General features: G+C 38.6%; 7 protein-coding genes across 7 annotated transcripts; 3 read left to right on the top strand and 4 right to left on the bottom strand.

Annotated features, from left to right (window-relative positions):
* Positions 1-60,052: 60,052 nt before the first annotated feature.
* LOC137123466 (uncharacterized) lies at positions 60,053-65,387 on the top strand. Its single transcript, XM_067497199.1, has 5 exons — positions 60,053-63,432; positions 63,585-63,977; positions 64,631-64,753; positions 64,984-65,045; positions 65,251-65,387. Exons 1-5 carry the CDS (start codon positions 63,384-63,386, stop codon positions 65,305-65,307), a joined length of 684 nt encoding a protein of 227 aa, XP_067353300.1. The 5' UTR covers positions 60,053-63,383; the 3' UTR covers positions 65,308-65,387.
* Positions 65,388-75,187: 9,800 nt separating this feature from the next.
* Positions 75,188-85,249, bottom strand: stim2a (tromal interaction molecule 2a). The gene is made up of 12 exons (XM_067497195.1): positions 83,836-85,249; positions 81,584-81,714; positions 80,196-80,307; positions 79,998-80,109; positions 79,763-79,878; positions 79,337-79,514; positions 79,072-79,249; positions 78,820-78,981; positions 78,478-78,578; positions 78,116-78,369; positions 77,794-77,986; positions 75,188-77,675 (listed from the first exon to the last, which is right to left on the bottom strand). The coding sequence occupies exons 1-12, from the start codon at positions 83,957-83,959 to the stop codon at positions 76,217-76,219; spliced, it is 3,120 nt and encodes a 1,039-aa protein (XP_067353296.1). The 5' UTR covers positions 83,960-85,249; the 3' UTR covers positions 75,188-76,216.
* Positions 85,250-85,376: 127 nt separating this feature from the next.
* On the bottom strand, positions 85,377-93,735 carry rbpja (recombination signal binding protein for immunoglobulin kappa J region a). Its single transcript, XM_067497197.1, has 11 exons — positions 93,560-93,735; positions 92,443-92,481; positions 92,229-92,324; positions 91,897-92,062; positions 91,347-91,521; positions 91,011-91,148; positions 89,888-90,000; positions 89,216-89,356; positions 88,184-88,339; positions 87,946-88,049; positions 85,377-87,863 (listed from the first exon to the last, which is right to left on the bottom strand). Exons 1-11 carry the CDS (start codon positions 93,577-93,579, stop codon positions 87,533-87,535), a joined length of 1,479 nt encoding a protein of 492 aa, XP_067353298.1. The 5' UTR covers positions 93,580-93,735; the 3' UTR covers positions 85,377-87,532.
* Positions 93,736-94,151: 416 nt separating this feature from the next.
* On the bottom strand, positions 94,152-102,181 carry hgsnat (heparan-alpha-glucosaminide N-acetyltransferase). Its single transcript, XM_067497196.1, has 18 exons — positions 101,770-102,181; positions 100,762-100,877; positions 100,531-100,667; positions 100,303-100,421; positions 100,100-100,169; positions 99,781-99,850; positions 99,302-99,405; positions 98,881-98,957; positions 98,723-98,753; positions 98,426-98,586; positions 98,133-98,248; positions 97,805-97,926; positions 97,218-97,344; positions 96,923-97,009; positions 96,725-96,802; positions 96,542-96,612; positions 95,743-95,855; positions 94,152-95,598 (listed from the first exon to the last, which is right to left on the bottom strand). The coding sequence occupies exons 1-18, from the start codon at positions 101,930-101,932 to the stop codon at positions 95,417-95,419; spliced, it is 1,944 nt and encodes a 647-aa protein (XP_067353297.1). The 5' UTR covers positions 101,933-102,181; the 3' UTR covers positions 94,152-95,416.
* A 113-nt stretch (positions 102,182-102,294) lies between these two features.
* On the top strand, positions 102,295-105,061 carry LOC137123467 (dynactin subunit 6-like). Its single transcript, XM_067497200.1, has 7 exons — positions 102,295-102,430; positions 102,648-102,712; positions 102,859-102,964; positions 103,115-103,200; positions 103,293-103,340; positions 103,434-103,576; positions 103,956-105,061. Exons 1-7 carry the CDS (start codon positions 102,402-102,404, stop codon positions 104,046-104,048), a joined length of 570 nt encoding a protein of 189 aa, XP_067353301.1. The 5' UTR covers positions 102,295-102,401; the 3' UTR covers positions 104,049-105,061.
* gtf2e2 (general transcription factor IIE, polypeptide 2, beta) lies at positions 104,551-117,187 on the bottom strand. Its single transcript, XM_067497198.1, has 8 exons — positions 116,968-117,187; positions 116,073-116,233; positions 109,562-109,644; positions 108,885-108,992; positions 106,924-107,106; positions 106,707-106,800; positions 106,098-106,213; positions 104,551-105,934 (listed from the first exon to the last, which is right to left on the bottom strand). The coding sequence occupies exons 2-8, from the start codon at positions 116,230-116,232 to the stop codon at positions 105,815-105,817; spliced, it is 864 nt and encodes a 287-aa protein (XP_067353299.1). The 5' UTR covers position 116,233; positions 116,968-117,187; the 3' UTR covers positions 104,551-105,814.
* Positions 110,166-113,993, top strand: smim18 (small integral membrane protein 18). The gene is made up of 2 exons (XM_067497202.1): positions 110,166-110,708; positions 112,874-113,993. The coding sequence occupies exon 2, from the start codon at positions 112,879-112,881 to the stop codon at positions 113,191-113,193; it is 315 nt and encodes a 104-aa protein (XP_067353303.1). The 5' UTR covers positions 110,166-110,708; positions 112,874-112,878; the 3' UTR covers positions 113,194-113,993.
* Positions 117,188-121,896: the final 4,709 nt, after the last annotated feature.

The following is a 121,896-nucleotide window of genomic DNA, read 5'->3' on the forward strand; positions in this document are numbered from 1 at the left end:
GTAAATCATGGGTTGGTTACAAACAAGATCAAAGTTCACACTCTTAAATTTTAATATGGGAAATGAGAGTAGTAATAATAATCTAAAACATCCAAAAATGTCAGTTAAAATTGGATGATTGTCCTCTTGAGGCAACCGGTTGTGGGCGCATGTCAACAAAACACTTTATGTGAACCTCTAAAAAGCATATACTATATACATATAGGTTTTTCTTTCATTGAAATCATGGAAAAGCTGAAAACAGTTGAAACAACCATGTTTTGCACATGACCTCAGAAAAAGGAATTGCACCAGCTTTCCTCCGTCACTGGCTGGTATTTGTGGCAGTGATGCCAAAAAAGGATGAGTCTTGTTTATAGGTATAATGATACACTGACAGCAATGCCGGCTCTACCTTAATGTTCTTGGAAGTCAGATTTTAGTTTTGACTCTTCAGCAGAAATGAAATAAAATTCCAAGAAATAGATGCATGATTGCATACACGGAAAGTGATTTCACTTTGTGGCCATGTTATTAAGTTTAAATGGTCGAAATATCCTGTGTTGTTTCTCTCCTCCAAGTACCACCCACCCCCTTCCCTCAAACATGCATGCCCACACACACACACATACACACACACACACACACACACACACACACACACACACACACACACACACACACACACAACGGGTTTTGCATTATTCTCTATCTTTATCCAATTTTCCTCTTACTCTCTTGAATACAGTTTACCATTCCTTTCCTCTCTATATCTCCTCTTCTTCTCTACTCTTCCTTCCTTTTCTTATATTCTCTTGTGACAAGGTTACAGGGTTAGAGCTTCCAATGATTCATGTACTATAGATACTTCACATGCACACACTCATACACCCCCCCCCCCCCCCCCCACACACACACACCCAAGCACACACTCTTGTATTTATGTTGCTGCAGACACAAGGACACAAACCAGCAGGAGAGAGGTGATCGTTCCAGGCAGCAGTTTGTTAGCTATACATTACTTTGCCTCCACCCAAGGCATTGTCATAATATTTACATCCATCTCCAGAATTAACTCGGACAACTTTTACAGAACATCTAGTTGTCAAGTTGTTGAGCTAACAAATTAATTGAGGATCAAGCAAAACATTGAAGTTTACAGTGTTGGACTCTCAGAGCAATAGATAAAGATCACAGGTAAGGTATGACACCAAATGTATTCCTTAATTTATGTTACAGACTAGCCAGGAGAAGCATTGGTTGCAGGGATAATGTGTAATATTAGACAGCAGGAAACAAAGATAAAGCACTGGTAAACATATAGGGTCCGATATGTACAGTAGATGTGAATTCAGCACCTGCACTTTTTGCCAGCCAAGCAGTAAAAGAAAGTACTCTCTCACGAGAATTGGTTTGTTGTTTATGTCTTGATTTTGCCTAAATGAGTTATTTTATATATAAGACATTGGATTTTAATCATTAAATAGGAAATTAAGCATCTTTCTAGTCTTTAGTAACTGCTGATAATTTCACACCTGCACTAAACAAGATGCAGCCAGAAAGTTCTGCTCTGAGTAAACAATGTTGCAGTGTTTCTGGTGCAGGACACAGTGTCACAATGATCTGGACCACAGGCAGCCTTCATAGAATGAGGGCAATTGAAGTGAGGCAAATGCTGTAAACATTAGGAATACATGTAAAACTGTTGTGATAAAATATGAATATTTAATTGAACAACTCATGATGTATCTAATTATCGTGGCTCATTAATTCCAGTGAATGCCACCCTCAGTCATACTATGACTCATACAGAATCAGATAGAGCTGATATGGTATGACTCATGCTCATCTGAAAATGATGTATAATGGACCAAGTGTTTAAAATTGTGATCAATTTAAAAAGTCATTTTTGTATGTTGTGACCCTGAAGAAATAGTATAAATTGTCTTTCCTGGCCCTGCACCTTAGACTTTGGCCACCACCCCAACGTTGCTTAACAACCCACAACTGCTCCTGGAGGCTTTTGTAATAAGCCACAAACAGGGAACTAGAAAAATCTGAAAGAACAGCTTGCACTTCAGCTGCACTGCAGCAGTATGTTGTGTGCATACTGCATTCACAGCATACATTGTTAAATCCCAACCTCTGGGCAGACACTCATATCATTTGGACAATTAACAAATGCCAGTGTATGCGTGCCTCATTTAAAATTTTGTGTGGTTGACCTACAACAATCAACTGAACTACTGTAGTAAATAGTGTTCTAACAAACAAAGACACACAAAGCCAATTTTGTGGCACAACTATAGAATAACTATAGAATAATTATCATCAGAACAATTGATTTTCTCGCTCTTTTAAGATCCCTGGTGTAATTTTTTGCTATGAATTAATGAGCTAAATGAATTGTCCAGCTTAAAATCAACATCATCAGTTAGAATGGAACAAATGAGTGTTTGCCCTGATTGTAACCTGGACAACTGAGTCAATGAGATCTTCAGTGAGATTGTTCAGGCCTTTCATCAACTCCCAACACATACACAAACACACACAAGCACACACTTATTTTACACACCACATATTGCACACGCACACAGAAAGCCTTAGTACAATGTATATGTTATTGGGAAGTTAAATCTATCAGTAGATCATGTTTACGCTGTGCAGAACTTCATGTACACTCATGTGCACCCACAGGCTACCAATTAACCATCATATTGATTTTTGTTTTCCCCAGCCATTGATATCTGTCAGTCGGTATCAGACACTTAGAAGTATTTTGGCAGACAGGATTGCACCGAACAGCATGTGGTGCTCACACTGATTTCTAATGCTGTTGCAAAATTAGTGCTGACTTACATGTCCAACCTCCAAATCAATGCACAGGTCAGTGTGAGTTATTGGTGCCAAGTCAACGTAGTAAATGTACTTCTTGGACGTGTTTGATTAGTAAACTTAAGTCAGTGAGGCATGACGACGTTGTAATTTCTGTATGGTGCAAGATTCCTAATTTTTGGGCAGTAACAGATGGAAAATGTAAATCTGTAGCTGTGTCATCAATGAACCAATTGGCACATTGATTTGTTCAGCCATATTCCACTGAGACTAAACCAATACATTGCCTTTCCTTGCATCATTTGGTTCTTCCAGGTTAGTTAGAATAAATTCTTGAAAAAATGACAGAGATGGACGTAACAGGTGCCACCAAATAAATGCAGAGAAAGCGCTAAGTGACACATTTACCATACATCACAGTCACTTCATTCCACTTAAGCTTTCTGCCTAAACACATACCTCTAATGATGTGTAACCGATTATATACACATTGCTACGCAAGCATCTTAAGCACTCTGGTTACACCTTATGCTAGACATGAGCAAACATATTTGAACACAGATGGTATGGCTTCCCCATCCCCCAGTAACCTCGCACAACCATTCACTTTTATCACACTTGACTGAATTAAAGAGACAGGCTGCAGTGATGATGACTTTGAAGATATACTGAGTGACAAAACACTTAAACTCTGTGCAACATATCAATTCACAAACCTGAATATTTTATTATATGCCTGCAATGCTGTAAGAAGTGTTTATTTTCATTTAACACATTAGAGCTGAACAATGAGTTCATATTGACGTTGAAATACCTATATGGAAACCTAGAAGAGCATCGCAAATGCTTCAGCATGGATTTTAAAATCAAAAATTGTATTTTTTAAATAATTTAATGTAAAAAACAAAAAAAAAGGTTGTAAAAGTTACATGGAGAAGACTTCCTCAGATATAAATAAACACATTTATGATTTGTCTGCAGTGGCAAATTTATTACCAAAAAGTTGTATGCTGTGTATGTTTGTGCAGACAAAATCAAGGACTGATGCAAACTGAGTTACTTTTTTGATATTCTGACGTCTGTACAGCTGCATGTCCTGTCTTTCTGGGTCATTTCTGCTTCACTCAAAATCCCAGTGGACTTTACACAGACGAAACCCCTCACAGTAGACAGTAGCCAAGCCCATGACTTCTTCTGCTTCAGCACACACACACACACACACACACACACACACACACACACACACACACACACACACACACACACACACACACACACACACACACACACACTTAGAGACCAGATGACACACAGGGATGTTAAGTTTCTGGGACAGTGTCAACCACAGTAGAGTTATGAACACGGTGCCGCTGTGACTCCCATTCCCACTGATGCTGTTTCCTCTCCTCTTTGCGGCACCTCCTCTGTTCAGGTCTTTTTTTTCCTCCCACCTCTTTCTTTCTTTACAATACACTAACACAGAAAAATTACTTAGCTACTGTATGCATTTTTGACATAGCAAATAAAATGGATTACACTCTACTCAGACGCAAGCTTTTAAGCATTTTAGAGTAATATAAGGACTTCTTAAATTCATCTTCAAAATAAATATAGGGCTGTTTAGTGATGCTCGTCTTGCTGGTGGCACAGTGCCCCCTCCTGCCTTCTCCTCCTGTTCCCCTTCCTTCTGGGCATTTTTGGCCTGGAGAGGCAGAAGGTGACAGATGTACACTGTACCTGCTGCTCACCCCTTTGACCTCTCTTACGTCTGCACTCCATCCTCCCCATACTTGAGTACTTATTCCCCACCTTCTTCGCATTTCTTGCAAACCAACTCTCCTACCCACATCTTTCCTTCCTGTCTCTTGTACTGTACAGCTCTGCAATGCCAGTTATCTTTTCCCGCTCCTCCCTCAATTTCCACATCTGTCCATCTGGAGTCCTCTGTCTAACTTTTCTACTGTTTTCCTCCAACATGCAATAAGAGACATATTGACTCGGTACATCAGTGCTATCCACGTCCTACCACACAAACACCCACACATGCAGGGAAAACAATAGGTTGACAGATGCACTCTTTGTACGGGCCACATGTCCTTCTGTCATCTTCCTGCTTTACATTTTTAAATGTCTTTCCTATATTGTAGCTTTGATACTTGATTGAAATCCTAATCACACACAGAAATGTTTGTACACAAACACAAAAACACTTTAGTATCATGCAATAGCACACACACATAGACACACACACACTGCCACCTCACTCTGCAGGGGTGCAAGATGATAGATGTACATTCCCCTTACCCTTCTCTCTATGTATCCTTCACTCTCTCTCTCTTTCAACACACACACATCTACACATACACACACACTACACACACACACACACTCACACACACACGCGCGCACACACATTCCCCCCTGTTAAGGGGCTCAGCAGGTACAGTGGCATCTGTACGCTCAACCTGACTCATGGATATTTCATGTTGTGGAGCAGCACTGGACCACACCGCGCAGTTGTAGGTAGACCAAAGCTGCGCAGTTGGAGTCACACCCATGCTGTGCTGATCCACAGTGTACTGTATATATTGGGGCTGCCTGTGTGGTAGCTGCTAGTACTGAATCATCTGCCCTGCCCTGCAGTATACCACTGCACTACATATACCACTACGCCATGACTGTAGCCTTGGGGTGGAAAGCTGGTGGGAGGAGGAAGGAGTTGGGCTTAGAAATGGTTATGCAGTGGTAAGACAGAAATAAAAAGCAGAGGGGGGTGGTGTGATACGCACTCCACCTACCAGGGCACTTTAAAAACTGCTGCACATCCAAAAAATTCAAATGCTAAAAACATAGCTGGAAATCATGACAGAAAGAAATCAAACTGAGCAAAGACTGCAGCAATGAAATTGACCTTTCATATTTTATGGATAACTTGATGTTGTAGCACGACATTGTATATAGATTGCTAATAAAACATCAGGAGACAAAATTTAGAAAAAAGAAAAGCAGACAGGGTAATTGATATTTGAAGGTGTCCTGTTCACCTCACATTCACTATCACCCTGCCCTCTTCCTCTTTCTTCCCATGTTTCCTCCATTTATGGACAAGACCCCAGGAAAGAAAAAGGGAAAGAGAATGACACGTCTTCTGTCTGCCACTTCACATTAAATGGGAGCAGACATGGTCAGTCAAACCTAGATAGCCCCAGGGAGAGAGGCTGGTGTACTGTTTGGGAGACTTTTATTAAATATAACCACACTGCCATATAGCTATCTTATTGCACTTAAAATAAACCCACCATTCGCTGCTGCAGTGCTCTCACTGGAAATTGGATATTATGAAAGTGTGTAGACCACAAAGAACTAGAAATATCTAAATATTGGTGGTCTATCATAAGCTCAGAGATGCATTTAAGCAATTGGGTGCAATACAATAAAATAATATGGTGATTTGCTGATGACAAATGATGCATATCAACAAAGATAAATTTAGATTGGACATTGGAAATTAAGGCCAGGCAAACTGCTGCACTTAGAGAAACTTCATCAAGAATGTTATTGTTAATCAGGCCTTCTTTGTAAGGATTCTGCATTTTATTGCCTTTGTTAAAAACCAAAAGGTTATGCATAGCTTTGAGTAAAAGATACCGACATACTCATCCCCTATTCATCAGTACAGTCCACACAGTGGTAATCCAAAGCTACATTGATTTGGAGTAGTTTGCAGAGTGTTAGATGCGTGTAGCCCTGGAAAAAAAGGGGCATGCATGCCACTCGTACTTTACCCACGTAAATGCAAATGGACACACTTGAAATGCAAAGATTATTGATAGGGTTTAGGTCAGTTGAGCTTTGTTGTCATGGTTACAGTATTAAGTAACAAGTAACACAGGGAATAGGGTTTGACACAGGTTTGCATTAAAACTTAATTATACATAACATACACACTTCTTCTTAATAATTGTCTTGCAGGTAGTGCACTGTGGGATTACTGTAATGTTAGGAAAATATATTCTTTTTAAATTAAAAAAGATGGAGTACTATAAAATTTAATAAACCTTGGTATCAAACAACTGACTCTTTTAGAGAAGTCCTTAATTTCAACCCTCAAAGTATCTGTATAATGTGTTGGTCTGTTCTATTTCAATATTTAAGGTAGTGCTTACTGCACCAGCCTGGCTTGCTGAAGAGGATAAAAGCTACATAGCCCCCCCCACACACACACTTGGAATGCAATTTTGTTATATTTCTAGATATCTGCCTGCGATACTTCCTCTCAGCATCTCAGATTTTGACTTAAATGTGGAGTTCTCAAGTTGATCAGTATTCATATATAGAGGCAGCTCGCACAGGGAACATATGACAACTACTCTGCTCCTGGAAAAATAAACCAAGGGCATGAAATAAGTCAAGCCAATTATCAGCTCGTGTGAAAGCACAACAGCACCTACAGTCATGTCAAAGAAACTCTTCTTCAGAAATACTGTAAGATAGTATTTTTACTGAAAGTGAAAGTTGGTTAGATACAATGCCATAGTCTCTCTGTATATCATACACATATATGGACTGCATTCACAAGAACGCCACTACATTGTGTGTGGGCTACAAAATGAGTGTCTCAGTTTCCAAGCTAGCTGAAAATGACACTCATACACTGAAGGCAGTGATATAGCTCTTCATTACATACAGCATATATATAGTACAGTATGTGATGCACAGCAAGTCCATTTGGAGAGGCACTTTTATATGAATGGCCATAGCCAAGTGCCTGTATGGGTGGGCCAATACATCAGCTGAGAAAGCTTCTTTCTCCATCCTAAAGAAAAGCTGACAATAGCAAGCTTGATAGAAGTCATAGCTTCACTCAAGGGATGGATGGCAATAACATCACTGCATGTGTAGATGGGATGTGTGTATGTGGGTGCAGAAGGGATAACACACTGCCATTTGTCGTACGCAAAGGAAATTGCACACTCAGGGTCCCAGAAAATCCCACACATGCATCACCTATGACCTTTGGTAAAACTGGCAAGTGGCTCATCTAACATACACATAATTAAAAATATGGACGCACAAACACAGTCAAATGTTGGGACAATTAAGTTTTGTTCTCTCAAAAATAGAAAAAAAGTGAATGTTTTATGGTTAGAAAGTAATTTCTCATTTTTTATTTCAATGATTAGCTGGAGCCGATTATTGATTCACTAGATGTGATGGCACCTATCCCTTTTTTTCTGGGCATATTTTCTGATTTAGAGCTATTAGTGGTATGATAAATCAAGGCTCAGCTGCATTAAAAAAGAAGCTCAAATACAAATTTTATGAAAAACTTGGCTTTCCATCTGTTGTTAATGGAGTGGCTCCAGAATCCATCTCAACATTGGCATTCCAACTTGTCACCATGGCTTTGTTGATTCCAATGTTGAGAGATGGGAGGTTTCGCAGATATTTGTTGAACTGTTCAATGTCATAGGAAAAACATATGTGAATTGTTGTTATAGTGGTGCAATTTCCATAACCAACATTAGGTACTTAAGCTTTATAAGCTGCTTTACAAGTGAGGCATTAAAATACCTGACAACCGACAGCCACACCAGGCATGACACTGAAATGTTTTGCAATTTCAATAAATACATTAGCTGAGGCTCTAACACAAACACACAGTCACGCACAGTATACACCTGTTGCCTACACAAAGACAAGCACAGACACACATGCTCTACCCAGTTTGATTCCCGAATTTAAAGAAACATCATCATGGAGGGAGACATGTCTCATTGATTAAATGAGCTTTCACGACACTACAGACACCCACACATACACATAATAATATACACTAACTCATGGACTCACACACACAGTGACACTGCAAAGCAATCAGTGATGCTTCAGTCAAAGCAGTCATGGACTCCCAGTTTCTTAGCCAGCTACTCTGGAGATGGCTCTCACTTTATGCCATTCTCTTTCCCTCCTCCTTCAATCTAAACTACCCATTCACTGTGTCCTTTCCTCTTTACTTCCTGACCTTTTGTCTCCTCTCCTCCTAGCAAATCCTGTGTCACCTCCTCATCCCCCTTTCTCTGCCATCTTTCAACTCCCTTCTCTCTAAATCCCTCATTCCCTCTGTCACCTCAACCTGTCTCTGCCCTTCTCTGCTCTGTCAGTCGTCTATTCCCTGTCCCTGTCATTGCAGTGTGGTGAATTTGCATTTCATTGTGGCTATTCACTGGGTTACAATAACACCGGTGCTCTCCTGATCCAGTCTGAGCACAACAGCAAACAACCGTCCAAAAAAAGAAGGAAAAAAGTATCCATAGAGCATGCGCATAGACTTTTGCAAACACAAAGGTTGGGGAACACACAGAGTTTGGCTTTGAATTATTGTGTAAAGAGTGATGTACAAGTGAAATGAGGAAAGTGTGTAATGATAATAGGACACGCACCCCCACAAAGACACATACATATTGAAATGTGCTGCTTTGCTCAGAGTAGTTGGTAAACATTGATGTGCTTCGGAAAGGGATAGAGTGTCAGCGAGGTGTCAGCTCAGCACGGCCGACACGTCAGTCAAAGCAAACAACGGCCCTGAGCAGTTTTGGTGTGTGCTGGGTGCGTGAGAGAGCGTATGAGCATGTGTGTGTATGTCCCTGAGCTGTCCCCTTAGGAAGGGCTGCCAGTCAGCATCTAAGCAGACGAGGAGCGCAAATGAAATATTGATCTCTGATAGGACATGAAGTACCATGTCAACGGCTCTTCTCTGTTTGCGTGTGTTTATGATCTTCTTCAGCACACAAATCATGAGTCATAAATGTAGTCAATGATAAACAAATGTGACAGGATGCTGAAGGTCCCATGTCTTGGTCAATGTAACACCTGCAGGGAGACTCAGGCAAAGTGCCTCATTAGACTGTTGTTTGACAGGAAAGCAGATGCACATTTGCAAGTTAATACGGCAAGCTTGTTAAGGATTCATAAACAAGCTCACATCATTTATTTTGCAGTACCACATACAGTAAGTGTGCAAATATTCATTTTTACATAAACATTTAACATAAATGTATAACACATTGTCTAAGTGTGTACAGTGCAATCGATTATCTCTTAAATTATTACTAACAATTGAGACTATGATATGTACTGTGGAGAACACTTGCTGCTGAAAAATGTGTTGTTGTCAGTCCTTTGTGAGACTTGAAATTGTGGAGCAAAATTTTTATTTTTTTTTCAAACTCACTTCCAGCTTGTGGTGCAAGCCATGCTCATTCCATCTTCTCAGCCAGGATTTATATATTTAGATAAGTGCTAGTCCATCTACATATCTGTTTTACTTTGAAGTCACGTTAGGTTGTCAAGTTTTTGTGAAATTCAAAGTCCCTAAAATCACCACTCTGAAATAGTTTCTAAATGGCAGGTGCGTGCCCCTGCACCTTCTGGTGTTCTTACAGATAAAATGGGATAAATCAGTTCTTGTGACTGTTGTCTCACACTTTCTCTTCAATCTCCTAATCTGTTTCACACATTCACACCTGGAATTCACACCTGACCTGTGACCGTTGAGCAGCTCCACTTTTGAAAACAGTTATGATTTGAAAATCATCTAGTGTGCGCTAGGCATATAGCTTGTGCAGTTAGCATTTTAACGTAAAATTTTGTTGATGCTGATGGAAGTCTCCTGTGTTTTGCAGGTATTATTATTAACCAAAGTGTCACACAAATTAAAACAATGACTTAATGATTATAGTGAATGAATGATGAAATTATGTGGAATGTATAATTATCCTGAGGGGGACATTGATGTGTAAACAACATTTCATGGCAGGCCATCCAGTAGTTATTGAGATATTTTACTGCCACGCATACACCTTTTTGAGGGGCACAGTTTCACACTTAATGGCATTATTAAGAAAAGTTTAAATTGGTCATACAACATTTATTTGAAAGATTTAAATGTAAAAACACAGCTTTTAATTGCTGATGATTCGGTTGGTGAAATTAATTATGCACCATCTAACTGAAAGAAATAACTGCTGGGCATGTGCCCCCTCGGGCTGAATAGTCTATTTTCCAAACTCCAAATGTGACCCTTTCATTAGCTCTATAGTAATAGTCATGGTAGCACTTTACAATATAGTACAAAAGAATTATGCCAAGAAATGAGTGAGGAATGGCTCAACAGTCTGATAAATGATGAATCATTAGTAAGTGCTTTCAGAATGACTTCAACTCGAGGAATATATAGGTGATAATGACTTACCAGAGAACACACTGAGGCATACAATATCAATGAATCATTAGGTACGGATTGGTTCATAAATACATGTGAATCAATGTACTTTACACTTGCAAAGTGCTACCAAAGTCAGAGAATCACAAGAACCAATAGGGATTATTGCCCAGGAATAATGAATCTTTGTACAACATTTTGTCACAGGCCATCTGTCTGAGATATCTCACTGGACAAGAGAAAAATGTGATATGCTGGTGGCACTAGAGAAAAAGCCAGAAAAGAAACTCTAGACACCACAGATATATGTGCTTCAATAACAAACCATCCAGTAGTTATTTAGAAAGACACATCTAAGTGTTGGACTGACTAAATAACTCACAGACTGATTTGTGATCCATATAGTAATACTGCATTGCTAGTACACCTTAAAATGCCATAGTCCAAGTTTTAAATGGATAACGAAAACAAATCCTTCCAAGTTCTGCCAGTGACTTTAGATTGACTCAATAGTTAAGAACATCATAAATTAATTAAATGTATTCTTTGTGTTGAAGGGTAAATCAAACAAAATACATCTATGGTGCTGAGATGGCTCAGGAAAGGAGTTTAGGGAAAGGTGAGCAATTGCCAGCACTGCATACACACCATTATGATGTGCACACACAGACATGCAGGTGTGTACACATTGAGATACAGAAGTGTAAGGTATAAAGTAAAGTAGCAGAATAAAAATAGTTTGCAGAAGCAGCACAAAGTGTTACAGCGCTCTCTGCCCTCTGTCTTCTCATCATCACTTTCGGAGGTTAAACAGAGTGTGTGACACTCCCTCTATGTGTGTGTTTGTACAGCCCTCTCACTCAACTAGCTCACCATCAGTTTTAGAGGTTGAAGACATTTTGTGAGTGTTTGTCTGCATATGTGTGTGACGCAGCCCTGCTCTGCATTCATGTCTGCAGATTGTGCTCTGAAAGAGTCTTGCTCCAGCGGGCTGGGTAGAGGAGGAGTCAGAGAGTGAGAGAGAGAGAGAGAGAGAGAGGGGGGGGGGAATAGAGAGGACAGAGTTAAATGGGTGGATGAAAGCAGGGAGGGAAGAGGGGGATTATACAGGGTGCAGGAGGATTGGAAAAGTGCATGTGCTGGGGATTTTTCTCCCCCCCTCAATCAGGTGCAATGCGGAGAAGGTGTAAAGATCTGCTGAATTTGCTTACCCATAAGCCTTGGTATGTCTCAGCGAATAGGTCACTTTTAGGAGGAGGAAGTATAGTTATTGAGAAAAATGCCAGATGAAAAAAAAACCATGCATTAATTCTCTTAAACGTTTGCATTAGATAAAAACATATTAGAGCGATAGCAGTTATCAGCTTGTGAAGCTGATGTTGGACAGTATAAACATCCCTGTCTCTTAATCATATTTAATTGCTTGGAGCCACCGTTGTTTCCCTGCATTTTGAAGCTTTTCAGTTAATAAAGTGGTGCAAAAAACCTACTAACATTACACAGCAGCCAGTGGCAGGTCTAAGCACAACGAATTCATGTTCATACATCTGCTCTATGTGCAATAGTCAGGCCTGTAACATTGCTGTATTTGGTAATGAGACAGTAACAAATTATCCCATTATCATTCAATAACTGACATGATCCATGAAAATCTTTTTAATAGGCTGGAAGAAAAAATTTAAAGTTTTGTAGCCATAGTAACATAGACAGGCATGTCTACTTCTATATGATGTCCGGTGGGGAACTCGTCAGCAAAAGTCAAGCTGCCACTGTTGCTTGAAACCTTAATTACAGCAATTCTACTGAAAAAAGAAATAAAGTGTCCTTTGTACTGAATATTGTCCAGCCAGCAGCAGTAGAAGGACTGAGTGCACTGCTGTAGAACAATTCTCCAGTGAGCAAAAAATTCTTGCTTGATCTTTTACATCTTTTCATCTTTTCATTTGTGTTGACATGTTTGGAAAAAAGTATATGCTTTTCACTATAGACTATACTGAGATGGTTTTATCCCTCTTTGTAAGGTCACTAACCAAACTCCCTGCCATCTGGGGATTTCCTGCTAAATTAACTAACTGCCTGAATCGCCTTCTAAGTTCTGCCAGTGGCCTTAGATTGACTTAGCAATTATAATATGAGAAAACAAATTGAACAGATAATTTATACTATTCCACCTTTAATTTTCCATTCAGGCAAAACATAACATGAAAGGCACCCATGAGATGTGATCAAATAAGTGCCAATATTACACTTTTGTTAATTTTTTTATGATTAATTTATGAGGTTTTAGTCCTCAAATTAGCCAACACGTAGATGATGGTTTTAAAATAAAACTGGCAGTACTGTTTGTGCCTAACATGTAGACTTCTTCTTTTCCTTTCAGCTGCTCCCTTTCAGGGGTCGCCACAGCGAATCATGTGCCTCCATCTAACTCTATCCTCTGCATCCTCTTCACTCACACCAACTAACTTCATGTCCTCCCTCACTACATCCATAAATCTCCTCTTTGGTCTTCCTCTAGACCTCCTGCCTGGCAGCTCCAACCGCAGCATCCTTCTACCGATATATTCACAGTTTCTCCTCTGAACATTTCCAAACCACCTCAATCTGGCTTCTCTGACTTTATCTCCAAAACATCTAACATGAGCTGTCCCTCTGATGTACTCATTCCTGATCCTGTCCATCCTCGTCACTCCCAAAGAGAACCTCAACATCTTAAGCTCTGCTACCTCCAGCTCTGCCTCCTGTCTTTTCTTCAGTGCCACTGTCTCTAAGCCGAACAACATCGCTGGTTTCACCACCGTCTTGAACACCTTTCCTTTCATTCTCGCTGATACTCTTTTATCACACAACACACCTGACACTTTTCTCCACCCGTTCCAACCTGCTTGCACTCGCCTCTTCACCTCTTTTCCACACTCACCGTTGCTCTGAACCGTTGACCCTAAGTACTTAAAGTCCTGCACCTTCTTCACCTCTGCTCCCTGTAACCTCACCGTTCCACCTGGGTCCCTCTCATTCACACACATGTATTCTGTCTTGCTGCGGCTAAGCTTCATTCCTCTGTTTTCCAGAGCAGACCTCCACCTCTCTAGATTTTCCTCCACCTGCTCCCTGCTCTCACTACAAATCACAATGTCATCTGCAAACATCATAGTCCAGGGAGATTCTTGTCTAACCTCATCTGTCAGTCTGTCCATCACCAGAGCAAACAAGAAGGGCCTCAAAGCCGATCTTTGATGCAGACCCACCTCCACCTTGAACTCCTCTGTCACACCTACAGCACACCTCACCACTGTCTTACAGCTCTCATACATGTCCTGCACCACTCTAACATACTTCTCTGCCACTCCAGACGTCCTCATACAATACCACAGCTCCTCTCTCGGCACCCTGTCATACGCTTTTTCTAAATCTACGAAGACACAATGCAACTCCCTATGACCCTCTCTGTACTTCTCCATCAGCATCCTCAAAGCAAATACTGCATCTGTTGTACTCTTTCTAGGCATGAAACCATATTGCTGCTCACAAATACTCACCTCTGCCCTTAGCCGAGCTTCCACTACTCTTTCCCACAACTTCATTGTGTGACTCTTCAGCTTTATTCCTCTGTAGTTGCCACAGCTCTGCACATCTCCCTTGTTCTTAAAAATTGGTACCAGTACACTTTTCCTCCAGTCCTCTGGCATCCTCTCACTCTCTAAGATCTTGTTAAACAAACTAGTCAAAAACTCTACTGCCACCTCTCCTAGACACTTCCATACCTCCTCAGGTATGTCATCAGGACCAACTGCCTTTCCGCTCTTCATCCTCTTCAATGTCCTCCTCACTTCACTCTTACTAATCTTTGCTACTTCCTGCTCCACACCAGTCACCTCTTCTACTCTTCGTTCCCTTTCATTTTCCTCGTTCATCAACTCTTCAAAGTACTCCTTCCATCTTCCCATCACACTCCTGGCACCTGTCAATACATTTCCATCCTTATCTTTAATCACTCTAACCTGCTGCACATCCTTTCCATCTCTATCTCTTTGTCTGGCCAACCTGTAAAAATCCACCTCTCCCTCTTTAGTGTCCAACCTAGCATACAAGTCCTCATATGCTCTTTGTTTGGCCTTTGCCACCTCTATCTTCACCTTACACTGTATCTCCCTGTACTCCTGTCTACTCTCTTCAGTCCTCTCAGTGTCCCACTTCTTCTTAGCTAACCTCTTTCTCTGTATACACTCCTGAACTTCCTCGTTCCACCACCAAGTCTCCTTGTCCGCTTTCCTCTTTCCAGATGACACACCGAGTACCCTCCTACCTGTCTCCCTGATCAAATTAGCTGTAGTAGTCCAGTCATCTGGAAGCACCTCCAAACCACCCAGAGTCTGTCTCAGCTCCTCCCTGAAAACTAAACGACATTCTTCCTTTTTCAACTTCCACCACTTCGTCCTCTGCTCTGCCTTAGTCCTCCTTATCTTCCTCACCAACAGCATCATTTTACACACCACCATCCTGTATTGTCTGGCTACACTCTCCCCTACCAATGCTTTACAGTCACTGATCTCTTTCAGATTACAACGTCTACACAAGATGTAGTCTACCTGAGTGCTTCTCCCTCCCCTCTTGTACGTCACCCTATGTTCCTGCCTCTTCTGAAAGAAAGTGTTTACTACAGCCATTTCCATCCTCTTTGCAAAGTCAACCACCATCTGACCTTCTGCGTTCCTGTCCTGAACACCAAACCTGCCCATAACAGTCTCATCACCTCTGTTCCCTTCACCTACATGCCCATTGAAATCTGCACCAATGACCACTCTCTCACCTCTGGGGATGCTCTGCATCACTTCATCTAACTCACTCTAGAATTTCTCCTTCTCTTCTAACTCACATCCTACCTGTGGGGCATAACCACTCACAACATTGAACATCACCCCTTCAACTTCCAGCTTCAGACTCATCAACCTGTCTGATACTCTTTTCACCTCTAGAACATTCCTCACAAAATCCTCTTTCAATATAACTCCTACTCCATTTCTCTTCCTATCTGACCCATGGTAAAACAACTTGAACCCTGCTCCTAAGCTTCTAGCCTTGCTACCTTTCCACCTGGTCTCCTGGACACACAGTATGCCCACCTTCCTTCTCTGCATCATGTCGATCAACTCCCTAGCCTTCCCTGTCATAGTCCAAACATTCAAAGTCCCTACTGTCAGTCCTACATTCTTAGCTTTCCTCTTCTCTCTCTGCCTACGAACACACCTTCCTCCTCTTCTTCTTCGTCTTCGACCAACAGTAGTCCAATTTCCACCTGTACCCTGTAGGTCAACAGCACCGGTGGCGGTCGTTGTTAACCCGGGCCCTGACCGATCCGGTATGGAAGTCTTTGTCACGATTCGCATGTTTGATTTGGCATGTGTTTTACGTCGGATGCCCTTCCTGCCACAACCCTCAGCATTTATCCAGACTTGGGACTGGCACAAGAAGACACTGGCTTGTGCCCCCCTTGCGGTTGCACTGTGCCTAACATGTAGACTACTTGCTTTAATTTAAGGGTTTTGGGAAACAGGATGAACCATATACAACTTGCAAGTATTCTAATTTACAAATTTTATTGGCCCAAATGTATTTTGACAAACTAGCATAAAAATACATTAAATTGTACGTTTTAATACTCTGAAATCTTTTCACTGCGGCATTTAGAGAACTTAGACATTATTTACTGTTTACCATTTATTAAGTGCCTCAGAATCCCTCCTAGGAATCTCGCTGAAAGCTAATTTAGGACTAAAAACACTCACTACCTCAGAGTTGGACATAAAAAGTTATTAAGGACGGCTCCTGCTTTTAATTTTAGTGAGGAAAAGGACTATTCCTACTGTATGAAAGGGTATGATGTCACTGTTTTAGTGCCTTCAGAGCCCTAATGTACAAATTATGTAATGTACAAATAAAAAGTGTTGTTTTTCGAAGGTTTGCAGTTTTAGACAGTGGAAACTTGAAATCCTGTATCAGCTGAAATTATTAATTGAAATGAAGATTTCAATATAATAAAAGACACCAATAAACAATTAAACACAGTAATACTTCCCAATGGATTTAACTTCTCAAGTGTCTAACATTGGTTTAAATTCACCCATGTTAAGTTTCTCCTTGAATTTAGAAGTTTAGAAGCCATTTAGAAGTTTGTTTCAGGTGGCAGGAGCAGCAATCTTAAACAAACCAGGGATTTCTTCACGATTTATAATTCCATCAAACTCTTCTTAAAAGTAGTTACAGGCAAGATATATATTGTCAATTAAAGAGATTCTGTTCCATTTAATAAGACAAAGATCATAAAAAAAGCTTTTTGTAACTGCTGCTACTACACAGTCACATGTCAGAGTATTAATGAGGAGCAATGGTTAGAATGACATCAAGTAAAGACTGCTTCTCTGGACATTTGTAATTTGGCCAAGTTGGACAATTACCAAGTTGCACAAGATTAAAAGACTTGCAAAAAAATTTAAAACGATCACAAAGAAAACAGCCAATTAGCCAAAACAGATTAACATCGCTAGCATTGAAACTTCCTTAAAATTGAACTTGGCAAAATGCTTACTTAAAGACACTATTCCTGATTGCTAGGTGGTTTGTATCCACCTGTTACTGTAAAAAAATGTCCTTTATTGAGCTCCAGCTTCAGTGCTAACTGTTCATATTGCTTACAGGCCCAAAGTGAGATTAAAAGGTACTGGGTCCGAATTTGAACATGATCTGTTTTAGGAAAGACGCTGTGAACATTTTGATCAAGAGCAAATGTAGAAGGTGTATGCTAATAGGAAAAACATAAGCTAACAGGTTAACACAGAGTACATTTATTGGAAAGTCAGTGTAATCTACTGTGTGACTTGACTATGTAAAATTATCCTCATCAGTCCAATCCACTCTCATTTTCCCTGTATCACACACTGGGCAACATGACTAAAAATATATAAAAAAACAGTTTTATTCTGCTCTCACTTATGACTCCTGAGGTGAATGTGCATCCAGGTCATTTGTCCACAAAGAACAGCCATTAATGTTATTACTGTGATGATGTTTTATCCACATGTCTTCGTGCTTGGGTGATGATTTTAATGAGAAATGCTGTTTATTTCTCTAATGCCAGATGAACTAGTTCAGCTTATTTTTGTCAATGTAATAGGCTAAAAACTGGTGGAGAAATTATCATTTTGGCCAGAACATGTGCAGATTCATTAATCTGCACATTTTCTGTGCTCAGTAAAGGTGGATTTTAATGGTACAATGTGTCTGTGATGACCCATTCAGCCCCAGCCTATTAAGACCATATGCAGCATTTGTGTGTATCTAACTTTGAGACTGGGAGCTATGATTCGCCTGTGATCAATGAAATGCACTGTGATTTTCTGATTATATAGGAAAAATGTAGTGTAGGAAATGTAAATTATTGACCTTTTTTTTTTGCCTGTTAGCATCCATGTGGACTGCAGAAAGTTTCCAGTTGTTATGAAAGTGACGATGGCTGACGACCAAACTGATTAGAGAGTGACACGGAGTGTAGCAATTAGTTTGAGGACCGAAACAGTGAATAAAAAGATAAAATTTCATAACTAGAGTATGATTTGAATGCTGAACCACTTACAAATGCTCAGTAAGTGCATGAGAGACATGCCTGAGGGCAATAAGGATGGGGACTTTGGTGAGTTTGTCAGATTCCTAAATAATAATATTTTGGAAATAATAGTAAATGTAATAAATAATGATGATAATAATGTGATGACAATGGAGGATTACATTCCATTTACATTATTTCAGAGCCACTTTTGTTAGTATAATTTTTTTTGTCAGTTTTATTGCTTTGTTCATTTGGGGGGGGGGGGAACTAGGGCAAAGACAGTAATTTCGGGTTAAAACCAGTGTTTTGGTTTTTAATAGGCTTTTTTTTATATTTCTATCTGCTTCCGAGGCTGAGAATTAAAGGTTTTAGTGGATGTTTCAAGTCTTTCAAATTTTTCAGAAAGCTGTTTCTAATTTCCTAATCTGAGATACTTGGTACATATAGGCCCAGATGTTATTTTTTTCCAGGTGATTTAATGTAGCAGCCTTCATTTCCTGATTTTTGGGTTTTTTTTTTACTATGAGTTGGTACTTTGGGTTTCAAATGTGAAATACAGGGTCAGTTGGATACAGGTCTGTTCAGTAAAGCAGAAACTTCAACAAAAGTTTGACATGTGTCATGTACATCATAATTTATTTACTAGTCTGTTTCCAGTGTACTTTGTTGCTTCTTTTTTTTTTACATTGTTCTGTTATTGCTATTTTACATTGTCGGTGCAAGGATTTTGTGTAATATTAAATAATATGTGGTTGTTTCTCAGCACTTTTGAACTCATATTTACTTAGCACACAATGAATGTATTAATATCTCTCAGTTATTATGACTCCCTGTCTCTTCTCTAATAACTTTTTTTTATCTAAAATGTAGTATTGATTCTTGATTTTTTGAGAACTACTCTTCAATCATTTGTTAAGTATTAGGTTATTTCTGATATGTTGTTTACTCAATACTCAGCTCAACATTTTTGCAGACCTTGAAATAAACTGTTACTCACACAAATCAAACTCATAGCTCTACAGTTTGATTGTGAGAGGAAAAAAAGTCTTAGACAAAAATAAAGACGTCTCAAACTGCTTCCAGGAGGAAATCCAGAGACTGACCTCGTTTCACTAGGTGAAATCCAGTTGCTGTGTATTACACTTGTTCTGTCTGTTTTAAATAAACACTCTTATAACAAGAATCGCAGATGCCATATATCAGTCAGCTAAACAGCCACATTCACAGAGACTCCAATCCATTTCTCAAGCAGCTGTATCTCATTGGTTCATTCATCAAAGCCTGCTTCCTGTCCTCCGTCTCCCACCGGAACCAATTTGTTCATAACCCCATGAATTCTGGCACCCTCACCCTCAGTGCAGAGACAAGGACCGCTTCCTACATAATTAGCCTGTACCAGGCATTACCGTCCCAGTGACATAAACAAGACCTTATCCAGGAGTGTCGGTAATTCCGGTCTGCACTAAAAGAGGCACAGAGGGAGATGGAGGACATATGAAGGAAGGTAAAGGGAGATGATAAGGTACAAGCAAAAGTGAGTGACAGATTAAAATTTTGCTATAATTAGGTTGAGCTGTTAAGGGACTGAGGAGAATGAGAGAGATGGTTTAAAAAATGAAAAGAAAGATCAGGACGTGGCACAATGGAAAAAAGAAAAAGTACCAAAAATATAATGAAAACTTGTTTTTGTGTGGAACAGTATATGAAAAGTACTTATAAATAGAATATCCAGACAAAAAGACACAAATGAAAGGAGAACAAAAATGTTGTGGCAGAAAAAAGTCATAATAAAAGACTTGAGAGATAAGTCTGTGCGAAAATGTGAAAAATATGTCTTCCCAACACGGAGGGATTTATTTGAAAGCGGTAAGACAAGGAAGAGGTGAAAGTAACAGTCAGACAGACATATTTTGGTAAGTTCTACGAGCTTGTAAGTTGTTGGGGGGATGGATATGGTGTTACATTTGCTGTTAAATCTGACAAGTGGCTTTAATTCCCTACTCAAGATGTCTACTTTGAGGAAAACGTAATTGGTACTTACATTTTAAGATGCGAAGCATCGCATGGATCTAAAAGGTTCTTCACTTACTCATTCAAATTGTTGATAGAAGGGTCAAGAAGACATCTGGAGACTACTGGTCATGTTTTTTAACAACACTCAATGTCAATTTCTTCCACAATCGGTCTCTAATCATATTTTACTCTAGTCTTTCCCTAATCAGGAGTTTTATAAACAGTTTTATAAAAATACTGTTTTATAAAATAGAAATAAAGGTGAGGAACACTAGGTGAACACATGTATGTTTACAAAAACGCTCATTGTGGTACGTTTAATGTCAAGAGAATTAGTTTCAAGACCAATCCTCATCTAATATATTACCTTTAATTCAAGGAACATTCAGTGAAGGAGTGCACTCACAAATAATGTATGTACTATAGTGCAGAGAAACTAAGGGGAATTAACAGGATGACAGGCTGGTAGATTTTCACAAACTGGTATAAAACATTCAGTAAAAGTGAAAGAGATGTACTTTTACAGAAAAAAATGACAGTTTGTGCTATGCAAATTGTGTGCAACAGTAGAATGTGGGATTAAAATAAGCAGTGCCCCATACTAGCGTGGTGTGGAGCTCAGAGGTATGCTCGTGCCCTCCATGATTGCCAGATGCCCAGAAAGAAATATTGCCTTGGTCCAGAAAGACGGTAATGACAGGATGGCGTTGAGCAACACCTACCCTCATATTAAAGCCTACACATTCTCTTTGTCATGGACTTAAGGCGACGCACATCCAGGTAGACATGTACACAACGCAAATACACATAACCATTTGATTGTGCATACATTCTGTAAGTGTATGCGAAATGCACACTGCAGTCTCATTATGCTTCTCTAAACATCAGTGAAATAAAACTCTAATAAGGAACAAGGGTGTAAAAGGTTAATAACCACCCTTATTAATTTTGGATTAAATACGCTGTAATGAAATCACAGAGTCATGCTTAATAAAGTGTTAAATGTTGCACTTCTTTTGGAGTGCACAATCGCCTTCCGATCTCGGCCTGTAAAGGGCTTTTATTTTGTTTATTTATTTATTTATTTATTTTTGGAGAAACTAAAGGGTAATTGGGAGAGCTGAAGTCATGTGACCTGAAAGGCTTAAAGCAACTTGTTGAAGAAGTTGCCTAATTCACATTCATTGAACTTGAGTGACCTATTACCATGGCGACTCACAATGTGCTGGAGATGAAAAAAAAAAGCACACAGGAGAAAGATTTATGGAAAGGTTTTGCAATTAGATGCTTTTTGTCACTTCAGATGAGTTAGACTGCTAAACATCTGTCATTGTGAGTCACATTTTGATGAAAATGCCAACGAGACAGTTTGGAGATCAGTGTTGTCCAATAAATATTTACAAAACATCATTAACAGCTCATTTTGTGTAACAACAACAGGCTGAATTAGGCCCAAATGTCAATGAGTTCTGATTGGACGCGTTACCTTGACGTGTCCTTGATGATGGCCTGTTGGAAAGACACAGACAAAATGATAAGCTCTTGTTGGCTATTTAGGGCCTGTGTTAATTTTCATAATAAATAGGAGAGAATCGGGACCTGTTCTTGATCTAAAAATTATGTTTCATCTATAATCGAGACATGTGTCATGTGGGTGATTAGTTCAAAAAACATGTCTTTTTGTGCTAATGTAGCTGATTTGTTAGCAATGTATTGATAAAAGCTTGAGGCTTGTTTAACTTATACATTTAGAATTTACCTCTATGGTTTAAAAATGCAATTAAATTAATATAAAATAAAATATTGTTTTGTTTTTCTATGATTTGCTCAAATCTCAAATCACCAGTGGAAGTAACCTGTGAAAACTAGTTGAATCAACAGCTTTTTTTCTATCCTGGCAAACATTGCAGTGGGCTTTTCTATTTCCATTCTAACAGTTCCAAAAGTAAGTCTGTTACACAAATACCTGCTGCTGACAGTTTGCATCAGATCTAATGCAAAGATGTGAGTTCTGAATGTGGCAGCACTAAATTGCAAACTAACCTCATTCATGGTTTGCATTGTTTTGATCACAGTATTTGAAACCATCCTACTTAGTTTAAGCTGTTGTAAAGACTAATTTTCCATTGTGTCTATTTTGTCAAACTACAAAAAGGTAACCTGAAGAGCTTCAACTTTCAAACAATGTATGCTGAGAAGGGCTAATATGCTAATGTTTCTTTAGAAACTGAACAAGTGCTCTTAGCAGTAAAAATGAAAAGAAATTGTAAACTAGAGTGTATTAAAATGTATCAAACCAATAATGTAAGAATGTATTATTTTTACTAAATGTATTGATGATGTTTTACAGTGTATGGGCAAATGTCAGGGACAAAGTACTGAACCGTACTGTGTGTACTTTACACAAGTACAGCGAGTACATTGTGGCTAAATTAGCTAATTATTTAAATCCCCCTGACACGTCACCAGCACCTGACTGTAGGTGACCGTCTGTGCTTTTCTATGTAACGGCGAGATGTTCGACAAAGATTAAAAGCTGAGATCATTTGGATTTCAGTTTGTGTCCTGAGCTGCATCAAAGTTTCTGCTGTGTCAGCAGGATTATTATGGGGTACTCTCAGTTTATGTACAGAGCTGTAAAACATTATTGGATGGCCTTCTGATTTCTCCTCTTTTTGTGTCATTCTAAACAGTTTCAGATCTTCAAGCAAAATCTAACATAAATCAAAGGCAACCCAAGCAAACACGAGAAACTATTTTTAAGAGATAATTGTAATTATTGAAGCACAAAAGTGATGATACTGATGTTACTATATCCTGAAGTATTTCAAAGGTTCTGTGACTCCACTCCCCTTACAACTATAGTAAACCTTCCCAGAAGTGGACGACCTTCCAAAATTAGTCCAAAAGTGTGGCAATATCACAAAACATCTAAGAAAAACATCAAAGGAATTGCTGGACTCTCTCACTTCAATAAAGGTCAGTTTTCATGGCTTTACTATCTGATAGACACGGGATAGAAATGGCATCCATGGGAGAGTGCAAACCCAGATAAACATTAAAGGAGTGGTTTGGGTTTTTTGAAGCTGGTCTTATTACAGTATTGACGTACCTGACGTATCTTATCTTGATCGCAGTAAGACACAAAGAAATCAGGGCTAAAATGCACAACACTTGTTCTGTCACCCCCGAGTTTAGCTGAGGCTCATATAAATCTTCAGCACCCCAATTTAAATGCAGAGTCTGCATTTTTTAAACTTATATTGTATTCAAGACAAATTTCACTGTTTTTATTTTACTTGAGCTGCAGTGGAGGGAAATGATATACTGGCTTTTTACTCATGGTACAGTATGAATCAAATGCAATATATTCTGTGAAGCAAACTACTATCTGTCAGATTTTATGTAAGGACACCAGCGCTTAAAGATTTAGGAAAATAATTGAACAATTTTTACCTTTAAGAGCAAAATTGGGATTGCGCTTAACATGTTTTTTTTTTTTCTTTTCAAAGGTTCCCCATATTCTGTAATAATTCCAACAAGCAATAAATAATAAGACTACCCAAGCACATCCTATTATCTGGTCTTTTATGCTGACTGTGCATATACAAGCTGACTAGCGTACGCTTCTCTCAAGAAAGTAACACAGACAGTGAACTTTGAGAATATAATATCTTAAATTAAGTCAGTGTTTTGATCCAGCAGTGAGGCTTTCACTCATTTTACCAACCCCTTTTAGTTTTTGGAGGTTGCATTAGAAGATTTTAAAAAAAATCATTATTACCACCCTTTGGGGCTTTTTAAATGCTGGAGGACACTTATGGTGTTACCTTGTTTGGTTGCTTCAGCACAACATATGTTCCAGACACACATAAACCAAAATATATCCAAATGACCCATCTAACTTTACTGTGTGGTTGTGTGGTTGAAACTGTTGTATCCATGGTTTATTGAAAACAGCATGGATAAGACACAGAGCTTTTGTTTTTCCTTTTTTTGTCTTAAAACCAACTGAAAAACATAAAAAAAAAACATTTCCAAGTTAAGGAAATCCAGACCTGGACAACAAACTGAACTGCAGCTGGTACAGAACAAAATATTTCTATGCTCCTGCATGCAAGAAAGCAGCTATGGAGGAACACAAAAACTGTGACTCAGCTAAGCTTAATTGGGCTGTTGAAGTTTCATATGAGTCTCAGTTCAACTTATGAATAGATTTTTACATGGAATGAAAGCTAATTGAGTTCCAAGTGGAATTTGATGGATCAGATTTATTTAAACTAGACAATATCAGCAATCAATTTACTGTAGACTGTTACATAACCGGACCTCAATATTGCAATAAGAGCTGATTTAAAAAAAAAAAAAAAACATTCGTTTTAAGGCTCATCTAAATTCTGTTGCAAATCATCTAGATGAACCTCAAAACCTTTTTAGAAGAGGTTTCTATCAAATGATGAGCCAAAACTTAAACAGTTGCCAGTACACAGGGGTCTACTGGCATAAACCAAATACGGAATTCCACATCATCAGGGGTGAGTAGTGTGATAGTGTGGAGATGGTTTGCTGCATCAGGGCTACAGCAACTTTCCATACTTGAAGGGAAAGATGAATTTTGCCCTCTATATAACCCATTGCAAAAACTTTCAGCTGTTTGTGATGAACAAATCTAAAAAAAATAAAGTGAACAGCAGAGCTGTTATTGCTTTCTTGAAGACTTAAAATCTTACATCACGTGCTGTTTTGACTAAACTTTAATAATTTTCCTTTTTTCCTGAGCTTTACCATAATGTTTTGTAGTTTCGTACATTTAAAATAATACGTTTCTATATTTAAAAATGGATGAACAGAGCCCTAGCAACAACATACCTATCCGTCCTCTACTGCTGAAAGCAGAGGCTCCTTGTTTGCCTTTTCAGTCTCTAAGCTACTGAAAAGAAAATAAGTGCTCCAGCATTGATTTCATTGTGTTGTTCACTGGGTCTGAAGTCACGTCCCAGAAATACGGACACATTATTATCATCATTGAAATATTGTCAGAACATTTTTTTGCATGATTTGGTTAAGTGTTTTGGTTTTTTTTCTTTTATCCCAAATTCTTAACATGCCGGTGTTTCAACAAAGACTTTCCTTTTATGGGTCAGATTGCAGTTGAATTATTTTTTCAGTCTAATCAGGCATTCAAACATACGGCTACAATATATTTGCCTGTGCAGTAGCTGGCCTCTGGTGACGTTGCAGTCTTGGGGGCATGCTGTCCTAAGCACGTTATTTACGTGCTCTGCTAAGTAGTAAAGAGACTTCTGTTTCCACTGGAATCAAAATGGTCCCGATTGGCTCTTATCCAGTTGCAGCTGAACTGCATCAGTGCTTGTCTGCATGAAGTTCAGCTTTCTTTAACCTCCCCCTGTTGCACAGTTGGGCTCCTGTTGCATCTGAACTACACAGCGGGTGGTACTCAGCAGCCAGCTGGCTTTCCCTTAATGATGAATAGGCAGCTGCAACTGGCCCAGACCTTTTGTAACTTTCTTTGTACACCCCCTGTGAATTCACTGAAATTAGACCTTTGGTCTGCTATTCCTTTGAGGTAATATAACATATTGGCACATGACAATAAATAAAGGCAACTCAAATGTATGAATGTACATTTAACAACTCACTTCCTCTCTTGTTTTATTCATGGAAGCAGTTCCCAAATGATGCTCTTGCCAGGTGCAAGATATTAGACTGTAGCTCTCTTTATTTTGCTCCTGATAAGATATTCAGATCAGTGAATAAAATGGCATATTTAGCATGTCCATTTAATTAATTTAATAAGACCCAGTGGACATTATTATTTATTTACCCGAGTGAGATAATGTTTTGTATCTTTCTCGTAAGAAATGACATGAGTCCAAACTCCGCTGTAATTATCTGTACCTGATTTATTACTCACAAGATGATTCCCACATGACCAACAGAGACATTACTTGATGAAACAAATTTAATATTGAGATTTTTTTAAAACCTTCTGGAAGCCTTGTTTTGGTGATGATGTACTTTGGATTAAGATCTGATGGAAACAAATAATAGTTGTGCGGGTTTCTTTAAAAAATAAAGCTACAAAAGTCAGCAATGTTTTCTGTTTACAAGGGCATTACCAGATCAACAAAATGCCCCTAGAAGGTTTTGTTTAAACTAAAGACATATGACGTTGCAGCAGTTGCCCCATACACCCTGGAAAGATTAAAATATTGCTGATCATGATTAAGTATACAGAAAATGAGTGATTGCCCTATATTTAATTCAGTGTCCTGTGCTACCCCAGGATGCTGCTTGGTGATGCATCAAATGTTTAAATTTATTGGAGATGCTTGTGCTAAACATCGTGATAAACTCTGAGGCTTATCATCTCATACGTTATAACTGCTGATGCTCTATCTCAAGTGAAATCCAGGGAAAAAAAATCTATTTTCTCGTATTGATAGTAAAGCCTGTACACTGCATAGTTTCTAAGAACAAAAGATTGTAAGCATTAGCATCAGCTTGGACATTTTTCGTATTCTTGACCTGTGAGGCCCATGTTGGACGACCTAATTTCCCGAACCTTTGAACTAGTTTTATTAGCCCCATAACTCATTTATCCTTGTTCGTATGGATGCCATCAGTGTAGTTAAGATATCAGAGCTTGTTTTGTTTGTAACCAAGGTAGGGGATATTTAATCAAATAATCCCTGTTCTGTTTAAAAGGAATTTGGTAATCCATCACAATGAACAGAAAGCTTTAATTTGGTTTTGTTATAGCTTCAATACTATTGGTGTTGATTTATTGTCTTTTTCTTTTTTTCCACGCAAATGCTGTGCTAGTCTCCCTAAATACACAAGGCAAATGATAGCTTTTATCAGAGAATAATTTCTGAAAAACTTCACTTTTTGTCTTTGTCTGTTTGACAATGATTACAATGAAAACATTTTGCTTTTAAAAGAAATTCTTAAAAAACCGAACATACAGTTTGCAGTACCCATTCTAAAAATATCTTAAAAGTGCAAAACATGGAGACATGGGCTATAACCTGAAAATGTGGAATTTTGATTTTCTACTGCTGTAGTTGACAAAACAAACTTGACCTTAACTCAGCATTTGTATTAGTAAATGTTATTCCTGCCTTGGAAAAACTTGCTAAATACTGTGATTCAGCACAAGTGTTTGTGGTGCAAACAATGTACAGACATCATTATAAACTGTCATTGTTCCATGGATGGAAATGTTAATTTCTATCCTACAGAAATATGGTGTTTGTAAGCATAGAAATATTAGCAAACACAGACAAAAACTTGTATGTATGTGGGCGAAGGGTATTGTAAACAGTAAAACAGAAAATATTTATATAAAGTATCTCAGGTGCATGGTTGTGTCTCTCTCAGTCGCATACACTCGCAGATTTTCTACCTCCCACGGCAACTTTCCTAAACACACCCAATTTCTATCCCTGACAGTACTTTTCCCTCCGCCGACACAAAAGGTTGATGACACCATGGCTGACTCAGCCAGACGGTAGAAATCTTCATTGTGCTAATTAGATCCTTCGCTGTCTGTTAAAGACTTTTATCTCCCCCCACATCTTCATGCCCATCTAATCTGGCCTTATCTGCAGGCTCTATCTCAAGGTGATTGCTGAGATAGTCTCTGCCATGGAGTTAAAAGGAACACTATTGTCTGAGTGAGCAGAAATAGTATCTCATTTCCTCTCAGTCAAACTTGTCCAAAGTCAGGCTTCATGCTAGAATTTGTGTATGTGTGTGTAGGTGCAGCTATGCATGTGTGTGCATATGGGTCTTTATGTTTGTATGTGTGTCTGTGTGTGTGTGTGTGTGTGTATTGTCACCATCACCCTGGGAAAAATTGTCTGAATTGGTGCAAAATGTCATTTTGTCACTGCAGGCCATCATGTAGCAAACAAAACCAGACACACACATGGAGGAGCACACAATAAAGTTAAATAAAAACACAGCTGGCTTGTTCAAACCCCAGACAATTGGTTTTGTTGCAGGATAAACATTTTTATTCAATGCCGCTACCAGCTGTGTTCAGGTCGTTTTCATAGTGTTTATATATTTTTTTCTGTTCACATTGGGTTTGTTACATTTAGAACACCTCAGGGACTCAAGCTCCTGCTTTTTTTGCCCAGGCAAACAATTCAGTGAAAAAAGACTCCAGATGACTTGGATGAGGCAGTTTGACTGTGTGTTGACACTGCAGTGAGCATCCATTTCAGACAGCTGAACACATGAGACAAGCTCAGAACTGGTGGCCATGGATTGCCAGTCTGTAGGCGAAGGAGAGATGCCTGCAGCTTTACTTTTAGCCAACAGTCTGGCAGGAACAACACATATACAACCTGCCTGCTGCTGCTTCAAAACCAGCAGCACTTCCGGTAGCAAGTTCATAATCATTATATTACCACAATCAAATTGTGTAAAGTGGTTGACAGTGATCTGAATACTAAATGTGGTCTGGAGTCCCTGGACTGTAGGAGTTGAAAATGATTGTCTCTTTACTTTTTTGAGAACTGATGTTAAAAGGAACTGGTTCACGTTGTAAAAGTCATTTTATTGAAATTATTATTTAAAGAATATAAATAAAGAATAAAAAAGTGATAAGAAGTCAGATTTTACGTTAACATGTTAACATTTGTATTGTTTACAATGTACAGTGCATGGACAGTGTGGTGGCAGAGGTGTTTGCACTACTGCCTCACAGTAGAGGGTCCCGGGGTTGAATTTGAATTTGCCGGACGGTGTGGGTGTTTCTCTGTGGAGTTTGAATATTTTCCCTGTGCTTGTGTGGGTTTCCACTGGATAGTTTGGTTTCTTGCCACTGTCCAAAACATGCAGTTTAACTGGTTACTCAAAATTGCTCATAGGTTTAAGTGTGATTAGTGTGATAAAGTGACAACCTGTCCACGGTGCACCCTGCCGTGCCTCTAATGACACCAGGATCAGATCCCGCACCCTATGGTCTTTATCAGAAGAAGCGGTTAAGATAATGGATGAATGTTTAGTACATACTAGTATCCAAACATGCTAATTAGCACGAACCCAAAGTACAAAAATACAACTGAGTTGATGGGAATGCCAATATGTTTGCAGATGTTCTGTCATAACCCAAAGTACTGTATAACTATTTTGTGACCAAAGAAGTGTTGAACCAAGGGATCTGCATTTTTATCACTACAGCTATGTCAGCAGTACAGCAAAAATAAACCTTCAGTGGAGGCATAATTATGCAGCTGCTTGAAAAGTTTAGTCAAAATTGCCATCTTGTGGAATATGTTTTCACGTTGCCATTGCTTAAATTCACATTGTAACATAGTTCTTGTTGTATCTGTGGGCAAAGATACACAGACCAGTCAAGCCAAATTTCTCCCATTTGGCTGTGAAGATGCTATTAGCCACATTATCAATCTGTGATTGTGATGCCTGGCTTCCCGTGCACAAAATGTAGGGCACTGGGAAGACACATCAACACGGTGACTTCCATCTCTTCATAAACATACCAACACAGAGGCTCAAGAGCTATAAAGAGTAGAAACCACTGAGCGCATCAGTTGGTGTTATTGGATTTTGAAGCACCTTGCAGCATAAATTTGCACATTAGTCAGGTTAATTGATTTTTTGAAATGGCTGTCTCCACAGGTTTCCTATTAACATCACATTTGAAGACAAGTGTGTTAACATGTGAATATGTGTTAATTAATGCCTTAACTTGCTTGATTAATGACTTCATCGGCATAACTGGCCGAGCTTAATATACTATATGCTATACTTCAGGATATTACTGAGCTCTGTTATATATTTCTGTTTTAGATCTGGTGGCCAAAGTACCAATAAATGCAGGCAGTTCGTTCCTATAGGTTTTACTGTCTGAACTTTTAAACACCTGCTCTAAAATGTTTGTTCAGTTATGTCTATGAATACATTGTCCTAAGAATGTTTCTGGTTCTATGAGAAAGTTTTCAGGTACACAGAGGCAACTCCTTAATCCAAACTTTACTTTTCATTCCACAGAACAGCATTTTGAAAACAAAGATACAAACTGTGAGAAATATTGTGCTGTCAGAGACCTGTCATTGTACCCTGTGATTAATTATAAGGTGCACTGCACTTTTTATTTAAAAATGTTAGTATGCATATAGCATTTGGGCAAGATTGTAAAGGATTGGTAATGATGGTGTTTATTTTAAAGTTATACTATAAATATGTAGTATATTTTAGCCATAATGATCAAGAACAACAGGACAATACCCAGCCTGAACTGCTTGGAGGGATGGACAGACAGGCAGACACACACACACACTGACAAACACACACACACACACCTAACAGGCATATTACAAAAATACCTTACTATTGCAGCACTTATCCCACAGGGAGCGGTGTCAGCTGGTAAAGAAATTGATGTAAAGTGACTTTATCACACAGATTTAAACATTAATATCAAAAGCACAGTTCTGAGCCATAGTATATAAACACACACTTACATAAACACATGTGTAGACAGAGAGACACACAAATCACAGCTCTGAAATGAAAAGGATTTCAAAAGTCATGCATTTTATTAGTATTTTCTTCTTCTTTCCTACTTTACTTTGATGTTTCATTCTCCCATGACAATTCGCTTGCAGAGTAAGCATTTAGATTGAAGGTTCGTTGTTGAGTGAAAATGTGCACTTAAACAAAGTTTGTGTGTTTTTCCTCATTTTCTTGATTTAATAAAATAAGAAATAGCGAAGCCAAAAATCCAACATCCAAAGCAACAAATTATAGAAAACCTTGTAAATACCTTTTATTAAAGACAATCATCAGTGCTGTTGCTACAGTGACAAGTATGCTTCTCAAACTGTCATTACTTGTTTCGTACTGCTACCACCCTAAATGCGAATGGAGGTAAAAACTTCCTATACATCAGTCCACCTTAGAGCTGCTAAGTGTGTACACATGGTCTGAAGTATGCATACGTGGTGCACTTACTCCTCACACGTTATCAATTTATACACAAAAGTTTGTGTGTGGGCAAATAGGTATGCATTATTTTTTTGTTTTTCGTCGATACACATTGTTTGTACGTCTGGCCCCAGATCTTGTTAGTAATAATGTTTTAGTAGTATAGACAAGATTAATAATAACTCTGTGCCCCAGAGGAGCAAATTCGAAATTCAGGTTTTATAAGGAATGTGCTGCTGACCTCCACACTCACCACTGGGTTTTGGGTGTTATGGCTAAATATAAACACGTACTGACTTCTTCCAGATTTCCTGAAACATCATTATTCTCTATGTTTCCTCACGCTTTTGAGATGGTAGCAGTGGTGGTACACATTCTGCCTTTTTCTGTACTGGGGCTCATGCTTCTGTTTGTGTTATTTACGTTACCTACCATCAGAGAGCTCCTTCCTGCATCATCAAATCAAATGCCAGCCCCAAAGAACAAATCTGTAATTCTTAATACCTGCTCGCAAAATAAATGGTTTGGGATTTGCAAATCTATTCTCTGCTGTGATGCACGAGGACAACTGCTTTATTTCACAAGCTATGTATTTCTACTTAGTTGCTTATTGCGACTTAATGTCATGGCTGTCCTCAGTTGGTGATTGTGTGCTAATAATGTCAGAAAATTATGACGCTGCTTTATTCATGGCTCTGGAATGACCACTGCGATGTGCACCTCTGAAGTAGGCATTTGCTTTTGCTACTTTAGTGTGGGCAATGTCACCAAAAAACTGACCACTTGCCTTCATCTAATAACTTTCGAGCTGTTTTGCAAGACTCCCTGCTACTTTTCAACACTGTCTGCTAATTTTGAGTCATCATAAATGTTAATCTTAAATGAAGCTTTTATGGAGACTTTTCCTTTTGACCCCACTTATTGGCATTAAACTGACATCTATGTCCTGCTGGTCAACATCATCACACATGTCACACTACATAACATGCAGTAGTTAGAGCCTCTGGTAAGCAAATATGTGATTTTTATATATGTCAGTGAATAATTGTCTGCTGTGCTGAGCTTAATGTATTCTTACAGGGAGTAATGATGAGCCTAGGCAGAAAAATTCAACTCTTTGCACATTCTGAATTCATATAGTAATGCGTTCAACATGACCTGGCTGGCAGAAGGTGCTTTATTTTCTTTTAGCTTTCTCTGAAATGGTACTTTCCTGTTTTTTTTTTTCATCTTGCATTCATCTCTGACTCACACACACACACACACAAACACACACACACGTCACGCCAAGCAGCCACGCAGAGGCACTCAGTAGGGGGTGAGACATTAAGTTACGACAATTCAAATGTGGCTGAGCGTTTTTGCCAACATGCCACTCAAACCTGACTGTTCTATGAGGATGGTGCTTTATTTTCTGTAAAAAGGAGCATTGTGGGAACACTTTGCATTTTGCAACAGGGACAGAGTAATCATGGAAACCTCTGTGTGTTGTAAATGTAGAGCTGTCTCTTAATAGGAGGGGCAAATTCCAATAAGTCATTATTAAAACGCATTTCTACTGATGACAAATGGTGACAACAAAAAATAATACACTTGTGTGTAATCCCTGCATAGATATTCGGCATGATTAATTGAAACATGCTACATTTAAGTGCATTTAATCCAAATTAATCCCCACTTCGCCCACAGGCTGATGGCCTGACCTATTGTTGCGCAGTTTCCTACCTGGTCAAAGGGTTTGCATATGTGCACAAGCGACTGCAAGATTGTGATGTGATCCAGTAATGTCCTGGTTACTTAACTTTTCCTCAGAGACAAGTCTTACTCACTGCTGGAAGCTGATCCGTTGCATCCTCCACGCCTGCCCACAACACATCAGTCAGACTGGGCACCTCTCCACATCTCTGCATTACTCACTACCCTCAGTAATACAGAGGTCTGTTGTACAGTCATACAGTACTCTTACATTATCGTACTATATATTCAGAATTAATTGACTAACGAGCTGGTCATTTAAAATTAGCTGAGAGCTCTGTGATGTAGTTTGCTAAGGTTGTGCCTCTGGGTTTTAAACAGTACAAAACATATCAGTTCGACCTCAGTGAGTAAATGCCAAACTTGTTTTTACACACACACACTGTTTGATACCAAACAGACAGATTTGGATGAAATATCGCATTTAGTTCACCACAAGTACAAAACACACAAACAAAAACAGACATTTTCTGGTGATATTTAGCTATGTAGATCATTTTTGTTTTTATTTGTCAGGGATTGTGAGTCTTCACCCCAGTGTGAATGGCACTTTGTTTAGAGGTCTTACATTACTGAAAATAATGAAAAGTTGAAGAATTATGAGGATTAAAAAGCAACTTTACAGAAGAAGTGCACACATTAAATGAATAACTTTGATACAGAATGGTGTGTTTTAAAATTGTTCACAGTCAGTACCATCCAGAGTGTCTGAAAAGAGAGTTGCTATTGAATTATCTGAATGTAATTTTTCAAAATTGATTCATCTCCAACTGCATTGAAGTGGAAGCAGAAATCTCAGAGATGAAAACACTTGGCACATAAAATAAAAATGGTAACGTAAGTAAGAAAATGTGTACTAGGCTGGTGCAGCACAATTTTTGTTTAAATTCTGTAGAATCAGTGGAAACTCATGTTGCAGAACGTGGAATGCAAACTGAAATTAACTTGTCCTTACAGATACTGTACTAATCAGGTCTCTATTGGCTATCTCCCATACAATAAATGTGTTACAAGCAACCATTATTCTGTATACTGGATCCATTATCCACTGAGAAGCTTAATTTTTGCATGTACTTAAAAGCAAAAAGAAGAGTAATTCACATAATTCATAGCCACAGAGGATGAGGCAATAAAATCACCGCCATTAAATAGGGTTTTAGAGATTAAATTAGTTTTCATGCAATTATAAGACTCCACTAATTCTTGACACACAGGAACAGAGGATGAAGAGGGGGAGGTGCTGTTCATCAACAGAGAAACACACGCGCACACACATTAACACACACACATAGATACAGACATGAAAACACTCCTCCTCAGGCATGATTGAGTGTCGTTGGTCTTGTTAGTACCTTGTTGTCACAGGAGAATGTAGTTAATTAAAAGTGCATGTGATGTTTATTAAGATTGCTAGGAAGACTTCCACCCACACTTTCTCAAAGCTCTTTCTTAACTTCATTAGCTCGATGTAACATTCACAGCTCCACAAACACACTGTCGATATTTGTCTTCTCACCAACCATGTGTTGGTGCACTTTTACACAACCTTGCAGGGGAGGGATTTTGAAATGTATGAAATTGATCCTCTCATTATGTTTTTTTGAAATTTTGTATGTGTCCATTTTTGTGTGTATGTTTATGCAGGCCTGGGTGTGTGTCTCTGTGAGCAGTATGCAGACACATGGGCTTGTGCGTCTGCATGCGTAAGTGTGAAGATCCTTTGATTGAGGATGTCAAAGGTGGCTGCCCACGCAGCAATTAGATGTACTGTGTGCGTGTGTGTGTGTGTTTGTAATGTGATTGTGGTCTCTCTGAAGGAGTTTATAATAGAGGTGCAGAGACAGATGGCATGCATTCATTACAGCATGATAGGTTAACACATCTGAAAAGCTGAGCTTCCTATCTGTCTATCCCTCTCAATCAGAACTTTTTACAAGCCTTTCATTTCTCACCATGGGCTCTGCTGCTCGCTGACACAAAACCTCAGCAATCAATGCATTCAGTTAAGACACAAGACCTACAACCGCTGTACTGGCCTTGTATCATTTTCTCTTTTACTGGAAGGCAGCACCATAATCAGATACTCTGGTGTAGCACATATTCAACACAAAACACTCATAGCCCACTTCAACACAGAAATAGGTTTCAGTTGTAAATGTACAATATTCCCAGAGTTGTAGGGGGATACTCCTCACACAAGGGAAGCTGCGTAGAGGCTCAAATGCAGACCAGAACCATAATACCGCAATCGGGGAGTTGAAATATTAAAACTACCGTTCTGGCATGAAAAAAAACTCATGAAATATATGAGATTTTGTCCATAGCCACTAGCCCACCCTCCCCTGTGCTCCAATTTCCTTTCAGAAGAGATTGAAAAGTCTCTTAGAGTCTTCCATCTCATTTCTACGCCTGTCAGAGATATCTACGGTAAAAAAAAGAAGAGTGCTAAGAGGGGCGCGTATAGATCAAACACTTTATAATGTAGTCCAATGAAGCTGGGAACTCCAAACGCCATTACTCGCAATGACACGCTGCCAAATCACCATCAGAACCTCCCTGTCAGCTTTAAGGAAATAGACTTCTTTTTTTTACAGAAAAGAGCGCTTTTGACAGTTGAGGGGTGTGGTGAAAGAAAAGGAGACTACTGAGCAATAAAGTGCTAAAGAAAAGGAGAAAGAAAGAGAATGTGAGGAGGGGCTTCTAGATATGATGAGAAGATGAGAGGTAATTGCCTCTATTATAGAAAAAAGGGGAAAGATGAAGAGGAGAGAGTGGGGGAAAGAAGACAAGGAGGTGAGATATTAAAGTCACACCATCCGGCTTTAAAAGGTCACCTGTGATGTCTATGCAGCTGTGTCCGTTATGAACACACACACACAAAGTACACACACGCACACACAAACCAATACGGTACACAACAAGCAAAAACTTTTTTGCTTACTTTAAAGGTTTCATCATCCAGTGCTATTATAGTGTATTTCACAGGTTTTACCCACACACCATATTTGTCAAATAAATTGTGTCATTGCCATTGTGCACTGAAAAAAAGCATTTTATTCTCTAAATGGAGAGAACAAAAGTGAAATGAACATCAGCCTTGTGGCAATAGTTGCCTCTGACCTATCTGTATCTCTCCGCCTCTATCGGTCTTGTATCTCTGATGGCTGAATGCATAAGTGGCTAACCTGTCTTCACCTCTGTCTTGCTTGTTCAGCTGGCTTCCCTCTCTTCCTCCACTCCTCCTTTCACTCACAGAACCCAAAGGAGGTTTATCAGCATGTCTTTTCTCTATTTTCTTATCTGCCTTCACTCTCCATTAAGATTTCCCATGTTACGGTACGATTATTTTATATATTTATTTTTTTGTTCAGAGTCATCAACATTTCCATTTATCAAGTTTTCACCTCTCTCAATAGACTTATTCCTTCCTCGCTATCCATTTCCTGTCCCGTCCCTTTCCCTATCATATTACCCTGCATTTATTCTTTCTCACATCTCCCGTTTCCTCTGACCAGGTCACCTCTTAAATCCCCCATTCCAGTATTAAATCTCTCTCCTCCCCACTCATTTCATCCCATTCCTATCACCCCCCTTTTCCCTCGGCTTCATCTGAGTATGCATTCTTTTTTCAACTCTTCTTTCTTGAGTAACCCCCACCTCTCTTCAGTCGTTCAAATCCTCCCTCCTCTCTTCTTTCATCGCTTGCTCCCGTGACCTCGTCTTGACTCTCCCTTCCTTCCCATTCCTCCCTCCCTTTGGTCTTTCTCTTTCACCTGCCGCAGTGAGGCTGTCTGTGTGATAAGCAGCCCCAGTGTAGAGCCATCAGGTTCCTGACAAGATACAGCCCCACGTGTTCAGGCATGACCCACAGACAGGCAGCCACTGATCTGTCAGAGAGAAACTGGCGGCTTAGGACACAAGATGGCTGTCGGCACACAATGCAGGACTCACAGAGGGGACCGTTTAAAGTATGAATTGTTGTTTAGACACACTGGAGAGGTTTGACCTTGTCTACCTCGAGCATGCTGTCAAGAGTTGTAGACTGGATAAGGTTGAGCGGAGGGCAGACAGAGAAAATCTTGGGCAGTAACAAAAGCACTAGATTCAGTTGTACCAGCATGCTCACTTACAGTATAAACACACAGACAGGAAAGACAAAATCGCAAACGATAGTCTGTAAAAGGTTATGACAGATGTTAGCTCACAACCAAAGACATTACAAAGCATAGAAATACAGTCAATACTAAATAATTGTGCGTACCTTTCATATTAGTAGAAATCATCATCATTCTCACAGCAAACACATCCCTTCATACAGTACACATCCACCCCTGAATACTTAATTAGCCTCCCACCTACAGTCTCATACACATAAGCATCCACACACACACACACACACACCAGGGTCCCTGTGGGCCTGATGGCTCTGAGTTTGTCTTGTAGTAGGGCCTGTGGTTCTTACCAATTAGCAGAGCAGAAAAGAAGGATTTAAAACATGACACCATGGTGTTTTTTATCCCACGGGCCACTGAAGCCCCAAAAGCACAGATCACAAGGAATCAGATCACATCAAAGCGTTAACAAAGACCAGATGACACACACACACACATACTGCGCTTACCTCTACAAACACACTGACAATACACACACACCCTTCGGAGTACGTTGATGAATGTCTATATAGGTCCGATCCCAGTTTTCCTCTTTGACCCTTAGCTTTGCAATTTTATGTGTAATATTATGACACTTTAACATTCATACTTCCATATTCAATTTAATTCCTTTGGCTTCACATGACTCCTCTCAAAGCAGTGTAGGTTTGAAGAACGGGTTTCTATCTTGTACTGCTAAGAATGTGTTTTGATTGCAAGTATTGGGACTGTGAATGGTGTTATAAAGAGGTGTTTTATGTTTTACACAAAGGGATGTTGCATTTCATAGGGAGATGTTTTGACCACTTCCCCTTATGCCTCTGTTTTGAGGGGAAACTCAAAAATGAGCGGAAGAAGTATAAAATATGAATTGAGATTATTAGTGCCTGCAATAGATTGCACATAATGGGTGCATACAATGAATAATGATAAACAATATACACTTTATAACATATAGTACAGTAAAGCCCAGTAAAATAGACCTTTAACATTTAGTATATAAAAACAGATTGGATCCAGTGAAATTATGGATGTACATGAACTTTCAGTTTTTACTATTGTTTTATCTTTGGTCTAATTGGTACGGCGTTTACTGTACAGATTGCACGTGTGCACACATGTATGTCTATACACTGATCAGCTACAACATTAGAATCATGTCGTGGTTTTGACTAACAGATGTCAGAACAAACCGTGCATCATGGTTTGCTGTATTGGAGGCAGCACTTTTCATTGGCAGACTAACTGATCAGTGTTGTCTGATCAGAAAACATGATCTTGCATTTTCATTTACAAGTGTCTGTCAAAAAAGTCGTTTTAGTAGTATTAATAAAGGAAAAGTGAAGCGTCATATGGCTGATACTGATTATCATCATCTCATAAAGTTGAGGTTAAAGGTCATCAGTTTTTGCTGCTCTAGGAATAAGGCTGTGAGAGTAGTGATTATGTGGTTCTGTTGAGTGTGCACCTTTTGTTCAGTGTCTTTCCATATTAGATAGTATATATCATAGTGCTCTGAGATTTGTTAGCAATTGCAAAAAAGAAAAAAAAAACATGAATGCTTTGGGGTATCTTATATTTATTCATGAATCCATTCTGTCAGTACTACACTTATTTATGTGTTTAGATTATAGAAAACGTTAGAGGTGGCTACAGCAGGAGTTCCCCAGATCCCCTTATGCTGACTGTCCCAAAAGCTTTGTCAACAAATATGGTCTAGAAATCTATCTCAATGCCTGCCCTCACTGTGAGGAACAGCCTGCAGGAAGATTTTAGATTTAAAGAATGAGCTCTTCTCGCCGAGTTCAAAGCAGTTTGAACAACTATGAAAGATGATTCTTTTGGGAATTGTTAAGGCTTTGAATTAGTTTCTGTCTGTATGGCATTTGGCTTGTACCCCCACCCCCTGTCTTTTCTCTCTAGATGCATTGTATGACTTTGGATGATCTGTATGTTCTGCTATATTCATAGCTTGGCTTTCCTGCTGTCTCAGTGGGAATAACCTGCCAAAACAAAGGCTGCAGGCTTACATTGTGCACGAGTGGCCTTGTAAAGAGCACTGTATGTGATCGGTTCACATCTTAAAGGGGTCCTGTTGAACTTGTGAACTGTGTGTGTGCGTGTGTGTTCATTGTCTTAGCCGTGCTTGAAGGCAAAGTGCCCTAAGGGTGGTCACTGTGAAACCACTCACAGGAAGGTTAAATAACCTCTATCTTCAGTCATTACCCCTCTGTTGTCTTTCCCTTCCTCACTCTTGCAATGAATCCAGAAGGACGGCTTTCCACTCATCTATTTTTCATGCATCTTGTGTAGTTTTCATTTTTGAAAGGTGTACAGTCTAAGCTCTCTACTTCCCTTCTTACCTAAAAATAAGACCCTTAATATCATCCACTATTTGCAGCCCTCCATCAACTCATTCCCCCTCTCTCTGCCTCAGGAGTTGTGTGTCTAAGTTTGTAACGCTGTGTGGTTCCTTGTAGTCGATGTTATCTTGATGTGCGTGTCTATGTATGAAAAACAACTCATCTCAAATGCTTCCGGAGTAAATTTTGCTTTCATAGGCGCAATTTCCCCTCCAACAATAGTGCTTTTAAAGATACCAAAAACAAAATGGACACACGCACACACGGAGACACACGCACGCACGCACACACATGCACACACACACACACACACACACACTGAACAGAAACATCCACACTGGCCTTCTGCTTGCCCTAGTTAAGATGACACTGTATTCATTGCTCCTCAACATGTATGAGGATATAAAAATCATTGGTGTCATGTTAGGAATGACATTAGTGGAGCAGTGGAGCAGAAGGAGGTCAAGAAATGGAAGGCGTTGCCCATGTGTGTGCCTGGTGGTGTTGGGGTGGAGAAGATGTTATTATGGGTGAGGGAGTTTTCTTTGTTTCTCTTAGCCATATATGATCTGATTGGATTGTGTTTTTATTGTATGCCAGCGTCCCTTCTGTAAACACAACTGTACTTCATTGCAATTCCTATATAATTATTTTACAGATTTTTCTAGTTTGATTGTCAAGATACTGTGTAGGTGAAGACTATTATATATTTAGTTAGGTTAAAAATAAAAATCTGTTTAAAACAATGTTGTAATCAGTATCTTAGCTGTGCAGTCATTAAGATGTATAGGACACAATTCCAGCTGGGGACCATTGTTGTATGATATTCCCATCTCTTTTCTCAGCTTTTTGTTTTTCTTTCTAGTTCAACATATTATATTAAAAAGCTATGATTTATTGCAGCAACGGCTGAGTCTGAAATAGATATGGTTTTAAGAATGCTCTGTAAAAGAATTTGGTAATATATGTGCTGTGTTTCTTTTATGTCTTGTGTCTATGCCTTTTTATGTATGCACATTTTGTCATTTTGAATTACCTAGTCCAATTAAAAGACAAAAAAACTAAACTACAAAAGCAAGTAACATATAATACAGCCAACAGCTCTGTTGCTCATTGGCACAGATTTTAGAGGTCTGTGAAGCTGTACTGGAAGGATGAACGATATTCTTCCAAAACAATGGTTTGACATTATGATGATGGTGGTGTATGGCTGTTATGACCCTGAGGTCATATAGTAACATTGTGTTTGCAGTACATCTGTGTTATGTACTTAATCTCCCTGTGTGTGCCTGTGGATGTCTCTCAACTGCTCTCCAGTGAACATGCTGTGATGGCTCTGCTGAAAGTGTAGAGATCGTAAGTCTCTCTGGTTGGCTGAGTGAATCATTGCGTCCATGAGTATGTAGGTGGTTCCAGGGAGCTGATTGGTTCCAGCCTGACAGACAAAGGTTAATAGCCAGCTTTTAGTTTCTCCACTTCCCACCTGCCAGCATGCTGTGCTCTAGCCCTTTTGAAAAACTATAACATAATAAATAACATAATGCAATAATGTAGCAGCTCTACAGGCTGTGGGAGTGGGTAGTGTTTTTGTATGATCTCTTTTCTCCTGTTAGAGCCCTCTGATAAAGTTTCAAGTTTTATTTGATTTTTGAGATTTTAGGTAGATTTATTCGGTCCCATGTTGTTGTTTTTATGTTTCCGTTGGTCCACCCGGAAGTCAATATATCAGTTTAGTGTTTGTGAAGTAAATGCTTTGGCTGTAACTCAATTCTGGGGAAAAAAAATTCAAGTTTATGTCACATTCTCTTCTGCTGGTCATAGCACAAGCACATTCCAAAATCTTGTGTTCAGTTCAGTTAACCTCTGGGGATAACAAAGGCCATAGCATATTTGAATTATTGAGTGATTATTCTTCAGTTTATTCCCTGAATGTTGTCTAAGCCTTTTCCTATGATATTGTTTTACATGTAGCTGCTGAATTATGGAAATAAAGCTGTGGGCTGCATAGGGGAACACACTGTAAAGACTGTGTGGATGCAAACAGTGTTTTTATCACAGCCATATTTTTTGCATGCTGTGCATACATGAGTTATGTCTCCATGGGTTACAGGAGTTAGGTAGCCTTTCTACGTAGTCAGCCTGGTCATATTGCCACTGAGCCGGCTAAGATGCCCCATAGGTCACGCCTTGTCTCTTCTTGTCAGTGCATGCAGGTAACATCATGTAATGTATCTCTCCTCTCACTATAACCCCATGGCCTGGGGTTTTGGCACAACTTCTGACCGGTGTGTGCAACAGTGCACGGCAATCCGCCTTCCTAATTGAATTATCAGAGTGCAAAAACAGGCATCATATGGGATACATGTCAGACTTGCCCTTAAGCATCCAGTCAGGCAGGCAGGCAGGCAGGCAGGCAGGCATTCTGTGGTTATTCAGAGAAAGACAAAACCAGTGGGTGTGGATGCATTTTAGTCCATGTGCTAAGGGCAGAAATGTGTGTCCCTTCGTGTATGTATGAGTGCAACTTCGAGGCTTTGCGCAAGCCTGTGAATGTGTGCGCCGTGAGGCTCCGAAGAGAGCACTCTAATTTCCATCTCAGAGGAAAGTGTGATTGAACACAAACCCTTTTGCCAGTGGGTCGAAGCAGTCACACACTGCAACAACACATGAGGAGATAAAAAAAGGAGTCTTATTTTGTCTTTTATTTTTCTTCTCTTCTGTCTACTGCCCTTTCCCCGTTTTTTTTCTTTCATCTTTCATTTTCCCCTTTCTAATTGAATATATTTCAGCCTTTTCTAGTTTATTCTTTCTTTTCTATTTCCACCAATTTCCTTTAAAGTAATAAGGGGGTTTAATTTAGAGGTTTAATTTACAGCTTTTCAGATTGCTTTCCTGTGAGAATTTGGTCTTCTGGGCATATATGTGCATGATTGTGTTTGTCAGATGTGTGCGTGTGTGTGTGTCTGTGTGTGTGTACGAGCATTGTGTACCATCTGGCCATGGACAGACCTGTCTATGGATACAATCACAACAGATTAGAATGAGGTGGAGGGGAAAGCTTCTCTTCTCTCCTTCATTTAACTTGTTCCTCCTTTTATCCCTCGCTTCATTTAATTTCCTCACATTGCCTTAGTGCATCTGTGTGCGTGGGGGTTTGTGTGTATCTGTGTGCGTGCACCTGCAAGCATTTTGATCTTCTGTGTGTGTCCTCCATGCAGAGCTCCTATCTGAAATGTCACTAAGTTTGATTATCTTATATTGGTCAGTAATTGAGAACAAGTCACCTATTGGCTGCTAATGGGACATGTTTAGCTTCTGAGGCAGGTTGACATCACGGCTAACCTGCTGAATGTTAATCCCCACTGGGTTGGCATGCGGTTAGCCCTGATACTAACGAGTGTGACCACTTTGGTGATTAAAAAGATTAATAAGGCTAATGGGTGAAAAACAGCATCAGTTTAGTCTGAAGCACTAAGGCAAACAGACATAAGGGCAACATGGGGGCACACACAAAGAGGGAGTGTTAAAGAAAGACTGCATGTGTGTTTGGTCTCCCTTCATCTCTTCATCTGTTCAAGTCTGTTTGGCACTCCTTTGCCATGAGTGGCTGTGACCCCAGTTTTGGCATGCCGTGAGAGTAAGCTGCATGAGTGAGTGTTTGTATGAGTGTATGTGTGTGGGGGGGTAGATGCTGGTGTGCGTTATGGGGGCATTGGTCTGTGGCTTTTTGTGTATGATTGTATGTGTGTGTGTAATTCTGGAAAATTGGCTTTGTAAGAAAGGAGCAAAGTGGGAATCAGTCGGAGAATGATTTTAGCCAATTTGCCTCGTGTGACTGCAGCTCCACAGTGACGTAGCTGCTGCAGAGCTGTTCTGTCTTCTTCTCCTGACCGTCGAGCAGGCGGGCAATGTGGACTGAATGTGTCTTGTGACAGGCTGATTCCCTGTTGTTAAAATGTGTATTCACAAGATGAGGCATGCAGTGCACTCGAGGCGAGATGAGAAAGCACCACAAATTGACCTTGATGGGATGTCGTGGTAAGAGAAATGACTTTTGGCCCTTTCCCTTTTCTTTATGTCTACCCTTAGAGTACAGCTTGACACCACATTTAATTCTGGGAGTTTCATTTGTTTCTGTTGGTTAATATTGTAATAATGTGTGTGTCACACTTTTAAATGTCAAAAAGTATTAAAAAGCATTGTTTTTGTAAGAGGTTCACTAAAGTCTCTAGGGTCGCTAGTCACTCAAGGTATGTGGGAGACAGAATTGATGTGAAGTAGCGCTGTTGTCTCACTGTAACTGAATAAATACAGACTCAATAATGAAATCCAAATAATTATAGCCCACTTTCAGAGTAAGGTGCAGCACCTTTGTTTCAGGTGGTGCAGAGCAGCAACATCACTGATATTGAAGATTTGAGTACGATAGATTAGAGTTTGAAGATATATTTGAGCCCACTGAAAAATTGGAAATGACTATTGTGCCATTTAGAATTTGGTAATTTACAAGCAGACCTTGAGCCTGTGAAGAATAAAGCTACAGTAGCTTGGAAGACATAATCTGTGAGTCACACAATGGCCAAGATAGGTCCAATTAGCTAGAGAATTTAGGACTGATGAGGGAATCTCATATACTGCAGGTACCTCATCTACTTTGGCCTTGCCAAGCAATGCAGTGCTTTAAAAAGAAATAGGAGAATCCTAAAATCAACTCCCATTTATATGTGGTAACCACTAAAGAGAGGCCAGTACAGATTTACAAATGTTTCACTGCTGCAAACTAGACCAGAATGTGTGCAGACATTTGACTACAGTCAGCCAAGAGCATTAGGTAAAGCACTGGGGAGCCTCCTAGTTGAAGAACACGTTTGGTCATTCATCATTTTACATCTTCAACAGACAATAAATTTGTAAGTAATATAGCTAATTAAATCACCAATGTAACTATAATAACAGATGTTAATATAGTTTTTTTAAAGCAGTGGGATGCAGGGAGAATAGTATAAGGTCTAAGATGGAGTGCTGTGGTACACCAATCAGGACAACAGCAGGGGAAGATGACACATTTCCAATTTTAACTGAAACTAATCTGTGTTATAAAAATATGTAAACTAGTCAAGGGCCTTACTTTGAATCCCTATGTGTAATATTTTTGAGACTTTCAATAATAAAGCTGACACAATTCAGTTGATATGTGCATAAAGCATAGCTTAGAAATATTAAAAAGCTTAAAAATATTTTGTTACTTTCCATTGTGTGTGTGCTGGTGTACTGATCTGAAGTATGTAGAAAGGTATATGCATTTGAGTGTTAGAGTTGCTTATTAGATAATGCTTCTGTGTTTCTAATTTATCATTTTTGTATAAGGAAGCTTTAGCAAAACCTTGGCCAGTTAAACTCATGTTTCCCAGTCCCTAATTGACCCTGGAATTGGAAAAAAAAAAAAACTGTTCTGTAACTACTGTAGATATTACAGAATGTTTTAATGACTTCCAGACCCTGCATCATATGGGAATACAACCTTTGCATGTTATTAGGCTTAATACATATAATAATTATTGTTTGTTTAAACCACCGCTTTAATGCAAACTCCAGCTCTGATGCCACAGCAGCACAAGATGCAGTAAAGCTGATTTATTTCCATTTTAAGTATCAAAGTAAATGAAACAGAGGAGTATAAATTCAGACAGTAAGACACCAGAATTTCACCAGAAGTGATGAATCGAGTTTTTTGTAATAGGCAAAAAGACATTGGTATGGTTTCAAGCATAGTAAGTTGGAATAGCAATCCTAAACCATATACACAATATTAAATGATACTCATTCACTTGGAAGTCACCTTACTTGCATCAGAATCAAGCAGGATTCTGCATTGGTTTGTAAGCAGCAAAACTAATTTGCAGAATAACCTCCACCTCTGAGCATTTAACTGACGAATCTATTGAGAGTGCAAGGACATTAATCCCTCTCCTGAATTGCCCCTAGCATGGGCTTCTTTATGTTACAGCAGACATTGTATTCAGATCTTGACAAAAATGCAATTACAATTACATTTTGATGTGTAAGACAACAAAATTATGTACAGTTGTTAGACTCAGCCGTAATAAAGGAGATACAGAAGAGCATGCGTACGTAGGCACTAAACAGCAGATTTTTCCATAAACCTTTGCTTCAGCATTATAGCACGTAATGTCACTGTATTTGGTTCAAGGTACAATATCCACTGCTTTAATAAGAAAAAAATGCATTAGGTCTCATGCAAAAATGTGCAGGCGTTTTCAAAATACAACCAAGGAAAGTCTTGGAAGTCTCATTAACATAAATCTAGAATTATCTCATATTAAAACACAATAGTATTAATGGAACATACTGTTACGTAGAACTTTTAAAGGTTTAAGAGACTTGCCAGCTGATATCTATGGTCATTTCTATGGCCAAAGCTTTGGCATGATGGTGAATATGCTGCATAAGGTGATGATTTTCTGTTTTCGTTTATGTGAAAACTGATAAAGAACTAAACTGATAAAGAAACAGTTGTTTTAGACCCCTGTGGCATATATTATTGTTGCACAAAACTGTGCATGTGCAAGTTGTTTTTTTACTGCTCAAGTACAGTTAAATGCTGCACAATGCTGTGAATCACTGTAAAAGATGTACTTAACAAGCAGTTTATCTCTAATGGCCTCAATAAACAGCCACATCACCATCTAGTGACACTGATAGGAAATACAAGCTACAGAGCTGGCAGTTGAACTTACATTAGCAGCTGCTTTAGTGCTGGAATGTGCCGACCTTGTTTATGTCACAGGGGATACAAATGTCCATTCAGGTCTTTTACACACAGCCAAGGTGTACAAACGAATGCAGGCACACAAACACACACATGCGTGCACACACAAAGGCACACCTCCATTTTCACATAAAAAAAGAATCCAAACAGGAATAGAGCTATTGTCAATGAAATCATAATTATAGAAAGACAGATACTCAAATAGCAGCTGCAGATTCCCATCCATTCATACTCAGCCTGTTAAGGGTTGCGTGAGGGCCGGACCCGGTAGGAGCCATCACTGGGCGATCGGCAGAGTACACCCAATCTATTTCAGAGCTGACATACAGACAGCTAATCACACTCACAGCTGTAGAGTCCTACAACATATTGATTACTGCTTTGCATATAAAAATGTGCATATACAAAAACATGCAATTAAACAATAAAAGCAGTATCCTCTCAAGCAAATTGGTTAAATATCTTTTTTCTTTGTGGATGTCACTTAGTCTAATGTGACACTCATAAAATCTTTTACAAACTGCTACACTGCATCACACTCTGCACAGACCATAATATATGAGACCATTGCAAAATATACTAATCAATCAGAAGTAATTAAAATACTCTGATTGGTTAGAAGGCTGAGCCTCATTTAAAAAGCTTTTAGTAGCAAATATCTCTGCAATGCTACCAATGCTGTTCTGTGAATACATCTGGGTACACATTTCTACAAAAAAAAAGAATATTAAAAATGTTAGTACAATTCTCAAGGCAGAAATTAAATTGTCAAAACTACCTGCTCACCGTACACATCATCTCGTCACTTATGCACATTTTTCAAGCAAATTTGTATTTTTTTGAAGAAATTCTAAAGGCTTTGGGGAATTCATGCACAATATTTTGACAGTTGTCTGCTGTTTCCTACATTATCAATTGTCATGTTGATCAAAATATATTATACTAGTTCTCAGTCGAATAATTATTTATGGATGTAGTGAGAGAGGACATGAAGTTAGTTGGTGTGAGAGAAGAGGATGCAGAGGATAGAGTTAGATGGAGTAACATGATTCGCTGTGGCGACCCCTGAAAGGGAACAGCCGAAAGGAAAAGAAGAAGTCGAATAATTACCTCCCAAAACAACTAGTTAATTGCAGAAGTTAATACATTAAAGATGGTTCAACATGTACATTTCTATATATAGTTACACTATTTTAAAAAATGTGTCTTAAATTGATGAACTGCTCGCTTGACTGGGGGAAGGGGAATGTCTTTCATTCATTGCCCTCAACATCCTTCTTTACAGACTCTGTTTACACGACTAAGCATTTTGAGTAACTTGTTTGCAAACAATGACACAGGAACTTGACCTTCTGATGCCACCAAAATGTTCATTGACATAAATATTTACTGTGCAGAGATAAGCCAAGCATTTTGAGCAAGTTGAAGTTCTGGCAGGTAATCCATTGTGAGGCTGTACAAAACTAAACTAAAGGAACAAAACTGCAAATATTGAGGATGATTCAAGCACTGTATTAAATCAACTGAGAAAAAATCTGGGATTATAAGAAGCACCCTCCACATTATAGCTTCTAATATGTACTTACACAACCACAACACTCTCAGGGCTTCTTGCTTGTCTGTACCAAGGTTATTTGTGGAGATTGGTAAAATAGCTTTTCACAGTGAACTGTAAAATTTGTAATAACACACACTAGTGACCTGCTTTTAATCATAACCTTATGCACATTTTTTAATCGCTGAAATTGTCAAGTGCTTTACTTATTATGTGCTTTTAAGCAATAATTAATTTTTAAATTGCACTTTTTAATAATCATTTTCCCTCACTATTTATTATTTAACCTTTGTATAAATGTTGGTACATAGCAGTATGTTGCTGATACTGTGAAAGATTTACTTGACTTGTGTTGACTGCAGCCTCAAGAGACCCCGCCCCGGGTAAATAAAGGTCAAATAAAAAATAGAGTGCACATTAATAAACCCAACATCATTACACTGACAAGACAGTTGTACTGTCACTATTGATTTGTCACCATTTAGATAAATGTCTAAATGTTCATGCAGCCCCAGAGGCCTGAACAAACAGTTTCCTGTGTAGCTGAAGAAACAACTGCTAAACACATGCACTCCCACAGAGTCTATGCACATACTAACTCAGGGCTGCAGTGGCTGACCAAGCAGTTGACATTTGACAAGTGGATGGAAACAGTTGTGGTTTTTGCAGCTCTCGGCCCCAGCAAAAATGCTGCTGAGGGGCATGAGCTGAAAACAGCAAAGCTGAAAAGTCTCTGGATGTCATCTGCAGCAAAATGCATAGCAGCAATACTGTGAAAATAAATGCACATATACTTGCAGAAGCGCACCCAAAACCAACACACACACACACACACACACACACACACAATGCAGTACAAGCAGTTTTGAAGTGCTTCCTTTCCTGTCTGCCTTCAATTTTAGTTGTGTTAATCATTCAGCCTCGTGTAGTTCATTTTAATCAGCATCATCTAATAAGTCTCTGGGCACCACTCTGTCACACACCATTTCTGTTTGTGACTGCAGATCAAGTTTTTCTTTTTGGCAAGAAATTCTGCATGAGGATACTTAAAAATTATTGTAAGTTAAGGAACTTTCAGAAATGCAGATATTTGTGAGCACCAACACTATGATCATTTCAAGGCCTTTCTGGTAGCAGTTATGCTACAAGTTTGGGTGGATTTTATCTCGATTAGATGATTTGATTGATGAACATTGGGGGCAGGAATATGTTGCACTCAAAAGTCTAAAAATGACAAAAGCTTTTACCTTCTCTTCCAGAATATCTACAAACTGTATAAATTAAAGCATTTTGTGCTACTGGCCAACTGACACGTTTTCCCTACTGGACGTAGCTGTTCATACTGACTGACCAGTACAAACTCATTCACAGATGCCTGAGATGACAATAGTGCTTTACCAGCTCTCATACTGACTCGTTCCCCCTCCCTCCCTCCCTCCTTCCTGCACGTGCTGACCAGTGTGTGAGGGGTGCACACTCTGTTCAGTACATCAGTAAACCAGTACTCATCTGTAGATAAATTCAGTTCAAACTCATCACCTCAATGAGATAATATTGCTATCAAATGTCTTACAGATTGGCTTTGCCTTTCACCGTGAGCTGCATTCTGCAATAGCAACTCAGTGCTTTTTAGCCAGTTGCCATGTAAAAGTACTGAGAGATAAAAATCTTGATCTTTTGTGGCTGGAAAGGTGCCCAACACCCGGTGCTGAAAGTTCAAACTCACATTACTAGTATATATTTTTGTTGGCCACTATCAGTACATACTGAGGTTAAAACAATAAACTTCCCAGCACGAGAACTTGTTTTCTAATTTAAAAGATGCAGTGTAGGCAGTGTGTTGAAAAATAAAACTCTGTTTTCTTTTTATTTACCTCTTTTATTGCAAGGAGACCACGTGTTAGCAGAAGTCAATTGCCAAAGATAGTAAATGGGCTGCCAAGTCAACTGCTTTGGAATTGGCATCTTCAGTTTTCAGGTCCAAAAACATAAAATAACTAAAAAAACTCTGTGGTCGTGTGAATCCCAGTTTTGTGAGGCCTCAGTGTTTCGTCAGTGGGTGTATTTGAATCAAAGCCACCAATGTTTCAGGTTCACACTGGACTATAAATGACACAGCTCAGTACCCTAGGTTATGGATGCATTTAGAATTTAATCAATCAATGTTTGACATTTAGGTAATGCCATGACGCACAGTCGCTTAATAACCACAGCACATAAACAAAATACATTTCCACTGAAGGTTTTGGAGGTAGCTCTGACATCAGCATGGTCATGGTGGATAAAAAACATATTCCATGTGGTATTACTTTACTTTGAAGGCTTATTTACTGTTGCAAAATAGTATTGTTGAGTCATTTGTCTGCAGTTATGCATGTCATTATACCTTAATTTATGCGGTCAAAAACAGACCAATTAGAACTTTTGCCTGAAAATGTTCCGCTCAACTCAAAAAATATCCGAAGCAGAGCTATTGTGAGTTTGTCATTTTGTGCATAAGATGGAAAAACTGTATTTGGTTTTTCAAAAAAAGGAAATAATGCATCTTGTATATTCATTTCTGAAGTGGAGTAAATACCAACATGTATAAAACTAAAATAAATGTAATATCCAAATACACTAGAGAATTTAGCAGAAAAAAAAGTCAGCCCCGTGTACAGGTTATAACTGTCAAAATAACCAGCTCGCTGTCTTTCAGTTCTTGTTCATCATCACACATGGACAGGCTAATTTTTCACATAGGTCATTTTATGAATATATAGCTTTTAGGTAATAATTTATACCAATATTTTCATAGTTTTTTGAATAGCACCTGCTTCAATACAAAATCCTGAGACACAGTGCACATTTTAATCTTCTGTCTCAGCTGTGTTTGTAGTCACGGTCAGATCTCTTGATCAGTGGTGAAGGTGACAGTCATATCAGATACAAAATCACTCTCTCTTATTTTTTTTGTTCTGCATTTTTTATGGTAAAAAGCAGTGAAAAGATTAGGTGTCAATTTTAACTTATACATACTATGATTGTTTATTATTCACAATTCCAATCCCACTGTTTTCCATGATTTGGGGTTGTTTTGGATTCTCTACAATGCTACATTCATTCTTCACAAAAAAGATGTTTCTGGTGTATTTTATTACCTTATACCACCTAACAGATTGAAATGTGATAAGTGGTAAATAAAATCTTCCAGATAAAAATTGTTTGTTGTCGCTGGCAACAATTTATTTTTATTTGAAATCTTGCTACCATTTCATAATAGTACATTGAAGGCTGCTTGTCTGTTGTCAAGCAATTTCCTGTTTTTATCTCGTTAGCCATCAGCCCTGACCCCTTCACCAGTAGAGTTTAATACAAATCCGAGTACTTATGTTGGAGCTGATTCTGCAAAAGACATGTCACTCAAAAGTCTAGCTAGCTACAAGGCCTGTCACATGGTTTCCACAAAATTACAAGACAGTACAGAGTTGACAGTAAACTAAGTCTGCTTTGTGCAGCACTTTGTGACAGGAAAGTTTTACAGGAGAAAATGTCACCTTCACTCAACAGACCCTCACTAAACCACAGACGTTAACATGTCGTATAGAGAGGTTAAACCTAGACATTAGTTAAATAACAATTCAGACCACAGTAAAATATTCTAAAGCACATCATTTAGCAGCCACAACTGGAGTATACGGTGTTCATATTTCTATGACGGTGACAAACATACATTTGTGAGATCATTTACACCCTCTGCACGATTTATTCACTGCATGTGCGTTCTTTAAAAAACGAAATGAAATTAAAAAAAAAACAAAAAAAAAACACACACCTCTGGTGGCCTCTCAGGATATACACTGGATTTTGCTAAAAGAAAGTATCAATCAAGTGGCAAAGTCAGTCCATGCCAAGCTTTTACCCTTTTCATTTTATGACAACTTTGTTTAGAAACCTCTGGGTCAGTGGTAGACACTCTATCAATTTACTTTTTAAAGGTTACTTCTCTGCACTGGCCAATCAAGTCAAGCATGACCCACCAAATACGGCAGCTCCCCACTTTCACGCCTAGGCAAAAATCAGCTTGTTTTCCCAAATCCTTCAAATCTTTGGACAAACATATCTTCATGGCAGGAAGGAGCCCAAAGGTTCAGAAGACCGGTCTCCAAACAAGAAAACACCTGCCCCTCCCCAATTACTTAAAAAAAAAAAAAAAAAAAAAAAAAAAAGTCATGTTAAGTGTGGACCCAAGTGTAACGAGAGGACAGGAGGTTTTGCAAGAAAATAAGCTTTATTTACAGATACAAGAAACGACTAACCAAAATGTAACACATGATGAAATTGGCAAGATTAAAAGAGGCTTCAGGTCCAGGACAAGACAAAAATCTAATGCAGAGATAGACAGAACAAGGGACTAAACAAGGGCGGACCAGTCAAACTTAAGGATCTGAATTGGGAATTAATTTGAACCAAAACAATGAAGGTCCGACTATGAATATGAGCATTAATACATAAACCAGGGCTAAAGCATAATAAAGAACAGAATATTAATACAAACTCAGGAACTAGGAAATAAGCACGAATCGGGGTAGGAAAAGTATCTGAACACAAGGACAAAACATGAAAGAAATCTACTTAACCAGAGTGGGTGCGCAGGCTTATAAGAATTCAAACAATAACGTAGGGATACTATTTGAACATGAAGTGTCTAAACATTATAAATATAATATATATATTATATATATTATTATAATATATATAAATATTATGTATAAATATAAGCACAAAGAAAAAGTAGCGCTGCTGAACATTAATATGCAGGGTAACTCATGAAAACAATACACTATGCATCAAAAGCTGTATGCAAGAAAAACCTGGAGCAGGAATTATCAACTAAACAAAAATGCACACATACCAGAAGGACTAAGGACAGGGACTACCTGCAAAGCAAAAACGTGCACACAGAAAGATAACTAGGAGACAGGGCGAAAAACAAGTAGCAGACTCCACAAACTATACTCAGGCAGACTCAGTAGCTGGGCATACAAGGAGGCATGACAAGGATCTGGCAGGGACCCATGGGGAGAGCTGGGTCTAAATAGGGAGGGGAACACGTGAAGCTAATCAGAACAGATGAGGTGTGTGAAGTGGCTGAGATCACTGTAGAACAGGAATAAGTGTTTACAAAATAAAAGTGTGGGACAGGAAGTGAAGCTGGCTCCATTATCCTGCAGCGCAGTGTTAATGTTTGCAGGGGCTATGCAATTTTTCTTGGTGCTACTCTACTCTTTTTAGACTACACTTGCTAAGTTTTCAGGTGAACTTTATTGGGCTTGTGTGGAAGAAGAGGTGCAGCTTGGGCTGTGTTTATGCAGATTAGGTGGCTCGGTACAATATTTAGAGTCATTTTTGACCTAAATAGTGCAGCATTTCTAATAAACCCCTATTCAGACCTTCTCTTATTGCAATATCTTTACAAATAAACACGCCATTATAAACTTACTGTAGCAGGACGGTTGCACACTAGGTGGAATCTGTGCTCTCCTCTCTCAGCTCACTTTGTCTTAGCTCACTATGACAAAAGTAAATTTCAAAAACCTTAAAGTAAACTCTCAGATTGATAGTTCAGTTAAGTTAGCCACTATTTTGTTCTTCTTTCTCTTCTCTCTTTTTTCTTGATTGCTTGCTTTTTCTTATGTATAGTAAACATGTTAACATGTACACACTATGTGTCAGTTGCCATCTGCCCCAGGTGGTGACATAACTAAGCTTTCAGCTCAGGCAATTATCACACGTGGAAAAGCTGCACATTCTAGTTGTTTTCTTAAGAAGATCTTATTAGATTATTAGATCCATTCACTTGATTGAATTAATGATTTTACAAGTAAACTATACAAACCTGTTCCCTCTTGTGCCATTGATCCTTTGCAGTTGTAGTAATTTGGAAAGGGTTAGCATTGATCACATTTCAGTCTGCTATTATGATGGCGTTTTTTTTTTTTTTTTTCTGCAGGAGCTGTTTCCTGCAGCCAGGGTTGGATCATTGTTAGAGCTGACAGACCAGAAGTCAACATCACTCTATGCTGTGAGCACAAATTACCCGAGTGTACATAAAGTAGTACAGAAACTGTTCTTATAAGAATCAGACCGTAAAAAGATATGTGACAAACAGCAACTTTAAAGAAAGTTAAAAATCCATTCCCTGGTTTTCACTTGGTTAAGAACAGATTCTATTATTGTCTCTAGACCTGTTGATTGGGAATAATGATGATTCTGATGAAGGGGCGACAGTGGCGCAAGAAGGTAGAGTGGTCATCTGATCCCGCAGTTGTTGGTTAAACCCCGGCTCCTCCGCTCACGTGTGGAAGTGTCCTTGAGCAAGACGCTGAACTCGCTGAAGACGCTGAAGTGTGAGAGCGACTGAGTGAATATGAAGCAGTGTAAAGTGCTTTGAGGGCCAATAAGTAAAAAAGATCTATGTAAGTGCAGACCATTTACTCTACTACTGAGGAGCTAAACAGACAAGCATAAAGAATAGCAAAAAAATACTCTTAAAATGCCTACACATATGGAAAAGTTACAAAAACAAATCATCTATGTAGTGAAGTTTAAAAATTGAGGGAACAACCACACAGTAAGAAATTTGTCAGTTGGTGTGCCACCTCTTCTATAGAATTCAAACTAATAGAACATTTTTTGCAGAATGCTGCTCAGGTAGCTTTAAATTACATCTCCTACATACAGGCTTTTATCTATATTGTTAAAAATGTCTCATCGCTGATCAGTTGTAAATAGAAGAGGAATAGAGGAGTTTTAAAATTGATAGTTTCATTACAGACTTTTCTCCTAATTTTATCTTATCATTTTCACAGCCATTGTCCATATAATTAACTAATTATAAGACACTCCCACTTGTCTCTATGATATATACAGTTCCTGTAAATTAGTCTTGTGGAAGTCACATAAAATCACAGCTTACACTGCAGTATATTTATATAGTCACTGGTATGGCCAGGCCCCCTGGATTCACCATTGTCAATAATTAATGTCATTTTGTTTGTATATTCTTTTCTTATTCACTGTCACCAATGAAAACACATTTACATTTTAGACATCAGAGACACAGTGATGCACACACAGATCTGACTGACACAGTATTATTGTTTTTGTCCAAGACTCCCGATAGCTTCATTAGGATAATCACAAAGTTGCACACGACTGTGGTTCATGCTTCTTTTCTCGCTTTGTCCAGCTTTTGCTGTTCTCTATCGTCTGCAATGTTTTGGTTTACCAGCTTCCTCAGATTAAGGGTCAGGGTGGATCGTATGTGTAACATTCCTTCTTTCTTTATGTCACTAGAATATAACATTTATGTTCTTCCATTGAGCTTGACTTGCTATGCAGTAATATTTTATTTACACTTTATGAACAAATTCTTTTTTAATTACATGATGGGGTAGTGCCAAAGGTTGTAAGCCATTTATTACTGATGCTGTTTTTTATTTCAGCAGCTAAAGAACTTAAGGATGACAGGGAAAGACCTGACAGCAGAAGCAAAATAGGAGACAAAGAAGTAACTAGCACTAGGAAGATTGACACAGACTTTTTTCTTGAATATTTTGACTGTTTTGTCAGACCAAGGAGTAACTAGCTATTAATAACTTTTTTGTCTCTATCCTATCATACCACCCATATATGATGTGAGACCTGTTTTGGCACCAGACAGATACTGCTGCCAAAATTGCTGCCAGTTTCCCACATTTTGCTCTGTACACTCAAAAATGCAGGATTAAAACTCAGGCGGTGACATGGTTAGGGTTAAACACAAAAACATCTGAGTTAGGTGTAGGCACTAAAGAAAGATTGTCACGGTTTGCTCTAAAAATCACTGATTTTGTAACATCACATCCCTTTTAAATGATTACGTGACTGGTTGCAAAAACAACAAGAAGTGGTATCAAACTGGATTCAAACCCAAACCACCGAAAGCTCCTATATACTATATACTATGTGTTGGTTGTAAATTCCCTACAGCCGCTATATGTCACCAAACAGTAAGACATACAGTTAGGGATTGGTACTGAAACCCAGTGTTTATCCAACCCTGGTTCTAAAGTTTTAAACACTATTGGATCCATAAGCTTCTACATTATCAGCTCTGCTATTTCTACTAGAGAAATTAAGAAAACAGATGATGTATTATCACTGCGACTCGATGGTTATCTTGCACATTTTATCTCACTTACTCCGTTTTCTATTAAGACATTCGTTTATGATGCATTTTTGCTATTTTCCGTCCAGAGGAAATTTATCTCTGAGCCTTTGTGCGAAGAAGCTCTCTCTCTTTCATACGCTGCAGCACTGTGCCGCACTCAGACACAAAGAACATGCTTTCAATGTTACTCTTTACTAGATTCAACACTGACATTGATTGTGGGTCCTCGCCACAGGTGAGTCAAGTCTTTAGCATGTAAGGGCGAAAAACAGGAGCAATCTTTAAAAACATGCATTCGTCTAAAGTCTATGACATACAGGCAGGGAAATGCAGAGCTTTCAACTACTTCACTCATAGTTAACTTCTCGATGCCCATGTTAAGAAAAATAGCACACAGTAAAAATTATATATATATATATATATATATATATACACACACACACACACACACACACACAATGTAATATTGTATATATACAATATGTCAATGCTGTCCTAATTTTACTTAAATTAAAAAGAAAAGTTATCAAAAAGTACTGGTTGTTAACGTACTGGATTGACAAGCAGTGTTGGTGATAGTAGTAGCACAGTTAAAATGGTGTCTTAATGTTGCTTATCCCTTTGTACAGTGTTTTTGGTTGCTAGTAAAAATGATCCACACAGTCATACTCTACAAGAGGCCAGTATTCTGGTATTATAGTACTGAATACTGTTACAAAAGTTACAAAACCAAAGTTGTAGAAAAGCTAAAGTTCTGACATCAACACAAACTCTGACACCGATACTACTATAGTGTAAGCTAAAACTTTAAATTTTTTTTTTGTAAACAACTGCCTGTAATGTTAATTGCATCACAGTATTCCTTCTTCCTCTAATTAGCTTTTCCCTGTAAAGTTAACATGTAGAACAAACGTTTGTTTTCTAATCTTTATAGAATTGCATTGTTCATGAACATAGAGGTTAAAGAGATCCTGCCTACAGTTTTTGTTTATTTAAGGCAGTTTGAACTTCATAACCCCTGTAAAACCTTGATATGACTGCAAACCTCGACATGCAAACTGACTGATGCTGTGGATTTGTGGCCTGTTGAAGATTTCTTTATTCTTTTCTTTTTTCTTTTTCCAGTTTCTCAGTGAAAACATGTCTAGGTTGATGAGTTGATCATGTCAAAATTGTTAGAAAAATTTGTTAACATGCTTGAAAGCTACAGTACAATGAACCAAAGCAAGTCCTTAGTTAGAGCAGTGGTTTGCAGTCTTTGTTTTCATGTATCTGCCGAACTAGCTAAATCTAAAACTCTGCTACAATACAGCATTTGATGTTTCTAGATCCTGAATTATAAAACTGCTGGAACGTCATAATACCAATAACTGTCTAACAGTATTATGTCTGTCTTCCATATTAGTGCAGTGGTTTTACAAAACAAAAATCATGCCAAGCCTTTTATTTAATTTAATCAGGACATTTGTGTCAAGGTTCTGATCGTTTATTGTAGCAATATGCCTTTTAGAAATGGTCTGAAACAAATGTGAGCAAGCATGACAGAGACTGTGCCTGAACTCACAAATCTCCTTGGCGAGGCAAGAGAATTAGATTTGTGAAAGCAGACAGCAGAATCGCAGCGAGGATGCAGAGCTCAAAATTGTTGTATGCAGACTGAGGGTGTATGACTGGAGGGTGTATGGAACATCTGACCATAATAACACTTCTGTGCCAGCCTCAAGCCTCCATCGAATGGATAAACCAGAAAGTACAGATGTACTCTGGCATGAAAATATCGCGCTCATTTTATTTATCGAAGGCATCTTTTCAAAACTACAATACATCGGTGGTTGCCAGGGAGACCCCACCTCATACTTGCACACTGCTACAACCATTGTTATTGACAACACCGCATGTCCAAAATATGACCTTTGAAAGATATTCATATACATATTCTGGAAATTTTTAAAGTTTGAGTCAGGATAGTCTACCTGGCACTGTAGTTTGGCAAAATGTGTATCACACATGATCGATTTAAGACTATTCCACTTAAATATTTTCATTTTGGAAGCTGTGCACATGCAGTTATCAATAACAATGACTGGCTCTTCTTTTTTTGACATTTGGTAAATGGTTTGCTTACAGTGTTGGCTCACATTCAGACAGCCATACACAGTGCCAGTCCCACATTTGATGGAGGATCTCCCTACCTCTTAAACCACAGCTGCCACACATTACTGCCATGCCTATCAAGTTTTATTCTTCAAAATTACATCTTGCCAGTGTGATACATATTTTGCAATTCATGATTTATAGTCTGAAAACACAGAGGTGTGTGTAATTAAATGGTGGACTATTCAACTATTCTACTATCAAATTTGACATAAAATGCTATATGAATTGTAATTTATAAACTGCTATTGCTCAGGCTTTCCTGTAAAGCTGAATAGCAATCCAGAACTACAAACACATATGCGATATTCGTACCACTTCTAGTAATGTTGAAAGACTATTAAATTAAAAAGAAATACATAAAATAAACATTAAATACTTTAAAATCTGTCTCATTGCATTTCTTTTACTTGTTTAACCACATTTAAAGCCATGGACAAATAGGATCAAAACACCCATATTCACTGTGTGAGATGACCCTTTAACAGGAGTCACCCATCCCTTATGCCTGCTTATTTCTCTGCAAGCTCATCAGGACAGTTGGTTTCATCCTTTTAAAAAAAAAGCACATTTCACTCCTTAAATAAATCCAACTGACTTTACACACAGATTGAACCACAGACTGAAAACATTCTAAGGATCTCTGTGAGCTTCACCTTTATAAACCAGAGATGTTGAGATCTCCTGGATTGTGTCTGCGCCTAATAGTGTCTGTAACAGAACTGCAGAGATAGGATTACGTGCATTGAGGGGAAATCCCTGCATCACTCAGTTAGGCCTTTCGTAGTAGCTGGATGGAAGCCAGATCTGAGCAAAATGTGATAGAAAGCCTTGGTTCGACAAACACAAAGGACATGTGATGAAACATTTTATGGTTTGATTAGACTGTTAACTCAGTTTTGTGTCCTGAATGCTAAGCATTACATCAGGAATAAACGATTGTACTTTGACTTCAGCTGAATAAGCTGTGAAGCTGGCAGCATTAAGTCTTTGTTACACATTTAAGGGGCAGAGACCAGGTGACCAGTGACACCAGAGGGAACGATGAACAAGAATATTTTTGAACAAATATTCGTTAAGGACCCCAAAGCGCACCTAGGCTAATACAAAAAAAAAAGTTAAATAAATGCATAAATAAAAAAACCTGAAGAACAGCCTGGACAACAATTAACATAAATTAGGGCAAGTGTCTGGCTGAGGAACTAAACTAAATATACATCTTTTTTCTTTCAAAGATGCTACAGGACCTCTTCACGAAAATCAGCTCCACCGATCAAAGTTTGGAAAAGGTATGTTTATTTTCAATAACAGTGATTTTGACAAACACACTGTGTATATAAATTTTCCTATCAATATACAAAACTTGTGTTGCATTTAGGGTCCATGGAGTTAGAAATGCAGATGGTATGTAGAATCGGGATTTACTTTAATGCTTATTACTGAAAAGGTTGGATTAATGCGTCTGACAGTGGGGAAGGTAAGTTGTTTTTTAATTGTAAGTTTGAATTTGCTACAGGAGCCAAGATGTCGCATTAAATGCCTTCATTCAAAGAGTAACTAACAACAAAATAAAGAGAATGATGTTTATCTCAAGCAGATTATGTCGCCCATGTGATCTGGCCCACAGGAAACCTACAATGACAAACAGCCTCTCTCAAAAGAGGACTAGAGTTGTTGACTGTTGAAGGTGATGATGATTGTCACAGCTGTTAACAGCTATATTTATCAGGTAACCTTCGCTGAGTATCAGTGACCCAAGTGTGGAATATGTGTTTCACGGAGCCTGTGCAAGAAATGATGGGACTGTTGAATTGTGCTGTAGGTTCAGTACACAAGTTGTTCAGTTAATAATGATGTAAAGGTCATTACAGCGAGGCTGTGTTTGGACTTCAGTGTATGCTTTAGTACTAGTGGGGTCCTGTGGCAATTAGCAGCCTTTGGCCAGTGTTCGTGTTTTTTGCGATAATAGTAAACGTCAATAAAGGGGCTTTCATGGGGCAGTATTGTATAACGGGTACGGGCTTTATTAGAGAATCTGTCTCCTGGCTCCACTCTTCTGTGTGGACCTGCAACATTATTACATTTATTATAGTAACAATATTACAGAAAATTACTGTGTTTTTTTTCAGTGAGAAGTCTTACACATGGCTCCACCATGTTCACTGTTCATCACTGGAAAATGCCCCTAAAATCAAAACAAGCATACTTAAATATATAATCACACCACACACAACATAATAAAAAGTGCTGATCATATGACTGATTTCTACAGTTGCAGTAACTAATGTAGGAAAAGTAACTTTAGAGGTGAGGAACAATCTCAAATATATTCAGACTTTGCAAAAACAGTCTTATCCACACTAAAAGAGAGTCTTTTTGGTCACTCTCCATTAAAGTTGCTGCCATCAAATTCAAAATGAGCTAATATTTTCCATTAAATAAATATTGATATTGAAATATATATTGAAATATTGTAAATAAAATATGGGTTGATTGCAAATCAAAGCATTCTCTTTTTATTCACGCTTTAAACATCATATCAACTTTTTTTGATTTAGGGTTGTACATAGACATACTGGGAACACAGAAAGCTGTGGGAAAAAAGGACACCCAGAAGACTTATTGCAACTTTGAGTTATGACCCATCCTGCGTGAGTCTATTTTACCACGGACAGTCTCAGAAAGCAAATTATAAGGCCTATCACATTTGTCCAGCACAGTCTTGGAGAGAGTTTCTGATTATAATGAAGGCAAAATCATCCCAACACAAGATGACAGCTCAACACCACAAGACATTTAACAAGTGAAGGGCCTGTCAGATTAGAAGCTTACACAATCAGGGAATGATGTCTGACACAGGGCTTGATCCAGTGCCATGTCTTATCACATGACACACAATCTGCCATCACAGACAGAACTTATAAAAACAAAGGCCCTTTTGAGCAATGACATATGTTAAAACAGACTGGTTCTATAATTTGCTGACAAGAGAAGCACATAATTTAAATATACATGAAACGCACACCAAATTTGCCAGTAACACTGACGACGAGAACAGTACAGTTGGTCAGTGCCTCACTTTTGTGGGAGAAACTGCTCATGCCTGCAGTGTTGGCAGGCCCCTCTGTACACCACATCTAAAAGCAAAAAGTCTTTGTATAGAAGTCGAAAAAGAAACTTGAAACAGAAAGTGAATATCCTTACCTCCCTCTTATCATATGCACTTCAAATATGCAAGCAGGTAATACACCTACTCTAGGACATCAACCTGCATAACAGAATCAACTTCAGCCCAGGTCAGGTACCCTGCTCTACCTTTGCAGAAACAATAGTTTCTGCAATCCGATGTACAGCTGTTTTTATCTAACTTCATGACACATGATGTGGTCCTTCAGTTTTACAATGTGAAGCCAGTGGTTCAGAGTGTAGACAAACCTTAAGCCAAAGTATAAGCCACAGAATTCAGCTCAGTAGGCAGTAACCTCAGGTCTACATGGGGAGACTATAGAGACAATAGACCTGCTTTCTAAGACTGAGCAATGCACATCAAACAAGACACAAAGCCTTGGTACTGACATTAAAAGGAAAACCACTCACAATATCAATATTTATTTTAAGGCTCTCATCACCCGAAGGGAACACACGCAGCAGTTACCAGAGCCCTCCACCTTCAGGCCATAAATGTGCCTCCACATACTGAGACGATTGAGCAGGAGAAGAAAAACCTCAAAGAAGCTGTTAAAGTTTGTGACTACTCAAACTGGGCCTTTGTAAAAAACAGCTACAAAAAGAACAAGCACAACAACCCCAGCCTCTCCACCTGAGATATTCAGGATAATCTTTAACAAAAGCTGCCTCCCTGTGTTTTTTCAAAGTAACCATCATACTGAGGCACAGAAAAGCCCATACATTTGAACATAAACTTAACAGTGTAACACACAAAACACAGAGCTTTCTCCACCATAGGAAGGTCAGTTTCTGAGGTCAATACTCCTTTGAGGAGGAAGTGTTTATCTACTGGACAGAGAAGACTGATGGCTTGAAAGTGTGAGTGATAGAGGCCACTTAAATCAATGTGGAAAAACCATTCTTCAACAGAGGAGGCAGTCTGCTAAACCACAAAGGAGGGGCAAAACTTGTTATCATCGAGGCCTTTTCCTAGACAGAACTTTATTGTTTCCATAAAGAAATTCCAGTGAGGCAGATGGGAACAATGCAGGTTAAAAGCTACGTGATAAAATAATGTATTTCGACACAAGTCATGAAAATAACTTGAAACCTAAAATAGAGACAGTAATATTTTATGTTACACTGTGTGTTAGTGTGAGTCAGGGGAAATGTGAAAAGCTGTACAGTTTATGTGCCTCAGACTTTCTACACACACCATGCAAACTACAACCTTGTACAGTACCAACACAGTCTGGGTACTTTGTGGATTCAGACCCCTCAGTTATACTTGTTATACCTGTTCTGACTGAACATTATATAATATGTAACAATATAACTTGTAATAATAATGTGATACTAAACCGTCAACCCAGGCCAGCACATACAGTTTACATCATAACAACTGAGCTAAAGTTGTTGGTTTCTAAAGTTTCTTGTAAAGAAATCTTGCTTCATCTGTGCAACAGTACCCAGGACATTACACAGCATCACACCAACATAAAACAACCACGGAAGAAGATGTTCCACCCAATCACCACTTACATTTCCTTAAATGGAGAAGTCTGCGGAGGTTATACATGAGAGTTAGAACAGTTTGACAGTCTTTCAAGTCCAGGATGTCATCACACATGGATAGGCTGCATATTTTTATCATCCTTCTTTCAGGTAAATTATTTCTTATTTAATTAAATTAATTGTTTTAATTTAACTGTTAATTTTTATTGTAAAAAATAGTAAATGACTACATTTTTCTTGTTGCAAGTAAGCTATCGCAGGGTAAAATAAAACCTTCTTTTGTGACTGTGATTTAATTGCAGGAGGTCTGGCCACCAGTCAAGTTCAGATCTCAGGATCAGTGCTGGAGATGGAAGTCAGACCAGGAGACAACATCACTCTATTCTGTGACTGCAAAACATCTGTTGGAGAATATGTAATTTGGTACAGGAACTGTTCTCATCTGAACCAGCCTTCACTTGTTATGGGAACAAGGTACCCGTATGAGAAATTGTTAAACAGCGATTACAACAGTGACATTCTGAATCCTTTCCCTCAAATCTATTTAATGAAAAACCAGTCATCACGATCCTATGACATCCGGATCCTGAACATTAGTGATTCTGATCAAGGCCTCTATTACTGTGGAACTGAACAGCTCAGTACTGGAAAATATGTTTACAGCTATGGAAATGTCACAACCAGGATCATAATGTGTAAGTAATCTGGTTCTTACTTCTATATGCAATGGCTCTCACAATTACACTGATTTGTCCCCCAACTGTAGTAAAAAAATAAATTAGGAAGAATACAAAAACACAATCATAATATTAATAGTATTTATATATCAGCATAACATCCCTCCAACAACATTTTAAACGCATTTCAATCATAGCTCTTCTAATAACCCTTCCATTTAAAATGAGTTAAATGATGGGAAGGAATTTTCTATGTTATGCTAAAAGGATAATTTTGCACTTGAATTCTCAAAAAAAAACATTTTTACTGGGAAAATTGGTTTCACATCTACAAAACGTTGGAACCGACACGTTTAAAAGAGAGATGAAATATCCAGACATACTTTGAAATGGGTTGATTCTTTACCAAAACAGTGAGTTGCATCATTGGCAGCCAAGAAAGTTATGAAAAACATTTGCCAGTGAAAGCCCCAAAGCTTTTTATAGTTTAATTGAGAACTCGCAGCTTTATCTTGAAATTAACATGTATGTATGCATGGAATAATGAGTTTTGTGGTAAACTAATACACAAAGGTGATATATATGCAAACTTTGTCCAGGAAAATGGAAAAAAAAATCTTTTTCATGATGGATTATATTCACAGTTAATTAACATTACTGTTTTTTTCCAGCTGCCCCTCATCATAATAGGGAGCCACATGATTGTGGTTTGTGCTGGAGTCTGTGTCCAGCCTTTGCTGTTTTCTCTTCTCTCCTCTCCTCTCTTCTGGTTTATCACCTCTGCAGGAAGACAGGTATCTGCAGCTGTATCTATTCATATCTTCTTCCCTTTGTTCTGTGTACCGTCTTCTCTGGGAATAGTTTCTATTATTGTGTCTATAAAATTCTAAGAATGAAACAATTAATATATGAAATGGTATTAATGAAACAAGTAGAACCTGGCTTCGGATAAGTCATCTTCTTTTAATGTATCTGCATCTGAAAAAAGAATTAATAATAATAAGTGTTATATTTATTTCTACAGCTCTAGAATCTCAGGTTTATGAGAAAAGATCTCAAACTAGAGGTCACAAAAGAGGGAATCAGGTAATGCATTTAACTTTGATCTATTTTATTGATTCTCAGCCTCGTACGGCCATATTTTTTTTTTTCGAAGTTGTTAAACAATACATGCCTTAGACATGAAAGACATCATCATTTGAAAACATAATCAACAGGGAAATAAACTGGAATAAATTATAGTGTTATTGCTGTATAACTGTGATTCTTAACATCAAATATTGTATTTTAGGATACAGAGGTGTGTTACAGTGCGCTCAAAATACATCAGTCATCACAGAAATCATAGGAGAAGAAAACCCAGTGTTTTTGGAAGGAGCCGTCGAAGTGACATGGAAAATAATTGAATAAGATCATATATAATTGCATAAGCCATTCTGTCTTTTAGCTTTGTAGCATAGAACAAACCACAAAAAGACTTTGGTTGGGTGTCGTACACACATTAAAATGATCTGTCTGTCATCAGTAATGATAAGTGGTATTTGGGAATTAGTTTTGTCTTTTTTGCTTGAATTTAGTTTAGAATGTGTGTTAATATGTATATGTTTGAGAGAAGTTGATATTCAGCCGCAGTCAGCCACAGGTTTAATATCAGTTTTGGGGCTAAATCTTAGTAGTGCATGTTACAAAGTGCAACATCTGAAAATGACCATAAATTACTAGCAGCTGGTGAATACAAACTGTGAAGAATCAAAATGGTGATTTGAATTTGAAGGAAAGCTACGTACCTTCAGATATCACTGTAGCTAGTCCGGTGTCAGATGCTCTGGAGGTGATCATTCTGCATCACATGGAAGTTTTTTCTGAACTGCACTGATAACCATTTGGGTTTAAAACAGGGCTATAGAGTTGACAGCTTGTGTTTTAACTAATGGTGTATGGCAAAGTACCCCCCCCACCCCCCGCCATCACTTTCAATGTTTCACTTCTGTATTACAAATGAAAGTGAGTCAGCAGTCGGCTGCCAAGTTGGGCAAATCCCAATGAATCACCTGTTTTACGCAGATGGCGTTTGCATTATCTGTCACTCGGTAAAGGCACTTTGGCAGCTTATTTCCATTTGTGAAGGTTTTATACAAACTATATTATTTCCAGTGAAACTAAACTTTTCCATCTCAGAATTGCTTTTTCTGGACAATCTCTTCCCATCAGAATTAGTAGAACTAATGCAATATGTCAGTTCCACCTAATTGCTTTAATATAATTGTGACAACCCCATGTGATGACAGGTCAATTAAATGAGACATTCTATTATTAATTTACATCTCTGGTTCCTACACATGAAAGCAATGCTAGGTAGACTCAGACTAATGTATAAAAATGCATTTTGCACACTGCACTAACTCAGGAACTGTTTGTATAGTGATACTTGTGATGCCTTAATGATAAAATGTGTCATGTTTTAACAGTGTCTAGAGCCCCTACTAGGCCCAGTCTGTGTCTAAAATTTATCAGTGGTACAGAATCCTCTACAGGAAAAGGTGTTTGTGTGCTGCATATCTGCTGTTTACTAATACTTAACTAACTCAACTAATACTTCAATGTATTATATATGTATTTTAATTGTGACGGTTCAGTGACGGTTCCCCTGTCTAAACAATGTTAAACATACACAACATCTCAAATCTTATTTACTGAGCATTTGTACTTTGGTGCCCCTGGCAACATGTTTTAAAGAAGATTTAGTGAAAAATGATTTGGTTTGACAGTGTAGCTAATTTAGCTTGTGTGTTCACTGAGACCACATTTAACCCACACTGACAAGCAGCCCCTCCTATAACTGCAGAGCTCCCTATGCAATTGAATGTAAAGACATTGGCCCTTTAATGTTTTCATGTTTTATCAATCAGCTTAAAAACAGAGCGAAAGTGTTTTGTTAAAAATCTATGATTATTATATAATGAGGTGGACAGTTACACATTTTTCTTTCTTCAAGCTCTGTCACATTACCTTCCATTAAAAGAAAACAATTGATATTCAATAAAGTGCCAATGACTCAGCCTGAATGGGATTTGTTGAGGGGTTTGTATGTGGATTTAGTAAAAAGCAAAGCACTTAATTGTAAACTGCTCCGGAGACACAACAGCTCACATCTTTAAAGTATATAATTGCTTCATTATATATGAGCTCAAGAGGGATTTCTGACCCCATCCATTCAATTTATACATGTGTGAGATTATTTTGTTTGCTAACGGCAGATTGTGGTTTCATAAGTCACAGAGGTCATAATGGAGATATGCTGTTTGTCTCCTTCCATATATCTGAAGCAAAAATAAAAATGGGGGTGTCGTTGCCAAGTGAGCAAACACTGCTTGAGACTTTTTACTATGACACAATTTAAAAAACACTAACCAGTACTTTGAGAGGTGTGTGTGTGTGAGTTTGTATCAAACTGCGTCAAAGTGAAACCTTACAAAGGTCACACGACGACCAAAATTTATTCGGATTAGTTTTGTTCAGAATTTTTGAAAATGCAGTTTTCTAGTTTTTAATTTTTTTAAACCTAATTAATGTGTGATTTGTGTTCAAGTTTTTCCAGGAGGACACAAAATATGAGCATGGTTTGTGTGCACATAATGAATGCATATGAGAATAAATGCATTTGAAAAGGATTGTTCTAACTTAGATCAGTTGTGTATTAGCTCAAACCAGACCAGAAGCAGAAACGACAAAAGTACTTGGTTTACCTCACACACAGCAAACCTTCAGCGTTAACGTTACACAACGATACACATGTGGTGAGCAGAGAGCTATTTATAAACAAGCGGCTCACACCTCAAATGTACACACATATTTTGTTATGCACACTTGCAAACACACAGGAACAGGCCACATCAGTATTTTTGTGTTCTACCTAAAAGAGTATGGTAGTTATTTCAAGTTATGACCATGGAACTTCTCACCTAAATCTGTTCTTATCCATGCGAGTTACTACTTTTAGACTTCGATTAGATTATTATGAATTTATATTGATTTTAACAAACAAGACACAGTTTCAGTAAAGTCACTCTCAACTACAAAGTCCATGTGATCAGTAAGGTTCACAGGAAAACTTACTCTGACTAATAGCTGTCATATGAGTAAAAGAGCTGTTTGCACTTCTTCTGGGTGCACTCATGCAAAGATGATAATTTCACTAAGGTTATATCAGAGTATGCCATTTATCTGTAACATATCTTAATTACACCCATCTTGTAGATGTAACCAATAATATGTCTTTTACCTCTTGCTGTTAGAACAGATGATATATTTTTTAAATGCTAGGACAACGAAAATATGGCACGGAAGTGTAGTTGATGTAAAATCTGACTCGTTAGACTTACTGGCCCCTGTTTAAACTCTACTGACACCTAGTGGAGGTGATAAGTCATAGTCCAGAATAGCTATTCAGAAGAACAGTCGCAACAAAATTATATTGTGCTCTTACTTGTAAATGATGCATCTGCTTTGGCCTTCGATTTGACCTTCGTGTCAGCCTCTGCTGTCAGGTAATATAGACCTCATGGGCATTAACCTTTATCTAATGGATAAGATCAAGTTATATTAAGGTTTTTGAAGTGAATAACAGTTACCTGCCACTGCATATCAAAGAGAATGAACACTGTTTAGAAGCCGCTGCTATTGTCAGCTGTTCAATGACACAGTTATACAGTGGATTGTGCTTCACAAAAACTGTTCCTGCCATTCAACGAATTACCACCCACAATCCCTGCCCCTCATTTGTGATCTATTTGCTGTCTTACAATTTCTCGTCACCCTTGCGTTTCTTTTAGGAGTTTTCTGTGGTCACGATCAGATCTCTGCATCTGTGTCTGTCGGAGCAGGAGACAACTTCACTTTTTGCTGTGATTTAAAACTAGTCAACTGGACTACTTAAACTCCTCTCATGAGAACCAGGCCACTACTGAATTTGGACCTAATTCAAAGAAAGTTACCTGGCCTCTCTAATGGCAAATGCATGACGATTCTACTGAAATAAGTTCTGACTTTATCAGTCAAACTGCAGTACTAAATGTAACCTGCTGACTGATCACTAAATAAAATTGTATTTCAAAATTCAACACAATTTGTAACATAATTCTTCACATCATTTGGCAGAGTATAATAAATATACTGCTAACAATAATTTAGCCCAGAGTGTAAGCTTTGAATTATATACAGTTTTCTAAAAGTATACAATGAGAATAACATATTTTCCACTGGGATAATTTATTGATTTTTACCAGAGGTGGTAGTACACAAACTCAATTCTTAAGTAAAAGTGCAAATATTTTCTTAAAGAATAACTCCACTATAAGTAGATGTACTGCTTCAAACTCTTTACTCAACCTGAAGTAAAAAAGTTACATGCTCTAAATGTTAAAGTACAAAACTACTAGTATTCCTCTAAGAAAACATTAATTTTCAATTGTATATATGAGTATAGGCTATTTGGATTCTGTGTTAAGAATTTTCATCTGCAAAAAGTAACTAGTAACTAAAGCTATAAACTTAATGTAGTAAAAAGTGCAACAGTTTCCTCTGAATTCTAGGGGAGTAAAAGTACCCTAAAATGGAAACACTCCAGCAATGTACTGCAAAATTATACTTTAGAAGCGTCATTGAGTAAATGTACCTAATTACTTAACATGTCTGATTTGAGCTGTGATTTAACAGTGCACATCTCCTTTACAAGGGATTGTAATAATTTATATGGTGTTGATAAGTATTAAATATATTCCTAATTTCCCCACTGTCTTTATTTCCTGTTATTGGAACTAAACTCTTCAGGTAATAACAGCAAAACTTACAATCATGTTACAATTCAGTGCATGTCCTTGTCTACGAGGGTCTAAGAGGGAGAAAACCATTTTCAATTCCCTTAGTCATATATTCCTTACATTTGAAAGTGAAACATGGAAACAAATGACATATATATTTCAAAATATATTTCAATAAGCAATTGGCAACCCTGTAAGGATCAGGGTTGCCACAGCTGATTATTTTGTCCACACGCCGGATCCCCTTCCTGACCCAACCCTCCCTAATTTCAACTGTGCAGCTGGGAATAGGGTTGGGTTATTGGGGGTTCAGTGTGTTGTCCAGGGACACTTCAACGTGTGGTCGGAAAGAGTGGGGCATGAACCCCCGACCCTATGGTCAGTAGCCAGCCACAACTGAGCCACTGCTGCCCACATAGCATAGTTTCGAAATGGCGGTCTGTTCAAACTGTGTACACGTTTTCACGCAGTTGCAAGAAACCATCACACTTTTGGAAAACGAACTAAGAAAAAAAAAAAAAAAAAAAAAAGAACTTATCTTGGGGTTTTCCAACGTTGCCGCCACACAAGCGAAGCACCTCGCAGCTCTTAATACCTCGAGCTACATGGAACAAACAGTTTCTATCCACCCAGCTGTTTGTTCAGTGACCCAGGACACCGATGACACGCTGCCGTGGTCTGGCCCTGTTGCTACTGCTGGAATAGCGGAGCCAACCCGCGGCCTTCTGGCCCTGTCGGATGACCAACGGCCTGTCCCGACACGGGCCTGCTCCTCGCCGCTGACACAGGAGGCCTGGATTACGGCTAAAAGGAGACATCGGACGACACCTGCTGCAGCTAATCTTGTCAACCAATCCATTGGACCACCTTCCCCGGTCCAGATGGAGAACCGTTTCACTATTCTTGAAGAGCTGGAAAGTCCGACTTCCCCGGCGGCGGTTCCCTGTGACTCCCTGCCTCGTGAGATACCACACTGCTCCACCTCCCGCGGGCAGCGCGGTCGGGGCCTGCTGCCGGGGCCTCGCCAGACCAGACGTGCCACCGCCACCAACACCATGCCTCCAGAGAGGAATCCACATGCTCCTCCTCGGCGCACCTCTCCACCGCACCGTCCTCCCGGTCCGACCATGCTAATTATTGGCGACTCCATCGTTAGAGAAGTCCGCTTAAAATTTGCTAAAACGTTTTGCTTTCCTGGAGCCACAGTCACTGACAAGCGGAGAAAATTCCAAACCTGATTGAAAGACATCCTACAGCAACAAAAGTAGTGATACACGTTGGCACAAATGACACCAAACGCCAACAGTCTGAGTTGCTGAAACGTGACTTCGTGTCATTTTTCAACTCACTGGAGAGTTTCCACGACAGACGGTTCTTCATTTCCGGCCCAATTCCCACGCTGGGTCGCGGTGTTGGCTGGTTCTCCAGACTCCTCAGCCTGCACACATGGCTTCAACCACAAGTCTCCGCACACGGACTCTTCTACGTAGACAATTTCAATCTTTTCTGGGATCGTCCTCATTACTTCAAGCAAGATGGACTGCACCCGAACTTTCTGGGATCACGGATGTTGACTGAGAACATTGTCCACAGCATCTCAGTCTCCGGAGACTGACTGACCATTGAAAACACCTGTGGCTCTGATGTGCTCACCTCTCCTGCATCCTCCGCTCCAACACCCGACAACATCCACAGGTATAAACAGTCCGAGATATTTATAGAATCTGACGTTACCAACAGACAAAATGCAGCTCTTATGGACTCTAATTTTTCACACAGGGAATATTATTATTTTGCTGAATGTTATGATCTTAACCACACTGCTATTTGCCCTATAGAGACTATGTCTGCTCCACGACCAATTAAACTTTTTAAACCAAAAATGAACACAAGGGGAGTTAATCATAAAAATCTAATACAAGTTAAGACTAATGCTCATACTGAACCAAAACCCAAAACTATTAAATGTGGATTATTAAATATTAGATCTCTCTCTTCTAAATCTCTGTTAGTAAATGACTTAATAAATGATCATCAAATTGATTTACTTTGTCTCACTGAAACCTGGTTGCAGCAGGAAGAATATGTCAGTTTAAATGAGTCAACCCCCCCAAGTCATATTAATTATCATGTTCCTAGATGCACAGGCCGAGGTGGAGGAGTAGCAGCAATATTTCACTCTAGCTTATCAATAATTCCTAGACCTAAACATAGTTATAACTCATTTGAGAGTCTTACTCTTAGCCTTTCACACGCAAACTGGAAAACTCAAAAACCACTATTATTTGTTCTCGTGTACCGTCCTCCAGTCCCTTATTCAGAGTTTTTGATTGAATTTTCTGATTTTCTATCTGATTTAGTGCTTAGTACAGATAAAGTCATTATAGTGGGTGACTTTAACATCCATGTAGATGCTGACAGTAACTGCCTGAGCACTGCGTTTAATTCATTACTAGATTCAATTGGTTTTTCCCAAAATGTAAATAAACCCACTCACTGTTTTAGTCACACATTAGACCTTGTACTTACATATGGCATTGAAACTGATAATTTAATAGTATTTCCTCATAACTCTCTTTTGTCTGACCATTTTCTAATAACATTTGAATTTACAATAACGGACTATACAGCAGTTAGGAAAAAATTCCACTACAGCAGATGTTTATCTGAAAATGCTGTGAATACATTTAAAGAAATTATTTCTTCATCTTTTTCACCACCATGTGTCAATACTATGGTGAGTAGCCATCTTACTCCTGTACAAATTGATTACTTAGTTGACGATTCTGCAGCCTCATTGCGTATGATACTAGATACAGTTGCCCCTCTGAAAAAGAAGGCAGTGAATCAGAGGAGGCGACCTCCATGGTACAATTCACAAATGCACAGCTTAAAGCAGGCGTCACGAAAATTAGAGAGGAAGTGGCGTTCCACTAATTTAGAAGAATCCCGGTTAGCCTGGAAAAACAGTTTAAAAGTGTACAAAAAAGCTCTCCGTGATGCCAGAACAGCATATTATTCCGCACTAATAGAGGAAAACAAGAACAACCCCCGGTTTCTGTTCAGCACTGTAGCCAGGCTGACTAAGAGCCATAGTTCTGTTGAGCCTAGTATACCCTTAACTTTGAGCAGCAATGACTTTATGACTTTCTTTACTGATAAAATTGCAGCCATTAGGGAAAAGGTTCACCAGATCCTCCCTACAAATATTACAGATAGATCTTCATGTACAACAGCTCTAGAATCCTCAATAAGGCCCCAATCCATCTTAGACTGTTTTTCACCCATAGATCTCACTGAGCTAAGTTCAACTATCGCCTCCTCAAAACTAACAACATGTCTTTTAGACCCTGTTCCAACCAAATTGCTTAAAGATGTTCTACCTTTAATAGACACATTCATATTAGATTTGATTAACTTATCTTTAGAAACTGGCTATGTACCAAAGGCTTATAAAGTTGCTGTAATCAAACCATTACTTAAAAAACCCTGTCTTGATCCAGGTGATTTAGCCAACTATAGACCAATATCAAATCTCCCGTTTATTTCTAAAATCCTGGAAAAAGTAGTTGCAAAACAATTATGTGATCACCTTTACAGGAATAATTTGTATGAAGACTTTCAGTCAGGATTTAGAGTTCATCACAGTACAGAAACAGCACTGGTAAAAGTCTCCAATGATCTTCTCCTCGCTTCAGATAATGGACTTGTGTCCGTACTCGTCTTACTAGACCTTAGTGCCGCATTTGACACCATTGACCACAACATTTTATTACAGAGACTAGAACATAGATTTGGGATTAAAGGAACCACATTACATTGGTTTAAATCTTATCTGTCAGACAGATTACAACTTGTTCATGTTAATAATGACTCTTCTTTATGCACCAAAGTTAGCTATGGAGTTCCACAGGGCTCTGTGTTAGGACCAATACTTTTTAATCTGTACATGTCACCTTTAGGCAAAATTATTAGGAAACATTCCATAAACTTCCACTGCTATGCAGATGATACCCAGCTCTATTTATCTGTGAAACCAGAAGATACTAACCAATTAGTCAAACTTGAAGCATGTCTAAAAGACATAAAGACCTGGATGTCCTACAATTTCCTACTTCTAAATTCAGACAAAACTGAAATCATCCTCTTTGGGCCTAAAAACATGAGAAATATGCTGTCTAACAATATAGTTACTTTAGATGACATAACTTTGGCCTCCAGTACTGCGGTGAGGAACCTTGGAGTTATTTTTGACCAGGATTTGGCATTTACGTCACATATAAGACAAATCTCTAGAACAGCCTTCTTCCACCTACGGAACATTGCTAAAATTAGAAGCATCCTGTCTCAAAGTGATGCCGAAAAACTGGTCCATGCATTTGTTACTTCTAGGTTGGACTACTGTAATTCCCTACTTCTGGGGTGTCCTAATAACTCTCTAAAAAGCCTTCAATTAATCCAAAATGCTGCAGCAAGAGTGCTGACTGGATTAGGAAAGAGAGATCATATTTCACCTTCACTAGCTTCTCTTCATTGGCTTCCCATAAAATCTAGAATAGAGTTCAAAACCCTCCTCCTTACATACAAAGCTCTTAATGGTCAAGCTCCATCATATTTAAAAGATCTCATAGTTCTGTATCGCCCGATTAGACCACTTCGATCCCAAAATACAGGCCTACTTGTGGTTCCCAGAGTTTGCAAAAGTAGAATGGGAGGCAGAGCCTTTAGCTATCAAGCTCCTCTCCTGTGGAACCAGCTTCCAATCCAAATTCGGGGAGCAGACACCCTCTCTACTTTTAAGACTAGGCTTAAAACCTTCCTTTTTGATAAAGCTTATAGTTAAACTGCTCACTCAACCTGAACTAGCTTTTCTCTATACATTTACTTGTCACTACTGTATACCATTAATTCTATATCCTACAACCTGCACGATGCTTTGTTGTTGCTTTTTTGTTGTTTTGTTGTTGCTTTTCTTGTTGTTTTGTTGTTGCTTTTTGTTGTTGCTTTTTGTTGTTTTGTTGTTGCTTTTTTGTTGTTTTGTTGTTGCTTTTCGTTGTTGCTTTTCGTTGCTCTTTTCTTTTCTTTCTCCACTTTCCACTCACCCCAACCGGTCAAGGCAGATGGCCGCCCACCCTGAGCCTGGTTCTGCTGGAGGTTTCTCCCATTAAAGGGAGTTTTTCCTCTCCACTGTTGCCTAGGGCTTGCTCAAGGGGGATTTGTTGGGTTGCTTCTACATACTTGTGTAGTCTGGACTTTATTCTGTAAAGTGCCTTGAGATGACTTTGTTGTAAATTGGCGCTATATAAATAAAGTTGAATTGAATTGAATTGAAATTGAATAGCTGGCAAACTGTACACAAGCATTTAGTGAATCAACACTTTTAAATAAAATTTGAGTCTATCCACAGGATTAGGGCCAAAAGTTCTTTTTAAATGTGTATATATAACCATAACCATTACCTGATTGATAGACCAGGTGTTAAAAATTCTCACGTTAGTTCATGAAAACCCTGCCACAGTGCTGTGGTCACAGAACCCTATGGCACAAAATGAATGAAAAGTAGCCAACAGTTTCACTTATAACACTACGAACTAATTTAATTTATACAAATGTTGTTTTTTCTGTCAACATTTAGCCGGCGAACCGTTGCTGTAAAGTGCTGATGGGGGTTAAAAATGGTGTCTGAATCTTTAATCATTTTGGAGATTCTGGACACCCCTGACAAGTCGGTTTCTAAATAAATCTAGAGTAACAGTTAAGACTAAATACGCAACAATTCATCATCTAAGAGTGTAAAAAAGTAGTAATAATCATCATCTTCATGAACATCTGCTTTGACATCTGCTGACAAGACTTTGTAACAAATCAGCACGTCAGAAACACTGCAAGTCCTCAAAGGCAAAGATCATTTTGCAGTCCATCCCATAATACTTAAACCCCCATAAGAATGCAGAGAAAATCTAAATTGCTAATTGACAAAATAGTTTTTCTAAGCATTTAAATAGCTGTAATCATTTGTGTGCAGTATACAGTCATATCATTGCAAAATAAAATAAAAAATCAGTATCAACCAAATATCTACATAAGACTTGAAGGATTCATATTGAAATATAAAATATTTTATATAAAAACTCATTGATATACAAATGCTACTGACTTACGTGTCCATATTTACTTTGTGATTTTTTTTACTTATGTGTCCTGATGTTTTGACAGGGCTTTTAAAAATCTCGAGGAGAATGGAAATGTAGGCGTTGCTATTCTGGACACTGCAGACTCTGAAAATGGCCGGCTTAAGACTAGGCTTTCTAAAAACCACCCCCACATATCTTCAGTGAGGTTCTGAAACTCAGTTTTTAGATCAATAAAATGTTAACAAAAAGAAAAAAGAAAACATCGTCAGAGTTTCTTAATGCCACAAGTTTCTCTGGAGTTGCCTCATTTAAAAAGGTTTTTAAGCTTTAAAGATTTCTTGCTCTTTTCCTTATTCTTGTTCCTCTCATCTCCAGTCTCAGTTGATGATGCGGGAGACGGGAAGGCGACTCTTGGTGGTAGCACTGATGTCTCCACCTCTAATGGCAGCTTGCTCTGAGGCAGGTTTGTTGCTGAGGCAGAGAGACTTGTTGCACTCGTAGCCATGGAGTTGCAGGACTTCTCAAGTATTCCATCGTACACAAGCTGGCTTAATGGGCCAGAACTGAATAGGTCTGATGATGACTTCCATGGGATCTGGGAGCTTACCATAAGGTCTGGCTGTCCCATGTAACCTGAAGCTGAACCTAAACTTGACTGGGATGCTCCCACCTCCTCTATTATGTCTTTATGGTTTTCCAGTGGTATTTCCACTGCAGGTCGATCCCAGGACATTGTTCCTGTGGGGTTCTCTGTAGACCTGTCTAATTCATCTTCAGGCATTCTTGGTTTTCTCCTTCTGAGAGAACCAGCGGGTCTCTCAACTTCATCTCTCTGTATCCGTGTACCTGTGGATGCTTCCAAACCCAATTCTTGCTTCTTTGAAGAGGTATCAATAAGTGCTTCAGTGTTTTCTCTAGGTAGCATCTTGTAGGAAGCGGTATCTGTACAGTAGTCCAGCTCATCTCTAGAGATCCTTTTGGATCGTGTTCTGACACCCTCAACCATTTTGTCCATTGCAGATGCCCTCACAGAGGAATCAAGCTGGTTTTCTCCTTTATGCCATGAAAGCTTTTTAGAGCAAGTGTCTAGAGAAACCCCCATTGGATCTCTTTTAATCCATCTTGATACTGATTCTAACGGAGGTTCAACATCATCTTGCCTTATTTTTCTTGAGGTACTGTCAAATGAGGTCCCCATCGTATCTCTTGATGTCTTCCTAGGTGCCACATCACTTGATGTTTCGAATTCATTACAAAGAATCTTTCTTACATTCAGAGATAAATCACCTTTTTCTCTGTACATATTCCATGAAGTATTGTCCATCAGATCAGCTTTAACATCTCTGTCTGCTTTCCTTGTTGGAAAATCAGCTTCTATCTCAGTGGAAAGTCCCTTTCTAACCACAACATCTAAGTGAGGTTCAGCCCTGTCTCTGGTTATCTTCCTTGATGCAGTGTCTATCAAAGACTCGGCTTTGCTCATCTTCAAAGAAGGAATTTCAAAAGTGGGATCCAACACTTTGTTTTTTGGTATTTTCCTGCAGGCAACATCCACAGAAGCTTCAAACTCTTCTCTAGACATTTTATGAATGGCAGATTCTACTTCTTTAGTCAAAGGTTTTGTGATCGAGCCTTCTGTAAGAAGCTCGGTTTCATCGTGGTAGAGTTTTCGAGAGGATGGATCAATAGTTGAACTAGGGAAGATTTTACTAAGAGGAGGAGAAGTCATATAATCTGTGTCAGAGAACCTCTCTTGGGAGTTTCTATTATTGAGAGAAAGTAAAAGAACAATTAGGGAAGTAAAAGACAAGGAATGAATCAAAGATTAACACAGATGTTGCTGAAACACAGTGGTTTAGCATTGTGGTTATGAAGACATACTGTTTTTTTAGTTTTTTCAGGAAGAGACTCTCTTCTTCCTCAAAGCAAGAGTATGAAGCTCGGATAGGAATGAGAAGGTCGGGATCTGAGGATATCATGGCAATTGGTGGCTGAGTGGTGACACCATGACGCCTTGAATGGCATAAGGTGGATCCCCGATTTCGTGGAGAGCGCTTCAGCGGTGAAAGTTGAACTTGAGAAAGACCAGAGGTAATTACTCAACAAAACTGAAGAAAACATGACAAGCCAAGGGGGTATAGTAGCAAAACATAGACAGCATTAGATTTGGCATTATAAGTACAAGTACATTCTGGTTTATTACCTGGCATCTGCGGCAAGATTGGAGAATCACATTCATCTAACAGATCCTCTAGAGATTCTTGCATGGAACAGTGGCATGAACAAGTGGACTGCGGCATTCGGGGAAACCCCATGTCAAATGATTCAGAGTAGAGCTGAGCAGTGAGATTTGCTAGACCAGGATTCCTGAAGATGGGAAAGCCACAGAGGAGCTCGATCTGTTGCCAGCGATGGAGACGCTCTCGCAGACAGGCTGTCACTTCAGTCAGGGAACTCCTTTGGGCAGTGGAAAGGTACGTGAGAGAGACAGTATGCCTTATTCGTTCACTGTAACATGGCTTTACAAGTACAAACAAAGCCTGGGCAGCTAATTGTGCGACTCACTTTGCCTCCAATATTTTTCGATCAACCTGGTCTAGAGAGGAGCTGTGCGCGACATGGAGAGTCCCCAGCACAGAACTCCTCTTCTTCTTGATCCTCTCTGCCTGCAAAAAAATGTCTAGTCTTTTTATCACGACCTATTTTAGTCATATAAACAGTGCCAAAGGCAAGTATCTCTCAATCAGACACCTCGGTAAAGTTTGTGTACTCTGTACAAACTTTAGTGCATTTAAAGTTAGGTTATGTAGCTGTTTGTGTGAATGCATAAAGGTATGCATAAAAAGAAGCTCAGTGTTTTCCATGTATTAAAACTGTTCTTTTATCTCTGTCCACTTCATGCAGTACCTCTTCCTTTGCAGTGGCAAGCTGTAGTTCTGCACTGTGCCTCTTGACATTGTAGTACTGGATCTCTATCTCATGTGTCAGCTGCAGCCACTGCTGAAGGGCCTCTGAGGCTGTCCAGCAAGCCTGCATGTCCTTCTCTGCCTGCTTTAGTGCTCCACGGATCTAAAGAGATGAAACAGCCGTCAGTGTCTTCAAGAATAGGTAAAAACAGTTTTTTTTCCTCTGGTTGTTTGTATTATATGTAGTCTAAACCTGCTCCAGCTCTTCTTCTGCATATCGGAGACGGCTGAGCTTACAGACAGCGCCCTGCCTCAGCTCGTGCAGGCGATGAGCTTCCTCCTGTGCTCCCATGATCTCATCTCTCATCTTCTCCTCCAAGTTCTGTTTCTCCTCTGCAACATTACGTTTCTCTTCCTGGGCTTGTTCCAGTCTGGGCCAAAAGAAAATTATTTAAATAAATAATTTGAGGGGCATACAGAAAAGATAAAAATCAACGACAACAACACTGAGGACTCACTGTTCCTGTAGATCTATGAGGCTCTGTTCAGCCCTCTGCAGACTTTCCAAATCTTTCATCATCTTTCCTATGTGGATTTTACTTTCTTTATTCTGGGCCTGGGCAAACCAGCAGCCTCCAACTCCCATCACTACTGAGACAATAAGCAGCAGGTCCTTCATGTAATTATGAGGGGGACCTATGATAAAACACAAAGTTATTATGCATCAAAATTGACTGGATATTGAGCAATACAGGTAATATAGGGCAGATAAAGTTAGTGGCATGGAGTAAACACAAACTAACACATTGCATATCCTTGCATGTCCTATATTAACCTTCAAATACCAGAAACTCTGGGGGAACTGGCTGAGGTAGTGGAACAGGAATAGATAGGAACAACACATAAGAGTAGGGACGGGAAAGAGAGTGAGAAATAGTTCTTACGTATAGGTGGTCCAAACAGGACAACATCCAGAGCTTTGATGTTGAGCTTCTGTTTGTCTCTCTGGTCCTGTACCTTCAGCTGGCCACTCAGGAAGGAGGGCTCATTAGCTGCAATCCTGGAAATAAGCAATGCATGATCATTGTCGGTGTGACTCTTTAACAACTGACTTGCTTGGACAAGACCTTATGAGTGTTTTTCCTGGGTGTGCATGACGTCCTCATTGGCTTCTCTCACCTGGGGAGTGTGTTTCCATTGACCTTAAACTCTTTAAAGTTTCTCTCATATTGTGGCAACTCCACAAACTCTTTTAGCCATTGAAGCACCTCATCTTGGGTCCAGTTATGCACTGAAAAGTTATAGAAAAAGTGAGACAGAGTAGAAATTGGCACCTTTGGAAACAAACTCATCCACACCCTTCTTTTCATACACAACCTTCTGATGATTTCCAGCCCCTCCAGAGCTCCTCCACTGTGATGTGCTGGTCTTCTCTGTGGAGGTTGCTGTGCTTGTTGGTCTGTTGCTGCTTCATGTCTTCAATAATGAACTGCAAAAATGGAGGCAGACAGGAAAGGAAATAAAATAAAGGCTTGTTCAGACACAACTTGAATAGAGTCAGGTTAGGGGTCACAAGCATGTAACATTAGCTGAGCACAAACTGTCAGCCTCCCTGTCCAAAATAGTGTTGAGATGTGTTATGTACTTGGATTTCAATCTAGGAATAAGCAGTGGGTGTTTTGAGGCTGAGGCATGAGTGTGTATTGCAAACTTCAGTGACTGCGTGTGTGTGTATTATTGCTGTCTTGGAATGCGTCCTTGGCTGTAAACTGAGGCTTCTTGTGATGGCACGAGGAATCTTAAGGGATATATTCTGATGAGCCCAGGCCCCTCCTCTGACATCTCTATGGAAACCGCAACCTGAACCCCTGGATACTGTATCCCTGAACTGCATTCTGAAGGGCAAAGTCATTATAAAATTTTGCATTTATGACCAATGTCACTTATAACTAGAGACTAACTCTTCATACATACATACTTTTCTGCTTCACACATTATTTACTCAAAAAAATTTAATCTGGACTCAAAAACAAATTAACAGACTACACAAACAGACTACACAAATCACAAAGGTGCATGGCACATGTGCCCAAACATGCTTTATATGCAATGTTTAGAGTAGCCTATGTCTTTAGGCACACATACAGAGCACACATTCATATGAACTACTTATCACTAGATAGAAAAGTCATGACAGCACCAGCTTTATTTGGACTTGTGAATTTGGGATGGGATTAATTTAATTGACTAAAAAGTAACAAATTATTTTACAAATTCTTTATAACTGACAATAATGTGTGGTGTTAAATAAATGTAAATAACAGAATTTGATAAATGTAGCTTATAATGTAATTAGAAGTATTCTGCTTTTATTTGTTTTGCTTTGGGTTTTCTTTAGTGGATCACACCTTTGAGACAGGCAGGATACACACATTGGATATATTACAGGATACATATTCGTGACATGTATAATAAAACCTCTGAAGAAGAAGAGAAACCTGAATTAGAGAACAGAACATTTGTACTTGTAAGTATGACTATGAAGGTCACCTGTGTTAGAAGTTCTGTTAATGTCAACTAATTCTGTCACTGAACCAAAGGCAAACTTATATCTTTGCTATCCTTGAAGTTGACTCTACAAACAGCCAGGACACCTGTTGTTGCACTGCTTTAATCGGTCTGTCTCTTGCGGATTTTTAACATACATGCATTTTCAGCATCTAAGAAAAGCTGGTAAATAGTTCATAAAGAGTGAGCTTTTGTACCTCCACACTCTCCTCCACCTCAATTCCTCCATCTTGGTCATCGTCCATCATATGATGGATGTTCCGCAGGGCTTCCAGGCTGTAGTGATCTGCCTCACTCATACATGGGGGAGACACCACCATGCAGGGGTCTACATAGACCGAGATGACATATCAAACATTATCCAACTCAGTATGTCCATGAGTTCCTGTTTCATTTATTCATTTATTCATTATTCATTCACCTGATCAATGGATCACCACTGATATGGCTATCAGTGGTGTTCTAAGAACTCAAATCCCTTACTTAAATGTAAAAGTATTATTACCACAGTGTAGAAATACTCTGTTACAAGTAAAGGTTCTACATTTACATTTATACTAAGACAAAGTATTAGCATAAAAAAATGCAGTACCTGAAGAAAAGAATCTGATAATTATAATTTAAATTGCTGCTAAACTAGAGACATCTTCTCTGAATTAGTCAGAATATCGAGAATTTCTACGTCAGTAGCATGGCTGATCCAAATTAACTACACAGGTTGTCTTTCTACCCTAGTGGTTAAAGCTTATTTCATATAATAACACAATTAGAATATCAACTTCCCACACTGGTAAGCTGAAAAATGACAACAAAAAGAGCCCGATGTTCTATAATTTCCTACTTCTAAATTCAGACTAAACTGAAGTTATTGTAGTTGTGTCTAAAATATTACTGTGAGGAACCAGAATATGCCCTTTAAGTCAAAATAAAAGAAATCTCTAGAAGAACCTTCTTCCACCTGTGCGATGTTGCCAAAATTAGGAGCATCCTGCCTCAAAGTGATGCTGAAAAACTAGTCTATGCTTACTTACTTACTCATTACTTGTTTGTTACTAGATTGGACTAATGTCATTCCCTAGTCTTGGGGTGTCCTAAAAACTCCAATTAATCTGAATTGCTACAGGAAGAGCACTGACTGGAATGAGCAAGAGAGATCACATTTCTCCTTCTCCTTCGTTATTTCTCTCCATTGGCTTCCTATAAAATCTAGAATAGAATTTAAAACCCTCCCCCTTACATACAAAGCCCTTAAAGGTCAAGCTCCATTGTATTTATATGACCTTAAAGTACAATAACGTCCGATTAGACCGCTTTGATCCAAAAATGCAGACCTAGTTGTGGATGCCAGAGTTTCCAAAAGTAGAATGGGAGGCAGAGTCTTTATCTGTCAAGGCCTTCTCCTGTGGAACCGTCTCCCAGTTCAGATGCAGGAAGCAGACGCCCTCTCTACTTTTAAGACTAGGCTTAAAACCTTCCTTTTTGATACAGCTTTTGATACTAGCTCTTAGTTATGATGCTATAGGCTTAGACTGCTGGGGGACCCCCGATGCACTGGGCTCCTCCATTCCCTGCTCTGCCCCAGGCATTTATATGTCAACACAGCATGACATGACAGCACATACATACGGCCATGTGGAAATGAGGACTCATGTCATGATGGCCAAATCAACTGTAATTAATTAGGTCAAATGTTTATAGCATCTTCTATGCAAAAAAAACAAATAATGTAGAAAGTAATTAATAATCAGGCATTAAATCTTACAGTACAGTGTATTGCTGGCCTACACAGGAACACAAGTGCATGGGAAAATGAACCACAGCTGCCCATTATCAGCCTACTGAGTCAGAAAGCATTTTGGTCTATGTGACTCCAGAGATTGATGCATCAAAGAAATGGAGAGACTAAGGATCAAAGGTCTGCTATAAACCCACTGATGTGCTCAGCTCCAGTAACACTGGCTCACAATGTAAGTAGGAATATAGTTATAGGAAAAAGTGACTTGTGTGGAACAAATCAGCAATAGATTGGTGGAGTATGTTATTGCAAGATGGCCCTGTGATAAATACTGCTAGATAAACATCAGGTGGGCTTGAATAAGGATTCACAAAGAGCAGTGACATTTCTTTATTTGGCAAATGCATTGGTTTGATTCTTCTCAAGAAAATTATTTATTCAAAATCAAATTGCTGTTTCACGTGATGTTGTCCTTTCATAATAATTATGCCCCATGTTAACTCTGATTCCCACAGAAAGGCCGAGCATCCCACCAAGAGAAAAAACACTTAAACCCTCAACAGTGGATCTATCTACCTCCACCTATGACCTCAGTTTAACATTTTTTACGGGAGAAAAAAAACTTGATGACACAGTATTAAAGAAAGAAGGAAAATAACAAATAACAAAATTAGGTCTGGCTTTTGCAGGCTCCACACATCATGCACCACATACCTGCCGGGTAGACAGCTGCGCTCCCACCGGGGAAGGTGTAACCTTGCAGGTCTCCGGTGCCTTGCGCAGCCACAAAAAGTGCAGCGGGGAAAACAAGCAGGAACAAAGGGGACAGAGGCAGCATTTCAACCGGTAGATGGGATAGAAAAGCTCGTCCAAAGTTGAGAGAAACTACTTCAAAAAAGAAAATTTCACAACAATGAGCAGAAAGTCTACGGCACAAAAGCCCACTTCAGTAGGCGCAGCTGTCAGTCGGCGTGTGAAGCAATCTGTGTTTCTAATACGGGTGGACAATTGAGAAATCGGACAAGCTGCGAAGCGCTGTGCAACTTGCAAGCGCACAAAACCGTCCAAACACAAACACCCTGCGCCTGTGAATGAAGTTCCTCCAACCGCGGGTAATGGTTCGGTAAAGCGAAAGGTTCTATTATGATAAATCAGAAGAATCCAATGTGGTACCAACATGCACAGCAGGTGTCGGGATGGGTCAGGCGGCGTTTAAATGGGGATGAGGTTAAAATCCGGCAGAAGACGTTGTATCCCTGTGTCCTGTCCAGTTTCGCTCATCTTTTTACCGGTCTTCTCTTTGTCGACCAACTAAACGGACATTTGACCGATTGTCTGTTTGCTCTCGTTTCCCATCAGAGACGTTCTGACAACTGACTCACTCGTTTCCCGCTCACTCTCTCCCGGGCCCCAACCACTGAGCACTAACCACAAAACCGCTAACCACTCCCAAATCCAAAAGTGTACATGGAGGCTAATGTGCCAGGTTGCTTCAGTGCAGTTCCATGATTCCATGCGCTTATTTCGATTTTTATTGACACCTACTTCTGTATAACAGCACTAATAGATGGCAGCCATACCTTCCTCTGCCACTGACAAGTCTTTTAACTTTGGTTGTAATAATAATAATAGTAAATATTAATATACCTGCACCAGTTAAAATGATGAAATGCCAATTTTTTTGGAGCTGATCCCAAATGGACAGGACATCCTGGACAGGTCACTGGTCTATCCCAGGACATTATGGGAAGATGAAATTAAAATTTGCTGACCATGTCAGCAACAGCATGTTATGAAAGATGTCACACTATGGCCTGGAAATCTGGGTCACAAAGGTGCATCCTTGTTCCCAGATTTTTAAACTATGAGGACTGGACAACATGTGGATTGCAATCTCTTTACCATACAGATTAAAGATTTGGATGCAAGCCATTTCTTTACACTAAAATTATTAGCATAAATGTTATGTGAGAGACACATAAACAGACTATACAAATACACATACACACAATAAGGGTAACAAAGTGTCAGGTTTCGCTCCTGCAATCTGGCTCCCAGTTTAAAAATAGTGCAACCGATTTGACCTCTAGCCTGTGGAGCATGCCCAAGCAACGAGTAATAAGGCATCAGCCTGTGTGAGCATACAGATCATGTGCATTGTGAGTGGAGCGAGGTGGCAAGAGGCGAAAAAATTAAGTTAACAATTGAAATACTCGTAAATTCACAACTACGTAAAAAAGCCAGCAAGACGTGTGGAACATTCACCTTCAACTGATTTTTATTCCGGACCTTTTTACTGTCGAACCGTGGCAGAATGACTTATGAATGAATAACACGACACTCTGAAAGGACGGAGTAGGGGTGTACAGTAAAAGAACAGTAAGAAACAAAAAGGTAGCAAACAAGAATGACGACACATATTCCATTAACATAACAGCAATGACAATGATCTAAAAGATGCCAGTCTCATGACACAAGTATGTTGTTTTTGCATGGCAGCTCACAGCTCACTTTGTGACACTATTTCTTTGCATCACATCTGGCTTTGTAGACATTTAGTAGCACAAGATGACTTGACTGAGCAATACATCAAAGCAAGGCACATCTTAGACGGCAGACACTAACAATGTAGACAGTTCACCTAACATTGACAAATTGAGAAGTATGCAAATGACAAAGAAATATCACATACCTTTCCCAATGAATAACCAGACTGGATTCATACAAGGTTATTGTTGAACTACTAGAAAACAATACAAGCTTGCCCTAACTAATCTTAGAAATGAACCCTCTTTATATCAATCAAAAGATAAATGCATGTGCTGCATGTACCTGAATGATTGAGACTGTTATTGGTATCCACAAGGAGGGATTACTAGTTTCTGTATGATTTAAATACTTAGCCACACAGCAATAAATCAGCTTAGTTTACATGCGTGGACATACAGCAGGAAAGTAAGTGATTTAGCCAATTTTACCTAACCACAATTTACTTTTAGTTCAATCTTTTAACAAGATGTACAGCATGATGGAAGTCAGAATACAGACTAGTCATTTTAAGCACTGTAGGTAGTTGTTTTTAAAGGAACTTAAACTGAATAGCATAATGCCATACTTTACTAGCTTTACAGGTCATTTTATATGTTCAACCTACTACAAAATGGAAAATTTAATCTGTAAAAATTATCACTTGCTTTGATAAAACTTTACCCAACAAAGCTCTAGTCCTACCCAAACAAGAAATTAAAGAGTCAAAGGTCATAGTAAAGACCAAATCTTTAACATGACTAAACAGTTTTGGCCTTCCTTCATTTTTCCTTTCTCTGAAAATATTAAAGGGATTAAAATTCCAAATTCTTCTAAGTTACTGATTTTGTTGGAAGAATTCTCTACTTTGAAAAATGAAGAACAGTTGTTTACATGACTATGGTAAGAGAGGGACTGATTATGGTTAAATCTTAGTTGCACTTCGCTACAAAAACAGCAAAATGATAGTGTATTACATAATTCAAATCAAATATATACACTACACTCATCAAAAATGTCATGGTTGTCAAAAGTAAGAAGAGACTCCCAGACCAGTAATCCAACAACTGCAGGCATGAGCATGTCTTCATTTTTTTTTTAAAGTGCCTTAAAATACAGCCTATACCATTTTCATTGTTATACTGCATGTACATTTTTAAGGTCTGTACTGTCAATTAAATAAGTATTAATTTGGGTATTTTGTTAAGAAATTTAAAATGTGAAAATTACAAAGTTGCAGCGAGACATTAAAAGATATAAACGTCATTTTCAACATAACAACTCCATTGAGACAAAGAGCCAGAAACATGAAAAACTATTTGGTAACAAAAAAGAACTTACTATTCAATATTATACAAAATGTACCTCAGCAAAAGCTTATAAAATATAATATGAATAAAATAATATAATAATATTCCTTGGTCCATCAAAACTATGTTACTCCTAAAATGTTTCCCTCGCAGGCAAGAGATAAATGTTTTCAATAAAAACATAACCTTGGTAAAAAGAAAGCATAGCGAAAACAGCTCTCAAATCCACAGGTGTATGTAAACAAAAATGTTGTTTTATAATAAAGGTTGCTGTGAGAGTTAGAGGGCAGATTAATCATCTTTTAGGTGAAGATCTTGCATTTCAAGGTAGGGGTTGTGACATGTCCAAAACAATCCACGAGAGGGAGCTAAAGAGAGGAGTCCGTTATCTCAAGTGTTTCTCTCAGCCATCTTTTTCTCAAGATGCCACAATTGCTCTGTGATGAAGAGTTTTTAAGATTCTGTGCAATTTTCTCACACGTCCATAAACCTCTTTGGAAAGTACATGCACGTGTTTTCTCACTCAGTCAATTATAGCACGCAAACAAAACAAACACATACCCAGAAAACTAGTACTAAGACAGCACCGACATGGTAGAGACTCCTGACATGCCTGAGTCAGTGCTGCTGTAAGGCCCATGGCTATCCCCGAGTCCACCGAGCGAAGATGATAACGATCCAGGTGATGATGAAGAGGTACTATGTGATCGCAGAATGGCCCCAGCAGCACTGCAGTGAGGTCTTGGCCCTGGTTCAGGGGTGTAGGTAAAAGTGAGGGCTGTGGCATAGATGATTCCATCGTTACGAACCAAGGTGACAGGCACCTGCACTGGCTGTCTCACCCAGCGCCAGCCCTCCCTGAAGGCAGAAATGTCTGGCACCACACACAGGACGCTCTCTCCACACCTTAGGGAGCAGAAACAGAAGACTACGTTCACGTATTTGAACTATTACACACTAATGTGCACTTACAGGTGCAAGCACTCACCTGTACATTGTGTCAGCCTCCACATCTCCAAACCATACTCTGAGGTTAGGGGTGAAGTTTTGTCCTGTGAGCTCCAACATGGCCACGTCTCCTCCACCATTTAACTTTAGGTAGACCAACAAAAGACTGTTTATCTCTCTGAATGCTCCCTACAATCCAAGTAACCAGGGGGCCACTTTTACAGGTAAAGCATAAGGCATAACAAAAATATTTTCCACACAGAGGGCTTTGTGCATACCTGCAGACTTTCCACCACAGGGACAGGTGTGACTGGAGTGGGGACAGGGCCCATTCCCTCATAAAAGGTATACTCTGCCTTGTCAGTGCTAATTATTGTCCAGCAAGCCCCATCATTAATAATCTCTTTGTTAGCTTCTTTTGCACATGGTGTCGCCTAGAAACTCAAAAAAGACAAAACATAGCGTTATTGTGTTGGATTGATGGTATAAATTGAGCAGCCATTTCAATGTAGGGGGATACAAATTTAACCATAAACCTAACATAATAATGTTGCAGATTCAGCTAGTACAATTGTACTTTCATCAGCAGAAATAACAAAAATGGTCAAGGAATTTATAAAAAAAGTTACAGTAAAACAATAAACATCTGTGCAAATGTTTGCATAAAATGTAATTAAACGCTAACATTTGTACTTTCTGAATGTGGATTAAATGTTATGTTGAAAAAAGAATCAGCCACACATCTTTGACACATCCAAGTACGGGATGCAAACTTTTGCAGATACAATGGGAAAACACCTGAGCACACTACCAAAGTATCAGGTAGGAGCCAATGACAGGGACAAAATTATACCCTGTTGTACTGGAATGCTCATTAAAATGTGGGCAACGCTCCAAGCAGATAGGTTAATGATCTGTTGTGTACAGCCAGAAACGGCCGCACTATCCCAGGTGGATAAAGCTTTTATAAATGGCCGCTGACCGAACGACTACTAGCTTATGCTTTTTCACTTAATAAATTGTGAAGTGGAAGGAGTTATTGGGTGCCAGTTTTTACAGAAAATCATTTTCCCAGTACACAGTATTAGGAGACTAATAGTTAGTTTGGATCAGCATGAAAGAAAACATATCTTTTTGAAAATATTTGGTTCAAAAAAACTGATGGTATGTGTATTTAAAAATGTACAACTCCCAAAGCAAAGACAAAAAAAATTAAAAATACAATTTGATAAGAAGAAGACCAGAAATGCTGAACTGGAATTTAAAACAATCAGTAAAAACTAAATCTGTTTGTATGTGTGAGTGCACACCTGGAACTGGATGATCCTTTCCTGTGAGAGACAGAGATACATCTTGTCGGTGTCTTTCAGATAGAAGGCACACTTGTGAAGCTGGGACACTGGGTCATCGGCATCTAATAATGCAGCCTGCTTGTCCACTTTGCGAATAATCTGAGGAAGCAATGCACATGCAACCTCATTATAGACATACAGAAACAAAGGGAACAAAGAATTTACAGTATATGTATATATGCTAGTCAAAGGTACTGGCATCTATGAAGAATTTGAAGTTACGTTATGCTGCGTAAACCATTGGATCATGGGGTTGCCAACTTGTGAGGTATGTGCTCTGTTTACCTTTGTCTGCTACAGTGGATACTGCTTACTACTGCATACAGTTAGTTTTGTTTGGCTAAATAAAATCAGTCAGATTAAATCAAGATGGGGCAAAGGTAAGATTGTACTTCCCTACTGACTTATTACTACAGTAGCACTGACCTTCTCTGGCGATGTATTTTAGAATCATGACAAAAAGGCCAAGTAAAGATTCCAACCCATCAATGGAAAGGTAGGGGGATTCTCGCACTATGGCGCATAGCGAGAGGTTAACTTCATATTCTCTATAGACCTACATTTTAAATTATAATGTAAAGTATAACTATTGAGTTTCTTGCAAACTATTTGACAAAAAAATGTGCATACCAATCTAGGCAGTGCCATGCCAGTTACAGAACAGACCAGTTTGACTGTCTGACCATAGTGGATATAGCCATCTCTCACAGCAAACTCCTCCCCTTCAGACTCATCATCATCCACTAAACAAAGTAGGAAAACATAATAATAATTTAATTTTTACAACTTTAAATAAGCACTACTGGTGAGTGTGAAAAAAATCCAGGCATATATAAAGATGATAAAAATACTATTGAAGTAAATAGTTTAGGATTTTTAAAGCTGTTTCAAAAGAAGCTTGTATGATATTTATGTATACACCTGACTAAAACTTTCCTCCTGAGTGTCCCTGATTGTTTTGAACTGGAACACTGCAAAAAAAAATAAAAATCAGTGTCATAGTGCACAGCGCTCCAAAAAGTGCACCTGATATTCATACGAGACGTCAGCGGTAGCCCTGAGATACATCAATCAGAAATCTATCAACGTTACAGCATTTTTAAGACACATATTGCTATTTATCCACCAGACAGTCCTTTGACTGATACAGCATAGGATTACGATAGCTGCACAACAGTTAACAGTGTTCCCTTGGCGAATTCCATTGACTTATTACTCCACAAGCTGTAAACTGAGTTAACTTTGAACCAAATTTGCACTTTAAATTTGTAAATTTAGTGCCTCCTGTTTTTTGGCAGTTGGAGGTTTGGGACGTAAATTATTTGATCAAAGTTGCTCCCAGTCTGCATTTGGATTATATATGTGCATTGACTTACTCCAGCATTTCTTCTGTTGTCATCTAGACAAAGTGGATTTGCTCCTGCTAACGTGGTTTGTTTTTAATCAACATGGTTTTAGAAAAAAAGAAACACAAGATATGGGTGAAAGTGTTCAACAGACAACAACTCTTTGAGAGATTTTGAAAGGAGAAGGTCGTGGCTAATAGCATTAAACATTGACACATTACACCGTTTGAAGAGACTGTTAGATGTATGCAACAGTCTCTTCAGTTTCAGTGAAGAGCTTTAGTCAGATGTATAAATATGATTTAATTTTCTATAAAGAATTCCAAATTATTACTTTAAAATATGTGTACCTACTTTTAAACAGGTAAAGAAACAGAAACAGAGAAAACAAAACACATAAGACTCACAGAGGTGGATGTAGAAGGCACCCCACTGTTGGGAGCTGGCATGAAAGTTTCCCCCCTCCACATGAAGATACCTGGTACTAACCGTCTGGGAACGCAGACGGTTAAACAACGCTACCTTAGTCCCTGAAGCGATGCACACTGGGGAGAAAGTGAAAGAGCATAAAGAAAGATATAAAATGAAGAGAATCGAGATACAATAAAATGGAAACAAAAATATAAGCCAAAGTATGTGTTTGCTCTTTTCACATTAAAATCAAATACCAGCATGTGGTGAAACCATAAAGACGTTTTTACGTGAGCTAACGTGTATGGTAACTGACACCGGCTGCAACTCACAATCTGCATTTTTCAGGGACTGTTTCTTCTTAGAGGGCTTGGAGATGACCTTGATCCTCTTGCTGAGAAAGACCCCTATGTTGGCGCTGTTTCCGTATAACATCTTCACAGACAGCATGAAGTGTTTCCTTTTATCGGAGTCACTGATATACAATGTCTTAGCTGTGCAGAAGTGCTAACATAGAGAATGGACATTGGTTAGCTGTTGTTAGCTGCAGTGTAAGCTTTTGTTTGTCCTTATTTCACTTCGCTCGTCTTAATCTGAAGTCAGGTTTATTAATGGCATAGATGCAATAAGAACATACATAAGGAAATGTAAGAATATCAGCTACAGTATGAACATAGTTATATTTGCTAACAAAGGATATGCTCAAAATGCAAATTGCAGAGCACCTCTACATTTCAAGGTGTGATTACTTTGTAATATGTATCAGTGGGGAAAGCACAGTAAATTGGCTATTATCAATACTAACTAGAAAATAATTTAAGAGAAGTCTATCATGTATACTGCTAACATCCTCAGAAGGACACATAATAAATGCCTACACACCTTCCCTTCCAGATTTAGCTGCTGCATCTCCTGCTCACTGTTGCCTATCCCAATGAAGGCACATGGCTGGGCTTCTTGCTCTGTGCAACCCTCCTTCTCCATTTTCTCTAACTTCTTCTGCCATCCGGTGCCCATCAGATACACACATGGTGGTGGGCAGAAAAATCTAATTCACACGAGAGGAGGTAAACAAAACAAACAAACCAAAATAATACAGATATTCCCTATAAAGTTCTGTAATTCAACTGAATTACTTTTATTTGTCCTTACAAACAAAAAGTAGAGATTTCTTTATCACAAACTCAAACTTGCTTTATGAGCCGCATACAAACCTTTTTTCATTGCCATATGACTTTTGTGCAACTTTTGCATGTAGTATGAGCACTGTTTGATCATCTTTCTCCTTCAAGTAATTCCTCATAGCCTCTCTGAAATAGGGGGAAACGCAAATGAAGATTTTGACCGCAGTGTGAAACTGTTCATTGGCTTTAAGCTGTTTTTTGATTGGTCAGCACGCTGTGATTGGCCGCTTATGTTTCTTTTTACCTTGTTAAACGCTGAGGCTGAGGTCGCTCACCAAACTTCCTGCAAAACAAAAACAACAGGATGCACGGTGTTTACACGTGGTTTCGGTGCTAGGGGTGAGGCCATAACAAGATAAAAACAACAAACTTGACTAAAAGTAGGTGGCAAACAAAGGGGCAAAGTGCACAATGCTGGAGACATCAGTAATATTGATGAGTAACAACCATTTAATAACTATATTATCACACGGCCTGCAATTGTCCTCAGTATGTAGACTACTGTCCAATGTATGATCAGATGGAGGTTAAGGTAAGTCAAGCTAAAAGCACTACTGTTTACTGCAACACCCCTGCAATAAAACCCCCTAAAGTTTGCGTTTTGCTCAAACTGCTTAAGAGAGGTGCTGAATTAGGCCTATGGTTATTTTGGAGAGTGTGCGTTGTGCGGCTGTATTCAGGGCTCCTTCACTGACGAGGTGAACAAATTAATGGAAACACTGTGTATAATGCAACAGCACAAACTCGTCTTCCCATTTGACCAAACAGTTGTAACTAAACAGTTTAATCAATAACGAAACATTCCAAACTTCAGGACCTGATTCACGATTAAGGGATTGATTATTGACCGTTGCATTAGACTTTAACTTTAAACTAGATGTCACATGACAGTAGTGAGTCGAAAATTCTACTTAGAAGGAAAGTAATCCGTTTACTATTATTGCGTGCTATTGTGAGCTACATTCCAATGAGTGAAAATGAAATAATTGCACTTATGAAAAAGTAACGTTAGAGATACTCCACAGTAACATGAACTGTTAAGCAGTTCACAACACAAAAACGCAACGATGCTGCAGTCTGAGTAGACTGAAAGTAAGTGGTTAAATCAAAAATGTTAAAATGATGACTGACAAAAGTTTTCAAAATAGTTTGAAATTGCTTTAATTTGGTAGGACAGTTCAACAAATGGCAGGGAAAGCAGTCGTACTTTTACACAACTGACCCAACACCGTTTCACAAAGTACCACTGCGTGGGGTACGTTTACTGAGCTGTCACTCACAATTACCACCAACTGGCGACGGTTCACCACAACAAACTAAACTTTTTAAAATAACATTACGCTCGAAATTTCACCACTTACCCCGTAACAACGGGCGCCATCTTCCGAATAACTCTCTCCCCCGAAAAAAAAAAGAAAACTCCCAACAATCGCGAGATCCTTCCAACGCCCCCCCCCCACCTCGCCAAAGCCAACAGCACAACAAGAATAACCCGACTGCAAGGGAGTGGGTGGGGAGGACGGGGACGATGGCACACGGGTGAGAAGAGGGAGGAGGGGTGACTGGAAAAGGGCAGACGCCAAAAAAACAGGCGTGGGAAACTTACAAAGTCCCGCGAGAACAGGAAAACTCCCACAATACACATGAATTGAGATATAGCTGTTGTATCGCGAGATGAAGTGGTACCCTTAACAAATTGCTTTTTTCCCTCAAAGCGCCCAGACTGTAACTCGATTCCCACGCCTTATTGAGCAACAAAGCAAACTACACCTCTCTATGCTGAACCGGCAGAAAGGCACAGCTTGAAGATAAATAACTGTTACATGAACTTGGGAGAGAAGACATTTCTTCTGGGAAGAAACATAGTTACCCTATTATTGCTAGTCCCACCTCAAAAACACATACCCATATTTTTCATTACAGTAACAATCACCTTTTACAGAAAAACAAGAATATTTTTGAATGCACTTTATTACATAAACATAATCCGTTGGCATATGGTGAATATCAAAAAATCTGTATAAAACTACAAATTGAATGTAGTCAATTAAGATATATAAACTATATAAACAAAGATTAAAAAACAAAACCTCAAAACAGCATTTGGAAAGTCTGCACACACGATTTTGTCAAACCAGTTTGCAAATGTGATAAGTGTATTAACTCCTAATTTATACAATAATACAGAAGTAAGGGCAACAAAGGTTTGTGACATGATCAAATATGCATTTTCAGACATCATAACTAAATTACTGTACAAGTTTAACGTACAGTACAGAGGGCCCATTTGTGCCTGGGGAAACACAAAAAGGGACATACATGTCAGAAATGAAAAAGTGCAGTTTTGTGACTATCTTTTTGATTATGTTTTGAAAAAAAAAAAACATACACATGCTTCTGCCTTATCCAAAACAGAAAACAAGTAATGTCTATATGGTCTCTTTTGTGAAGCACTTGATAATTACGCACCATCATATGTCACACCGGTGCACACTAGCTGAGACAGGCAGCAGGGGCAGAGGATTGTAAAAAGAAAAGATTTGCAATAAAAAAAACCTAAGTACTGATAATCATAAATTAATATATTTACTCACAAAACAGAAATGAAAAACTGCAAGTCTATCATATTTTAAAACCTCTAAATCTTTCTTCCTCTTGTTTGAATATCACTTTGTGCAGTACAAATGCTAAAAGATCGTAATGCATTCTTGATAACCTTTTAAATATATATTGTTTCCTGTTTTGCTCTTGAAGACTACATTTTACACGAATAATAAAAAAAGGGCTTCCCAATTTTTGCTTTCAGGGTATTGCAGCAGAACTTAAAAAGGCAACAGGGATTGTCCCAGTAGGAAGTCAACAAGGGCTTGTTAAATCACTAATGTAACATCTAGATGCTGTAGTGTGTGCTACAAGATGAGGAATGGAAACCAGCGCCTTTAACACACAAATGGCATATTAACAATTTTCATAGTTGTCTGAGTCCGTTAGATATTTGGCAAGCCTTACCTGCTTACCTGTGCACGTGTTTGGAAAAAGACATTGTGGTCCTACAAAGTTTTGGCAAAACATAAAAACAAAAACAGAGATGCTTTTGAAAGAGAAAACACAAATATGTTCAGAGATGGAGAAGCAACATAATATTAACAAAGTTAAATCAAATAAATCTCCAGCAATTCTGATGTTAAAAATGTGCTTTGCTGTTAAAATGCCCAATTCTAAATTTTCCAGAAAATCTTCTTTCTGTAGAGCACGTAGGAGATGAAGACCCAACAGGAAGTAGCCACAAGGTTCTGGGTGAGGTGCTCAGCGTGGGATTGGCTGTTGGACATGCGCCAACGGAAGGGGAAATACTCCTCAAATACTTCATGACCCACATACACGAGAATGGAGTTCATACCTGGAATCATGAAACCGAGTGTAAAGCAAAAATTGCAGTGATTACACAAATGATAGATTACATAGAAATTATTTGCAGAATTTGGTTAATTTCACATTCTTTTACAGACTGATCAAGTTCGTACTATCTATTCATAGCTCTCACCAGGATAATAGAAAGGTGCTCCAGACCACCACTTCTTCACATCCACTGTGTAATAAACTAGCACTAGCAGCACAAAGGCAAAACAGGCCAGCGTTGTCACATAGGAGAGAGACCTAGAGGTCAAATGGACAAAATCAGGAAGAATGTTCAATGAAATGTTTTACTGCAAATGTGTCTTTCTAAATAATAATAATTTATATTTGTCTTGAGATTTTCTAATATTTTTCCTCTAATTTCTACAGGAACCTCCTTTTATATGCAACTCAACTCCTGTATTTTGAAACCCATTACAGCAGCTTGTGCTAAAGGTTAACAATTTCAGACATGGCTGAGTGTTCAACTTGGGCTTGTGTTGAGAACTAAACCTAGTTTCCCTCTTGGAGTGGCATTTGCAACTACAATTTTTGGTATTTAGGAATAGGGTGTGGGTTGGCTGGAATTTAAACCCAAATATATAAAACATGGACTGTTTCAACATTTAAAAACAAGGCAAAGAAAGATTTGACTACAAACTGTAGTGTTTACCAAGCTTGAAAACTAAACAAAAAATGAAATAGCTTCCTATACAGCAAACCAAATGATAATACTAGTGCCACTATTATAAAGTGCTAAAATCTACATAAAACAAAGACTTATGAGAAATGGAAGTTATCAGACAGGGTGAAACAACAATAAAACAAGCTAGGAATCTAACTATTTAAAACTCCACTCATTGCAGCAACTTCCCCAAACACTCAGTTAACTTTATAAAAGAAAAAGCTTGAGCAAACACTTTTCCATCTGAAGTGCAAAGCTTTACCACAGGTTCTTGTTGACAGGAATGAAACCCTGGTCTGTGGAACATTTGGTCAGAACTGCTGATATGACTCCCTGTGTATGATAAAGAATGTATTATTCAGTCAAAATACAAAATACAAATAAGCAATCAGTTTACGAATCAGAAATAAATAATAAAACACAAACAACATGTTATTGTGCTTACCAGAAATAGTCCCCAAATGAGAAACCTTGACATAATACTTTGGTGACGATCTCTGTAGTGTAAGATTATTTTTCCTGCCTGGTGAAATAATAAACAGGTTAAACAATAAAATTATTTGTATACTATCCATGGTGACATTAGAAATATGATTAAAGCAAGTGTGAAAGATAAGGAAACCATGACGAACACATAACAAACCTGCAATCCAAGAAAGGCCATCAGAATGGAGTTGATGCTACCAAGAACACCTTCTGGATCAAATGGCATGTGAGTTGCATAAATCACCTGAAAATGAAAACCAAAGTGGATTTTGCAAATACCATTGTGTTCTGACACAGGTGACTTCTTGGGATTAGGAAAGTTATTGTCTCAGAGAGACAATAACTTTAATCAGAAAGAAACTTTTTATCAGAGAGAAACATAATATTTTCAAGCTACACAACCTGACTTAAATAATGAATCTGTCTGCTGTTGGTATTTTGGGTTCACTAACCCGTGATGAGGGAGTCTGGTAGATATGGTTCTCTCCCAGCAGCCACCGGTCAATGAAACCAGCTGCTCCACCAGTGCAGTTAGTATACAGGCCCATGTCCCCAATTCCACCTGGCCCCAGATAGCCTCTGCTCCACAGGGAGGGACAGAGCCAGTGTTATTAATGTAAGATCAAGGGTATCAAGAAACTTTAATAAACACATACGTTATGGAAATTAATGGAAATATAGTATTTTAATTTACCAATAAGAAAAGGGTCAGAGTCCAAACCACTGTGTATTTCTCTAAATATATATGCTGGCAGAAAATGTTTTAAAATCTGCATTTAGACTTAAGTCAAAAGATTTTATCAAAAATTTGATAAGAGATGCTAGTAAAGCATATCCTGAAAGTCAGATTTACTATAAATCTAAATGTATTTGTATAACTCATTATAAAAGCACATGTCCGAAGCATAGACACGTAGGAGAAATACCCTCTGGAAATGGTAAATCTAGCTGCTTGCTGATTATACGTACATACTAGTACAGTAAATAAAATAAACACTCACTATTGCAGTATACTGTAAACAAACATGCCCTGACTCACGTTGGGCAGCCTTGTACAGGAAGTAGGAACGTAAGGCATAGCCAGATAAATTCTAAGAGAAGCACACATAGCCACGTAGGCCAGTACAGCAAGATGTCAAGTCCAGGGGACCACCAGGCATCCTGGAAAGCACAGACAGTCCTCAATCTAACACATTGATTTTTCTTTCAATTTCATGTGGCATAGACAAATACTGCAGCCAGAATTCAATAATTAAGCTTTTATGTATCTGTATCACGTATGACAATTATAATTTATGCAACTCATGTATCAGTTAAATACTAAATAGAAAGTTGATGAATAAGTTGAAACTTAGCTGTTGGCCTACCATGGTAAGGATGTCAAGGTGACCTCTCGCCACCATTAGATCCAGGCTGGCTACCACCAGGTATGACCAGGCCAGGCGCTGCAACACGCCTGGGATCCGCAGATTGTACCAAGTTACTGTGGTGTGGGTAAGGATGGAGTGTAAGCACACAGTCAAATTGAAAAAAAAGGGACATTGTGACACGCATCCACAGTTTGGAACAGTATTTTAAGAACATGGTCCATTGATCATGTAAATGGTTTGCAATATCACAGTCATTATAGTCAGCATCAAAGAAGCGTGGTGGTACTCACATGATCCCTGGCAGTAGTTTGGGTTGATAACAAACACACCAATGAGGAATAGTTGCAAGCTCCTCCACAAAACTTTTCTCAGCAGTGAGCAGCGGGTCGAGCCTGCACGCAACAGGGAGTTGATTGACAGGGATATGGATGTTCCCATTATAAATACAAACCTAGTGAAGAGGGGGAAACCCCAAGTGCAAGAATAAAAAGACAAAAAGAAATGCAGTAAAGGGGTGGGGTTAAATAATATGCAGAATTGTAGCTAGATATACAAAGAATCTCTTTAAAAGTCAGATGTCAGCTTACCAAGGAAAGACTAGATCTGCAACAGTAAGGCCTGTAAGGAGACAAATGCGAAACATTTCAAAATCAAATACAATACAAAAGCGGACACCACGAGAGGTCACAAAGATCTGTGAATGACGAGTCATTTATGCCATTAATATAAAAAGAGTGGGACTCACCATTCCAGCTTTCGTGTCTAAAGAACCAGTAACGTCCCCCGCCATAGTTCACAAACACCATAATGACTAAGGAAATTCTAATAGGAAATAGAATAAATGCAACATTACCATTAGCAAGATATTGAACGGCAAAGACAGGGGATTGTACTAAACAAGCCGAAAAAAGTCACATGAACATATTTGTTTCACAATCTTAAAATATAGAAGACACACACTAAATGCTTCACTTTAGGATGAAAAATCCCTTGATAAAACTTTAAGACACCAGATTCTTCTTAAAAAATATTTGGTTGTGGCTCATGAATAAGTGACAATTCCAGTGTTGGCTGCCAAAATGTCCTACTGCAGATAAGACCACGCTGAAATTAGATGAATACATTTCTTTGAGCAAGCTGAGCTGCATGAGAGATCGGGGGCCTACCCTCTGAATGTGTCCAAGGATCGTAGCCTCTTACTCTGGTTGGGAGCATGGGGGAGGATATTCTCAGTAATGGTTGTCACAGTCCTTCCAGGGGAGCCCAATTCCTGAATGTCAAACGTAAAGTTAGAAATTAACGTTATTCTATTTACACATTTCTACACACAGATTATTACTTTCTGATACATTTTTGAAAAGTTATTTTTAAACACAAGAAGTCTTTAACTGATTTTGTGCTGCTATTTATTTTATTTCAATATGTGCAAGGTATTAATACATGTATAACATTTTTTAAAACACACTTGCAAAGTATGTTACATTGCTAAATGAAACCACTCAAGTGACTGGGACATCACTCACTTTAAAATACACTAACTAATCTGGTTCACAAATCACTATTTGGTTACTCATTTTGGTGTCATACCACTTTGTCTAAATAAGATATGTACATTTTGTGGTCATTTTAGAAGTTACACACTCACTGAGTTGATGAGCCTTTCTGTCTCCATGGAGCCGCCTATACGGAAGAGGATGCCTTTCACTACGTCAAGACTGGACAAGCAATAATAAACGAGGAATAATTTCAAAACTGGGACAAAAACAAAGCAGCAGTTGTACTATGCAGTCTTAGCATTTCACATTTCAAGTACAGAACTGAAACAAATATCTATTAAAATAGTTTTAACCAAATCAAATTGGAAAAAAAAAAAATTATTTGGCTTTTACAAGAAACTCATCACAGCTTTACACAGAATATTTCTAAATGTACACAGGCAAAAATTAAAATAAAAAAAACTTTACCCCAATATTAGTCTTCCAATAGCAGACACCAAGGCCAGGCCAGCAAAGACAAGAAAAGCTACCAGGATTGCTGTTAAAAGCACAGGATATTAATTAGATGTTTTGTAGTCTTGATACAAAGTGTTAGTGGTGAAAACAAAATCAAAACATTTGACATATGTCACACAAGCCTATGAATGCGTTGTTGTGTGTGTGAATCTCACGTATGTAGCTGTTGACAGGCTCTGCATTAGTCACTACAGTGCAGTTGAAAGATGAGGGGTCATTCAGACTTTTCAGCCACAGAGAGTAGTTTCCACGTTCTCCAAAGTGGAATGGAAGACTGAGAATTTAAGATAATATGTATATGCATATAGTCATTCAAAAGATGTTTAGATTTATATACACACTCAGTAAAAAACAGTAAAACATGACTCTGTTCTCTATCTTACGTGCAGAGCTCCAGGCTGACAGGAGTGCTATTGAGCTGTAGTGTGATTTCATGCTGTGTGCTCACAACAAAGTCCCCTGAACTGGGCTGGCCAGGACTAGATGCTGCAGGTACCACCCCAAGCTGCTGGTACAAACACTAACACACAAGGAAACAATGGTTTACATCAGAACTTCCTAATCCCACTCATCTCAGAGAGGTCGACAGAACATTTATTTGTGGGTGATTCTACCTGGTAGCAGCGTTCTGACACCCAGGACACGGCCACCTCAGTGTCCAGCTCATTTTTTACAGTCAGAAATGCCTCATCCATTTTCAATACTGTGTGCTGATGTTGAGGTAAACCCGCTGGAGTGAGAAATGAAAGTAAACAATGTGGACATATGTAAAAACCTATATGTAATCGATTATGTGTACAGAAAATGAATATATGTAATAGAAGCAAGAGAGCCCGCAGTGTGTCTGTAGCTGACCACATCCTGTGAAGCCACTGTTCCTTGAACAGGCAGGTCTAGATCTTTCTGTTTGTATTCCTTATTACATGAATGAGTGCCCACACACAAAATTATCCCAGCTGTTCTAGGCCCATGTTCACACATTTTGTACAGGTCAGAGGCACCGTGAAGGGCTTTGGTTTTCCTTTGATTTCCTTTTTGGAGAAGCAAACGTTACAATGCTGCAGCTTTGGGTAACTTACCTCAAACTTCACTGATAGTAGTTCGCTGCTATCGTTATGAACGAGCCATTAATTTCATTGAAAGAGTGAAGGACACAAATAATGAAAAAAAAATAAAAACCAAAAAAGCCCATGTGTAGTGCTAGCTACAGCCAGAAAGCTAGTTAGGTTCCTGCCTATAAGACCAAAGCATGTGAGAGGGCTGAGGTTATGGTTTCAGAGTTCGTTCCACGGTCACATGTTGAATTAATCCTTAAAATGTCGCCAGGAGGGAAGTTCAAACGACTGTGCTGTCAGCTGTTTTGGTCAGTCGGTGACAGATTAATCTATAAAGTAGCAGCTAACAGACTTCAGGCGTTACTGTTAGCTAGTTACTTAAGGAAAATAGCGACTTATAATGGCACATGTATAGTGCATTTTCCCTAGTAGCAATGTAATTCAGACAAAGGCAGTGGTTGATGTAAAATGTGCGAACAATTAACAGCAAGTTACCATCTACGTTAGCTACGAAGCACGAACTTAAACCCTGCATATGTGTCCTTGTCACCAGTGCACATTACTTACATATAAACATTTCAGGTGTCAATGGCACTACGCAAATGGCTACAATCAAAGCAAGAGCAGCAACATATAACAACATATCATATTGTTCAGACTGGCTGGCCTGTTTCAGCCCTACAACTGCAGATGTCTCTTTTGAGTTTTTCTTTAGTTTCCTCTTTGACATAATATATTCCACTTCCGACGCTGCCTTGGTTTGACATTGTAGTGGGAGCGAGAGGGGACATTATACATTATTAACGCCGACCTTTACCGCGAACGCTACGTGTACGTCAGCGTAAATTTCATTTAAAAAAAAATCTGACGTGAACTTGGAAGATTTTTACAGGTGTCCACGATTTGAATATAAGTAACTTAAGCATAAATGGCACCTAGTTTGTTACTATGATAACGTTATCTTCTTTTTAACCAACCTCTCTAAATTGACTAACGTCAGATTTTATCTGTGTCAAAAAGCATCTCTTTTACGGACTAATTAGCTTAACAGTTTCCAGTGATTATCATTGAGCAGATCATAAATTAGGCCAGTACCGTGATCATATTAATGCTACTGGCGCATGCGCTGTAGTAGCAAGGAGTCTAAATCGATGATCGAGTGAATCAACAGCGTCTCCCATCTGAGTTTATCCATCACAATGGCAGATAAACAAAATGCCCAGAAAAGGTAATATAAATACGTCTCCACAAGATTACACCTCAACGCTTAGATCAAAGTTAAAGGATGTTTTGAAAATGATGATTAAGTAGCTATAATAAAGTGAGTGTTTCGCCGTTTAGAGAGGACTTGTGAAGTGGATCGCTAGCAACATTAGCTAACAGTTAACGTGAAGTTACACACTTTGTGTCGCTTTAACAGCTAACATTATATTATCTTTTTGCAGTGTCAAAATAGCCGCTGGTGCCGTAGTTTGCGTTGAAAGTGAGATCAGAGGAGATGTTACCATAGGTAAGATGTATCGCTTTTGGTCACTGGTCTGTAAGCATTTCTGACTTGAAGAAACTATTTATTTTCAGATCAGACCCCCAGCGAATTTGACAAATTTACCCACTGCCTGTGTGTAACGAAAACTTTTATATTCTCTGTTTCTTTAGGGTCCAGGACAGTGGTCCACCCCAAAGCTCGTATTATTGCAGAGGCAGGGCCTATCGTGATTGGGGAAGGCAATTTGATCGAGGAGCAAGCTCTGATTATCAATGGGTCATTTAAGATCAGATTCCCAGTATATTTGTATTTTACATATACACATTCTTGCATAAGGCTAGTTATTATATAAGGCGGCCTGGTGGCTCAGTGGTAGAACATTGGGTTGGGATGAATTATAACCACAAGCTTTGTTGTACTCTGCAGTTACCCAGAAAACATTACTCCAGATTCTCAGGTGGAACCGAAGACAATGACCATAGGCATCAATAATGTATTTGAAGTTGGTTGTGGTATCCTTTTGACCTGCTGACGATTGTCATTAAGTATGTTATGTAATTGTATGTGACAATGTGTTATTTCATTTTGCCTTAACACCTAACAGTATCACAGGCCCTGAAAATTGGTGACAACAATGTGATTGAATCTAAAGGTAGGATGTCACCTTTGGCTTAGTGCGTGTTCATGTAGGTTGAGACCCGTTGAAAGGGATGAAGTCACTCATTGCCTCCATTTTGTTGTCCAGCTGATGTTGGTAGAAATGTGATCCTCACCAGCGGCTGCATCATTGGAGCCTTTGGTCAGATAAACACCTGTGAGGTCATACCTGAGAACACAGTCATCTATGGCTCTGGATGTATGAGGCGGGTTCAGACAGAGAGACCACAGGTACGGTCACAAATAGTAACACTTGCAGTTAAAGATTTTTTTTGTGACATCTTAATGTTTGTTTAAGCCAAACATTAAACCTTTTATTATTTGCTGTCCAGTTACAAAATGTATTATCTCCTGAATGAGAAGTCAGTACCACCCCTATTTCAAACGAGCTGGGCATTGGTAAACATACCAGGTATAAATTTTAATCAGAGCGAACAAGACGGGGAAGTTGATGCGTCAATTTGTGACTAAACATCAATTGCCTCATTTCATCTAGACATGAATTTGAAGTGAATTTTGGTCTGGCTGCACCATAAGTCTGAAAGCATTTCAACAAACACCCATTTTGTGTGTTTTGCTTACTACAATGTCTATTTTGTTTTCTTAACAGCCTCAGACGCTTCAGCTTGATTTTCTGATGAAGATTTTGCCGAACTACCACCATTTAAAGAAAACTGTTAAAGCAGGCCAACCCACTAGCTAAACTTTAAACTCTAGCTAAACCCATATTTACATGGCTAATGCTTAAAGGAAGAAAAAATGTATATAATTCTTTATCCAGCTTCAGCAATACTTTTTGTCACTGATTTATTTTCTACTTCAACTGCAACAGCTGATTAAGCATTTCATCTTTATCTTGCTGTGCTAATGTAGTATTTTCTATAATTAATTAAATAAATGCAAATAATGTGCACTATATAATAATTTATGACCCCTTAAGTTATGTTTTTTTTTTTAATCGCAAAGTAAGAATCTACATAGATGTTTTTAGTGTGCAGTGGTGTTTCAAAGACCTATAACTAGATAAATGGAACAGAATTAAACAAATTAGACAAATAATTACACTTATCCATTCACTTGGTGTTAAAATTCCAATGTAACATTAGATATGTGTGTGGAAGATAAATGTGTGCCTTTTTTAAGATTATCACTTTGTTTGAAGAAAAAATTAAAGTCAGGTGTTCAGTCAATAAGATCACAATCAGTTGTGAGTCAGGGAGACCCTGCCTTTTTTAATCTTAAACTATCGCAATGTTTAGCTATTCCTGTAAAATGAGGGTACACCAGGTTCTCTAGCACAGCATACTTTTGCCAGAAAAATACTTAAGATCATTTTACAAGAGCCTTTTACACAATAAATAATCAAGTGTTTCTGTTAATGTTCCTTTCATCTAGTTTTAGAACCTTTGGTCATATTAAGGAGAAACTGAGAAAATTCTACAACACTAACACAACACTTTGCTCTTTTCTTTTCTCTGTCAACTTTCCATTCACCCAACCGGTCAAGGCAGATGGCCGTCACCCTGAGCCTGGTTCTGCTGGAGGTTTCTTCCGTTAAAGGGAGTTTTTCCTCTCCTCTGTTGCCTAGGGCTTGCTCCAGGGGGAATTGTTGGGTTCTCTCTATACATCTTTATAGTCTTGACTTTATTATGTAAAGTGCCTTGAGATGACTTTATCGTGGCTTGGCGCTATATAAATAAAGTTGAATTGAATTAATCAGTACTTGAAAGTATTACTTATTCTGAATTTTTCATACATCTACACACTTTAGTCAGTTAAAATACCAACTGCTCTACTAAAATTGTGGAGCAGTCTGTTAATCAAGCAAATCGGCATTATGTTGTAACAGTGTAATTTAATAAAATAAGTTCAAAAAAATCTAGTATTTGAAACCACTATGGCACGATGCTTTAAAGAAAAATAATTTAAATATTTTGTAGTTCCAAGAAGTATGTCCCAAGATGTTACATGCTGGAAGAGAGAACTCAATGCACTGCAAAGCCCAAATCTGTTTTTTGCAATTCCCATAAAAGAATGGAAGGTTGATCTCCAGATAAGAACTACGACCCTCTCAAATAAAACCTTCCACACAGTCGCTCACTCACACACACTACTTTGCAACATACAAAATCAAATTACAAAAAAGGATTTGTACACTTTAGGCCCATTTACATTTTAACTGTAAGGTTGCAGTACCCCCCTTGGGCATTCAGTGTCCAACATGGTCTCAGTACTCCTTTTCTCTTTGTCCTTCAGGTATTACTGAATGATAAACAAAATGAAAAGCACTCCACAACACAGGTGCTATTCACTCCATGTAATACAACTGAGAGGAGTGCAACGATGGCAAATGAAGCTTGTTTGTTTGACATTACATCCAGGGAAATTATTCGTATAATAATGTGGCCAGAGTCTGGTTCTGTAGCCATCTCTAATATACAGATTTTTACAGTAGTGAGGTTAAGGACTTCACTTCTTTGCAGGAACACCATCTGAGTAGTCCTCCAGAACTCCTGCCAAATGGTTGTTGTGGGTCTTGAAGTGTCTCTTTCTTTGCCCACCTTGCTTCTTCCTCTTTTGAACCGGTAACTGTGGAAAAAATAGAAACATAATCAGCAGTGATAGTTTTGCTAAATATAAGTGTCAATGTTGAGTATTAAAATAATAAGGCTTTTATTTTCATTAAAAAGAATCAGTACATGTTTATTCAAATGTAAAGATTAGAATGAAAAACCAAGCAACTGAACCTTACCACTTTCTTTGGTCCCGTTTCTTGCATGGAGGTGATCCCTTGTTTTTTCAGGTACTCCTCAATCTTTTCTTCATCCATGGAATCAACTGGAACACTCCTCCACAGCTTTTGAAATTCTACAATTTAGATTTTTGTTTTTTTTTAAGGAAGCAATTCATTTGATTAAACATCTAAAATTATTATTTTTTTTTTTTCATTATTTCAAGATATTGGCCTAAAGTATTGAAATAACACAACCCTGGATAAACTTGACATATATATACATATGCTCAGTATGTAACATGAAAGCTCAAGTAATAATTTTCAGATTAAAAAGTAATAATTAAAACCAAATACTACAATACACTATATCTACAGTAACATGCTAACAATAATAAACAATTGCTGAATTATCAATTTAGGATTAATATTCTAATCACTTCTGTCTCAGCAACACAACACATTCATAATAAACTAAATTGTAACTCAAAAGACACAAAATTAAGAAATCTGAGTTCGAATTTGCCTTTCAGAACATACAGAGGCAGAAAGACAGGGAGCCAAGACAGAGACTGACAGATAAAGTGCAAGCCATATTGCAATTGACAGACAAAGATGACTAATTCTCACCTTCATCTACCACAAACTGGCAGTGCTTGTCATTGTAGAACAGGATCTTTTTCTTGTCTGGTCTTGTAACAAAAATGATCTGATCTCCCAATGCCTGTGAACAGTCACATGAATGCTTATATCTTTTAAGAATATCTTTACCGTTTAGTCACAGTCTCCTTCTTCATACCCATGTACTGTGTTCATCCCTTTAATATTATCTTTATTATGAGTTTACCTTAATGGCCTTAGCTGCATTGGGCAGCCCCTCCTCGACGTCATCCAGCAGCACTCCCCCTAGGCCTAGCTGGTCGTGTTTGTCCAGTAGCCTCAGTAAGGCTTTCTTGTCCTTGAGGTTGTACTTGGGTTTAAAGCCGTATGTCCCATCCCGGATGTCGATTTTGGGATTGTTGACCAACGCCTTGCCAGGAAAATGTGCACATGATTTAATGTTTAAAATCTTTAGTAAAAGCCCAGGGAGCAGACATGTAGAAGAATTCAGCTTATTTTCATACGTTTCCTTTTTAAGAAAGAAACACATCTTAATGTATATTTACATTGCAAATATTTTTAAAGGATTTAGAATTGACATGTCTCGAGCTGAGGCTCAAGACAATGTACAGTCATGTGCAAAAGTTAGTATGTAAAAACATCTGATAGCAACGACTCTTAATATTACACAAATACAATCACAGACAAACAAGCATATGTACCTTTTTCACCATGCCATTATTTAACAAAATAGAAAAAAAAAGTATCCCCCATGATTCAAAGCTTGTAGATTCAGCTTCAGCAGCAATGACTTGAAGTAATCGTTCATTGTATGACTTTATTAGTATGTCACATTGTTGTGGAGGAATTTTTCTTCGTCTCCATTTTTCTTCGCTTCGAACATTGCTTCAGTTTATTGAGCCTTTCGGGCATTCACAGCTCACTTAAGGTTGTACAACTGCATTTCAATTGTGTTGAGGGGTAGACTCAGACTAGGCCATTCCAAAACCTGGATTCTCTTATTTTACAGCCATTCTGATGTAGATTTAGTGATGAGATTAAGATTATTATCCAAACAAATTTCAGCTAAGCTTTAGTTGTCAGATAGATGGTCTCACATTTGCCTCTAGAATACTCTGGTATAGAGAGGAGTTTATGGTTAACTGACTGCAAGGTCCTGTCCAAATCATCACCCCTGTCTCGCTGTACTTGACAGTGGAAATGTGGTGTTTCTGCTGTAATGCTGTATGCATTATGCCGGCATTAAGGGCAAACAACTCCACTTTGGTTTCATCTTTTCTGAGCTTTCATGTTCTTTTAAGAGAGGAGGCTTTGTCTTTGTCCTGGCAACCCTTACAGATAAACCATAGTTGTTCAGTCTTCTTCTAAGTGAGCCTCATGGACTCAAACATGCTCAGTGAGGCCTGAAGGGTCTCAGATGTAGCGCCTGTTTTTTTTTTTTTTTTTTGTACTTCTGAGCATTGCATATACAATCTGACCTTGGGGTGAATGTAGTGTGACGTCCACTCCTGAAGAGATTGGCAACTGTCTTGAATACTTTCCACTACTGAATAATCTTTCTCACTGTAGAACATGGGACTCCAAATGGTTCGCAAATGGCTTTATAGCCCTTTCCAGATTGATCTGCAGCAACAATTGCTTCTCTAAATTCATTGCTTATGCCGTACCCTTTCAGCTGAATTCTGGAAAAACTTCTGCTTTTATAGAGGTCTGCTGACGATCAATTATTCAATGAATCGTGATTAGCAGCACCTAGCTGCAACTGACCCTTTCAAATCTTATAGATACACTTAGTATTGCCCACGTGTTTTTTTCTTTTTGGCTTCAATTTTGTTAATTAAATAATGGCAAGATGAAAAAGTTGTAGGCTGTTGTTTATCTGAGGTTGTACTTGATAACAAGACCTGATTTTTATAATGTGCTTACACAAAAAAGATAGAATTTAAAAACTAGGTGATAACTTTCGCACATGATTGTATGTTGATTGTCAGCTTCAGAAACTCAAATTTTTCTTCAGGTCATGCAGTTTTTCTGACCAGTGACAACACATTCTTCGACCATGTAATGAATGCTGCGTTGTGTGTTGTTGACACTGACTCACATCAGTGTGAAAAAGGCCAAGGAAATTATTCTCCTCCTCATTAAAGTATAGCATTCTCGGGGAAAAGAGAAAAAAAAAAAACTTACCTCAGTCATGAGCCACTGTTTCTGTTTCATGCTGATGTCAAGAAGTTTGGTCTCATCTAGAATCTCTTCTAGGGTCAGGAAGTGTGTGTCACCATTCTGATGCCTGGTCTGACAGTCGAAGATAGAAAATATATGAATTTACATAAATCACAAACCCGCAGTCAACTACAGCATAATCTCACTTTCCACCTATTTTAAAATGTAAGCAATTCTTAATCCTACGCCTTTAACATGGTTTTAGCCAAACGTCCACACTGATTTTATGCTTGACATCCAACTGTCAGGGTATTTAATGCGATTTAAATCTTTGTATTCAACAGATGGCAAAAATAAAAAAATGCAACCATTCAAAGAAAATCTGTGTGAGTTCTGTAGCGAGGAATGAGTCAGAAAGCTTGTGACAGGCCTGGTTGCCCCTTCACAAAGCTGCAGCGTGATAAACAAGCTGTTTATGCTGTGCGCAAAATTATCGGGACCAAATGTTACATAGTGGTCACAAGTGACTGACTTGATTAACATATTAGACAAGTGAAGCTTTTATAGACCTTTGATAGAGACGACAACCTAAAATCTTCCAATCAGGGGGATGCTGCTAATGCAAAGTTTAATACACTAACACAATAACAAAATTATAAGAGAAAGCTCCTTTCAAAAAGACACAGACTCCCAAGTTGTACCTTCATATAATTGACAATCTTGGCCAGGCAGCCAAATTTGTAACCGGAGCTTGTCTTGATGTTAAAGTTGCCATTACTAGACTCTGTGAAGAAAAAGAAAGAACAGTTTAGACAAACAATTTCAATATCATATTATTTATTTTAGAAGCTGACGCCAGTGAACTAATATAAACAGATGCAAACCAAAAGTTATTTTTTAAAATAGCAACCATTTGTTTGGTTGAAAAACTGATTAAAATAATTTCTACATGATTTCCATGCCAGCTTGTCTCAAAACCAAATTATAATCTATCATTTTGTATGAGGCTACTAACATTTATAGGATGAGGCTATAATTTTATTGTATACTTTACCTTCAACATACTTGATGTTACAGATTTAAAGATTTAAAATTATTGTTGATTGTAGGTTTTAAACAGGCAAAATCTACATTTTCCCAATAATACAAACTTAATCAATAATGGCAGTAGTTAGGTGATTTGTTTTTAAATGATCAGTGTTTTTTTTTTCCATTTTGTTTTTTTATTTATTTTCTGAACAGCAATAGAACTCAAGTACAAAAGGAATATGTTACATCAGGCTTTTGCTGCAGAGCTGAAACTCATTTGTTGGATTGTTTATGAGTTTTAGCCTTTAAATTGATTTGATGACCATAGGAAATAACCTTAAACAAGAATGTAATAAAATTATCATAAACTATTATATGTATGATATAGGAGAGTAATTTTGGTAAGAGTAATCTGAATTTGAGCCAGTTGGTCCTATTCTCTGTTAGAGTCCAATAATACTGCCTACCCTGGAGACTTGATATTGTAGGTGGGTGCTGCTGAACTGTGGGCGGGACACTGAAATAATGACAGGCCAGTTAACAAATGGTGCAGAGGAAGGTCTAAAAGAAAAGAGCCAATGATGGACAGAAGCCTGTGCCTTTTCGGCGGAGACAAGAAGAGCTGCAAGGTGTGGCAGAGAGCGTGAGCAAGTGCACGAGCAACGGCTGCAAGCGCGTGAGAGTGCTAAGGAGCAAAACAGGTCGAGGAGTGAAGGCGGAGGAGGGAAAGAGTGGAGCACAGAGCGATAGGTGGAGCACTGCACAGAGGGGAGTGCATCTTTACACTTGCATCTTTTTAAGATTGGGCCATAGATACAGGTGAGTGTATATTTTTCATATTAGCAGCATCACAACAGGGTTTGTTTGAGATTAGCATATATCACATGATTTTGAGGTATGGGGTGTAGGCTGTTGCCAGTCTCACCGTATCAGTAATCCAGGGTGCATCATACATATTTAAATGCAACAGATCTATTTACAAAGCCAATGCCTTTTGCATTACAGACAGCTAAAATTGCATATCACCATAGCAATCAACAATGTGAGGCTCTTTAGGATCTTTAAGTGTCAATTTTAATATTGACGCCAACACTGAACTAACACATAGTTCATTAAATAAACATGATCAGTCTGTCTGGATGCTCCGTGCTTTAATACGAAGCAGCAGTGTGTTTCTATGTCTGTGCGCATACATGTGCATAATGTTGGTGTTTTTGGAAATGCTTGACTTAAAATGCAGCTCTCCAGACAAATCAATGAGGGACTGACAGCTGTGAGGAATCGGCCAGGGACCTCAAAGCATGCATGTGTGGGGGGGTGGGAGTGTGTGTGTGTGTGTGTGTGTGTGTGTCACAGCCACTGTGCAGCAAGAGAGCAATATCCAGTCCTACAACACCTTTAGGAGCTTGGCTGGGAAGGGGCTCGTTTAGGATGAGACAACAGATGCTGCAAGAAGCCAATCTGTCCTTGTGTGTGTGAGTGTGTGTGTGTCTACTTTAACAAAAGAAAGGAGCAGAGACACCATACACGGGCAATATCGGGCAAAAATATTTAGTAAAAAAAAAAAAAGGGTTGTTGTCATGGCAATGAGTTAAAGTGAAACTGGTTGATATTATGAGATGGGTTTGCCATAAGAGGATGCTAGACAGGAAAAAGGGAGTTCAACTGTTCAACTGAGCATGAAATACGATGCAACACTCTCATATACTGCACAATGATGTGCCATTTAGTAGACCAATTAGTAGTTTACCATAAATGTAGCTAAGAATTTATTTTCCTTCTACTGGAAGCAGGGGAATTAAAGAAATAACCACATAAATATTTTTCTAGACAATATGTGTAAAGCAATTTCAAAACAATCTAATTAACTCTAATTAAAAAACTGCAACTAATAGCTGCCTTTCCTTTTTCCTTCCACAGTTTGCTGTGTTTGGTCACCACTGCAGGAATATAACCTAAGAACTTTTTAATAATGTTACGGGTGAACTCAATTCATGAAACAGTTTCACTTGTAAAAGTAACACAGAGGACTTTTTTTACACTCTCACAGGGATACTTCACCTGTGACTGCAACTCTCTCACACATACAAATTAGATATTACAAAGCTACAACCTACGTATCTGAAACCATGTTTTATAACACGTTGTAAGACCTGTTAATATTGTTCAGTTACAGAATAAATTCTAGAAAGGAAATTTACATGAATAGTGTAGTGCTGAAGGAAGCATTTGTGCTCTGTTGTCACTCAATCTGGGTTAGCTACCTTGATCACAGCATGTTTAAGAAACTGAGTGTGAATGTGTGTGTTTAGAACATGTACTGTGTATATGTGTGTGGGCAGACATACTGGCATCCTGTTCCCTGAGGATTAAAATTTGTAGGCGTTGGCTCTCAGTGTGAAAGAAAGAGACAGATGGCCTGACAATAATGTCCAGGCTACAGAACACCTTTTAGCTTTCTAATCAGACTGTAACTAACTACAGCATATTGGGATCCGTCAGCCATTATGGCCAAAAGAGTGGAAAACCAACTGTAGACACTGCTTTTTTCTCTGCGCCCATCCTTTTCTACCAGCTTTTAAGTCTATTTTTGGTCTGAGAAAATAGGCTCATTAGAGTTTGTGCTCTTTTGCTCCAATAACACACTGTCTTCTCATGCAAGGAAAAAATCTTTCTGTGACGACAGATTTATGTAGAGGTATATTATTCCAAGTACTGCCATTATCTATTACTACAAAATAAAGTGGAGTAACCCTGATAGTTTTAGGAGAGCAAAAGACTTTCCAATATGTTTGTGGTCCCAAGTGAGACAATGTAATTTTTATGATCTATGGATAATTATTTTGCTTTTAATGTTATGCTTGTATTTATTTGTTGCTAACATCCTAGACCTACAGAGTCCAGTATCCAATTAACATCTAATAAATTATATTACTTTCACTTTGCGGTAAATCTTTCTCCTTGATTTTGTTGTTTCCAAACAGAAATAATGGCCAACATCACAACCACTGTGCACCCAAGTAGTCTCCAAGAGGTGGTTCCGCTATCTGGCATTTCCTTGCAGGTCCAGGAAGTCTACCCCTTTCACGATGGTTGGAATGTTGCCTGTTTCATCATCCTTCTGCTCTTCATCCTCACTGTCCTCTCTTTAGCTGCCCTGGCTGTACTCTATGAGTTACTGGACTGTGGGTGCTGTGCCAAAGGGAAGACACATCACCAGCTACAGGAGGAGGGACCAGGAAGCTGCAGCAAGCTCATGACTAGCATTTGCAAGGAGTCAGAATCCCACACTGAGGTGGTATAGAAGTAGCAACGATGAGAAAAGGAAGAGTAGAAATTTAGATTTCTTTCTGAATTGGGCAATACCACAGTGCTGACCCCAATGTCCTGAGAAATGAACTTCTTAAAATGCCTAATAGTGGTTCAGCTGGTCACAGTTCAGAGGAAGCAGTGGGAAAAGAGAGAAGATAACAGAGATGTCAAAAAGGAAGTGGGAAGTTTTTCACACATTTGGAACAAATCTAAATAGTTTTTTATTTAAGTTAGGAGGGAACTTTCATACAATTGCATCAACTACCACATGACACACAGAACAGACCCTTAAAACCATTCTACCACAAGAAGCTGAGAGCCAATAAATAGACACAATCATAAATAATGTCAGATAATGCATTAAATGAACGTATATAGAGTAGGAAATTGGCAAAAATATGTTGAAGTAACACTAAACAGATCTAACATTAGCAAATTTAAACGGGTTTCCTAATAAACATCTGCAAATAATCTTCATTCATGGTAACAAGTTGTACACAGAAAAAAATGCCCAAATGACCTGAATTTTCAAGGTTCCCAAAATCACCTGCCTCAGATGCTTTTATCAAGCTTAGCTGGAAATCATCATTGCTTTCGATAAAGCCTGTATTTCTTTGTTCGTCAGTAAATTGTGTACCAGTGTTGTCAACATGTTAAGCATTGCAAGATTATTTGATGACAAGTGAAACTTGGTTGCTGCACACTGATGTACATTATCATCTCATATTGAGCACAATGTATGGTTTCATTTGCCTTACCACAAAATGCCTAATAAACTGTCACTGAAGTGTGCACCATTTCTTTTTTCCCCACATAAAGCAAGAAGCTGGACCTCTGCAATTAATTGAATGATATGTTTTTGTAGTTGTAGTTGATACTGCTCAATTTCTAATTCTAACATGATGGATTACTTTATTTATAAGCAAAAACAGTTTACATATAAAACTTCCACGCATTCAACCACAAAAAACAGATGTAAGCGATATCAATTTACCATTCAGGCTGTTTTCTGATCATTTAGTTGTGTGGAAGAGAGGAAGCCTTCATATGAGTTCAAAAGATTGGAAAAATAAAAATTTTGCATGGGTTTAATGAAGTGGTGTCATAATAGTTTATAAGTAGGCAATATGCACATGCAAACAAACTATACTAGTTTGAAAGATCTTATCAAAATACAGCAAATAATGACAACAAAAAAACAAAATGTTGGGGTTTTATGTTTGAGGCGTCTAAAAAAACAAAACAAACAAAAAAACAGACCCACAATACCAGAACGTGGTATTCTCTTAGCTAGTGTAATTACATAGTAAAAAAAAAAAAAATATCAGTATCAGCTCTATAAATACTGGGTGGTGCATTCCTATTGACAATGAAAAGTAGAATGAGGATGAGTACTGTGTTACTGATAGCCTGGTGTCAGTGGAATCATGGCTTCTACGTGCACCCTAACCACTTACAACACCAGGAAAAGCAGTTTCATTTAACAATGATACACGTCATTTCACCATCTCTAGCTCCTGCTAGAGCAGCCCTGCTGAATGCTAGATCACCAGGTAACAAAACTTTTATTTTAAAGGATTTCTTAATGTCCTGTCGTTTGGATTTCCGCTGTGAAATGGAAAGATGGGTGACGGTCAGTGAGTCCAGTGCTTTTTGTGAACTTGCCACCTGGTTGTACTTATTTTAACTCTTAACAGGTCACACCAACAGCGCCTTATTCCAGCTTTCAGATGAACTTATTTGAGCTGGGTTCTGTCCCCCTCGCGTTGTGCGCTGTTAGAACGCCCAAGTACAATAGACACTTTATTGGTGACTTTGCTTACTTTTTGGCAGGAATAATGCCTAAATTTCAGTTTTAATACTTGAAGATTTCACATGTGTCGCTCCGAGAGGCCATTGGCCAAAGACTTTTTAAATCTCATTGATACATTTAATCTTGTACAGTATTTGTCTAATTTCACAAAAGAACGTGGGAACACTCTTGATCTCATCTAAACACACTGTTTTACTGTTTTTAACCTTGAAGGCTGTGATGCTGTGTTTTCAGACCATATGCCTGTTGTTTTTAACCTGACTCTTCCCTGTCATATGGCTAAATCAGGTGCTCCTGGACAACGCTGTTATTATTATTATTATTATTAACATTATTAACTCCTCTCTGCTGCACAGTTCTCTGCTGTTTCCAGTCATAACTCAGTAATTAGCCCAACTGGTTCCCTGTGCTTTGATTCGGATGTTGAGGCATTATCCAAACGCTTTAATACAACCTGTCAAACCATATCGGATACTGTTACCTGACTGAAAACAAGGCATCTAAACCCAGATATGAGCACTCAGCAAAAGTGGAAGAAAGACAAGTTACAGGTGTCTTTCCAGATGTTAAGGCATTTTTATCAGAGAACTGTGAAAGCTGCTAGTATCAAGTATTTTTCTTAAGTTATTGTTTCTGCCACAACCCTCGTGTTTTATTTAAAACTATAAACTCTATCCTTAATGTCCCTCAGTCAACTTGTCTGAAGAACTCTGCTGAGGTGTGTGAGAACTTCATGAGTTTCTTCATTGATAAGTTTGTGAGCACCTTTAAACACATTACTTCTCCTTAGCGTTTAACTTAGTTTGAGAGGTTGGCTTTCGCAGTTTTTTTTTTTTACTGTTTTCTTTTATTGTTTATAGCTTTGTTTTATATTTGTTTTTATGTCTGTTCCTGTAAATGTATTATATCTATAATTCTTATATGTGTTTTATTTGTCTTTATGTTAGTGTACAGCACTTTGGTCAACTGGGTTGTTTTTTTAAGGTGCTATATAAGTAAAGTTGGATTGGATTGAATGGTGTTTCATAAACCATTAAAAAAAGACTTCCTTCACTTACCAGCGCTGTGTTTGGACCCTGATGAGCTCTCTTTATCAACTTTGGGCTTCTTCTTCTTGTGTGAACCAGAATCTGAGGCAGCCTGTCTTTTCTCTACAGCTGGAGTGGACAGAGCTCTCTTCTTGAACAGCTCCCTCTCCCTCAGTAGAGCTGGGTCCATCCTAGTTTACAAAAAAGAAACCATTTAATAAAGATCACAAGAACAAACACTCCAAATAAAGCAGATCATTTTCAGTGTGCAATAACTAAAAGGAAAAATGTTTCCAATACAGTGCAGAAAGAGACATCACCATTTATGAGAGCTGTTAATTGGGTTTGGAGCTCTAAGGTAGCAACGTGCTGGTAAGATCTTATTGACACCCTCATCTCCACCTTCTGTGCATTGTGTACGTTTTCCCTCAACTACAAGTTCACATGAAGCATTTCCAGTGCAGCAGACTACAAAAGTCCTCACCTTAACGTAAATGGATGACAGTTTTGAGGTCCTTTTACTAAATTTGCACCACCTATGCACAAGGTTATCCATAATATTAGACCAGAAGCAAATTCGATGAATACGGACGATCGACGCACTTGCACCAATTTAAACTCAAGTTAGTGTTGGGTAGGAAAAGGTATAGTCCCCAAAAATGTTATTAAAATGCTAATTTCAATATTAGCTTTAGCAAGTTCGTTTACATAGTAACCTATTCACGTTAGTCGGTAGAGTTATTTAGGTTCATCTAGCGCTGTTGCTCCATTTCAAACCCACAAACACATATAGCCAACAAAACGTTCTATACTTCAAACAGGCAGCGTTTGATACAAACATGTCAGCAGCTAAATGTAACAACGCAAACTGCCAATTGGCGTTTTAGTTAGCATTAGCTTGACGATGTGTTCAATGGTGTCTTACCTCACACAGTTCCCCTTTTCAGACAATCTGACGGGATAATCCACGAGCAGGTGTAATTTCAGAAGATATAGGACAGAGGGAAAATATTTCCTTGGGATAATCACCGCTTTGTGCTCTTCGTTTAAAGATAATACACGTTTACATCAGCAAACTAACTCCAAACACAAAACATTTCATTTTCCTCTCAGGATGCACTTCCGTTTGTTGTTCGATTTCTCGAATATCGACAGCCAGTGCCTGGACGACGTCACCGCGTACCGGTTTAAAGTAAAATACCACGGATGGTATGAAAATCTGCTTAGCATGATAGAAGAAGAGCAATTACTGGAACAATGAACACTATTATTATAAGTACTAGATTAAGCACTAAATTAATAGTAATTACTGGAACTGGAAATGGCAACAAAAGGAAAGACCAAGTTCGAAAGAGCTTTTGATAATATATTTATTCTCAGACTGTGACATGTCCTAACATATTAAGTTGCTTTGAAGGTGCTTCATTTTGGCACCCAAAGTAATCTTAACAGTCTAACAACCAAAGAAACAGGTGTTTAGTGTGCTATATTTTTTTCTAAACATGTACAAATTACAATTCAAATTGAATACTAATTAATTTCAAGGATATACTATTCATCGATGGACAGAAAATGCAAGATAATATGATTAAAGATAATATAGTTTGAAAGTAGTGCATATTAGTCGCAGCTCCTTGTAGTTTGGGCCGCTGAAATTGAGAGACACTATGCCATCACCAGGTCGCCATCTAGCGGTTTGTTTGTGCTACTGTGTCGACCACAAGCAAGTTATACTGACAAGATAAGATCTCTGAAAATCAATCTGTGCTGCGGGTGTTCTAAAATGTTTGTGGTCTTGCCAAGTGGATATTTGAAGTTAGAATTAGCGTAATGGAATTCAATTTTATACCTCTGCCACCAAAAGTGGCTGAAAGTGGTGAGAAAAAATTTTTTTTGATAGAGAAACCATCTGAACTGTACATGGAAGATTTTAAAGCCAAGTACAGACAGGCTAGGCTGACAAGAAAAACATATCACTGCAAGCATATGATAGAGGAAAACACCTGACAGGCAAACTATGAGGAATACACTACTGCATGCTGCCTGGTCAGTTAGATTCCCTACATACCACAACAAACAGGAGAAACTGTGTGTAAGTAAAAATCTATAGGTCTAAAGTGACTAAAGGGGTTTTAAAGTGAGGCTCCTACAGCACTTCTCCTCTGGCATCTTTTCAAAGAAAAATTCTACTCCCTGAAGGATTTGACTGTTATTATGTGGATACTTTACTGCACTACTGCATGCTGCCTGGTCAGTTAGATTCCCTACATACCACAACAAACAGGAGAAACTGTGTGTAAGTAAAAATCTATAGGTCTAAAGTGACTAAAGGGGTTTTAAAGTGAGGCTCCTACAGCACTTCTCCTCTGGCATCTTTTCAAAGAAAAATTCTACTCCCTGAAGGATTTGACTGTTATTATGTGCCTACAGTGCAACTTTGGCCATGACTAAGCTATAATCTCTGTAGCATATTGATCAATAAACATGATTTAGCCTTTCTTGTGACTGAGATGCTATATTTCAAGCTGAAGCTGATGCAAGTTCCAAATTGCCAAAACTACATTCCCTCCTATACTGTTGAATGACTCCAAGCACATCAGCTCATCAAAGTAAATCTGGTATTTGCTGACTGAGAAAGGAATTCAACTCCACCACTGGGTAATCAGGTGAAAGAAGAAGTGAGATAAGGCTGTAGCATAACCATCCCACCAAAGCAAATAAAGAGCTAAGCACCCAGAGGCAGCAGAGTGGTGAATATAAGCCACAGACCATGGTTCAACCATGGTTTTCTGCTTAAACTATAGGAGTGGAATACAGGAGATTTTCCCCAAATGAGTTCCCAATTCCTGCACATGCGTAAGCTTTTGTGCATGGATTAAGTGGCACAGCATTTAACCAAAAGGACGTTCTTTCGAGTTTAGGAATTGTTCATTTCAAATTCAAACCTCCCTAAATATTGTATTTCACAGCCACCTTTTATTAGTGTGATTGACTTGACGGTACAAGTGTGTTTTCTTAATGACCCCAATTGCTTTGTGGAGTGAAACCCATTGCATACATGTCCAATAGTATTTCTGTGTTGGTGGGATTTCGGGGGTCTTTCCCACCTCCAGTGTGTGATTTAGAAATGGAAAAGTAAAAATCAAATGAATTTAAATTTAACAAATGGTATAATGCTGAGGCTTTTACTGGTTGTTATCACATTCATTTCCACACACAGATACTGAGTCCTCAATGTACTGGACAATGTAGCGAGAGAAAATTTCCAAAACTGAAACTGATTTCCAGTGTTCAACTGTATGCTGTGTGGTTGTCTCTCATGCATTTATTATAAGGATGTTAGCATGTGCATGTAAAGCAAGCAGCTCTCTGGCTGCTTTTTCAGATTTAGTTTTTGATGTTATTGTATCCACCTCACAAAACAATGAGATATTTAAAGTGTATTATTAGCTACTCTGCAGGGATGTGAAAGTTTTAATAGGGGTGTGTGTTCATGTCTGTATACATTAGATATTTCTGGCCTCATACCTGCCATCTGTTCGTCTGCCTCAATATAAAAAGCTTTAGATGATGATATTAGAAAAATCTCAGCATGAACTTAGGTGTGTTTGTGTGCATGTGAGTCCTTGGTTGACACAAGTCCTTGGTTGAGCACATTACGCATAAATAAATTTCCTCATTCCTTTCACAACTAGTATTGCAGAAAATTTTTTGCTATCTGTGCAGGTAGAGAACAACTAAGGACATAAAAACAGGGGTCGGTTCATCCATTTTTTAGAGCAAATTAGCATCTCCAAAACTCCCAATTAATGATTCAACAGGCCAGTCAAAGAAGTGAGCCCTCATGAATGATTAAATATGTGCTAACCTAATTTCGGGCATAATCCACAATGAATGACTTACGCTGTTAGTCATAGCAGAAAGAGAATTGAGTAAAAAGAGAGAATATTAAGACATCAGGGAATATTCTGCCTTATGAAGTGACAAACATAAATTTTTCTGACTTGCAAAGCTCAACCTCATTACTTGGGTTTCAGTCACTTTCAATCCACAACAGCACAGGCAATTCAAAGTATAACCATGGCCAATTAGAACGATGCTGTCACTCTGGAACGAATTGAACTGGGGACTGAGTTAGGCACATTTTAGGACTCAGCATGTTTTCTTCATTATTCTGCAGAGGTTTGTTGATTTGTTTGGTAGAAACTGAGAAAGATGGTCATTTAATAGTAGGTGTGTGCATATGTACAACTGAGGAATGGGGAGGCATCTGTGTATCGTGTGCTACAGTTACGTAGTCAGAAAGAGAGAGAGAGAGAGAGAGAGAGAGAGAGAGAGAGAGAGAGAGTGAGAGAGAGAGAGAGAGAGAGAGAGAGAGAGAGAGAGAGAGTGAGAGAGAGAGAGAGAGAGAGAGAGAGAGAGAGAGAGAGAGAGAGTCAGTGCTGTAATCGAGAGGTGAGAAGTAATATCAAAGAGATGAGACGAGTAAAGTCCTGGAGCCGAAGCCAACCAGTGCAAATCCCTGTGGAAGAGAAAATCTCTGACAGCTTTCAATTACAACAGAATGTGTGTGTGCATGTACAGTATGTGTGTGTGCGTGCACTACCTATCAGCACTTCTGGGCTTCGCTGACAGTTCTATGTCACAGCTTCTGAATTGAAAGTATCCTATGTACACATGAAGAAGTCAACAGACACACACGCCCACACACTCACATACACACACACTGTTTTCCTCTCATTTTCTTTTTCCTCCTCTGTCTCGTTCTCGCATTTGTCTGTGCTGTGCTCTCAGTTGTCTGGGTTGAACTGTTGTTGGACTGCTAAAGCGAAGGAAAGAAAAGGCAGCTACTGAACTCTGGAACTCAGTGTACTGCTGTACATTGTGTAGGTGTATCTAATCTGTGCCCATGAGTGTAGAGATAGTTGCATTGCAGTCTTCACTGAGGAAGCAAAAGACCATGAGCACTACAAGCGAGGATGATGACACGGTGATAGAAGCCCATGCTCCTGGTCTGGCTTACAGTTAAACAAGCAGCGGTGAAGGATGTCATTACTAGAATATTGCTGAACGTGCAGCACCATAAATAACATGGTTAAATGTATATTGAAGCCTGAACTAAATAACATATAGATGCACAAATTTATATCCCTGTGTGACAGCTAAACCTGTCAGTTCATTATTATAGGTGTAAATATGCTCTAATTTGCTTCCATTATCCCACAAAGGCCATTAGTTAGGTTGGTGCACTGATGCTGGGTGAACAATCCTGGCTCACAGAAGTGTTATACTTCATCCGAAAGGGATTTGATGGTGTTGGGTTCAGGATTCTGTGATAAATAATTGCTTTATTCACCCAGCTGTGTGCACTGAGGAAGTGGCACATTGAAGAACAATAAGAAGAATTACACGAACTGACAAAATTAGATATCACTTTTATGACTCAGTATTTGTATTAAATATTAAAACAATATACAAACTGACCGAAAACACACAATTGTATGTGTCCTCATAGTTTTGCCATAGAATACATTACAATACTAAGGTAAGCTTCATATTAGTTAGGAGTGTTGTGTCATTTATTTTTAATACTGGCATGAAAGAAAACTCAAGATGCAATTTATAAATTTTTAAAACATATATTTAGAATACATATTTAGGAATAATTATAATTATTATTATTGACAGTTTATTTTACGTTTAACTTGGGATAAAGGTTGTAATAAAGGATGCCAAATACTGTTGTACTGTAACAGATACTTTTGTGAAATCGAGGAATTTGGTAATTGAACTCTGTATAATTACAGTAACCACAAGGTGGCAGGAGAACAGCACTCTTTTTTTCCTGCAGTTT

The sequence above is a fragment of the Channa argus genome, chromosome 3 (assembly GCF_033026475.1).
Source record: "Channa argus isolate prfri chromosome 3, Channa argus male v1.0, whole genome shotgun sequence".
Classification (NCBI taxonomy): domain Eukaryota; kingdom Metazoa; phylum Chordata; class Actinopteri; order Anabantiformes; family Channidae; genus Channa; species Channa argus.

Coding starts and splice junctions, on each gene's coding strand:
- smim18 (XM_067497202.1), top strand. CDS start 112,879: ATGGCCAACATCACAACCACTGTGCACCCAAGTAGTCTCCAAGAGGTG.
- LOC137123466 (XM_067497199.1), top strand. CDS start 63,384: ATGTCATCACACATGGATAGGCTGCATATTTTTATCATCCTTCTTTCA. Junction 63,978..64,630: donor CACAACCAGGATCATAATGT/GTAAGTAATCTG, acceptor GTTTTTTTCCAG/CTGCCCCTCATCATAATAGG. Junction 65,046..65,250: donor GTCACAAAAGAGGGAATCAG/GTAATGCATTTA, acceptor ATTGTATTTTAG/GATACAGAGGTGTGTTACAG.
- LOC137123467 (XM_067497200.1), top strand. CDS start 102,402: ATGGCAGATAAACAAAATGCCCAGAAAAG. Junction 103,201..103,292: donor TGTATTTGAAGTTGGTTGTG/GTATCCTTTTGA, acceptor AACACCTAACAG/TATCACAGGCCCTGAAAATT. Junction 103,341..103,433: donor CAATGTGATTGAATCTAAAG/GTAGGATGTCAC, acceptor TTTGTTGTCCAG/CTGATGTTGGTAGAAATGTG.
- rbpja (XM_067497197.1), bottom strand. CDS start 93,579: ATGGCGCCCGTTGTTACGGG. Junction 92,482..93,559: donor ATGGCGCCCGTTGTTACGGG/GTAAGTGGTGAA, acceptor TTTGTTTTGCAG/GAAGTTTGGTGAGCGACCTC. Junction 88,050..88,183: donor CTGTGGTGGAAAGTCTGCAG/GTATGCACAAAG, acceptor GTCTACCTAAAG/TTAAATGGTGGAGGAGACGT.
- stim2a (XM_067497195.1), bottom strand. CDS start 83,959: ATGCTGCCTCTGTCCCCTTTGTTCCTGCTTGTTTTCCCCGCTGCACTT. Junction 79,879..79,997: donor AATGGAAACACACTCCCCAG/GTGAGAGAAGCC, acceptor GCTTATTTCCAG/GATTGCAGCTAATGAGCCCT. Junction 78,370..78,477: donor CGAAAAATATTGGAGGCAAA/GTGAGTCGCACA, acceptor CACTGCCCAAAG/GAGTTCCCTGACTGAAGTGA.
- hgsnat (XM_067497196.1), bottom strand. CDS start 101,932: ATGTCAAAGAGGAAACTAAAGAAAAACTCAAAAGAGACATCTGCAGTT. Junction 98,958..99,301: donor TCCTTGGACACATTCAGAGG/GTAGGCCCCCGA, acceptor ATTTCCTATTAG/AATTTCCTTAGTCATTATGG. Junction 98,754..98,880: donor TAGACACGAAAGCTGGAATG/GTGAGTCCCACT, acceptor GTCTCCTTACAG/GCCTTACTGTTGCAGATCTA.
- gtf2e2 (XM_067497198.1), bottom strand. CDS start 116,232: ATGGACCCAGCTCTACTGAGGGAGAGGGAGCTGTTCAAGAAGAGAGCT. Junction 107,107..108,884: donor AACAGTGGCTCATGACTGAG/GTAAGTTTTTTT, acceptor TTTCCTGGCAAG/GCGTTGGTCAACAATCCCAA. Junction 106,214..106,706: donor CCAGTTTGTGGTAGATGAAG/GTGAGAATTAGT, acceptor TCTAAATTGTAG/AATTTCAAAAGCTGTGGAGG.